Source organism: Cyprinus carpio, chromosome B22 (assembly GCF_018340385.1).
Source record: "Cyprinus carpio isolate SPL01 chromosome B22, ASM1834038v1, whole genome shotgun sequence".
In the NCBI taxonomy this organism is placed as follows: Eukaryota; Metazoa; Chordata; class Actinopteri; order Cypriniformes; family Cyprinidae; genus Cyprinus; species Cyprinus carpio.
In genome coordinates, this window is record NC_056618.1 from 30,668,771 (window position 1) to 30,779,873 (window position 111,103).

The following is a 111,103-nucleotide window of genomic DNA, read 5'->3' on the forward strand; positions in this document are numbered from 1 at the left end:
CAGGATCAGCCACAGACTCTTTATGTACCTTTAGTATGCTCTTCAAATATAAACCACTCATATACTGCCCTCTACTGGCTACAGTTGATAATCAAAAACAAACTGCACACAGATGCTGCAAGATTCTTCAGGGATCAGTTTATTAGTAACTAAAGTTCAAGTATGATTTATTACATCATCCTTAAGTGTTCGAATCAACCACGGCACGGCTCTAAATAGTTCTAATATAGAATTCAGAAACTGGACTATTTCAGTGTGGGGCTATTTTGGTTAATGTGTGTTTATCAGATTATAAATAGTGTGTCCCTTACGAAAACGAAAAGTTGCGTGAATCGCTAGAACACCGGTCTCCGTGACGTCACTGAGACCGTATAGATCCCAAGAGATCTCATTACATTATATGGGTCTCATGCAATATAGTATCAAGAAGCAACACAGTATTATTATCATCTAAATAACTGTTTTCTATTGTAATGTATTTTAATATACCTATTCCTATGATAGGAAAGCGTCATCACTCCAGTCAGTGTCACATGATCCTTCAGAAATCATTGTAAAATGCTAATATTCGCTAATCATATCTAATATTTGCGGCTCAAGAAACATATTATTATCAGTGTTGAAAAGAGTTGTGCTGTTTAATATTTTGTTGATATGATACGCTACCATTCAAAAGTTTAGATTAATACTTCGTTCAGCAAGGATGCATTAAACTGATCAAAAGTGATGGTAAAAATATTTATAATGCTAAAGATTTCTATTTCAGATAATTACTTTTTGCTGAATTTTCTATTCATCTTAGAATCCTGAAATAATAATAAAAATCTATATATGCAGCAAAAACTATGTTTAGAATTCATAATAGTAAGAACCATATACATATTTGAGCACTAATAACAACTTATTAATTATTTAATAAATGATTAAGGACCAAATCAGCATATTAGAAGGATGTAACGACTAATAATATTTCACAATATTACTGGTCTTATTGTATTTTTGATCAAATAAATGCAACCTTGGTAAGAGGAGATTTTAAGAACATTTTAAAATCTTAATTATTAGAAAATCTATATTTACATACTATAAAAAAATGCATGCATTTTACAAAATATAATCACTCCTATGATAATATCAGAATATCGTTCATACAAAAAAAAAATAATAATAATAATAATAATCTGTTAATGTCTCAATGTTGAGTTAATGATGCAGTTATTGTAAATAATATAAGGAGATGTTTTGTAGGAAAGTTTCTGCATGACAAATCAAAGGTTTTATTATATTAGTGAAACCAGCAGCCATTTGAAAAAGATTGAACTTCAGGAATTTTAATGACAGTCAAAAACACACTGCGCAAATGGAGTGCCAATGAATTGCAGGTTTCCAAAACGTAAAACAATCAACTTGCAAAATAAACAGATTTACAGCTCCGTGGTTCCAAAAACAAAAAACATGGTCCACTTATAAGTCCACCCACTTGAAGAATTTAGAGTCAAAAGCATAATTGTGTAGGTACGCCGTGTACAACTCAAGGAAGTTATCCGACCCGCAGCGGAGGAGCCACTAACACAACTCCATCCCCTCGAACAAACAGCATGGGGATGTTCCGCTTCGTCGACTGCAAAACAAACGTGACACGCATTTGAACACAACACTTGATGGCTTAAAATAAAATATAACTTAAAAAAAAAAAAACTTTGCAAACATTTTTCTTTTGAATATTAAAGGTGCTGTATGTAGGATTGACACCGAGTGGTTGAACTAGGTATTGCAGTCTAAAATCAAAGAGGAGAGGGGGCTCTCATCCTCAGACTTGATGCACACGCAGGTTGACAGATTGACGACACAAACAGGAACAATCGCACTTGATGATGAATTAAATAAAAAAACGCTGTGTTTTCCACCAACTGGCAACCCGGGGCAGTGGGCGGGTTTCACAAACCAAAACATTGCATTGCAACAAAGCTTTGTTTTTCAGATAAACAAGTATGTTAACTTTGCATGTTTCTTAAATATCTGCAAACATATTATAGTGTTTTTATGCTTTAGTACAGTAAAAATCTTACATACAGCACCTTTAAAGATTAAGATTACCCCAATCCTACAATTAGATTACTATTTATTCTTATAGATTTTTAGATTTTTATTTTTTTTTGTTTTTTTATTTTTTTGTGTTTGATTGGTTTATTTTTTTTTGTCTAAATAGGTTTTTTTAAAAAAATTATGAATAGATTCTTAGGATTTATCACTGACATTAAAATGTATGACTCAGAAGAGCGGAAACAGAAGAAAACTGTGGAATGCAGCAGCAGTCACCTTATAAATCTCCTCGTACGTCTCCTCGTCGATTTCCACAGTCGTCACGGTCTCTTCGACATCCCCGAGGATCATGTTTAAGTGCTGGTCATAGGCCTAATGAGGAAATAAAGAAATACATGTATAAAGTGTGTGTGTAAGAAGTTTGATTCTAATTAATAATGCTAAAGTATCTATATAACTTAGAATAAAAGATTGGTAGTTTGTTGTGTACATCCTGCTGACTAAAACAATTAAAAAAAAAAAACTAAAATAAACCTACACTGAAATTACATACAGTACAGGTCAAAAGTTTGGAAACATTACTATTTTTAATGTTTTTGAAAGAAGTTTCTTCTGCTCATGAAGCCTGCATTTATTTGATCAAAAATATAGAAAAAAACAGTAATATTGTGAAATATAATTACAACTTAAAATAATAGTTTTCTATTTGAATATACTTTAAAAAAAAATATTTATTCCTGTTATGCAAAGCTGAATTTTCAGCATCATTACTCCAGTCTTCAGTGTCACATGTGACATCCAGTCTATCACATGATCATTTAGAAATCATTCTAATATTCTGATTTATTATGAGTGTTGGAAACAGTTCTGCTGTATAATATATTTGATGAATAAAAGGTTAAAAAGAACTGCATTTATTCAAAATAAAAATAAAAAAATTCTAATAATATATATTCTAATAATATATTTTCTTTACTATCACTTTTTATCAATTTAACACATCCTTGCTGAATAAAAGTATTGATTTTATTAAAAAAAAAAGAAAAAAAATTACTGACCCCAAATTACTGACCCGTAGTGTATATTGTTATTACAAAATATTTATATTTTAAAAACATAGCTTCTTTTTTTTTTTTTTTTTTTTATTATTCATCAAAGTATCCTAAAAAAGTATCACATGTTCTGAAAAAATATTAAGCAGCAGAACTGTTTCCAACTTTGATAATGAATCATCATATTAGAATGATTTCTAAAGGATCATGTGATAATGATCCTAAAAATTCAGCTTTGCATCACAGAAATAAATGATAATTTAAAGTATAATACATTTAAAAACAATTATTTTAAGTTGTAATAATTATTTAACAATATTACATTTTTTTTCTGTATTTTTGATCAAATAAATGCAGGCTTGATGAGCAGAAGAGACTTCTTTCAAAAACATTAAAAATAGTAATGTTTCCAAACTTTTGACCTGTACTGTATACTGTATATAGAGAGATTAAGTTTAACTTGTTGTACTAAAATAAATACAACTAAAACTGCAGTACTATTCATTAATAATCATTTAATAATTAATTCTAGATATTTTTAAAAGGGCACAAATGCATAAAAATAAACAACAATACAACAACTGAAACGTATAGCTAATAAACACACCTCAAAAGAGACAACAAAATATAAAAACAGGGAAAAAAACGATTAATATTCTTAAAAACGACTTTTGTATATCAATTATGCTAAAATAATCGTTATGCCATGAAACCTTAAGCCATTATTATCTATTATATTAAATATTGGCACGTTATTAGCATTAGTTTCAGTTCGTTTCGCAGTGTGTTGTTCTGGACTGTAGATGTATATTGAAAACGAATGTTGTGAATTATGGCATTATTTTATATTATATTATGTAGTGTGGATGAATGGATGGATGAATGAATGGAAGGATGAATGAATGAATGAATGAATGAATGGATGGATGGATGGATGGCTGGCTGGATGCGGTGGAGGAGAGTGTGTGTTTCTCACGTGCAGTCTGCCGCGCAGCTCTCTGTCGTTCCTCATCTTCACATAGATCCTCTCATCCAGACTCAGCCGGATCAGATCCAGAGGCTCTTCTACAGTGTTGCTGGTTTGTTGCTGCAAATCACATTACAGTCATATAAACCGAAGAAAACGTGAACAACCTTCTAAGACCTGCTGGCTATACACTGCCTCCAAATACTCGTGTGTTCAACATGAAAACATCCGGTAAAATCAGCAGCTCCGCGAATATCAAACTTATAAAGATATAACGTGACACGTACGTATATATACCAAAACAGCATAGCATACCTGCTCGGCGTCGTCCGCCATCTTTCAAAGTTACCCAAAATGCTTTTCGTTTGTCTCCCACAAAACGTTGGGCGGGAAATGTAACTGTTTCCTGTTAGTTAGACCAAAGAGTCCCTCCAGAGGGCGCGTGACGGCTGAATCCGCAACTGAGAAGCATTTTTGAATGCTTCTAGTTCTTCTTTTTCTTCTAGCTTTTTATGGAGGCTGGCAAACAAACAAAAAGGTGCATTCTCGCCACCCACTGAGCTGGAGTGTGAGTCATTGATGGAACAAGAAGACTAATCTGACAAAAAAAGAAGAAATAAAAAAAATTAAAAAAATATATATAAATAAATAGATAAATTGCCTTTGTTTTTTAAGTGTTATATTTCCTATATCCTTTTCTTTTAACTCTTCCACCAGGATTATCATTTCATTTTGATAAGCTGTGCAATAAATGAATACATGCGCTACAGTTTCTTCTAATCCACATAGACTGCAATTCCCAGACTCATGTTTGTTCATTCTATACAGTTAATAATTAAGAGCTCTATTCCCAAGTCGAAGTCTGGTAATAATTGTGTTTTCTCTTCTACTGCTACGACTTCCTCTTTCACCACCAATTTTATTTTGAAACTGATATTTCTTCCTCTTTTCCTCCTCATTCCATTGTACTTGCCAATCGCTTTTTACAGCTGTTCTAATTATATACAGCCTTAACTTCTTCTTTACAAAGTGGAATATTCAGTTCTATAGAAGATAATTTCAGCGCCTCCTTTGCTAGATGATCCACATGTGCTGGAACCCACAGGAAACATATCTTGCTTCCTAATGTATTTACCCTGTACATACTTAAAATAACTGCATACAGAATTGTATTGAGGATTGTCTTGAGGATCTCCCACTAATCAGACGATAACGATAATACTGAGAAAGAATCTGAGCATATCACCACATTCACTGGTCGAGAATCCTCCATCCACCTGGTAGCTAACAATATTGCTGCCATCTCTGTTGTGTAAACCCCTGCTTGATTAGATACCCTTTTACCAATTTTAACTTGATAATGTGGGATATATACTGCTGGATATATATGCAGGAAAACGTAGGCTAATGTATTATTCAGACTAGAATGTCCCGTACCCCTGTAGCCTAATTTATGCTATTTAGCGGCCAGTTAGTTTGTTGGCTATATGTCTTTATTATTAGCACTCCTAATGCTGTTTGATCAATTTGGGGTCCTGTGACATTAGATTAGATTATACCTTTCATAGGTCACTTCGATGGTGGTTTGAAGTCTAAGTTTTTTGAGATTAGATTAGATTAGATTAGATTAGATTCAACTTTATTGTCGTGGTTTGTGATGTTAGTTTTTTGAGAGAAGTGCAAGAATATCGTGTTTTATATACATAAAAGTGCAGAGTAAGTGAAGCTATGATTTACAGAATGTACAGTGGGGTTGCTATATACAGTATTGAGCAGAGTATATACAGAATATAAATAGGAATGCAGTGTAGGATTGTATGTTGATTAGTAAGTGAAGCTATGATTTACATATATACACATTATGAACAGCAGCAATGTGAGAACAGTGGTAATAAATAAAGTTGGATGAGTGTGCAAATGTATTGTTAAAATGAATTCTATGTAAAATAACAGTAGTGCAATTATATTTTTATAGAATAATTTACTGTGCTTTGTACAGTAACAACTTAGTTTACAGTGCATAACTAGAACAGTGTGCAATCTGTGCAAAATATGAGTAGTGCAAATACATGTATGTAAAGTGCTTTGACCAGTGCAGTAATAAAGTAGGTGCCGGTTAGATTGGTGGTGTGGCGTTCAGAAGTGTCACGGCCTCAGGGAAGAAGCTCTTCCTGAGCCTACTAGTACGAGAGCGTAGGCTCCTGTAACGCCTGCCGGATGGAAGGAGGGTGAAAAGTCCATGGTTAGGGTGAGAGGCATCCTTGATGATGTTTTCTTGCCCTGCCCAGACAGCGCTTGTGATAGATGTTCTCAATGGAAGTTAACTGGGTGCTGGTGATCCGTTGAGCAGTTTTCTGATCTTTGCGGTCAGATGCGGAGCAATTGCTGTACCATACTGAGATGCAGTTTGTGAGTATGCTCTCAATGGTACAGCGGTAGAATTCCACCAGGATCCTGGGATTCAGGTGAACTTTCTTAAGGCTCCGTAAGAAGTAAAGGCGCTGCTGTGCCTTTCTGACCAGGGTGGAGGTGTTTAGGGACCAGGTGAGATCATCAGAGATGTGGATGCCAAGGAACTTGAAACTTGACACACGCTCCACTACAGCTCCGTTGATGTAGATGGGTGTGTGTGCATGACTCCTAGTCCCCCTGAAGTCCACAATGATCTCCTTTGTCTTCTGGGTGTTTAGTTCTAGATTGTTGGTGGCACACCACACAGCCAGGTGCTGCACCCCATCCCTGTAGGCTGACTCATCATCATCTTTGATCAGACCTATCACCATGGTGTCATCTGCAAATTTGATTATGGTGTTGGAGCCATAAACAGGAACGCAGTCATGGGTGAATAGGGAGTACAGGAGAGGGCTCAGTACACAGCCCTGCGGCACGCCGGTGTTCAGGGTGATGATGGAGGAGGAGAGGTTATCTAATTTAACAGACTGAGGTCTGTTAGTCAAAAAGTCAAGAATCCAGTTGCAGATGGATGTGCTGATTCCAAGCTGGCTGAGCTTGGAGATCAGCTTGGGAGGGATTACAGTATTAAATGCAGAACTGAAATCAATGAACAGCATTCTCACATGTGTGTTTTGACTGTCCAGGTGGGTGAGGGCAGAGTGAAGTGCCGTTGAGATGGCGTCCTCTGTTGACCTATTGCGGTGATAGGCAAATTGAAATGGGTCTAGTGTAGCAGGGAGACAGGATTTTAAGTGGGATGCAATCAGCCTTTCAAAGCACTTGGCAATGATGGGGGTGAGTGCAACAGGACGGAAGTTGCTAGGGGCCGAGGCAGAGGAGTGCTTCAGTACTGGTACGATGGTGGAGGTTTTGAAGATAGTGGGGACAGTTGTTTGGGCCAGGGACAGATTGAAAATGTCCGTGAAGACCTCAGCCAGCTGCTCCGCACAGGCTTTAAGCACACGACCAGGTATTCCGTCAGGTCCAGCTGCCTTCCGTGCATTCACCTTACACAGAGTGGAGTAAACATCTGAGGTGGAGAGTGTGAGAGGCAGTTCACTGGGTTGATGCACAGCTTTGAGTGAGATCTCCTTATTATTTTGATCAAAACGAGCATAAAAGTGATTGAGCTCGTCGGGGAGGGAGGCAGAGCTGGAGGGGGGGCACAGTGTTAGGTGGTTTGTAATCTGTTATTGATTGTATGCCTGCCCACATACGCCGGGGGTCTGAAGAATTGAAGTGTTCTTCATTCCTCTGTTTATGTGCGAGTTTGGCCTGGCAGATACCCTTCCTCAGGTTGGCTCTGACTGAGCTGTAAGCCTATTATAATTAATTAATAATAGGCTATTATTTTAATAATTAATAATAAGCCTATTATTAATTATAAGCCTATTATTGCATAGGCTTATATGTAAACTGGACTAACTAATAGGCCTACACATTAAGCTTCTTTCTCTCAATGCCCAAAATAATTTGAACAATTTAACATGTATTCTTCCTTTTGTGATTAAGAAAACAAATAGAAAAAATGATTGGTTCACTCCCCCTCTCTTTCAAGAGGTGAGACTTTGTGGTTCACTTCTTGTACGTGCAAGACCAGTGGAACATTTTACCAGAGCATCTGTAAAATCTTTACATAGCCTATGCATCGTGAGGTAAACTTGTCTAAAGAAGTGTTAGCCACAGGTGAGCAAAGCTGTGCAGATGTAGCATAACTAGAGACCAAATTGTGAAGAAGAAAAAAAGAAAATAAAAGGTTTGCAGCTCTCAAATTTTAATTGCACCTTATTACTAAAAATCAGTCATTTAATTTCCATAATTTACTCAAAGCATTCCCCTTTCATTTTCTGTGGAAATGTGGACGTATTTGATAGAGAATTCAACATTTTCTTTAAAAGAGTGGCAAAGAAATTGTTTAGTGAAAATGGAAACTGGTGTGAATTCTTTTATTAGTATCAGGACCTCTTTTCATGTTGAATGAATGTGGTCATGTTGCAGTATAGAAATGATGTTATGTCCCACACATGGTCAAGAAAGTATTAAAAGAGTGTTTCAAAATAGCAGCCTGAGACTTGCAGACACTATGCTAAGACCAAACACCACGCACTATGAATGCTATCTGTGATCATGAAACAAAAATACTTAACACAGTCGAAGAGTCGTGATAAGATCAGTATAACCAGTCACAGTTAAGAATTTTTTTTAACACTTCATTGCTTTTATAATCACAAGTTCTTAATATGTGTGTATTTTTCTGCTCAGATTTCTTGGTTGAAGTGACTGACTGCTTAGTTGGCTGTTATTAACCCTTCTTTCTTGCAAAGTGGTCTCTTTTGTTTCATCTTAAAAATAGGAGTAGACCAGTGGTGCTCATTGATTATTACTGAATTAGTTTTCAGGAGTGATAATATTACTGCACTGAAGTGCTGCGAAGTGCTCTTCCGCCATACATAATAATTCTAATTTTTTATTCGCTTAGAAAATCGCCACGTTTTATTTTGTGTCACTATACTTACTTGTGTTACTACTCATGTAACCGTCTTTAAATAGGGAAAACATGGAAGTGTTTGGTGGCTTCTAAATTCATCCCTGTTTGGATCCTAAGGAATGAATGGTGCTAAACTAAATGCTAGCATAGTGGTGCCACGCGCTACAACGATTAAGTGCACGTACTGAGATGGGAGAGGTATGTATCAACTTGTCTAAACTGAGGGAAGAGCATAGTGGAATATGGAAAAATGTAGTGTTTTCCTTTAAAGGGATACTCCAACCCAAAATGAAAATTTTGTCATTAATCACTTACCCCCATGTCGTTCCAAACCCGTAAAAGCTTTGTTCGTCTTTGGAACACAATTTAAAATATTTTAGATGAAAACCGGGAGGCTTGTGACTGTCCCATAGACTGTCAAGTAGAATACACTGTCAAGGTCCAGAAAAGTATGAAAGACATCATCAGAATACTCCAACTGCCATCAGTGGTTCAATCTGAATATTATGAAATGACGAGAATACTTTTTGTACGCAAAGAAAACAAAAATAACGACTTTTTTATTTAACAATTTGTCTCCTTTGTGTCTCTCCACATCACCGTAGTGCCATTTTAAATTTAAATTAAAAATTAAAAATTTAGTTTTTTTAGTTTATAAGTATACAATAGTTTTAAATTATTTTAGTGCATTCAGGCTATCAATTTTTACCTATCATGTGTTCCCGGGGAATCGAACCCCCAACCTTGCGCTTCGTAAGGCAATGCTCTACCACTTGAGCTACAGGAGCACCATTTTGTAGAACATCTGCTGAACTCAAACTGTGTACGCTCTTCTGTGTCAGCCGCGCTACAGGGATGTGCTGTTTCGCTTAAAACTCATTTGTTTTCTCTAGCTTTTGACAATGTTTTTTAGCTGTGCATGATATTTGGTGTTACTATTATTTACTTATTTCTAATTATCCTTTTATTTTACCATTATTATGTTTCATTTGTTTTTATATTATTATTTTTATTTTTATTTTATCTTTCTCTGTACAGCATTTTGGTTCCAGTCGTGGTGTTGAAAGTGCTTTATAAATAATGTTTCTCTGTACAGCACTTTGGGTCCAGTCGTGGTGTTGCAACTGGTTAATAATAATAGACTATATGAAAAATGTATTTAAATTTATATTTAATTTACTTTTTTTTTTTTTTCCATTATTGCTTAGTGGAGTAAACTGACATAGAATGATGATTTTGTCATTAATCACTTACCCCCACGCTACACGGATGCACTGTTTTCTTTCAAATCAAAGCATAAATACACGTAGAAAATGTTCTTGTGTCGCGGCTGACACAGAAGAGTGTACGCGGCTTGCGTTCAGTGTTTATTCTCCAAAATAGTGCTACAGTGATATGGAGAGACACAGAGGAGACAAATTGTTGAATAAAGTTGTTATTTTTGTTTTCTTCGTGTACAAAAGTATGTTACGGTTGAACCACTGATGGCAGATGGACTATTCTGATGATGTCTTTCATACCTTTTCTGGACCTTGACACTGTTTTTTACTTGGCAGTCTATGGGACAGTCACAAGCCTCCAGGTTTTCATCCAAAATATCTTAAATTGTGTTCCGAAGATGAACAAAGCTTTTACGGGTTTGGATTGAAATTTAATGAGAGAATTTTCATTTTGGGGTGAGTTATCCCTTTAATGGGTTCCAATGATGTTTTAGACAATGAATTGTCTTTCATTATATGGACAAAAGTAGTTGAAACAATCTTCAAAAATCGTCTTTTGTGTTCTGTAGAAGTAAGAGACAGTTTGTATTGGCAAATTGTTATATTGATGCGTTAACATATTTTTTTTTCTTTATTTATTTATTTATTTATTTATTTTTCACCTGCACTATAGGCTTTAGTCTTGAAGGTGTTCACGATCCATAACTTGAGGCTGCTGTAGATTTGTATTTTGAAAAGGTTTCAAGCTGTCTTTGGTTATCTTGCTTCCAAGAATATACTTTTTAGATACTTCTTTGAATTCAGTTTTAAGTCTTTACATTTGAAGGAGCAACAACTGCAGTTCTATTAAGTACCACACTATGATCAGAAGACCATTCAACAGAACAGATGAGGTTAAAAGTCTGACAATGTGTGTGATTCGTCTCAATGAACGTCACCACTGAATGATTCTGGATCTTTTATTCAGCACTGTGCAACCACTGAGGGATTAGATCACGTTTATCTTGAACTGAATATTCATGTCTAAATCCATTATTGTAGTAAAGGATCTGTAGATGAGAATGTGCTGGTTTCAATAATTACCAATTAACCATTACATTAAAACTAAAGTTTATCATCACATTTGACCCAAATCTGTTAGCTATAACCTGTAACAGTCTCTGCTGCTCCACATATGATGAAATACAACACACACACACACACAAACACAAAGCAATTATAATACTGCCATAAAATATCGTAAATGTATTCATTTACAAAGCACATTGAATAAAATTTTTCACTTCATACAACACTTCAGCACTATTAAGTCTTGTTTCTTTCACGCAACTTTAGAGATGAAACTTTACCCCAGAACTTTCAAGCTAAAAGGGTGATTCCCACAAGAGGAAGTTAAGGGAGGTTTGCTCCAACCACATGTCTGTTTTTGTTCAAAACCCAACCATTGACATATGTATAACCTTCAGAAATTAAAAGTATTAATGTCATATTTCATACCTGTACACACAGCAATATGACCCAAGATAACACTAATTTGATATTCAACTGTAGGCGAATCTTTAATTACGTTCTTGGTAGTAATACAAAACAAATTGTGGTTGACACACACCATTTTTCCTCAAAGTGTATTTAAATGAGTCTGGAACATATTTCTTTTACTTTGTGTAGTTTTATTCATTATTTTTTCTTTCTCTTTGGAGTCTAATGATGTAGTTACAACATATACCAGCAGGAGCTAACGGGACATGCTAGCAGTTTTTTGTTTCCTCCTGAAATATTTGTTTGGTTTGATGAGATTTTTAGAATAGAACAGAACAGAAAGTGTGAAACTCAGGTGTATCTCAAATACATTTGTCTAAATTGTTTCCTGTAATGTTTGGTTAGTTTAAACCACTTGATGCATGCAGGTGTTTATGATGTCCGGTGTCAGGTGTTGTTGCGGGCAGAGGCAAAGACTCAAATGCAGGGTTAGATAAGCTTTATTGAAGTCCAAACACAAGACAAAAACAAAAACCTACCCCACAGGGGTGAGCGCAGCCACATAAAGTACAGAGCATATTTAATATTTGACAGGTATAAAAACGAAGCTATGAGGGATAGATGTGTTCAATTGATTGTACTGTTGGATAACAACAAGCCAATTGTTTAGCTGGCAAAACATTTTTACAAAAAATTTTTAGTAGACAAAACGTTTTTTAAATTGCATGTAATCTAGGACCTTTAAAAAAGACTGCATGTCTATGCCTTGCAGCTTTGCCTTCATGGTCTATGACTAGAAATACACACGTTGAGAGAGATGTCAGTCAAGTGACCAAACTGTGAAAGAGTTCATTTGCAAAAAACCCACGCTGTATGTTAACCACAAAGAAGAGCTGTGCAGAAGTTAGACTTTTTAACACATACAAAAAAATATGAAAAACTAGTAATAAGAGAGTCAAAAAATCTCTTTAGTATGTACATTAAAAGTTTTTCCTGTGATTTCCAGCTGTATGTGAAATCTTTATGAAAATCAAAACATTAGCTGAAAGCAGAAAATCTTAATGAAATCAGCTGAAATGTGAAAACAATGCAAGGAAGGAATTTTATCTTCATAACTGCCCGCGGATGTGTTGTACTGTTCAAGATTAAGGATTATTCATTGCATGATGTTTCATGAAACTGGTTGAGAAGCTGCTTCAGCTTCAAGAAACCTCATTACCCTGTGGTTTACATGCAACTCACTGCTAGTTTGAAGCAAGAGCTGTAAAAGCAAGATCTCCATTCAAAACAGGAGCATTTCATAACAGACAAGAGCATAACATCTACCAAAGTGCTTATTTGCTCATAACAATTCACATAGCAGCAAACATATACACGCTAAAAAAAAAAAAAAAAACAATTCACATAAAAAAAAAAAAAAACAGCATAAAATACAAGAACATACAAAATACTCTTGAGAGCACAGCTCAACTTCAGTATATTAGAATTTTTGAGAAAAAAAGCTTGTTTAAAAACTGTGCCAAATAGCCCCAGTGTTCACTACGTTCATTTTATTTTAATTATATTTTTCATGTGGAACTTTACAAGTTTAAGTAATGTGACAAATCACCTCAGAATTGACTGTTACTATGAACCGTCTGCATTCATCCAAGCGCAAGGTTCCCCTGCACTGAATATTTGTATAAGAAGATTTTAAGTCCAGTAATCTTGTCAACCGATTTAGTTCAACTTTGTTTCAAATCTGATCTCAATTCATCTTTCTGTTCAATGCTCTGCAACTTGATTTTAAATATTAAATAACAACAGCAGTCAAACGTTTAGACACATTCACTTATTTTTTTACTATTTAAACCATTTTAGAATAACAGGTCATACTATGAAATCCCACAGATGGAAGTACAGAAGTGTTAAACAAACTTACATATTTTTATAACGTCTATCACCTTGCACTTTTTACTGGCTGTAGAAGAGAATAGATGCTCTGCTCCTGGCAAGGCCTGTTTTCACTGGGGTGCATGGACAAATCAACTGCAGCATACTGAAAGATTAAGATATTAGCAATGAATGTAAGGAATAATGTACAGTCAGCCAGTTATGACCAGAAAATAAAGTCTCACAGGGTGATCTGAACCGGACATGAAGCAGAGGGGTCTTGTATCGTCCTAAATGGGTTTATTTTGCAATAATCACAGAACATCTTACCAAATAAATCAATAAATGGACATTAAAAAATTGATTCAACAAAACTATGATTATCTGACAAAGAGTTTCATGAGAAACATGAAACTAGAGCCAGGGTTATTTTAGAATCGTTAATATACTATTGCAGCTTATATAAATTGTTTGAATTAGTTTTTATTTTTGTATTTTCATTTTCATTTTAGTTAATGTTTTGTAATTTTGTTGTGTTTGTCATTTATAAATATATATATATATATATATATATATATATATATATATATATATATATATATATATATATATATGTGTGTGTGTGTGTGTGTGTGTGTGTGTGTGTGTGTGTCCATATAGATTTTATTCATTTTTATTTTAGTTTTAGTTATTTTATTACATTAAGTTAAATTAAAAGATAAATATAAATATTTATATCTTTAATTACAGATTTTTTTGTAAAATTTCAGTTAATATTAATTTTATTTCAATGAACATTTTTTTTTTTTTGTTTTAGTTTTCTATAATAACCCTGACTAGTGCAATGTACAACAGTCAAATATACATTTTAGTGGTTATTACCGGCTTACAATTGTTTGATGACAGAATGTCACAACTGACCACTCAGTATTGCAGAGAACATCATAAGACAACATGCTATGTGCAAATATGTTATTTTCATTAAACAGTTAGTCTTACCTGTATATCATTTGAGTATTGTGCTGATGTGGTACTTTGAGGGATCTCTGAACTATTTTTAAATCTTCTTGCCTGAAGGTAATACTTTCCCAAACCTGAAATGACAGTAAATGAAGCATTACTGAAATGAAGCATCATAGCAACTTGTGACAGATTAATAAGCAACTAAAAAATTAAAACTAAGGAAGGATATTGTTAGGATATTTGTATAGATCTAGAGTTTGTTCAGTGTTCTATAGTAAGTTCAAAAAGACCTTCACCTAAACATAGATTTAAAAATGTACAAACCTATTAATGCGATGATCAGAAGCACATTCAGCAGGAGAGATGTAATGGTTAGGCTGCTCCATTCAGTCTCATGTGATTCTAAATTATGAATTAAACTATTCTTTATTCAATTTCAGTCTTTAACAAAACAATTTAACTGACAAATTATTAGTTATAAATGTTCTTTATTTAAATTATGTTTAACACAATATATTTATACCACAAATCCATCTTAGGGGTATAAAATATCTGAAATGAGAAAATAACTCACCGTTGATGTAGATTTTGGTGCCGTTGCTGAATTTTTGTGGTTCACTAGTTTTGACACAATAATAAACTCCTAATTCATCAGTGCTGATATTTCTGATGAACAGTCGACTGTTAGTTTTCACCGAGTATTTGAGTTTTAAGATCCTGTTTTCATATTCAGCTCCTTCATATGTGCTGTCATAAGTGCGTAATATCAACACTGGAGGATCTGGTGATTTCTGTCTGTACCAGTAAATCTCCTCTATATCAAGATCACAGCTTATAATCACATCAGCTCCTAAAGTTACTGCTGTGTTTGTTAGACTCTCTGCAGCTTGAGACCACATCAACAGATCTATGAGAAAAAGAAAAAAATATTTACTATACTAATCTTAATAAATAACCCAGCTTAATCATATCTAATGTGACAGACTCACAGATGTGAAGCTGTATGATCTTCATTGTCTGATCCAGATGAATACCTTCAGTACTGTGATCATTCAAACATCCCGTATACTGCGAGCGGAAACACTACTGAGCTTCAGATACTCGACCACACAGACCAGAGGGGAAGTCAGAGATGAACACATGCTCACACAGCACTTTTATTTATTCGTTGCTTTTTCCAGTTAAATTGACATCATATGGGGGCAGGCTGGAGCCAGATGCACATTAAAGATATATCTAAAAAATTATCAAAATACCCCTTGTACAACTATGCACTGACATTTTTTGAACAAGACAACCAAAGACTGAACAACAGTAAAAATAAGCAGAAAATTTTTGAACGAAAATAAAGGGTTATTATACATGAATCCATAGCTATACTATTTGGGTTTTTCTCAAAACACTTGGGAAGCTACAAATTCACTGATCTAGAACAATACATTTAAACTACAAGACAAACAGCCACACAAAGGATGGCATAAGAGCCTACAGTATACTGTTTTGCATACGTTTTAATAAAACACCAGCTTATTTTGGAACGGAAAAAATATTTGAGTGGTTTGATAGAAATTTGCAGTTTTGTATATACTTTAGCCAGAATCCCAATATCACTGACCACATGTTCAAATCAGGGGTTGTGAGAAAATCTGTGCATTTGCAGTTTGGGGTCCCACCAGCAGGTGCTACCAAAGAACATGTCTAAACTGTCTATAAAATCATGTACCTTACACATACTGTTACTTATAATATACATAAGGCACACATTATTAAAAAGAAAAATAATGTTGTAGTTTTTGCAATCTTTCATGCTCAACCTCTAAAACAACTTTTCTTGTCAACTATAAATCCAATAAAACTCCTGTCTCCTTCAACAACATGATTTCATTCTTTAACACACACTTTTTGCAGTATACTGTATGTTTCTCAATGAATAAAATTTCAGATGGAATGCCATTCTGAATGTGAAATAATTGTATGTTGACAATAATGCAAGTAGTGGAACGGCAACTCCACAAATCAAACAAGGTTTCTGTGACTGAAATTCATATTTGTTGGCTTTATACAGCTGCCAGTCAAATGTTCTCCAACCAGTGAGAAACCCCTCCAAATGGATGTAGCAATTACAACTTTTCATTTAATGTCAAAAATATCTATCAGTTTGTGCAGATCTGAATTGAGAACACCACAGATTTTTTTCTAAATACATCTCTTTATTTTTAATGGTTTAGCAGATTGTTACATAAAAATTCATGCTCTTTGAAGATAAAATAAACACAGATAAAATGACTTGTGTGTTCAATAATACAACTGGCAATTTGACCAAATTACTTCATGATATGCATTACTTCATGATTCTTCAAGATAAGAGTAATTTTATTACAGTTGTGTATCATAATATAGATATTTGACAGTAGCATTCAGGTACAAAATACTACAGACATTAAATCAAATGTAAACAAAACACTGCATGACCTGTGTTTTTAAATCTGTGTTTTAAAAAAGTTGAGTAGCTGTAAAGTTGTGTTTATATGACCCCAGAAATGCAAAAAGCTGTGAAAGACAACTGAATTCAGCATTGTGTCTGAAAGCTTTTTGTGTTTGCAGTCTGTGTGTGGCAATTATATATTTTTTTTTTGCTGTAATGTTTCAAAAACTGCTCTGACATTTTATCTATATCTGCGATAAATGGCTTATGTTCCTATATTGTAACTATGTCATATTGTAACTGTAAATCTAACACTGCACTTGATACAGAGACAAAACCAGCAAACCAAATGTAATAGCAAATACAATATAAAAAGTTGGAAGTAGTGGTTAAAGAGCCACGTACTGTACAATAACGGCAAAAACACTGATGAAAATTGACGTGAAGAAACTGATATGACACAGTCGTGGAGGGGATTTCAATTTAGTAAAAATATCTCATTTTGTTTAAGAGTTGTAGCCATTTTATTAAAATGCAATTAAAAATTGACCACTCAGGTTTCTATTTCAGTGCTTTTGTTTTGTTAACCTAGAAGCAATTGGCTGAAGTAGTTTATGCAATAAATACTATACTATACTCAGCATTTCTCAGGGAACATGAGTACATGACTACCGTGAACATGTGTCAACAACATCAAAAGCATTGGTAGATACTCAAAACTGATATTGGTTTTGAAAATGAAAAAGTGATCCCCATCCCTAGGTAACGTTCAGAATAATAAGAACACTTGGGTCCTTCTGTGTCAACTCAACCAGAGGTCCATGGCTCAAATTTTTAATTTTGCTAATATTTTTTTCTGAAGAAAGACAGATATGCATAGTGATGAAAGCTAAATTATTAAATGTCATGGATGAACATTTACTGACTAATCTATTAGTAGGGTCAAAATGGCAATTTTCCCCTGAGATTAAGAGCCAAATCACAGGGAGGTAAAAATTACTTCAGAAAAATGGCAGCATCATAATGTTATTTTTACACAGATAGTGGTAGTCTGTTAGTAAAATTTGTTGACTTTAGCAATCTTTGTTGTATTTTGTGCCAATGGTGACCATTAAAAAATGTGGAAACAACACTATTCAAGTGTGTTCTACCAAGTTTGCATGCGTGTATAAAAGATATCTTAATGCCCTTTTATATATTGGGTCTTAACAAACTTTACTTTTGGCATCTTCATTTTTAAGGCCCTGTATTCTTCAGTTCCAGAGATATTGGAATTTTAATATGGCTCCAAGAGTAAATTGTTAAAATGTACACATTTTCAGTGGTCAAAAACCAAATGTGGGTCACTTTGCAAAAATACGATATTCTTTTCTTTTAAAGAGGATTGTCTAAAGAACAAATAACGTTGAAACTAGAGATGTATCTCGTTTACTCCTGTCAAAACAACCGCATTGAACAAATATGCCATAAATATTATTTATCCAAAGTTCGCATGCCTATAGGATGCATTTTAGCACTCCAGGTTCTATACAATTGTTTTGACAGAGGGAAACAAGATGCATTCCTAGTTTAAACATTACATTTTCTTCAGAAATTCTGCTTTAAATATATTATCAGCTGTATACAAAGTGACCAACATTTGGTATTTAACCAAGTAATACTCAAGAATCTGAAAATGAATTAAGATCCCCATATCTTTGGGACTGAATGATGTACGGCCTTGAAAATGAAGATTTTAAAAGAAAGGTTTATTGAAAACTAGAATTTTATATCATATTGTGATGTGTTTAATACTTCTTGAGTTATAGGAATGCAGGAACTTAGGAAAATAATATTTATGGAACTCAGACAGGTACAATCAATACCCCCAAATAAGGAAAATTGTAATTTTGACCCCCTCTACAAAATAGTGGATTATTCATAAATATTCATCCATGACAAATAATAGTTTGGCATTCATCACTGTATGTCTTTCTTCAAAATATAGGCTATATGTATTAGCAAAATAAAAAATTTGAACCAGGGAATTAAAAAAAAAAGAAAGAAATATTTGGTTGATTTGACACGGAATGACCCACTAATGAATAAAATAGCTGCGGTGCTTGACCCCTAATAATACAGACAAAACATATCAACGGAACTAAACTCAACAGCACAGTCCAGAGTGATAGCATACACACAGCATGTGAGCGATCCAGTTGTCCAAACTTACAGATTGAGAATAAAACCTTTGGCATCAAGTGTCAACAGCAAACCCAGTTAGTCATTGTCACTAAATGCAACCAAATGTAACAGGCACTGGAAGCAAAACTCAGATAAGGTGCAGAGTGAGTCCCAGTACAGCAATTAGGAAGGGCATAATCTTCAGTGACTGTGTTTCCATGCTTGAGTTTCCCTGGTTTGGAGTTGGTTTTATGGGCTTTTCTGTTGGTTTTTCAGGCTTTTCTGTTGGTTTTTCAGGCTTCTCTGTAAGAAAACAGGTATAATGTAGAGAGAAACAATTCTGTAAATATATCAGTGTTGTATAGATAGAAAATCCTCTTATTACTGTGGTGTATACTTTAAAATTATATCAAACAAGCATTGCATGTACCTCTGACAAAAAGCTGTATTTTCCTTTTCTCATCTGACTTTTCTAAGAAACAAGTGTAGATTCCTGCATGAGACAACTCCAGATCTTTCAGCTCAATTGAGTAATTTCCCTCAGGATACTTTGAAGGAAAACTTTTTGTTCGATTCCTGAATATTTCATCCTGGCTTTCTGGTGAGGGCTTGCCACTTATAATACTTAACACTTTCCTGCTTACATTGTGCCGCCAATAAACATCGGTACTTTGCTGTTTATATATGCACGGCAAGGTGACGGATTCTCCAACAACACGATTAAATTCATTTGCAGAGTCCTGCAAAGACACTGGGGAAAAGAGTAACAGCTTAAATACAGGAAGCGAACAGCAACAAAACAAAAACTGAACCAGACATAAAATACATCAACAGATACATATTTCTAAGGTCTGTGAATACTAACCTTTGCCTGTCAGATGTAGAAGTAAATAAATGACCCCGTATCTGCACAAAATGAGCATAAGCAAAGTTAATACTGCTATTTGATAAACACAGGCTACTTGCAACAACTATGCTTCTCGTCTAAATCCATGAAATAAGAATATTAATAAAGACAACATTTATTTTGTAAATTTGCCCACCTTCAAAGAAATGAAGTGTCTGTCATTTTATTTTAACGGATAGAGACAGATTATCAACCAAAACAAATCCAGAAAAGACACATTATGAATGAAAGATGCATTTTTGAATGAATGATGGATTTATATAGCACTTTATTGTGTACTGCTGTACACCCTAAGCCCTTTGCAATCATGTGGGGGCATCTCTCCTCAAACACCACCAGTGTGCAGCATCCACCTAAATGGTGCGACGGCAGCCACAGGACAACGGCACCAGTGTGCTCACCACACACCAGCTACAGGTGGAGAGGAGAGAGAGTCATAGAACCAATCAAGTGCATGGGGATTATTAGTAGGCCATGATAGATGTCGGCGGCACCTACCTACGACATTGGAGGATGTTCAAACCATGTCACTCAAAAGGTTTTTCATTAAAATTGCATTAATCATTTGGGACCAATTTTTGTACATACTGACTTCACTAGGTTTAAAGATTATGTGCTGTGCAATTCTCAGGTTTCTGTACAGAATTCAAAGAGTCAGTAACAGTAAGATATCTGGAACAATTCCCAATTAATCTCTCTCGGTGTGACATGAATAAAAATATATATATATATTGATAGATCTCCCCCTTAATTACTACCCCACTAATCACTGATGTTTTCTCCCACTGATTACATAATATGCATTTAAATGTTTCCAATTAAAACATATTATACTATTTCATAAATTTCACATATTGTTTACTTTTGCCTTTTTAATTTAAAATAGTAGGCCTACAGCCAGTTATTCATTAGAATATTTCTAGTCCAGTGACTCGCTTGTACTGATGTGAAACATTTGGAAAAATTACAGACTAATGTAGGTCATGAATAAATGATTTGGTGAGATTGGAAATTGGGGGAAAATAAATAAATAAATAAATAAATGCCTTGTTACTTAAATGGGTTTGCCTTGAAATGTAACTTTGTGTACCTTTCAAAAAAATTTTTTAAACTGGTCCATCCTTGCTCTCTTCAGAATGGACAGGGGACAGTACACTAATACTCAAATAATGCACAATGCACTCCATGTAATAATACTGTAGCCTGTGGCTTGCAGTCTGCACATACATTGTATCATTTGGGTAGAGAGAGTACAGTTGGAACAAATTTTACTTTTAGATTACAACACATAAACTATTCATTAAAAGTTTTTTTCAAGTGGTATTTCTTTTATTTGCCTACTAAATTAATTCATAAATAGTTTTTTGTTGTTGTTGTTCTATTTGTACCCATGTAAGGTACAGTTGAAACACTTATTTAATGTTCTGAAGTTACCTAACTGGCTAATTTCAATGTTAAAATGCCTTAAAAGTTATCATTATACAAAATAAATTTGATTTCAGCTCTTTATTTTATCCCTGTTCTTCATTACTGATATTTTGCAATTCAATAGCAATTTTTTTTTTCAATAGCAGGACATCTGAAGGCCATTTCACACTGCACCAGCACTATATATATATATATTTTTTTTTTTTTTTTTTTTTTTTTTTTGCAGAAAAGGTGCTTATATTTGTGTTTTTTTTTTTTTGAGCGTGCGAGACTACAATTAATCTTTCTTGAATATGAACTAATATTGATAGGTTATTATTGTACTGTAAATTAATTATAAATTATTAGTTCATCTCTCGAGTCTTCAGGTCTGAGTCATTCATGATGTGAAATTGTGACAGCCACGGTAGATACAGAAATTATTTCATAATTCCCAAGCCTCCTTACAAACAAGTTAGTTTATTTTACTATTACAGTTATGCGATGAGTTTCTGGTCCTAAATTGTAGCTTTATTTCTTACAATTAATAAATTTGTGAATTTCTGTCATGATGGTTTTTTTCCATAACATTGAATGTGGTAATGAAGAGTAGGCTAATGCTTTAAACTTTATCTGTGTAATGAGGAAAATCACTTTGATAATTCCTAAATATAGCCTAATACAATATTACATGATACTGATCCGGGAAGTGGTCATGTGACAAAAGAACAAAAGACTCAGACCCGAAGACTCGGGAGGCAGGGACGTGTCTACAGCATTTTAAATGGGGGGCAAGATTGGGGCACTGCATCAAAAGAGGGTGGCCTCAAGTGACCAAAATGAGCATGATGAGGGGAAAGAAAGAACACATTGTAGAATCCATAGTTCACAATTAAGAAGTGATAGCCTGAAATTGTTATGGGAGCTACATGATCTAACCCTAAATTTAATTTTATAACCTTATGTATAGGTTGATTATATTGATTAATTTAGATGTCACCCCACAAGAAACTGTACACACACATTCAATAAAAAAAAAAAATATAGAAATTCATTTTCATCATGACTAGACATGCTGGTTTTGCCTCAAAGCTGCAACACACCACATATTTATAACACTAAAAGTTGAGAATTACAACACAGAATGAATAGGCCTAGTTAAAAATGAAAACCAAATGAAAGCTAAGTTGTTCAATTAATTACACGCACACACACACACACAAATGCAGCATCCTCATACTGTGCAGAATTATTTATATGCATTAAGCACACATCAGCTGGGGGGTGAACTAACTCCAGATGGACCAAAAACTTTAAACATAGCAAAGAGGACAACAATTGCTGTCAATGCTATTCTTTATTAGTTTTTTCCACAACAACTACATCAGCTTATCTTGTCATTAAAGTAGTGCATATTCATATGTTTAGCAGTCTGATCGGCACTCACTGGTAAATGATCGATTTCAAAACTTTTGCGAATTAGTTGTGAGCTTGATGGTTGGTGATTGGTTTCAAAAATTTTGCGGGTGGAGTGAACGGAAGGATAAAAGGAGGAGTGACGATAATGAAGGATGAGAGAGGACCAGGCCTGGACTATTTATGTTGTTTTTTCATTATGAGAGGGGCTGTCGCTTTTACTTTTGTTTTGTGTTTATTTGTTTATTAAATTATGTTTAAAATTTTGCCAGTTCCCGCCTCCTCCTTTCCGTGAATATGAACTTTGTTACATTGGTGCCGAAACCCGAGCGGAAGGTAGGACAGGCTGTCAGAGATCCCTTGCCGCTGTGGTGAATCCATGGTGCCATCAGGCACGGTGGAGCAGTCTGCCGCAATGGACGCTCGAGGCGGTGGGCTGGAGTGAGTTGCCGGGGGGTAAGGATGAACTCGCTGCCAGCCGCCTGGGTTGTGGAGGGACGGCTGCTGTCTGTGAGGGAGCAAAGGAGTCACCTCCATTTCACCTGAGGCCGGAGCCTGCTGCCGTCTGGCATGATGGGGTGGAGTGGAGAATGAGGGACTCCTGCCGGCTACCCCGAACCAGGAGGAGCCATCGCCGTCCACTGGGTGGCAGAGTAGTGTCAAGCCAGGCATCACGGAAGAGGTCGGCCAGCTGGTGGAGGGCCGAGTGGCAGTGAGTCTGGGAACCGGACCAAGATTTTATATATTTTTTTCTCTCTTCCCTGTCTCGTCTCTGATTCTCCTCAGCCTTATGTCTCCTTTTCTCTGACCTTGCTGGATCGATGGAAAATGAGGTGGACCGGAGGGCTATCTGCCATGCTCCTGGGTCGAGGAGGGGTGGCTGTCATCCGAGAGGGAGCAGAGGAGTTGGCGCCGTCTTCCAAAATGCCGGAGCCTGCTGCTGTCCACCATAATTATAAATAAATAATTATAAATATTTTTTTTTTCTTTTCCTCTCTCCCCTTTTTCATCTCTGTCTTTCCTCATCCTTTTGTCTTCTTTTCTCTCGCCTCGTCTGTCCTTACTCCCAGGTACGACACGGCCGGCATGATTGGCTCCTCCCAGAGAGGGTGGAGGGGGGAGTAGAGCGCATTCTCGGGAGTACCCCCCCACCTGCTAGGGTCGATGGGGGTATATTATGAGTGGGGCGGGGTCAAAAGCTGTGGGAACGAGAGGACCAGGCCTGGATTTTATGATGTTCTTATATTATGTTTAATGCGGCAGTCGTCCACGAGGGGCTGCCGCTTTTACTTTAATTTTCTTTTTGTTTATTAAAATTATGTTTAAATGTTCGCCTGTTCCCACCTCCTTCTTCCCGATATACAAACTTTGTTACAGTCAGCAAAGCTGAGTATCTAGTGTGGTGAATGGATGCTTCTCAAATTGAAGGCTGCATCCTACCAAGGCTGTGTTCTTCCTAGTTCAGTCCTTTAGAGGCATGTAGGCTAGAGTCCTCCTCGGCTTTAAACGCTAGACTGGTATAACAGTCTAATAAGTGTGCATAGCTTAAATTATTGGCAGTTTAGTGTGAGTAATGTGAGTCCTGCCCGAAAACATTATTTTTGCCTTATATTTCATTATAAATTCACACAAGCTCAGTACTGACTTATTACTCGTCAGTTTATTTGTGTGAATTAGAATGTGCACAAAGGATTGTGGTTGATTGCAGGTCACAAAGGATACATCCCATGCATCCAAGGATCCTTCTCACTGAGATGGCCTTTAGTGACATTTGATGACGTGGCAGCCAAGACATGCAGCCTTCGTAGGATGTGGCCTTCTGTTTGAGAAGCACCAAGTTTATATGGTTGTCAACCAATGGGATGCTAAATTTTATTCTTTCTGATAACAAAGCACTTGAATGTGACAAGCTCGTAATTACAACTCCATAAGTGGGAAATTCCCCATAGCACGTTATCAAACTAGGGATATAACGATTCACTCAAATCACAATTCGAATCGATTCACGATTTTGATTTCACGATTCGATTTTCTCATAATTTTCTTTTTTCTTTTTTTAAAAATGACATTGAAGACATTATTTAGTAAATGAAAAGGTGTCCTTTTATTGGGCTATTGCTGAACATTTCTTTGTGAAATTAAAATATAACAAAACTAAATTGAAATTTTAAAACAAATTGCAAGATGGCGCCTAGTGGTGTGTTGGCTGGTCTTCTTGCTCCAGTTGTTTTACTAGTTTTTTTTTTTTTTTTTTTTTTTTTGTTTTGTGTGCTCCCCTTAACTGAGCCAGTCTCTCTGGACTTATGATCGCCAAACACTACTTCATATCCAAACAGCTGTATCGAGTCTCCATGATGCTGGTCAATGCCACTTCTCCCCCTGGCTTGTAAGACCGCTACCGGCAAAAAAACATAGATCGGCGGTGAATACCAGTGGAAGAAAGAAACATCAAAGGAAACGTGGATGTAGAGCGGGTGTGTCAGCTAAAACAAGGAGATCCAGGATCGCTTTGGCCTCGAGGGTGGGTGATTTACGACTCCCTTGTCTTTGTATGGTTTGTCCAGAGTTGCCTAATGCAACTACGCTTCCTACGCTTCTTCTGCCAGAATTGGTCGACCACAAGAGAGGCTTGAACCTGCACAACTTTCGTTACTTGAGGAAGGATGACGATCGCGGAGTCACAAGTGTGCCGATCAGGAACGATTTGGTAAGGATGGCGCTAGTAAACGCCTGATCCCTTACAAACAAGGCATTTATCCTAAACAACTTTTATACATCAAATGATTTGGCCTTTTCATTTTTTGTGGAAACATGGATGAACGCTAAGGATTCCACTCCTATTGTGGAAGTAACTCTGGCTATGTACAGTATAGCATATAGTAGACTTATTTCTTTGCATGTGTGATATGGCTGCGAACTGAAGCTAAGCAGGGTTCAGCCTGGTCAGTACCTGGATGGGAGACCTCTTGGGAAAACTAGGTTGCTGCTGGAAGAGGTGTTAATAAGGCCACCAGGGGGTGCTCACCCTGTGGTCTGTGTGGGTCCTAATGCCCCAGTGTAGTGGTGGGGACATTATACTGACAAAAAGCACCGTCTTTCGGATGAGGCGTTAAACTGAGGTCCTGACTCTCTGTGGTCATTAAAAATCCCAGGATGTCCTTAGAAAAAGAGTAGGGGTGTAACCCCGGCATCCTGGCCAAATTCGCCCATTGGCCTCTGACCATCATGGCCTCCCAACCATCCCCATACACTGATTGGCTTCATCACTCGGTCTCCTCTCCACCAATAAGCTGGTGTTTGGTGGGTGTTCTGGTGCGATATGGCTGCCATCGCATCATCCAGGAGGATGCTGCACACTGGTGGTGGTTGAGGAGATTACCCCCTTCTATGTAAAGCGCTTTGAGTGCCAAAAGCGCTATATAAATGTAAGGAATGAATTATTATGTGTGATTTTTTTTTAGCTCACCCAGAGGCTCTGGTCAGGGTGGTGGCCTCGCCACTGTTTTTAATACATTTTTTAAATGTTGATTATTGCCATCTACGACCTATCAGAGTTTTGGATCACAAGTAATGATGTTGGACTTAAAAAAAAAAAAAAACACTGCTTTGTGTAAATGTGTATCATAAACCTAAATACCACAAAGACTTTATTAGGGAATTTTCCAATTTCCTTTCTTATATTGTCCCTTTGTCTGATTTGATACTAATTGTTGGAGATTTTAATATCCATGTTTGTTTTTAATATCCCTGGAAAACCTATAGTTAGAGTTTTTAGAAATACTGGACTCGTTTAATTTGACTCAGTCGGTGAAGTGAAGTACTCATGAACATGGCCACTCTCTTGATCTTGTTTTGACATTAGGAGTGTCTGTTTGTGATCTTGATGTCATGATTAATAGTTTTTCAGATCATTGCCCAGTACTACTTAACGTAGATCTTCCAAGTATATGACAAGCTTTTTCATTGTCTGTTACATATTCTCGTATTACTTCTCCTTCTACGACATCAGAATTTTTGAATGCCTATATTGCCGCACCTTCAGTCCCTTGTATTGAGTCTGCACCACCCTCTGCGGGTCCAGTAGAATTAATTTCAACATTCAACTCTGTCTGCTCTAACATCATGGATTTTATTGCTCCATATTAGACAAAGGAAAAAAGAGTCAATGAACAGACTAGAGCCCTAAGACAGGAATGTAGAGGAGCAGAAAGAAAGTGGAACAAAGACATACTGCATATTTCCCTACAAATGCTGAGGAATAGTCTGATAAAATATCAAAAAGCTGTAAAGTACTAAAAAGCAAGTTATTTTGCCAATATCATTGCTAAAAATTCTCCACGTGAATTATTCAGTTATTAATAGACATCTTTGCCCTAGTACGAAATTAACCCTGACTCGCTTGTAAACAAAAATTTTTGTCGAAAAAATTAATGGGATCAGAGCTAGCCAGCATTCTTACCTCTGCCATTAATTTAGGTGAAACAGATGCAACAGAACTTTGTTTTAATCAGTCTGAAACAGTGTCACATTCTGAAGTTCATGAAATTATTTTTCATTTAAAGCGTTCATTTTGCCCCAGTGACACAATTTCATTGCGCATTCTTAAGTTTGGCTTTGATATTGTTAGTCCGAATATTTTATTGATTATTAATAGTAGTCTCTATAATGGGATTGTACCACTTTGTCTTAAGCAAGCTATTATTGACCCCATTTTAAAGAAAGGTAATCTGGACGGTTATGACCTGTCAAATTACCGTGCAATATCAAAACATTCTATCCTATCTAAAATATTGGAAAAAGTTGTCTTGAGACAACTAAGTACTTTTCTAACTAAGAATAATATCTTAGATATATTCCAGTCTGGCTTCAGGTGTAGACATAGTACTGAGTCAGCACTCTTATGGGTAGTGAATGATCTCTTACTCATAAGCAATGCAGGGAATCATGCTGCTTTAATTCTATTGGATCTTTCTGCAGCTTTTGACACCATTGATCATTCAATTCTCTTGAACCCGCTAAAGCACTTTGTCGGAATCCAAGGAACAGTTTATACATGGTTTGCATCTTATTTAAAGCAAAGATCTTTTACAGTAAAGGTTGGTAATTGTTTTTCATATTCTGCACATCTTACCAGTGGGGTACCTCAAGGGTCCATATTGGGCCCTGTTTTGTTCTTATTATATATTCTTCCATTGGGAAAGATAAAAAAAAAAAAGAAAGGTATTTCTTATCACCTATACGCAGACGACACAAAGATCTATTTGCCTTTAAGACCTAATTGTAATGATTCCTGTGTAACACTTCGTAGGTGTCTGGATGATGTGAAAGATTGGTTGGCTGGTAATCTTGTTCAGTTGAATGAACGCTAAACAGAAATTATGCTTCTTGGTCACACCGTTTTTAACAAGGTTGAAAGTGACGTACTAGGCCCTTGGGCTTGTTAGCTACAGGATAGAGGAAAGAATTTGGGAGTCATTTTTGATTCCTCGTTAAAATTTGATAATCAAATAAATACTGTTATATATAGAAGTTCAGAATTTTTATTTATTTATTTGTTTATTTATTTTAATGGGCAATAGCGAAATTAAAATCATTCCTTTCAACAAGTGACTTAGAAAAAGTTGTCCATTCTTTCATCTTTTCCCGTTTAGATCATTGTAATGCTATTTATTCCAGGACCTGTCAGACTCATATTGCACATCTCCAGCTAGTACAAAATACCACTGCTAGAATGCTGATGAAAGCTAAGAAGTCTGATCATGTTACCCCACTGTTATTCTCATTAGGCTGTTCATTAGGTTAAGTTCCTTCAAGTGCCGCTTAAAGTCATACCTGTTTTCTTTGGCATTTTAACTTTTTACTGGGTTTATATATCATTCATGTTGTTGTTGTCTTGTTTTAATTATGTCCTTCTTCTTTTTACATTATCTTAACTATTTGTGATGTACAGCACTTGGTAGCTACTATGTAGCCTGAAAAGTGCTCTATAAAACAAACAAACAAACAAACAAATAAATAAGTTAATCAAATAAAATAAATCTTATAAACAAACTAAGGCTTTGTCTGTGTTTCTTTAATTTAAAATGATTAAAAATTGTAATCATGATCCAAACAAAGATGCAGCATACATGCAGAATGCGCGGTTTTTAATCTAAATTAGACTCTATAATTTCAAAATATGAAGCAAAAACAGGTAAAACAGCAAAAAATGGACCGGAGTGGGAGCGGAGCACGGAGTGGAGCAGTGTGATTTTTTGAGAGTTGTGGTTTTGTTTGGAGCGAGGAGCAGATTTCACCACTAACGCTCCATCACGAGTAGAATTCATGACATGAGTGGGTAGTTATAGTTCTCAAAGAATTTGTTTGTTCCTTATATTGAATATTTTCAGCTGAAGGCATGATTTAAACAAGTACTACAAAACTTATTCACACCCAGTCGCTCTCTCAAAAATGCATTCAAACAAATGTAATCTTACAGTGTTACTTCATCTGTATCCAATTTCAAATGAGCAGAAATTTGTAAGAAATGCAGTGATCCTTAGGTAAAATAACTTATGAAAACGTACTTACGTTATTTTCATCACAAACAAAATTTGCGCCACAAAAAGCAGCAATTATACCTTTTAATGCTGACAACCATGTTATTAGCTTGTCATGTGGTAGGAAAAAAGTTTGAACACTAGTGTTCTAATAAGCCACTTTGAAACTCTGCTGTTATTTTATTTTTTAATATACGTTATGAACAGAACTGTGATATTTCAAACATACAGAAATACTTAAGCTGCAGAGCAGTGTTTCTGCGAGGACTGGAGCAGGAGTGGGAAATGGTGAACCCGGAGCGGAGTGATTATTAAATGCTAGGAGTGCGGAGGGGAAATTGTTGACACTCCACTCACATACTCTGGCGGACGCCACCACACAAATGTGACTTTTTGTTAATGACTGTCCTCCTACAGGATTTAAACAGTTCACTACCAGTTACAAAAGACACTGGAACAGTCTGTCACAGCCAATTCTAGTTGCATTTTGAAATAATTAATTTCTTAAATAATTTTTTGACTATGTTCTGGCCCGTCATCTAGTGGCAAATTTTTTTTTGGACCCAATGCCAAAATTACTTGCCGGCCCCTGATGTAGGGATTTCTGGGTTACCACTGTAAACAAAGCAGAGCTGCGCTTATTAACTCTACTTTAATATGCATCTTTCAGAGGCAAGATGAAAAGAAAATACGACCTAAACTCTTTCAAAGACAGTCAGTTCCCCTCAGAGATACATTCATATAAACTCCTACTCCAGTTGTATCATGATTTGTTAAGCATCTCAACCGATTTGAATAGTCACATATTTGAATCGATTTTAAATCGGCTCGTTATCGTTACATCCCTATATCAAACTGCATGATCAATGTTGCTTTGAGCACTGAAATTATATTATAATTGTTAGTTTTTACCAGATAAAGTTAGAAATGTACTTAAAATAAGCCAATTGCAAGACATCAGGTGAGGGGTGGGGGGCACCTGGCATGGCCCATCAGATTTCACTAGGGCCGGTGACACCTTACACCATGTAGCTCTGGCCCTGTTGGCAAGTGAACTAATAATTCCTATTTCTGGTACAGATTACATAACCTCAGCTTATGGGGAAGTGATGTGGCAAAACAACAAATGATTTGGACCAGAAGACTGGGGAGATGAGGTGAACTAACAGACTGCATAGCCTGTGGCCCATTGCATGAAGCTAGCTGAACAAACTCAGAGTTTCAGAGTAGGTTTAGAGTTGACAAAACCAAACATATCCAACCTGGTTTAGGATCAGCGGGCTCATAAAGCTCGATACAGGCCTAAACGTTCTCTGTTAACTCAAGAGTTTGAACCAGAGTTTGTGATTAACCTGGAAGTGTGACACGTGCATCAAACAACCAATCACACGGAACGTGGAGAGCATCAGCAAAGCATCATTTGGATGCACTTCTCGCGAGAGTCTGCACAATTCACTTTTCTGTTGAAGATTAAGAGATGTTGTTTAAACCTAGATTTAAATGCATTTACAAGGCAGGAATAAACTTGTGCTGCAGCAAAAAATTTGAGAAGGCTGCAGAAGGAAAATATATGACTATGCAAAGGAATCAACTGAATTTAATTATTTGCATATAGTTTCACAAAGAGCTCAAAAGGAAAACATGTAAGTTTAGTCATTTTAAAAGTTAGATATATTAAGGCTTATCTATATGTATATTTAATTTAAATGCAAAGCTTAAAATTAATTCCCCACTTCATATAATAATTGTATGAATATATTATATGAATTATAAACAATTATAATTAATATTATATAAATATAATAAATAAGTAGCAGCAAAAGTCAGGAAATTTTGTCTCTAAAATTCTTTGACTGTATGGAATTATATTTGCTTCAAAAAAAATGAACTAACTTTATAAAACTGAACGTAACTTTTTCAGAAACTATAAAAAATATGCAATTACAAAAGAAGAAAGCACAATGAAAATGAAAAAAATGAACTCAGTCGCATAAATTTAACAGGCTCTTCAAATATGCTTCATTCTTTGTTGATGTTTTTCAAAGATTCGTTTTCGCCAATCGTGGATTCTGAATGCATTGCCAGATTTCGCTTACATTTTGCAGTTTTTCGTTTGGTGTTTTGAAACAAACCTCTCGTGGGGGCGGGCTTAACAGTGATCTACTCTGATTGGATAGTGAGCTTTTGATGGACAGGTGCTCTCTGACCTGGAAGTACAGACGTCACTCAGTAGCGCGCATATTGGAAAGCTCTCGAGGTGAAAACACAATCAGGATTTATGCAGAAAAGGCACATTACTAATAATATACGGTTAGTTCTAGATGCGTTACATTATTCAGATTTAATAGACAGTGATGGTTTTATTTTCTTTTTAGATTATTACAAAGCTTTCGACACATTGGAACATGAATTTTTATTTAGGTCTGTTCTGGCCACGCGAGACTCAAATCACATTTGCAGGATGGTCCAAATGCTTTACATAAACGGAAACAGCTCTATCAAATTAATAGGGATGCACGATAATATCGGCACAACATCGGTATCGGTCGATAAAAGCTTAAAATGACCATCATCGGCATCGGCCGATATGAATATTTCTGCCGATGAGCCAAACCGATAGGGGGGCGTGTTTCATGTGCGCGCGCGACGACCATGAACGTAGCTTGAGCGCCAAAAACTTAAACTTACAACATGTCAGCTGTGTGGAGGCATTTCGAGATCTGTCAAACAGATAACAAAGTTGCTATCTGCAATCTTTGTAAAGCACAAGTGATGCGAGGAGGCGTAAAACAACAGTCTTTCAACACTACAAATATGATTACACATCTTAAGAGCCGTCATCCTGAGCAGCACCAAGACTTTTAAAAAGTAAGACGGAAAAAATATGCCGGCAAAAACCCATCAGCAGCCTCTACTTCAGTCCTTTTGACAAAGCTAGAAAATACAGCAGCGACCACCCAAAGGTAAAAGATCTTAACGACAAAATAATTGAATTTATTGCTCTTGATAACCAGCCGTTTAGCGTGGTGGAAGATGTTGGCTTCAGGAGGCTAATGATGCACCTAGAGCCGCGGTATGCTATGCCTAGCCGGCGCTATTTTTCTGACGTGGCCTTACCTGAACTCCAGAGGTGTTGTCGCCAGTCAAATTGAAAAGCTCCTTGCCGGCGCGTGTCACATTAGCTTCACCACGGACATTTGGACATCAAGCGTGAGTCCTGTAAGCATGTTGAGCCTCACTGCCCAGTGGATAGATGAAGATTTCACCCTTAAAAAAGCTGTCCTACACTCACAGGAATGCTCCGGTTCTCACACAGCAGCTGCAATTGCGTTCGCATTTGAAAGTATGTTGGGAAATGGAAAATAGAAAGAGAACGAGTGCATGTCGTGCTACATGACAATGCCCGTAACATGGCTAAAGCTATGATGGAGTTTGGTGTGACAAGTCTACCATGCATGGCACACTCACTGCAACTGGCGGTGAATGACGGTGTCCTGTCTCAGCGCAGCGTGGCGGATGTTGTGGCCGTGGGAAGGAGAATAATTGGACATTTCAAACACTCCCAGCTGGCATACAGTCGACTGGCGGATGTACAGAAAGAGCTCGGAATGTCGGTAAAACGACTTCAACAAGATATCGCTACCAGATGGAATTCAACGTTTTATATGATTCGAAGCTTGGTCGAGCAGAAAAGGGCACTAGGTGCTTATGCCGCTGATTTCGAGCTTCCTGCAACTTTGACGGCAAATCAGTGGGGAATTATAGAAAATATGATCACACTTCTCGCCCCCTTTGAGCAGCTGACCAGAGATATAAGTTCTGCAGAGGCTTCTGCTGCTGATGTGATCCCCGCGGTTGTGGCACTGACACGACTGCTTGGCCGGCCGAGTGACACGGACAGAGGAGTGCAGACTACCAAAACTACCCTGCTGGAAGCCGTCAATCATCGCTTCAACGGTGTGCATTGTGAGGCACTTTATTCTGTTGCAACCATGCTTGATGCACGCTACAAAGACCGGTACTTTGACGAGGAAAAAAGAGGAGTGCTCGCGACCTGTTGCTCAAAGTTTTGGATGACATGAGCGGCAGTGCAGATGCCAGCACAGAGGATCCCCCAGAGAAGAGGACCCGAACAGGATCACTGCTGGATATGTATGACGAAGTTCTGGAGGAGAATGTCATGTTTGAGGAGCAAGACAAGACCGCGTCAGCGTCACAGGTAAGCGTAAAACATGCACAAATGTAGGTTATTATTTTAAAAAATATATATTTCACTTTTGAACCGAAAGCATCCTAATTAATGATGCGACTTTCGCTATTATTATTCTGCAATGTCATAACATAGATAATCGCCTATTTATTATCATAATTCCCTATGTTTACGGTAGTAATAATAAACGTGCAACTAATAAATCATTTGATTTCTGGAAAAAAACGTTAGAGCTCTGTTAATGCCTAAAGCATAAAGTAAAAAATATATATATATATCCGTAAGTAATATTTTGGTATTCTGTTACTTCATAGGTCATCTCATACCTGGCCGAACCCACAATTCCCAGGAACCACAGTCCATTGGAGTACTGGAAGTGCAACCAGGCCCGTTTTCCCTGCCCTCGCTCTTGCTGCACGCAAGTACCTGTGTGCACCTTGCACAAGCGTTGACAGTGAACGGCTTTTTAGCGTTGCCTCTGATGTGATGGATGAAAAGAGAAATCGAATGGACGGTGAAAAGGCAGAGATGCTCATTTTTCTTAAGAAAAACCTACCTCTGGTATTAAAAAAATAGCTGAACAGAAGCCTACTGGTCAGCCGAAGTTGTCACCCTAGTTAGTTGGACTGAAAAGGTTTGCACCACTCAAGTTCAAGTAAAGGATAAGATGTCCTTGTATTTTTATTTTATTTTTTGTGGCTCACAAGATAATATGTGGAGCTTGGTTTTAAGTTTGATTATACTTTAAAGTGGGTCCTCAGGACTGAAGTGGAGGTCTGGACTACAGCTGCTTGTTTTGTGCACTTGAAGTGTTTTCTGTAAGTTTCAGTACAATGTCATGTTAACCACTATGTTGGGGGAGCATTTGGTAAACCTGTTCCAGTAGGAAAAGATGTAAAAAAAATATTTGAAAATGTATTTGTATTTATTTTAATCTTAAGGACTGAAGTTTCAAAGTCTAAACTTAAAAATAAAATGTTGCACTGGCATATCATTTATTCTCCAAGTGAAATAATTGACCTGTTTTTTTCAGGTGTGAATGTCTGTCTACATTTGTAAAATAATACATTTATGGTAGAATCAGTACAGAAGAGATACATGGATTTCTCTTCAGGTAAAATTAAAGTTTTAATATATCAGGCGAAAAATTCGTATATATATCGGTATCGGTATCGGCATCGGCCAAAATTATTTTGAAAATATCGGCATATCGAATATCGGCCAAAATCCAATATACTTCACCTAGATTCTTTTTAAAACGAGGACTTCGGCAAGGATGTCCAGTTTCCCCTTACCTGTTTCTAATTGCAACACATTTCCTAAGCACACATATAAACAATAGTCAATTAAAGGGTATCACAGTTGGTAACACTAAAATAAAAATTAGTCAATTAGCGGATGATACAGCTTTATTCTTGAATGATTCATCACAAATTAAGTTGGCTTTTGGTATTCTTTTTTTTTTAGTTCTATTTTATTCTTTATTGTTTTTTTTATTGTGGTTGATATTATGTGATTTATGTTTATACTTTTGTATGTTTTTGTTCTCTGCATTAATAAAATAAAAATAAAAAAAAGCTTCTCGCGGTGATTTGTATGCAATACGTCGTGCTTTGTATTACAAAATATGTAAATAATATTTGACCTTCGATCGTATCAGTCTGTAAAGATGAGCTCTTGTCCTTCAAGGCAGCTTGAAGTAAGCTTGTGTTACTGAATGACAATAATAACCCGCAACGAACTGCTGCACACTGTACATGAATAAAACTTGTATTGATGTTATTGGTTACTTCAGTAACAGAAGCTTACTTCAAGCTGCCTTGAAGGACAAGCGGAGGAGGAAGATGATGCCGCTCCATGTCTCTCCTGAGAGCTCATCTTTATAGACTGAGACGATCGAAGGTGAAATATTATTTACATATTTAGTAATACAAGGCACAACGTATTGCATACAAATCACTGTAAGAGCTTTCCAATATGCGTGCCACTGAGTGACGTCTGTACTTCCAGGTCAGAAAGCACCTGTCCATCAAAAGCTCACTATCCAATCAGAGTAGATCACTGTTAAGCCCGCCCCCACGAGAGGTTTGTGTCAAAACACCAAACGAAAAACTGCAAAATGTAAGCGAAATCTGTGGCAATGCATTCAGAATCCACGATTAGTGAAAACAAATCTTTGATAAACATCAACAAAGAATGAAGCATATTTGAAGAGCCTGTTAAATTTGTGTGACTAAGTTCATTTTTTTCATTTTCATTGTTTTCTTCTTTCGTAATTGCATATTTTTGATAGTTTCTGAAAAAGTTACGTTCAGTTTTATAAAGTTACGTTCATTTTTTTTTTTGAAGCAAATATAATTCCATATGACTGTAAACTGCTTTAATTTGGAACGAAAGACACGGGGGAGTGGCTTCATTGAGCTTAATTTCCCTATTAAAAAGACAAAGCCTTTTAGGTAACAAAATATAAAAAAGAATGGTGGATATTTTTTTCTCAAAAGTGGTTTTAAACCTGAATTTCTTCTTCTGAACATAATCGCTAGTTTGAAGAACATGGAAAAGCAAACAGTTGTTGGTCCTCAGTGACTTCCAGAGTATTGTTTCCTACTATCAAATTCAATGTGTACCAAGTGTTACCCACATCCCTGATAGCACTTGTGCCGCTGAGGTCTGGATTGAAGAATGTGCTGAAAGACGGGGAGGAGCCAATCGAAGTCTGCCTCTGTTTTCATATGAAATTTAAAGGGGACCGGGGCGATCACAAATTTGTGTACAGTTTATGTAATCTCAAAATTTTAGGGGGGCTGAGTGGTCATTTTAGGGGGGCTATAGCTCCTCTAAAAATGGCCTAGCGACGCCCATGGTAATACGTCTATAGGATGTTTCCTGTCAAATGTCAAATAGACGATTAGAAGATGTCATTAAGATGTTTATGATTTATGTAAAACTGACATCTAGATGTCTATGAGATGTTTGTAAACAGCAGATGCTTTCAATGTGAAGCGATCTTTAACAGACATCTTATACGTACATGTGCTATCTGGGATTCTTCAAAACATATTTTGTGTTCAGTACACGAAAGAAATTAATACAGGACTGGGACAACATGTGAGTAAATAATGACAGAAATTAAATTTTAGGGTGAACGATCCCTTTAACATGCAATATTTTAATTACATTCTGCTGAAATGAACGACGTTACTTGAAAAAAAGATCGATTCATTTTGCTGAACGAGATTCAAAGATCCGAGTCATTGCGGCGAATCGTTAAAATTTCAAAAGATATGACATAATGCTAACTGATATCACGTGACTTCAGCATTTTGAAACAAAGAGCGATTTCGAAACCTTTGCGCATCATCATTGAACACGACCTGTAGAGAAACAAAACTGACATTTTATTTATTTATGTATTTATTTATTTTTTAAAAACGTAACGTTTCGACCATCATCAGAAAGCTAACCTATCTGTAAACCATATAAACAACAAACAAGGACATAGCTGAAATATCGCTTTAAGTTTGATAAATAAAAAGGAAAAACGAGCAGTGTGTCCTTTCTCAGTATTTCTTTACGAAGAGTAAATAAGAGGGTCAAAATAAAGTGCCTCCATTACAATTTCTATCACACATCATTTACACTTTCGTTTTAAGTTCTTCCCGATGCTGAGGCCAACACGAACATACCATCATATTCTACACGGAGCTCGCGGTTTCACCGCTGTTCATATGTAGCATGTGTTACTTGTAAACATACATGACCTACCTTACTATCATCGTGAACAATATCGGTTAATACTTCTTCTTGTTACTACTTCGTCTTCTCGTTTCTCCAAATGTTGGTCAAGGCCAGGAATGATACGCAAACACGATGCTGCTACTGAGCATGCGCACATCAGGGTAATTTTTTTTTTGTCACACTGCATAACAATAATTACTATTGTAGGGGAAGGTTTAGAGTTGGGGTAGGTGTAGACGTTAATAAAACACAATCTAATAAGTAGAAAATTAAATTCGTTTGGGAAAATAAACCTCATTATTTAAAGAAAAATATGTAATGCAATCCATATGACCAGGATGGTTTGAATGTTGTGGATTTTACGACTTTGAATAACACCTTTAAAATAAATTGTTTACATTATTTATTGTTTATTAAATATTTATTAATAATAGTTCCTCTATATGGAATATTTTCCCTAACAATTTACAACTTGGTGGTATCCGTTTTTTCTGATGTAGTTTATATGTCAACAAAATACCTCTTCAGTTATCTAATTTTCATAGGCAAGCCCTTTTGACGTGGTGTTTGGCTTTTAAACATGACTTCTCCCCTCACTCATTATCTAATTTTCACAGGCAAGCCCTTTTGACGTGGTGTTTGGCTTTTAAACATGACTTCTCCCTTTATTTATTTTTATATATATATTTTTTTTTTTATTTTTTATTTGGAATAAGTATATTACTCACTAGAAAAAATAATTTTGGTATATGTATATTTATTAACACATTAACACATCCCTTCACACTGGTGTTTTCCCCTCATCATTTTACTCCTTAAAAAACCCACCCTCAACCCATCTCTTTTAGAGAACTACAGACCAGTTTCCCTTCTTCCTTTCATTGCAAAAACACTTGAACGAGCTGTATTCAACCAAGTCTCTACCTTTCTCACACAGAACAACCTCCTTGACAGCAACCAATCTGGCTTCAGAAGTGGACATTCAACTGAGACTGCCTTGCTCTCAGTTGTTGAAGCCCTAAGACTGGCAAGAGCGGAATCCAAATCTTCAATACTTATCTTGCTTGATCTATCTGCTGCTTTTGACACGGTTAATCACCAGATCCTCCTGTCAACCCTACTGACAAAGGGCATCTCAGGAACCGCACTCCGGTGGTTTGAGTCTTACCTATCAGATAGGTCCTTCAAAGTATCTTGGAGAGGAGATGTGTCCAAGTCACAACATTTAACAACTGGGGTGCCTCAGGGGTCAGTTCTTGGACCACTTCTCTTCTCTGTCTACATGGCATCACTAGGTGCTGTCATTCAAAAACATGGCTTTTTCATACCATTGCTATGATGATGACACTCAGCTCTTCCTCTCATTCCATCCTGATGATCCATCGGTAGCTGCTCGCATCTCAGCTTTTCTAACAGACATTTCTTGCTGGATGAAGGACCATCACCTTCAAACTCAACCTTGCCAAGACAGAACTGCTTGTGGTTCCAGCAAACCCATCGTTTCATCACAATTTCACCATCAAGTTAGGCACATCAACCATAACTCCTTCAAAAACAGCCAGAAACCTTGGAGTTATGATTGATGATCAAATAACTTTCTCAGACCACATTGCTAAAACTGTCCGGTCCTGCAGATTTGCTCTATTCAACATTAAGAAGATCAGGCCCTTTCTTTCCGAACATGCTGCACAACTCCTTGTTCAAGCTCTTGTTCTGTCCAGGCTAGACTATTGCAACGCTCTCTTGGCAGGTCTTCCAGCCAGTTCTATCAAGCCTTTACAATTAATCCAGAACGTGGCAGCAAGATTAATTTTTAATGAGCCGAAAAGAATACACGTCACACCTCTATTTATCAATTTGCACTGGCTACCAATAGCTGATATAAAATTCATAAAATTCAAGGCATTAACGTTTGCCTACAAAACCACCACTGGCTCTGCACCCCTTTACCTAAATTCATTACTTCAGACTTATGTGCCCTCTAGAAGCTTGCGTTCTGCAAGTGAACATCGCTTGATTGTTCATCCCAAAGAAGCACAAAGTCACTTTTACGGTCTTTTAAATTAAATGTTCCCTCCTGGTGGAATGACCTGCCCAACTCAATCCGAGCAGCTGAGTCCTTAGCAATCTTCAAGAATCGGCTTAAAACACATCTCTTCCATCTTTATTTGACCCTCTAACTTTTTCACTCACTATTCTAATTCTATTTAAAAAAAAAAAAAAAAAAAATCTAACTACCTTTTTAATCTTTTTGTATTCTATCTATTTTCTTTTCATTTATTATACAATTATAAAAAAGACCTCTGACACTAGCTTGCTCTATTCTTTTTCTATTCTATCTGTTTTCTTTTTATTTATTATATTATTTAAAAGCCCTTGCTACGTATATTGTGTTTAGGCTAACTGAGACTTGTTATAGCACTTATATATCATTGCTCTTTTGTTGTTTTTGATTGCTTCCATTGTCCTCATTTGTAAGTCGCTTTGGATAAAAGCGTCTGCTAAATGACTAAATGTAAATGTAAATGTAAATAAATCTTTGTTTTTAAGACATGGTTTGAATCTGATATAGGCTATTATTAGTTGGTCAGTTATTAAATTCTGATGGTCAACTTTTGAGTATTAATGAACTGTGTCTTAAATTTAAATGTCATATTTCTATTAAAGATTGTTCTATTGTCATGAATTCTATTTCTTTAAAAATTCTGTCTCTGTTCAGAAATCACGGCTCTTGGTGTGACACAGTAGTTGGCAAGGTTTCAAAACATTTATTTATATAAATTTGATTTACTTAATGATAACTGCAGTAACCAGTTGATTAGATCTATTTTTGTTAATATCTCTTCTCCTCCATCTAAATTTGTTTGGGTTAATATGTTTCCTTCATTTGAGTGGGAACATTTTTGGGGGAGTTCTTAGTCGGTATTGTGTTACAAATAAAACCAAAGTGACCTTTAAAACTGCTCACAGAATATATCCTGTTAAAGAAACAGAGCGTTTTCTTCTGGATATAGATTACAAATGCTCTTTCTGTAATTGTATAAAAGACTATATTGTTCATTTATTTTTTTGAATGTCCCTGTTCATCTACGTTTTGGTCTGAAATGTCACAATTTCTAAGTGTTAAAATGAACTGCATCCTAGTCTTAAATTTGTTTTACTTCATTCAAATGAATATGACTTTTCTTAAAGGAAAATATCTGTTTTTGTTATCAGGAAAATTTTATATTCATCTTACAATTTTGCTAATATTCTATCAGCCTTTAAAGCTAATAAGAAACTATAAAGTCTTTAAAAAATCGTAAAGCTCAAAGAACTGTCTCTGCTAAATTAATTTAAAATATGCTTGTGATTTCCTTTTAATTTTTGTATATCATTTTATTATTTTTCGATTATTTTGTTTATTTTTAAAATTATTTTATTGTTTTTTATTTTATTAGAATTGGCTAAATTTGTACTTACAAAATGTGTAAATATGAGAAATATGTAAAGAACATGCTGTTGAATGTTGTAATTTTGAAAGGTAAAAAAGGGTAGAAAGTAGATTTCCTTGTTAGTTTCCTGCCGCAGCTGTTCTACAAACCCAAATGTTTCTTGACACCTATGCAATCATTTGAATCGAACTGCTTAGAATGACTCAGTCATTCAAATTAATTAAATTAGAAATGAAGTGCAACCCGCAATAAGTTTATTTAATTAAGTATGGAGTGTATTTAGAGACGTGTGGATACAATAATAGCGTCGTCATTACGGTAACAAAATAGCATTTAAAAAAAAAAAAAAAAAAAAAAAACATAACTTGGATCATTTTTTAACTGGTTCAAAGAAACAAACTGTTCAAAAGAACCGGATCGCAAAATGAATCACTTCCCGTCGCCGCCTTTCGTAACTAAACACTGCTGGTCGAATGGAACTCAAACTGCAGTATCCGCGTTTAGGGAGCGGCAATACTGCCAGCTAGCAAGTTTTCGGGCAAGTGTGTTCGCATAGATGTTTTCAAGAGCTGGTGTGAATAAATATATATTTAAACTCAAAGAGACAGGATAGTCTGCGTATGACCTGATATTTTATTCGGACCCAGAATAAGGCGAGATACACATCACGGAGCGCTAAACACTCATGCAGTATGTGTTTCATTCATACTCGAAGCCGGGGGGCGCTCTCGCGCAGAAAGACGAACCAGGAAATGGACAAAAGCGTCCAGCTATCGCTCTATGAAAACAGTTGTTTTCACAGAAAAACAGAAACGTTTGGAAACATGAATACATTAACCATACGATAGCGAGAATATGGTTTATTTGTGTTTTTCAAGTCACCACCAGGTAATAAAAAAGTATATGAACAATGCAGTGCTAATTGATATAGCATTTATAAAAGTATAGAAACTATTCTGCCTTATTATGTGATTATTACTGATTATTGTCCATCAGTTATCTAATTTTTTAAGCCAATTAAAAGCAAGAAATTAGAGGAAAAAAATAAAGTTGTCTAGACACTACCAGTCAAAAGTTTTTGAACAGTAAAATTGTTAATGTTTTTTTAAATAAGTCTCTTCTGTTCACCAAGCCTGAATTTATTTGATCCAAAGTACAGCAAAACAGTACAATTTTGAAATATTTTTTGTATTTAATTTTTTTTTCTATTTGAATATATTTTAAAATGTATGTTATTGTGATTTCAAAGCTAAATTTTTAGCATAATTACTCCAGTCAGATGATCCTTCAGAAATCATGTTGATATTCTGACTTGCTGCTCAAAAAACATTTATTATTATGATGATGTTGAAAACATCTGAGTAGAATTTTTTCACGTTTCTTTGATGAATAGAAGGTTCGGAAAAACAGCATTTATCTGAAATAGAAATCTTTTGTAACATTATAAATGTCTTTATCATTTTGTTTGATTATTTTAAAACATACTTGCTAAATAAAAGTATTAATTTCTATAATTTGTTTTCCGAAAAATAAAAATATAATGACTCTAAGCTGTTGAAAGGGTATAGTGTATTGTTACAAAAGCTTTTTATTTCACATAAATGCTGATCTTTGGATCTTTCTATTCATCAAAGAATCATGAAAAAAAAAAAATAACTCAACTGTTTTAAATATTATTATTATTAATAATTAAATTAAAAAAATCTTGAGCAGAATATCAGCATATTAGAATGATTTCTGAAGGATGTGACACTGAAGACTGGAGTAATGATGCTGAAAATTCAGCTCTGATCACATAAATCAATTTACATTTTAAAATATATTCAAATAGAAAGCAGTTATTTTAAATAGTAAAAATATTTCACAATATTACTGCTTTTGCTGTACTTTGGATCAAATAAATGCAGGCTTGGTGAGCAGAAGAGACTTTCTTATATAAAATATTAAAAATCTTACTGTTCAAAAAACTGTTGACTGGTAAATAGATTACAGAAATGTTTTACTGTAATTTTTATATATATATATATATATGTTGACTTATATATATATATATATATATATATATATAACATTAATGTCCCCCTCACTTCTGAAATGATGGCTACATCCCAGCAATCTTAGACACAACTCCAATATAATTAAAATGCTGTGATATTTTGAATATAGTGTGCTACATGAATCAGATTATGCTCAGTCATGTCATTTTTGGAGGTTAACTGCCTGGTGCAGCAGGGATTAAGAAGGAGGGCAGAGATAGAAAATAGATTATCCAATATCCAGTTGCACAGGATAAACAAAAGACAGCATAACAGCTTGCATTGAAATAAAGATAATATCCAACAGAACAAACTCAGGAGTATAAATGAAATGGATGATATGAAACTAGACACAGGTGAGGAACATAATCAGTAACTAAAGGAATCAATGAGCACATACTTTGTGCTCAACGAGTTAAACAGACACTTGAGGTCAGGAACAATAGAACAAAATAAAATTCAATTAAATTAGTCTGCCAGACATGAGAAGTGACACTGCCTCTGGTTCACTTTCTTGCACTGTATCAAACAAAGCACCCCCCATTTCCTGTCCAATTCAACCTCAAGGGAAGGTTGATATCATGTGATGTGAACAGGTGACCAACGTCTCATCACAGTGCACATAACCCTCTAGTGGTGAAAGAATTATTACATTTTTATATTTATTATATTTTTGGCTCAGGATTTTTTTTTTTTTTATGTAAATATTAGCAACTGCACCAAACTGCATATTTTTTTAAGTGGTTTATTTATTCTCAAATATAAACTCCACGTTCTCATATGAGCCATAAAAGCCTGATGTATAAAATAAGACACTTAACACAAAACACATATGCAAAGTAAAATTCCTTATATATTGACACTGTACTTGAGTGCTGACACATATATTTTTTCACTCCACCCAGGGGTTGAAGAGTTTCATGACTAGAACAAGTTTGAACTTGTAAAATTTAGTTAACTGGAATGCAGTGCCCATTTATTCCTGGAGTTTGTATAGTTTTGTTAAAACTGGGAAGAGTTTCAATAGATACAGATTCTGTAATTAAAATGAACCTATGAAACAAAACTTAAACACAGACTGGAAAATATACAGTTTTGCAACTACATAAAACAGAAGAAGTGCAGTTTACCACATGGTGCACTTATTTTATTAAATATTATATGTATAGTATTGGCAATTAATTTGTTATTGTAGCTCAAAACTGTATATGTTTCTAGCAAAGCGAATGCCATGGGTTTGATTCTCAGTGAACCCATAAATGTATACCTTTAAGCTGTATTTTATTATTTGTAAACAAATGAATGTTTTTTTTTTTTTTTTCCATTTAAACAAAATGTTTTTCCCATTTCTTTGGCCATATCCCAGTATAATGCAATTGATTTACATAGATGATTTTAAAATACACAATAGCATGAATGCTCATTTAATCCAGGAGATTGCACAGTAAAAAAAAAAAAAAAAACTCCAAACCATGCACATCAAACATTCTTCCATAATTATCCAACTATACAAAAGAAAATCACCTACCAGACTGCCACAGTAATCTGTTCAGCCCTAATTGCCAAATCATATAAAAATTTAGAACAAAACAAGATTGAATCATTCCACAACTTCTCAGAAGAACAAAAAACTCAAACCTCCCATTCACAAAACAAGCACTTCCTTATATTCTTACTGTACGTATAGTCCCTCCCTCCCGAACAATAAAGGACGTCCCATTTACATTCCATCCCAGTCACCTTCGTGTCCTTTTTGGTGCAATTATAATGTTTGGTTTATAGAAAGAATAACTAGCAAAATATAAAATTTAAAAATAAAGGCAAATATAGATGTCAGAATTGAACTAAACGATTGTACCGTATAAGTAAATAATTGTTTATTGATTGCTCTATAAAATTAGGTAACAGTGCAGTTTGACCATTAATCAGAGAAAAACATCATGCCAGTTACAAAAATTGCAAAGCATCAAATGCTAGTATAGTCCACTATCATAGCCAGGAATTACGATGTGGGTGGGCCAAGAGAATATTGGGTGGGCCTAGCCTAAAATGCATCTGTTATCAAAATAGGCCAACACAAACAACAGTTACATCTGCTTGAATACACATCACATTTTAACCAGAGAATAAGCCTGTATGTCATCATAAGCAGTGTTAAGAATATAATGATAAGAACAGCTTGAGCACAGTGGCCACACCACATGCACGCATCTGACAGACGGATAGCATCAAATCAACAGGACAGTAGCTAGTAGTACAGTAAACAACAGTGACTAGGCAACTACATAGTAGGAAAATGTAGATTCATGTACCTGTGCACTGGCTGCTGGTGATGGAGAAATAGGTGAATTAACATTAGCACTAGCAGAGCTGTTCAGCTAATTGAACGTGGAATATGCGGGGACATTTCATTCATACTTGGAGCCGGAGGGCACTCTCTTGCGCAGAAAGTACAAAATGGACTCATAATGTGATGTGCCAGGAAAACCCTAACATGAACAAAGGCATGTATAACGGCATACAGTGATCTCTGCTGTAGCTAAGTGGCAAGGAGCTGTTTGCAAACTCATTTTCATCATTATATGGCAAACAAGAATTAAGAAACAACACAATTTATTTTTTATAGGCCAATTATTGGGATTATTGCAATAGAAGCAACTGACTGGGTGGGCCTGACTGACAGGTGGGGGGACCCATGGCTACACAAACTCCACAGCCTATTTACTGGCTTTCCAGTTAGTTAAAAAAATTCTTCATTTGGAGATGTGAACTAACAACTGGAACTGAACTGTTCCCCTTCTAGGGAACTCAAGGCTGCGTCCCTCTAGTGGACATTTTGGGGAATGCTGCCAGCATGACCAGTGTCCGAAGCATGTGTGAAACAATGCCAATCAATTGGTTCACATGGGCCGTGACGTCATAGGCGGGGTGCCTGGAAGTATAAGAGGGGCACCTGCTGAATACGTCACTAGTTTTTGTTGTCTTCAGGAGCCGTCTGTTGTAGCAGTGTGTACAATGTCAGTTAACCCAGATCAGCATTTCAAGAAGTGCGTGCCTCCATGTCCCAGGTTTCTGGCATCCAAGGACATGCACGACTTATGCGTTATTGTGCCTGGGTGAGGAGCACATGGCAGTAGAGGTCTTCACAGTGCACCCGAGACCCGTCGACCCGGGACCCGTACGGGTTCGGGTCTATATTTTAAATGATCAGCCGGGTCCGGGTCGGGTCCGAATCTATTACTTCGGGCCCGGGTCTGTTTAACATTGTGTGTAATACCCGTGCAATCTGAGTCATCGGACTCGGAGAACACCCGGCCGTGATCAGACACTGCTTGTGTTTTTTGTAACTTGCAACTTGTAAAATTAGGAAAAGAAAAGTGTGAGCAAAAAAAAAACAAAAAAAAAGCGATCTCTCTCTTTTTCTTGAGTTGTTGGAAGTGCGCGCAAAGTGAGCGTTAATGCAAGTGCACGCACGGTAATAATGGACATGTTCATGAGCAATGTGTGAAAAAAGCAAAAAAAAAACAATGAGTGTAAAGAGGTAACACCTACGGGCACCTCTTCTGTCTGGGCATCCTTCATGCATATTGTAGACATCAGAAAAAAGTGTATTTATATTATTATAAAAATGGGAGAAAATGTAAAGCGTAATGTAAAATAAGAAAAGGCGCCACTGAAGATTACTAATACGTGTGAAGCACTGTTGAAGTTTGATTCAGCAAAAACTGGCACATCGCATCTTTAAAGCATACCAGGTCGTGTGGTAAAAATGTTTTGACCCAATCTTCAGTGGCGCCTTTTTTATTTTACATTACGCTTTACATTTTCTCCCATTTTTATAATAATATAAATGAACCGTTTAATCTTAAAGTTTTAGTGGTCAGATTCAGACTCGACGCAGAGCAGTTAGGTGGGTGATCATAGCAAATAAATAACGTCAGCGGCCATGACACTGAACGAGCAGTCGTTATTAGCCTATAGTTCAAAAGGGCAAACAGTCGAAGTTATTATGCGAGTTAACTCGAGTCAGAATGTACATGTGCACAGCTGCATTTGTCATCCATCACCGTGACATCAAGAGGACTTTTGAAGCTGAAATAATGAGTGGATTATTAAGCTTGGACTTGGAATAACGAGAGGAATAACATGGATAACTTTCTTGTCGGAGGATTGTAATGCATCACAGGCAGTCAGGTACAAGGAAGAGAGACTACGGCTCCTTAAATTAGGTAAGACAAAAAGTTGTATTTTTTGCCACAGGTTTATTGACTTGTAATAGCAATTTAAGGTGTAATATGTGACAATCGGGTCCGTGTCTTGCCGGCGGCTTCGGGTCCAGCTTTCAAATAGTAGACAGGTCCAGGTCGGGTCCGGGATGACATTTCTCGGATCTACACAGGTCCGGGTCCAGCTTTTGAAATAATAGATGGGTCGGTTCGGTGTAGTACATTACGGGTCTCTTTCGGGTTCGGGCACGAATTTTTGGACCCGTGAAGACCTCTACATCGCGTCTTATTTTTTGTTGTTTGTATGTGTGCATTATGAGAGATTCACGATGCAGAAGGTCCCATCACGCTTGTCGCACTTCTTGAGTGAAAAGAGGCAAATGTCTGTGCCTCACAAGCTCAGCTGGTGGGGGTCGCAGGTGGAGCTCGCAGAAGAAGTTTGAAAAAGGCATGTCTCTTACCAAATCTCCCGCCATGGGCTCAAGCGTGCTTTGGGACCCAGACATTCTTTCTTTAGGGTCCTTTGAATTTGACAGGATGCTGTGAAGATGCCCCCTGTTGAAGAGATGTTTGTGAGCTATCTCTCATGGGGTGAATCATCTTCTTTAAAGACTCCTGCCCTGCCATCGGTAGCGCTTCAAGCCACCTTGCACTTGAATGGCAGGGTGCATGTGGCAGCGGGTCAGGTTGGTGGAGCTTTGCACACCATGGAGATAGTTACAGGTTTATTAGGCTGACCTGCTTAAGGATTTGGATGAGGGCAGAGGTTTATCCCCTGAGGCAGTTGAAGAGCTTTGCCGCACCACAGATCTGGCTCTCCGTGCTACTAAGCAGACCACTGCTGCCATTGGATGTTCAATGACGCAGATGGTGGCTATGGAGAAGCACCTGTGGGTTAATCTTGCTTTGGGACCCAGACATTCTTTCTTTAGGGTCCTTTGAATTAGACAGCATGCTGCGAAGATGTCCCCTGTTGAAGAGACGTTTGCAAGCTATCGCTCATGGGGTGAATCATCTTCTTTAAATACTCCTGCCCTGCCATCGGTAGCGCTATCTAGGCTAGCTGTGTTCTGTTATTCTGGTCTATGAGCCTTCATAAGAGCCTGAGGACATAGCTATCTAGGGTAGCTGTGTTAGCTCATCTGCTTCGCTCTGGCCTAATTTGAGATTCAGTAGCATTTCTTGGGCTCTTCTAGAAGCTTTTAAGTTTAGCCCCTTTTGTGGTCTTGTGTATTCAGGCTAGTATTGCTCACACAGCATTGCTATCTGAGAATAGCTGTGTGTGTTAGCCTGGTCAGGATTTGCCCCCCATATGGATTCAGTTGCCTCATTTCGACTAGGTTATGTGAGCTGCCTGAGATGTAAGTGGCTTGGCCCCTTTCTGAGCAAAGGTTTGGTGTATGTCTGTCACTTCCATGCCCACACCAGGCAGACAGGCATGTGCCTCAGTACAGTGTGATTGAATTTTGTTCCCCAAAGTGTCCACTAGAGGGATGCAGTGTTGAGTTCCCTAGAAGGGGAACGTCTCGGGTTACCCATGTTACAAGACACTGTATCCCCTTGCCATGCCTTATGCCTGCCTGTTTACATCTCCTAAACTAAACTGAGGACATATTCAGCAGGTGCCCCTTTCTATACTTCCAAGGCAGGGGCATAGTTTGCAGGGTCGAATAACCAAAACTAGCAAGTACACTTTCATAAGAGCAAGTAGCCTAAAAGTCAACAGCCATGTGTAAAATGGGTTCTAATAATGAGTGATAGAAAATCCTGGCCTTCAGATATTCCAAGAGATGGCATAGATAAAATCATTAAGAGCCTGATGAACTGTTGGAGTAAGAAATAAACAATATCAGTATAAGGAAATGCTAAGTTAAGCCTCTTTCACACAGTAATTCCGGGAAATATACGGATAATGTGTCCCAGGATCGTTTAATTGTGGTTAATACACACTGCCAGTTATTTTCCAGAATCTGTGTGTGCGTTCACACCTTCACACACATCCCGTAAAGACATGTGACATTACGATGTGACCTAATGTGAAGCATTCTGTTTCACTTAAGATAGCGAATGATTACAACTTCAGCATGGATAGTTAGCAACTACATGATCTCTGCTTCATTACAGTTTGCACATATTTTTTTGTCACGAACGTTGATCTGCCTTCAAAACACCAAATAAAAGAGTTGCACAATAATGTGCGTCATCACTACGACACACCATTTACGGCATTGGTTCTGGCTTTTGTTCACACAGAGCTCATTCTGGGACTGAACCCGGCAATGTTACTAGATCCCCAACCCAGGATCGATCCCGGAATCAATCCCGGGACATGTTTGGGTTCACACAGAAGGCAATTTTCTGGGACCAATGTGCAGTGTGAAAGAGGCTTTAGATTGACTTTCTCACAGTATGTTGAATTACAACATTCTGTCAAACTATAGTGCATAAATAATAAATACATCATATATCCTATGTAAACAAGTATTTTTAACTAGGCTATTAGGCTATTGCAATTATGTTATCAACCAACTTTGCTTGTGTGAATGATTTTACAAACATAAACATATAGCCTAACCAAACAAACCAATAAATAAAGCTTATGAGGGAACATGACCCGGGACTCCACTAAAAGAGTTCACGCTTCAACCCCCCAATGTTGTTCAAACCAAAACTACAACTGTGCTTTGGCACCTGCCTATGACATCACAGGCCACGTGGACCAATTCGATTGGCGTTGTTTCACACGTGCTTCAGACACCGGACATGTTGGCAGCATTCCCCAAAGTGTCAACTAGAGGGCAGTGTTGACTTCCCTCTCAGGGATCCATAGTTACATGGTTTACCAGAGACGTTTCCTAGAGCTAGGAGGTTCATACCCAGGCAGGGCCGGCGCTAGCCATTTGGGTGCCCTAAGCACAAATGCTTGGCGGTGCCCCCCCCCTTTTCCCAGCCCTAATAATTTGACAACTCTGTGAATATGAAAATATACAAACACTGAGATTGTGTTTTTTTTTTTTTCTAATTGCAGTTTCACCAACAGATGTCGCCCTTGGCCGAACCTCTTGAAAATGACCGCATGCCATAGTACAACAACGAAAAATCTTTATCTAAGCGGTCTAATTTGGCAAAATCACATCACGTTCAGTTGCAGGGTTTTTCTAAAGTTCAGACTGAGGCAGATAGACATTGTATTGAAGCGAAGAAATTACAATAGGGAACGTTCTGCACTAATAGCTATATGCACACGTGACACATCTGTAACGTACGGGGAAAATTTGCTTTATTGTCATTCAAATATGACGATGAGGACCCCAACGATTGGCATTCCTTTCCTTCTCAAACAAACTGCATCTTTTTTAGCTCAAGTTTCACAATTTCCCCGGACCCCGTTAAAATAAAAGACTCAACATGCAGGGCTAAAAGCCCCGGATCTTTTGCACTACTAGCGACGCGGACGCGCCGACGCCCCTGGACATGCATACTACACGCAAGGGCTACAAAACAAACATTTTTATTTAAAACATTGTCTTACCTGCAAGCGACGCGCGAGCATCATCCCGCTGTCTCTTCTTTTTTCTTTTTTCCGCCCCCGACTCTTGGTGCCTTTTCGAGGCCATGTCTGAGGTCGGTGTCTGCCAAATTTGACATTGATTGAGGCATAATCGAACAGACCACTGGGGAGGTGGGGAAGGGGGGGCACCAGAGGGAGACTGGCACAGAGATTCACCTTTTTCTCGACTAATTTGGTCTAGGCCTATATTACTTTTGTATTGCTTTTGTATATTAACATGCGTTTAGAAATATTTTATTTGTTATTTATACTAGTAGGCTATTGTGATGATTTTTTTCCACGACCCAGATTTTTTGGTGCCCCCCCAAGCACTTCGTGCCCTACGCGCAGTGCGTGATGTGCGTGTGCGGAGCGCCGGCCCTGTACCCAGGGCTTGAATTGAGAGGGGATGTGGGGGGATGGCATCCCCCGTTGGAAAAAAATGACAAAAAAGCATCCCCTCTGTGAACCCCCCCCCAGCCATCCCATTTAGATTAAAAATTTTGTGTATTATGTTTGAGTAATGTTTACAAATTTATCATGCAAATGATATGTTTATGTTATTTAATTATGTTTATTATGTTGATTGTTGTGTAAGAATTTATTATTGTAATGAGATGTTAACATTCTGAAGCAAGTTTCTGTCATTCTTTGCGCCAAATTGTTCAAGCGCAACTTTTGAAGTTTTTTAAAAAGAAGACAACAGAAGGTGATTTTTCCTTGATTAGAATTTAAAGACATTCCCCTGACATTATGTTATTGTGCTGTATGTGTGACTGTGAGAGACTGAGAGATGATAGGAGAGCTGACATTATCAAGTATGTCACCAACAAAAAACAAACAAAAAAGCATTCACTGCACATTGAAGCCCATTCGAGTGCAGTTAGAATGCCCTTATAATTCAAGCAATGAAAGAAAAAAATACCCATGAGTTTTTATGTCTTTTATATTCATTGCACAAGCAATGTACTTTTCTAAATATCAGCACACGTGTGAGAGCATAAATAGACTAATAATTTTAACAGTGTAGACAGGGGCGTAAATTTCGTCTAACAATAAACATACAATTCATAAAAGCAATGTTTGAAGGGGACACAAATAATACAGCTAAAATTGTACTTGTAAGGACGTGTGTATACACAGAGGAAAGTTCTACTACTACCAGTGTAGCTGGGAGATCGTGCAAAATTAGACAACTTCAAGCTGTCGTTTTTCATGTCTGTGGGTTGAACCGACCCCAATAACGTGTTTCAAGTAGCAATTGGGCGGGTTTTGTTGGCAACCTGGCAACCCTGTCCGTCAAGCAGGTAACATCATAATTGTCATAAATTCAGCCACCACTAGGGGCCACTGGTGAGCTTCCATATTGCAAATTAACACCTATGCTGCCCCCACCTTTAACTCTGACCCAGTCTGGTCCAGGAGGAGCACTCAAAAACACACTCAAGAGCAAGAATTACAAAATTCCAGAAATGTTTTCTTATGTTGGAATGAAAGACAATAAGTACTAGATGAAATGCTTCTTATTCTTACCCAAAGATACAAAATGGAAGAAAGAGTTAAAACCGAACACAATCTTGCTACTCAAGCTGTGTATAATTTTTTTTTTTTAAATTTATATTTGCTCCTTTTCCTTTTTGCATTTACTTTTACTTTCAATACTCAAGTACATTTAATATTAAAAATACACTTTTCATACTTAAGTACAATAAATATCACTATGAATCACCAGATACAATTAAAGTAAGATTATGATTGCTTTTTCTGCCTATACTTGGTGGGATGGCCTGCATTAAAATCTCACATACTTCCCTAAATGTTTTAAATGTCATGTGATAACTTGGTTTCGGTTATTGCAGTTTAACATGTTCCTTTAATTAAAAACAACTATTTTGAGATTGATAGGCCTATCCAATTTTTGCACCCTCCCACTGTTAAAATGGAACTAAGTATTTTTTTACTCTGAGTAAATTCTAAATGATCTACTTTTTACTTTTACTTGAGTAGATTTTTAGACTGGTACTTTTACTTGTACTTAAGTGAAATTTCATTAATGTAATGGTACTTTTACTTAAGTTGAATATTTTAGTACTCTTTCCACCTCTGCAAAGGAATATAATTTTTATTTGTGAGTTTTATTTTTTAGTGGTATTTCCCTTGAGATGTAACATCTCGTTTTCGAGGGGACCTCAAATGGACCTCTTATTAACAACAATAGCAGCCGTATGCCATTGTTTGTATTAAAGAGAAAATAATCACTTCATCCTATGTTTAAGTGAATAAAATGGCCTTTAAAGCATTTGTTATTTTTTTGTTATGTTATGTAGAACATTGTTACTAACAATACACAGCGTGATTTTTAACACAATGACAGTCTGAAAGTCTATGACATTATTGATGGTAAAGTTTCTGTGGAAGAGCAGGATTCAGTTTATAAGAACCGAACTGAAAGCTTTCCTCAGGCGTATAAGACTGGAAACTTCTCCCTCAAACTCAGCAACCTTCAGTACAATGATACTGGAAACTATACCTCATCACAAATGAATTACTCATTTACAGCATGGAGCTACTCATCAAAGGTTAGTGGAAAAGTAAATTAATGTTTGATTAATGTTGTCTTTTATTTAACTATTATAATATGTTTTTATTTGTTTTTACTCAACCTAGTAAAATTTACTTTCTGTCCTCTAGATGAAAAAGACCAAGAAACACAATCAAGAAAAGAGAAGATCGTAACTTTTGTGGTGCTTTCTGTTTTCATTCTGCTCTGTTTTGTTTTTAAGTATATTGACTGGAGAAGCAGTTTGTCTTCTTATTACAGTTTCTGTATTAGCTTATAGTGGGTTTCTCTGTGGTGCAATGAGTTTCCAAACTCAACCATCAGTTATATATATCAAAACAACTTTCATTTATTTCATTATTTACGGTTGCTAGTTACAAAACAAACAAACAAAAAATTATGTGCATAATACAGGATTGGAAAATCAAACCTATTACAGAGCATAAAACAAATGAACAACAAGAAGAAATAATAAAAGCATTAGCAACACTTGTACCATTAAATAAAAGCATCAGCAACACTTGTACCATTAAATAAAAGCATTAGCAACACTTATCATTAAATAAAAGCATCAGCAACACTTATACCATTAAATAAAAGCATCAGCAACACTTATACCATTAAATAAAAGCATTAGCAGCACTTATCATTAAATAGACACTATAGGTTACAAAACTAACAATGTCGCAAACAATCCCAAAGTGCTCCAGGAAAGAACACAAAGTGACCACAATCACACTAAAATTCCACAATAAAATACACTAAATAACGAAATAAACACCATTCTCAAAAGCAAAACAATAGGCCTATATATGAGAAAGTAAACTGCCATATGCACTTTGTAACATAAATTACACTAAATGAGTCCAAAGAGCACAACTAAACAGAATGAAAAATAAAATGCCCAAAATGAAATACAGCTTACACATTACAAAAGAAATTCCTCTCTACAGAAATGTCCACAATACACACTATAACTTATAGACCTACTTCTCACCAGTGTCTAATATACAAGAGCAAAGTTAAAGGCAACATGATTACACTGCAACACTCAAAGAAGAGAAAAGGGGACGTCTAAAATATTGTCTTAATAGGATTTAAATTACTAATCATTTCAAAATATAGTTAACTATAAATGCAATGATTTTTTCAAAAACAACTAAAGAGAATTACATACCGAGCTGTCAGTAGAATCTGTTCCTACATGTCAGATCACGCGCACAAACCACCTGTAGGGAAGATGATATTCCCACAGGTTTCACTTCCTCATGTTTCTGCTGTAGGCCTATAGTCCCTCCCTAACAACGATAAAGGACTGTTTACATTCCATATCAGTCGAGTGACTTTAGACGTGACAGAGAAAAGATATATTAGGTTTAACCTAATAAACACACCAAATTCAAAAAGAAAGGAATATTATGCTTAAAGGAATTCTAATATTCTAAACATTTCTTATTGAAATAGTTAACAAGTAAACATTGTGGTTTTTGTCTTAATACTTTATATTATCATTATTATTATTATTTTATAAATATGGAATATATAGCTTGGATAGACACACATGGGGACACACCTAACTGTATGAATATCTTTGCATGAAATTATCAAACCAAGCAGAATTTAAAGTAAAAGAACAGTGATCAGTGTCGCCTTTAATTGTCAATGTGGGTCAATGCTGTCCTCTGGTGGTCGCCATCATGCATTATGGTAAAAGACCCTCCCAACCCTAATTAGATATTTACTGGCATTGACACTTTTAATTACTGGATATAGCTTATTACTGTCATAAACAGTTTCTTTGATTTGATTATGATTGTCCATCTCAAACATTTTGACAGACGAGCAATGTTAGACTGCTGAATCAGACCATCCATATTAAAGGAGTCATATGATGCCATTTCAATTTTTCCTTTCTCCTTGGGAGTATTACAAGCTCTTGGTGCATAAAGAAGATCTGTAAAGTTGCAAAGACTAAAGTCTCAAATCCAAAGAAATATTCTGTATAAAAGTTAAGAGTCAACCATGCCTTCCTAAAATGGCTAGTTCTACCATGCCCCCACATCTCTACGTCACTTTGTGGGAAGATTTGCATAACGCTGCCCAAATGTTCACACAAAGAAAGAAAGAGTAACCTTTGAGTCTCTCTGTTGCCGCCGCTGCCATGTTGTGGAGTCGCTGTGTGATTCGTTGAAGTGAAACTTTGTTTGGCCTTCCAAAAGAGGATATGACTAGAAATCAGTGGTTAAGTTGTATTTCAACACTGTTCCAGAACAGTCCAACCCAAATATTCAGATGTGTGCTGTGCATTTTATGGAGGATGAGGACTGTTTCCTGAACCAGTAGCCTGTGGCAAAACGGCTGTTTCTATAAAGTTGGGCAGTTCAAACTTTGCAAGGACAGTGTGGGATTCTGACTCACAGTCTGTAGGTATGTTTTTTATATTTAAATAATTTGCCAATGATGATTCAAATGCGAGTTTTGAGCAGTGTAGAGTAGCGCTTGTTTGTCGTTTCTCAGATCACAAATGCAGACATGGTTTGAGGCCAGTTCACCAAATCTATCTAAATCATTTGAAACGACTTAAGTTATTCCATTTATAAACGTGCCTTACACTCCCTCTGACGCGAAATAAACCAATACCCTGAGTTATTCAGTTACTACTAACAGTACATTGACTGAACTGCTAAAAGAGAACCGATGATGGGATGTGCACGAGCAGAGCAGCTGGAATGAGTCTCCTGCTGCTAGGAGATGGCATAGTATGTTAAGGGGCGTAAACATTTCCGTCACACGCTTGAGGCATTCACCAATCATAACGCACTGAATAGCTAGCCAATCAGAGCACACCTCGCTTTTCAGACCGATGAGCTTTGTAAAAATCAATGCGTTTCAGAAGGTGGGGCATAGAGGAGAAACTATAATGTTCATTATATGGAAAATAATGTGTTTTTTTTTAACCTTAAACCGCATAAACACATTGCATTACACCAAATACACAAAATAATGTTCTTTTTAGCAGCATCATATGACCCCTTTAATGAACTTTTTTTGTCACTCTAATAACCAGTGTTGAGGGCATAGGCGGAGGGTGAACCAACTCCAGGGTAACGCTAAAATTTGCCTAATGTTAGTGTAATTTTAATCCTATTCACACGCACATCATAACCCTGTGTTTTAGGCAAGCACATATGGTAGGCCTACCCACTGAATAAAAATAAAACAAGGTAATTGTGACATTTTATCTCACAATTTTTACTCTATTGCAATTGTGAGTTTATATCTCAGATAATTCTGACTATTTCTCTCCAGTTATTTTTTTTTTTTTCAGTGATAGTGGCGGAAAAAGGCTTCCATTAATACCAGATATGGGCGTCATGTCTCAAAATAGTTTTAATACAACTGAATTTGTATATAACATGATCATAATTTAATAAAAACATTGTAAGTTACTAATTATAACGCTTTCATTTCCACGGTTATTCAAACAGCAAAGAACATTTATGATGACTCATTTGAACGCCCCTGATTGGTCATTGCATTCATAAGCTCAACAGAATCATGTGTGATTGGATATAATGTGCAACACTGTGAAAATGCATAATTTGATGCATCATTAGCAGATCTAAATTTAATGCCGCAATTGACACTTCACTTTTCATTTCATTTTCACGTTATTCGTAACATACCTAATAGATTTAGTTTAATTGTACAGGGGCATATTTGTCCAATTTGGTGGCATTTTTGCCCCAAGTACTCCTTAAATTCCAGACCCTTGGGTAGGGGAAGGCTAAGCCTTGCCCCGCCTTACACACGCTCTGCCTTTGGTTGAGGTTTAACGCATTACAAGTAATGCGAGTTTCCTTTCAGTTGGTCACTCTCAATAGGTGCGTTCGACTTGAAGCATGGCTACAGGCGGCGATCATCAAGAGTAGCCGCTTGCAGTTGGGGGCGGAGTTGAAAACAGACAAGTCAAGCCGGACACTTTCTGCTCCCGATAGTGACACTCACGTGGTGTTTGCATACTTTATCACAGATGAAGTAAATTAAATGCACTATTTGTCAAATACACAGACGTTTTAGAAACGTTTTCATGAGCAACAGAAACAGTTTTTACATACTGCTTAATACAGCGCAATTTTTTCAAGAATAAAGTTCAACATAATCATATACTATTTAAATACTAATAAAGTGGGTGTATATATGCTTTTATCAGTGTTGTATGATAAACGTTACTCAATACAACAGTGCGACTACAGTAAAAAAGCTTTTACCATTGTAAAAATACAGATTTGTGGCCATTATTGGAACTGAAAAGGTTAGAATAAACCCTAAACACACGTGATCGTTGTCATGCGGTGAATCTGGCCAATCGTGGAGCAGCTGTGTCGTCATCAGCGCTCGTGCAGTCGCTCTGGAGAAATTGCAGCGGCTGAGTCAGCCGGCTGCTCTCGAAACGCTCTTGCGGTACTTTGATGACACACGTGACAGTCATGTGGCATCGACGCCGTCTCGAATCGGACAAAATTTCTAACCGGCATGCACTGCTTCATGTCAGATTCCGATCGGTTTGCGCAGCACTTCATGAAGTCGAACGCACCTAATGTCACGTCAAGTGACCACCGAATTGGGATCTCGCTTAGAGAGACCAATCCACTTTGAGTGTAAACTAAATGAGCCAATGCACATTGGAATGCGATTATTGCATCCAGCTGCCGCTGATCACAGCGTGAGTATAAATAGGCAGCAGGTGCAGCGCATATTCAGCTTTTCGCTTTGGAGCCAAGCGATCACATCATTTTGGTCCTGACTACTCTACTGAGAGAAGAAGACTGAACGAGTTCAGTGCGCTCTTTGAGAGCTCTTCGTGTTGGTCGGTAAGGCGCTTCAGCGGTGGTGGTTTCCCGTGTCATTTGGGTTGCACACATTAGGCTGCACTACCCCCTGTTTATGTTGCAGGCAGCTGCACATTGGGTTTGGTTTATTGCGTTAAGATAGCTTTTTCCCTAAAAGAGCATTCACGCATTTTTTTTAAAGACGACATTGTGTGGAAAACCCGATGTTATGTCTTTGTAAAGACGATGTGGGTCTTCCTATAGACAACCCATCACCTGGGCGTTTCTGGATACGTTCGTTACCTGGTGCTGGGTGATGGTCACAATCGCTGCCTCACGTACCTGGGCATTTAGCATGTTGAGGTGGTGTTTGTGGATGAGTCGTGTTCACATTCCAGGAAGATGGTCTCTGATGATGGTCTCTCTCGATGGTGGTGCAGGTAGGGGGTATATGGGGGTCCTCCCGGTACAGCGGTCGGTTGTGATGCAGTTGTGTCCTAATACCGCCGCCACCTGGCAGGGTGAACCGTGCCTCCCCTCCCAGGTCTGTAGTTACTCGTCTGGCATGTCCGGCGATGATATATGGCCTGTGGAGAAGCTGCCTCTGCCTTACATGCTGTGGTGTTACTGCAGGTTGTTTAGGCTAAAGCACTGAGGGACCTGCATGAGGGTGGTCACGATCCAGAAGTTCTAAAAGAGCTCCGAACCGCAACTGATCTCACACTCCGAGTGACAAAGGTCACTGCAAATTCTCTTGGTCTTGTGATGTCCACACTTGTGGTCCAGGAGCATCACCTCTGGTTGTGTCTGGTCGACATGGGGGATGCCGACAAAGTTTGGTTCCTCAAGGTCCTTGTGTCCCAGACTGAGGTTGAATCGTGTGATTCACATTCCTGGTCTGCACAACTAGGCAGCCGACGAGCTGTCACGAGCTGCACTTCTGGGAGAATGGAGACTCCATCCCCAGATGGTCCAGCTGATTTGGAGTCATTTCTGAGCCGCTCAGGTAGACCTGTTTGCCTCTCCAGAAACCTCTCACTGCCAGTTGTTCTACTTCCTGACCGAGGGAATGCTCTGCACGGACGCACTTGCACATAGCTGGCCGCGGGGCCTTCACAAGTATGCATTTCCCCCAGTGAGCCTTCTTGCACAGACACTGTGCAAGATCAGGGAGGACGAGGAGCAGGTTGTGGCACCTGTGTCCAGATCTCTGGAAACTTCATGTCTGGTCCCTGGACGGGATGTTCTAGGTGACCTACCCCTAGGGGTAGCTGACACCATCATTTGGGCGAGAGCACCATTTACGAGACACACTTATGCCTTGAAGTGGAACCTGTTCGTCGAGTGGTGAAAAACCCCAGAAATGTCCGATCAAAATCATGCTGTCCTTTTTGCAGCACGGGTTTGATCGAAGGCTGCCTCCCTCCACCCTTAAAGTCTATGTGGCTGTGATTGCTGCCAACCACAACCCCGTGGAAGCGAAGTCGGTGGGGAAGCATGACCTGATCATCAGGTTCCTTAGGGGGGCGAGAAGGCTAAATCCTACACGGCCCCCCTCTATGCCTTCTTGGGACCTGTCTTTAATGCTCAGAGCACTACCGCAGGGCCAATTTGAGCCTTTGCAGACAGTCGAGCTGAAGTTTCTGTCATTGAAAACTTGGCTCCTTCTTGTATTGGTCTCCATCAAGAGGGTAGGGGACCTGCACGCATTTTCGGTTGACGATTCATAACTAGAGATTGGGCCCGCTGAATCCCAGGTAATCCTGAGGCCCCGGCCTGGCTACATGCCCAAGGTTCCCACTACTTTCTTCCTTCCCATTACAGTGAGCCTGCAAGCGCTGCCCCCGAAGGAGGCAGACCCAGCCCTAGCATTGTTTTGTCCTGTCAAGGCATTGAGATGCTATGTAGACAGGACGCAAATTTTCAGGACCTCAGACCAGCTCTTTGTCTGTCAAGGAGGACGGCATTCCCCTTCTGCCGGCTCTAAGCAGAGGATGGCCAACTGGATTGTGGATGCCATCACCCTTGCTTATCAGGCACAGGGTGTGCTCTGCCAGTTCAGGTTGCGAGCTGACTCTACTAGAAGTGTTGCATCCTCCTGGGAGTTGGCTCGTGGCAACTCGGTGACAGATATTTTTAGAGCTGGGGGCTGGGTGACCCCCAACACGTTCGCTAGATTCTATAGCCTTTGTGTGGAGCTGGTATCCTCCTGTGTTCTCACCTAAAACGGGTAGAAGCACTGAGAGGCCACAAGTTCTTGTTTTTGATTAATATGCATATTGTTTTAAATTGAAATTACTTGTTATGTCTTATATTTATTTATGTATGTGTTTTTTCTGTATATGGATGCATGTATGTTTTCTTTTTTGTAATTTGTATAAAAGCTCCTTAACTATTTTAATTTAGCTAAGACCTAGTCTTGGCTTGAAGGCTAAGCCAGATCTGTGAAAGCGGGCCAGATAGGCTATAATTTAGGGATGTCCCGATCAGGTTTCTGGTGCCCCCGATCTGAGTCATTGAATATCAAGTATCTGCCGTTACCGAGTCTTGATCCAATACTCATATATTTCTAGAGTTTGCTGCACAATTCAAGTACACTGAAAAAAATATATACTTTTTTTTTTTTTTAAGGTAAGTGGTTGCAAGCATTTATTTCATCATTCAGTTTTCCAGGAATTCCCCAGTTAACTTGTTTTTGACCATCACAAATATTTATTTTAATTTTTCCTTTCTTTCCTTTCTTCCTTTTTTAATAAAAAGTGGAGAGGTGCCGCTGGACAAAGAAGAAACCTGGAATATAGGGCTGGACAATATATCGAACGATATGATCATGCGCATCTCGTCAGTAAAGCCGGTTCCATGATTAGCGGTAAATCCCCATCACCTGCTTCAAATGGAGCTGCAGTTAATACACAGAGCCGTAGTTCACTGAGAAGCTACGCTATATCGAGTTCATTATTGAAGATGAATCGCCTTCGATAATGAACTCGATATAGCGTAGCTTCTCAGTGAACTACGGCTCTGTGTATTAACTGCAGCTCCATTTGAAAGCAGGTGATGGGGATTTACCGCTAATCATGGAACCGGCTTTACTGACGAGATGCGCATGGTCATATCGTTCGATATATTGTCCAGCCCTACTGGAATATCAGCAGAACATGAATTTTAGACATTTTTTTTTTTCTCCAAAAATAGAATGGATGTTAACTTTTGAACACTTGACATGAAAATGAATGAATGTTTTTACAGATTTTTCATGATTTCATATGTGCATCACTATTTCAAATTAAAGGTCAGAACTCACTCTCTGACTCTGATGAGTTCTATTCTTGGAAATTAATAAATTACAGTTAATCTGTAAAATATTTTTAAAAAATCAGTTATCAAATATGAAAACTACAGTCTTTAAGCTTTCAAACAATATACAGTTTGTCAAGATTATTTTTTGGGTTCAGACTAAGATATTATGGTTTAAAACGTAATGACAAGTGGGCCCACACTGTAAAAAAAAAAAAAAAAAAAATTGACCTTACTCAAAAAAATAAGGCAACCTATTACACTCAACTTGTTAAATCAACTTAAAAACTTTAGTTCATCTAATGAATAAAAGTCAGTCTACTGAGTGTTAAAAGATCTGTCAGAGCAACCGATTTTAGCATTTAGCAATTTTTTGAAGATTTTTTTTAGCATTTACCAATGCATTTTTTTTTTAACAATCCTCTTTCTTTTCAACATGTTTATTTTCAAAGCCTTCTACATAAAGGGTAGTATTTGACTCTTAAAACTAAAGGCAAACATTTATGCTGATAGACAAATGTATTAAAGTTGTAATGAGATGCACATATACAGTACCTGTCATGAGCCGCTTTTCCACTGTCGGGCCAGTGCGAGCCAGGGCTTAAAACGGGCCGGGCGGGGCTAATAGCACGAGGCCAGAATAGCGCAGCGTTTCCACAGATCAGGCCTGAAGCTCCGCTGCTCGTCACTAAAACCCGCCCTTTACACGCCTCTCAGGAACAACGTCATGCAACCCCATAGTTTCACCAACAAAGAGAAGTTATTAGAAAACTAAGAAATAAGTCACTGGAACTAGCGCGCTCATAAAATGAACACGATAACAGCGGCCTTATGTTTGCATGCTTTGTTAAATATTCAAATTCAAAAGCATCAATGTTTTACTATAGAATAGTGATACATTGATCATAATGAATCAATTTAGCAGGACTCAAAATTAATCACACAGAAATAAATGTATTTCTATTTTATTTATTTATTTTAAACGCTTATGAAAATAGCCTGCTTATTCAGTCGAGACTGTTTCTGTTTATTTAGCCACAGCTATACGTCACATTTAGAATGAAGGATAACTCTATTTTTATAAAAGCTCCCGAACAAAAAACATACCTGGAGCTAAACTCTCGAGACGAGACTTATGACAGATAATATAAGTTACTAAATAAATACACAATTGTGATGAGAATAAGAAGCTGATGTCTGATTTCTTCAAGTGGTTGCATTTACCATGTTTATTATGGTAATGTTAATGTCTAGCGTGCACAGCCTTTTGCATCGCTTATAGGCTAAATATTTCTGCCTTGTTTAGTGATTATAATTCACATCGGATCAAATTATTTCAAACACATGCTTCTGACTGAAAGTGAGTTTTGAGTTCAACTTATTAAAAAAAGTTTTTAATGTTGGTGTTATAGCTGTTAGCTTTCTGAAATGATCCACAGTGCAGACGCTATCTATTTTTATAAAAGCTCCCGAACAAAAATCATTATATATTTTGATGACATGCTACGCGGAGCTAAACTCTCGAGACGAGATTTATGACAGATAAAATATGTTACTAAATAAATACACAATTGTGATAGAGAATAAGAAGCTGATGTCTGATTTCTTCAAACGGTCACATTTACCATGTTTATTATGGTAACGTACGTTAATGTTTAGCGTGCATATCTTTTACATCGCTTATAAACAGGGTGCGATTTGTGGAAAAAACAGAGGGGGGGCGCTTTTGAAAATTTTTATAAAATGTTTTTAATACGACGGAAATTGTATTTAGTGTGATCTCAGTTTAATAAAAACATTGTAAGCCTACGTTAGGCCTATTAATTGTAACGATGTAATGTCCACGGTTATTCAAACAACAAATTACATAGAGAAAGCGAGCAAAGAACACAACGGCCGGAGCTTTTTGAAACTCCGAATCAGTTAAACCATTGCGTCGCAAAATGATTCACTGTTTCGAAGCGCTCCAATCGGATCGCGTATCGCGAATCATTTGATTCAGATCTGGACGTCAGAGCGGGTTTGCATGATGAGCTTTAAGCCCGACAGTGGAAACGCGGCTATGGTTTCGGTTTCCCTTCTCCTTTTTTTCCCTTCTGCTGGTCATCTCATTACACTCACACACCTCTTCAGCTGTTTCTCATTATCTCTTCTCTACCGCGCTAATTGATTAGCTCTTGTTTTGTTTTTCATCTGTTCTCTTTTTTTTTTTATAGTTTTTGATTTTTCTTGTTCATTTTTCCTCGCTCCTTGCCAGATTATTTCGTTTGCTATTGATGCATGAAGCTGCACTAACCCTCTATTCCTGTCGTGTCGTGCACATTTAACCTTCAGTCTCAGGTCGGATCTAACTGTGCTCTGTACTTACCTGTCGCTCTCTGCACTCTGTTCAGTCCTGCTGACGCTGACGAGTCTCCTGCACAGTCTCCTCTCCAGCCATCTGACCTTGTTTCTTTAGAGAGAAAGGAGGACAGCGAACGCCTTTCCCTGTGCGCTGACCCGTTTTACGAGGAAGGACTTTCTGTTACTGATTTACATCGAAAAGAGACTTTCTGTTCACCGTTTGTGTGCCTGCTCCTCGGCTGCCTTTTGTTATTTATCTGAAGACTTGTTTTTCTGTTACACTGCTATTCCCTATTAAAAGTCTTCATTTGCATTTCGCTTTTGGGTCTTACCTCTCCTCACTACAGTACCTATACAGTAGAAATAGTGTAGGGGGTTTTTTTTTTTGTTTTTTTTTTTTTTTTTTTTTTTTTTTTTTTTTTTTTCCCAAGATTACTCGATTTGAAAATTTGGGAGAACATTTGGATATGTTGTGAACAAATACTTGAGTTGGAATTTTAGGAATTTTATTTTGGAGACCTCAAATTATATTTTTTAAAAAACATCAAATAGATCAAGTAACCACAGAATCAACTTTGTGCTGCTGCCCGCGATCGCGTCAAGGATCAGCCACATCTGCACAAGCATCTTGAAAAGTGAATGTTTTGGAAAGTGCTACGCCAAGTTTTTGTGTTATCTAGTGGTTTTGAGGAAAATAATATCAAAGGTGCTGTTTACCCCCAAGGCTCCTTTAGCCCCGTTGTACCCTACTCTTTCCACCACTGCCCACTTCAGCCCTACCAAATAAATGTCTTGACATACTTTGTTTAAATGATTTTATTATGTGAGCAGAAAGAGACAGAGAGTCGAGAGACATTAAAGTAGCACAGCTGGAAAAACAGTCAGTTATACTTAATGACATTCATTATATAAATGTATCTGACCATAGAATGTAAAGACAAGTTACCTCAAATAAACATATTTTAAGCATTGCAAAAACTGAGCTACATGGAACCCACAGATAAGCATTCTTGTTTCCGGTAGCTATAGAAGTGTGGTGCTGGACTGTAACCTTTAACATGGTGTGGAAAGTCCACTGCAACATACTGAAAAAGTAAAGGGAAACCAGAAATACTATTTAATGTGCATGAAACTGTGCTGCAGTTGTCTTTAAACAGTCAGATATATGCAAATTCCAAATTTTCTACACTGAAAATGTGTGTGCCTCATCTTTCTTAATTAGTACACTTTATTAATTTATTTTATCCTGTTATATTACTCATGGTATTGTTTTACCTGGACTTGAGTTGAGTCTTGAGGTTGGTCAAGATTCATCTGAAGCTCTTGAAATTGTTTTGCACTGTCTCTAGTTCTCTTGCATCCATGAACAATAAACCGTAATAGTCCTTAAAAATGACAAAAATGAATTTAGATTTAACATGAATACTCCAGTTTTTCAGTTGGAACACACATGCAATTCTATCAAATAACTCACCTGTGATCACAATGATCAGAAGACCATTTAACAGAGCAGAGATGATGATTATATGCAAGTGTGACTGATTCTGCTCAATGCACTCCTCCACTGTACGATTCTGGATCACTGTAGTTGGTTCTATTATATATAATACATTCAGAGCTTTGATATTTGTTTTTTGTTAGTGTTTAAAAGCATGCATTGTATGAAATGATCACTGAATGGTCGCTCACCAATGATCTTCAGTCTCGTGCCACTGCTGTATTTTTGAGGAGGGTCTATTTTCATACAGTAATAAACTCCTAAATCATCAATAGTAACATTATTTATGAACAGATTGTGCTTACTTTGTACTGAATATTTCTGTATAAATGCATTATTTAAGTAAAAAGGAGCTGTATTTGAGAAAGTGCGTAATATCAGAACTGGAGAATCTAATTTTAGTAATGACCAAATAACCTCATTTACACCAAGATCACAGTTAATAGTTACATTTTGACCCAAATCTGTTAGCTGGTCTGTTAAAGTCTTTGCAGCTCGACACCATATGAGCAGATCTGTAAAATAAAATGCACACACATATGCGCATGCAAAACGTTTTGGAATATATTTGTCATGAAACAAAACATCTATTGATTAATTTACAAAGTACATTAAAATTAGTACAATAAACTCACAGAGCTGAAGCTGCATGATCTTCAGGTTGTTAAAACACTTCATGATTCAGTCTTTCTTTCACACGACTTTAGAGAAGAATCTTTACCTCAGTGCTTTCAAGATAACAGGGTGATTTTAACCACAATCAGGAGGAAGCTAAAGGCAGGTTTGCTCTTACCACACGTAGTGCTTCTTTATGTGTTTGAAACATATTCATTTTTAAACTATGAATCTTTTATTTGACTGTAACAGGCAGCAGTATGACCCAAGACAGTGAGTAAAATCCAGTTTGTTGTCTTTCCAATGTTACACAAACAAACACTAATGTTTTCCTCAACTGTAGATCATTAAAAATTAAACGTGTATTCTCAAGCAAGCAAGTCTATATTTACATTAGCCTGGGTTTTATTTTACTTTGCATAGTTTTGTTTATGACTAACAGGTCACGTTATACCAGTTTTGTGTTGACAATTTTGAGAAAATTTTTAGAATAGAACAGAATAGAACAGAATTGTAAACCCAAGTTTACATGTGTTTGGTGACATTAAAATGTAAAAGGTTCAAGTTTAAATCACTGGATGCATGGAACTAGTGTACAAAGTAGATTTTTTTTTGGGGTTAAAAAGGGTCTAGCAATGTCCACAAACGAAACAGATTAAAAACAATTAACATGCACGTCACAAAATCTCTTTGGTACATTTGTTATGGTTTATTTAATAAATTAGCAGAAAATTTCACAGTTTTATGAAATGTTTGCATGAATTGGGAAACAATGGTGCAAGCAATGAAATGTATGTTTAGAAATGCCAGCTGATGCATGATATATGATCAAGTATAATTTGTCTCATGAAGTTTCATGAAAGCTGTTGTGTAGGGTAAAAGGCTACTTCAGCCCAAGACACCTCATTTGCCCTTTAATTTACAACTATTAGTGCTACTGTAAACTTGTCAGTAATAAAAATGATTATATTACTATATATAAACAATATCTCCACTCAAAAGAGTACTAGAAAAAAAAAAAAAATGACATGATTACATTAATATCTACCACACTGCATAGTTAGGTGCAAAGCAACTAACTTACAAAATGTAACTTAAGAAAAATCTAGTCTATGAAAAAAGACTCAAATTTCCTATTAAAATATTTATTAATATTTCAATCGGCTTGGGAGTTGGCTACAGTTACCTCAATTTTTTAAATCTAGAGATAAAACAAATTTGAGTAATTGTAGGCCGATTAGTATCCTTCTGATTATATCTAAGGTAGCAAAAAAAAAGGGTAGCTAAGCTTCTGATTAATCATCTAAATAATGGTTTTACTTTTTTTACATCCAATGCAATTTGGTTTTCGTAGTAATTATTCAACAACATCAGCAAATTGTCTGTTTGTTGAGAAAGTTGAATGCTTGTTAGATAAGAGTGCATGTGTTGTGCTGTCTTTTTAGATCTAAGGAAGGCATTTGACACTGTTGACCATCAGGTTCTTTTATCTGAACCAAAGGTGTCAAACTCAGTTCCTGGAGGGCCACAGCCCTGCACAGTTTAGATATAGCCCTAATTAAACACATCTGATCCAGCTAATCTAATCATTTAGGCTTATTTGAAAACTACATGGTATGTGTGTTGGAGCAGGGTTGGAACTAAACTCTGCAGGGCTGCGGTAATCATTTAGGTTTGTTTGTGGAACTGATCTAAACTAACAAATTAATTTTTTTGGAAGAGGCCACACTTTAGATAAAATCTTATCTTTCAGATATGAAACAATGTGTGTATTGTGTATTGAGAGTACAAAGTCTTCATATCTTGCCTGCCCCAAGGGTATACCACAAGGCTCCATCTTGGGACCAATTTTATTTTCACTATATATTAATGATTTACCTGGAGTATGTAAAGATGTAAATGTTCAGTTGTGTGCAGATGATGTAGTAATTTGTACCCACGCTAATAACTTTGAAAAAACTTTGACTACTTTGACTTCTGCTATGACCAATGTTCTGGAATGGCTTACCAAATCAGGTTTATAACATAAAATAAATAAATAAAAATGATGTTTGCAAAACAACCAGTAGAGATGACACATTCTAAGGTATTCCTGAGAGGAGAGGAGCTTGAAATTGTTAAAGAGTTTACATACCTTGGCTTGGGGTGACTTTGGATTCTTAACTTTTAAAAGTTACATGAAAAAGTTGTCTAATATTGTAAAGTTGTCTAATATTGTAAAGTTTAATTTAAAGAGTTTTAAGTACATTTGGTAATTTTTGACGGTGCTGCTATGTTTTATTTACTCTCAATGATCTTTTCACATATTGAGTATTGTTTTAGTAGTTGGTCATTCATAAGTGGCACAACTCTAAAGACAATAAAATCATTATATAAAAAGTTGATAAAAGTGTAAAAAAAGTTTTTTTTTTAAAAGTGTTAGATAAAAAAACCTGTCAATTCATCACTGTAACATTTAAAAAAAAAACACAAATATATTTATATATTATTTTAAACACAAATCTATTATATATTATTTTAAATTTAAAAAAAAAATATTTATAAGGTCAGGTGTAGGCTTGCCCCCCCTCCGTTGAATGAATTTATAAAATCGAGGACAGATTATTGTCACGAAACGCACACAGACAGGTAGATCCAAATGCAGTATGTTTTATTAGGGCAATCCAAAATCATAAACAGTCCAGGCAGGGGTCAAAACCAAACATAAACAGTCCAAAACATGAAACACGAACATCCACCAGGGAACCAGGAAAACGCAGGGTGACATTCAACAAGGACTCCGTAACAATGACAAAAACAACCAGGGTATTTAAAGACAGGTGCAAACAAGGTAAGTGGTGACAGCTGAACACAATGAACAGTGATGAACAGATAAGGCTAGTGGGAAATGTAGTTCTGAAGGAGGTGACGACAAGGGGAAGTGAGACCTCTAGTGGCCACCCAGGGAGACACAGAACAGACCCGTGACACTACCCCCCCTCTAAGGAGCAGCTTCCAGATGCTCCTCAGAACAAAATAAACACAAAACAAAGAGACCAGGAGGGAGGTGGACTGGTGGAGGCAGAACAGGGGGAGGGATGGCGGGCCAGGCCCGTGTAGGGGAACTGGGACCGGCAGCGATGGCTCCCCTGGTAGCCCAGGTGGCTCGGTCCGATCAGGGGGCCATGGTGGACCCGAAAGTTCAGGGGACCACGAGGGACCAGGCAGTTCAGGTGGCCACGGTGGACCCGAAAGTTCAGGGGACCACGAGGGACCAGGCAGTTCAGGTGGCCACGGTGGACCCGAAAGTTCAGGGGACCACGAGGGGCCAGGCAGCTCAGGTGGCCACGGTGGATCAGTCCATTCTCGTTGTGCAGACGGCCAGGGAGGAATTCGCCATTTGAGTGGCCCGAACGGAACCTGCCAATCGGGGAGCCAGTAAGGAGCAGGCTGTGGCGATGGCCAGGTCACGGCATTGGGAATGGCATCGGGAACGGCCTCAGACAAGGGCACCGCCTCGGGAACGGCCTTGGACACGGTTATCGCCTCCGGAACCATCTCGGGCCCCGCATCGGCCTCCGGAACAGCATCGGGCACCGCCTCGGGAATGGCCTCAGGAACGGCCTCAGGAACTTCATTGGACAAGGACACCGCCTCGGGAACGACCTCGGCATCGGGCACCGCCTCGGGAACGGTCTCAGGAACGGCCTCAGGAACGGCATTGGACAAGGACACCGCCTCGGGAACGGCCTCGGGCACGACCTCGGGCTCCGCCTCGGGAACGGCCTCGGGCTCGACCTCAGACAAGGACACCGCCTCGGGAACGGCCTCGGGCTCGGCATCGGGCACCGCCTTGGGAACGGCCTCGGCATCGGGCACCCCCTCGGGAACGGCCTCGGGAACGGCCTTGGACAAGGACACCGCCTCGGGAACGACCTCTGCATCGGGCACCGCCTCGGGAACGACCTCGGCCTGCGCATCGGGCACCGCCTCGGGAACGACCTCGGCCTGCGCATCGGGCACCGCCTCGGTCTCTGGAACCAACTCGGGCACCGCATCGGCCTCCGGAACAGCATCGGGCACCGCTTCGGCATCGGGCACAGCCTCAGCATCGGGCACCGCTTCGGCATCGGGCACAGCCTCAGCATCGGGCACCGCTTCGGCATTGGGCACAGCCTCGGCATCGGGCACCGCCTCGGGCACTGCCTCGACCTCCGGAACGGCATCGGGCACTGCCTCGACCTCCGGAACGGCATCGGTCACTGCCTCGACCTGCGGAACGGCATCGGTCACTGCCCCGACCTGCGGAACGGCATCGGTCACTGCCCCGACCTCCGGAACGGCATCGGTCACCGCCTCGGCATCGGGCACAGCCTCGGCATCGGAAACAACATCGGGTACCGCCCTCGGCATCGGGAACAACATCGGGGACCGCCTCGACCTCCGGAACAGCCTCGGTCTCGGGCATTACATCGGGAACCGTCTCTGGCAACCGTCTCTGGCACCGCATCGGGCACCGCCTTGGCATCGGGCACTGTCTCGGCATCGGGCACCGCCTCGGCCATTGCATCGGGAACTGCCTCGACCACCGCCTCGGGCACCGCCTCGGTCATTGCATCGGGGCCCGCCTCGGGAACCGCATCGGGCACCGCTTCGGCATCGGGCACCGCCTCGGCATCGGGCACCGCCTCGGCATCGGGCACCGCCTCGGCATCGGACATTGCATCGGGAACCGCCTCGGCCCCCGCACCGCCCGCCCCAGGCACCGCCTCGGGCACCGCCTCGGCATCGGACATTGCATCGGGAACCACCTCGGCCACCGCATCGTGGCACCGCCTCAGCATCGGGCACCGCCTCGGCATCGGGCATTGCATCGGGAACCGCCTCGCCCACCGCATCAGGCACCGCCTCGGCCTCCGCCTCGGCATCGGACATTGCATCGGGAACCACCTCGGCCACCGCATCGGGCACCGCCTCGGCATCGGGCACCGCCCTGGCATCGGGCACCGCCTCGGCTCTCGTGCATTGCATCGGGAACCTTGGGCCACTCGTCCACCTGGACGACAGCGGCCTGCTCGGGAACGTCCTCCTGGACGGCAGCGGCCTGCTCGGGAACGTCCTCCTGGACTGCAGCGGCCTGCTCGGGAACGTCCTCCTGGACGGCAGCGGCCTGCTCGCTAAACGGGGAACGTCCTCCTGGACGGCAGCGGCCTGCTCGGGAACGTCCTCCTGGACGGCAGCGGCCTGCTCGGGAACGTCCTCCTGGACGGCAGCGGCCTGCTCGGGAACGTCCTCCGGGCTTTGAGGAACGGCTGACGCCTGTCTCCTCCTCCTGCGGCCTCTATGATGACGTGCCGGTGGCTCCTTGACGGAAGACTCAGGCGTTGAGTCAACCATCTTGTCTGCCAACACAGGTGTAGATTCGACCCTCCTGTGCAGTGGTGCTGGGCTGGTGGTCATCTCGTGCTGTGGTGCTGGGCTGGCGGCCATCTTGTGCTGTGGCGCTGGGCTGGCGGCCATCTTGTGCTGTGGCGCTGGGCTGGCGGCCATCTTGGCCATTGGCGCTGGCTCAGCGGCCGTGATGTGAACACTCCCGGGAAACTCTGGGATCTGGCACATCCTGGAAAAGTAACCTAATACTGTCTCCGCGGCCATCTTGGGCTGTGGCGCTGGATCAGCCGATGTATCCCACCGAGCACGATGGTGCAGGTAATTAGTAAAAACCCAAAAGTCCAGGATCTCCAGCCACATCATCTCCCATTGAGGCAAAGGATCATCTAGGCAATTGTTGAATAAGTCTTTCAGTGCTGCGTCATTATAACCTAGCCCGACTGCCATGGTCCCAAAAACACTTGCGCCAGGCCACCCACCTCACTCCCCCTTTGACGAAGGGTGGTTAAGTTCCGGAATCTCCCCCTCCGTTCCTCCATGGTGGCTGGGGAACAGATTCGAAATCCCACACCGCTGGATCTAGGCATGACGGAGTCCTTCTGTCACGAAACGCACACAAACAGGTAGATCCAAATGCAGTATGTTTTATTAGGGCAATCCAAAATCATAAACAGTCCAGGCAGGGGTCAAAACAAAACATAAACAGTCCAAAACATGAAACACGAACATCCACCAGGGAACCAGGAAAACGCAGGGTGACATTCAACAAGGACTCCGTAACAATGACAGAAACAACCAGGGTATTTTATAGACAGGTGCAAACAAGGTAAGTGGTGACAGCTGAACACAATGAACAGTGATGAACAGATAAGGCTAGTGGGAAATGTAGTTCTGAAGGAGGTGACAACAAGGGGAAGTGAGACCTCTAGTGGCCACCCAGGAAGACACAGAACAGACCCGTGACAATTATAGTATTGGCACTAGGTCTATTATTAGAGCGGACTGCGAGGTCAAATATAGATGAACATCTTCTGGACAGAAAGTATTGTCTGTAATAAGGAGTAAATATTGCAATAGCTTACCGCAGTCAATAAGACAATGTTCTACTTATATCTTTGAAGATCATCTTAAAATGCGGCAATCAGTTGTGTAAACATTTTACTTAGAAATTTTAAATATGTGTTGAGGTATAAGTCTTTTATGTAGTGTTGTATGTGTATTTGACTTTGTGTTTTTGTTTGTACCTGCCTAGGGACTGCGGATGTAAATTAGCAATGCTGCTATAATCCGGCTTGCTAACATTTTGTATTACTACAAATGTTCATTAACATGCATTGTCCCTATCAAATAAATAAACAATAAACTATTACATTTATTTATATATTTATTTATAATGTATACTACATCATACATTGGGTGTAGACAATCAGAATCTGCTCTGGGCAAGATCTGGTGTTTCCGGGAAAATCCATTTCAGCACACTGAAAGAGGAAAATATTAAATATCAATGGCCATATGTATGTATGTAAGTATGTAAGAATGTATGTATGTAAGAAGTATGTAAGAATACAGTCAGTCAGTCATTAATAATAAATCCTCACAGGAGATGAAAAGGTTTATTTTGCAATAATAACAGGCTGACATTAGTTTAGTTGTCAATAAACATATTATATAAGCATTTATATTTATTTGAATATATAAGTATTATATAAGTATTTAAGTCATAGTAAGTATTTGAGTCATATTTTCATCTCAGTCAAGCATTTCAGAGAATCGTGTAACAGCACCTTAAACAATTCCCGTTCATTCAAATAATGAATTTGTTCATGTCATTTGAAGCTGAAAGGAAATGGGTATTAAAGGAGAATAAGGTATAACATTCATTGAAGACTTATCTCACCTGTAGATTATTGGAGTTTTTAGCTGCAGTGTAATTTTTAGATCTTCCAGCTACATCAATGTAGCTCTTCACCAAGCCTGAAACAATGAATGAACAAAGAGCCCTTACAATATTATTACATCAGATTTAGTTTGTACAGTAGTTAGATCAATGAGACCTTTGCATGAACATCCCTGTAGAGCTGTACAAGAACAGTATACTACAGTATATAGCAAATATCAACTGTTTGATTGTTTATAGTTGCAAAATGTAAATGATATTACCACACAGCTCTAATCTGATAAATGCGACATTATGGCATGAAGATTTTCTGTAAAGCTGCTTTGAAAATACATGCATTGCTAAAAGTGCTTACAAATAAATATGACTTGGATACTATAAACATGGGTCAGGGCTGTTAAAATATATAAAAATGTTTGCTAATGTGTCATTCTGAGAAAAAAAAAGACCATTATATTCAAAGTTGGAACCATGCATTTACTGTATAATTTTATCAAATAACTCACCTATGATCATAATAATCAGAAGACCATTTATGAAAGCAGATACGAGGACAGTAATCGGCCATTGTGTTGATTCTTGCTTTTTTCAGTCAGTTCTATAAAATATGTAATAAATTCAGAGCCTTGCAATCAGGATTTTTTTTTATTTACAATTCATATAATGGTAAAAAAAAATTACGCAGTATATAATAAATTACTGTATAACATCAACATGATCAGTGAATGCTCACCAGTGATGTGTAGTCTGGTGCCGTCTCTGTATTTTGGAGGAGTGTCTGTGGTCAAACAATAATAAAATCCTAATTCATCAATAGTGACATTATTTATGAACAAATGAGGTTTAAATTGCACTGAATATTTGTGTCTGAATCTATTGTTGTAGTAACGAGCTGGAGAGAAAGTGTGTAATATTAAAAGTGGAGGATTTTGTAGTTTCAATAATAACCAATTAACCTCCTTAACATCAAAATCAGTTTATAGTCACATTTTGAACCAAATCTAGTCTCTGCAGCTCGACACCATATGAGCAGATCTGTGAAATAAACACCACACATACATACATGCATACAAAACAAACTATAATAATTATAATCGTGTCATAAAACAATAAATTAATTTATTATATTATGAAGCACATTAAAATATTCATAAAATACAATAAACTCACTCAGAAGAATCTTCGGGATGTGAAAATACTTTTGCATGATGCTGTCTTGTTTCTTTCAAGACATCAGAGATGAAAAAAATAACTTTCAAAATAACAGGCTGATTTTAACCACAAGCAAGAGGAAGTTAAGGCAGTTTTACTTTGACCACATATATAGTGTTTTCTTTCATTTGTCAGAAGTTAACTATTGATTACTGTTTTTATTAAAGAATCTCTAATTACATGTAACAGGCAAAAATATTTCCCAAGTACAATTATTTTGCTGCTTTTGTGTAACATAAACACTAATGTGATGTTTTCTTCAACTGTAGACTGTCATTATAAGTAATGTCCAATAACTCAACATTTAGGCGAGGTTTGGTTTGTTCCCTTGAGTCTCAATGGTTTCATTCTCTCGTCAACCACAATGTGTTTGTATAAAACACATTGTTGTTGACACAACCAATATTTAGTAATTGAGTATGTATTGCAAATAATTTAGGATGTGTTTTATAGTGTAGTTTAGTTCTTAGATTTTTACTCTTTGCAGCCAGACGGTGTATTTATGACGTTACACCAGTTTCTTTTTTTATTGTGATGTTTTTTTTGTTTGGTTTTTTTTTTTTTGAACTCATTAGACTAGAACAGAATAAGAGGTGTGAAACACAGTTGTAAAATAGGTTAAAGGTTTATAGCATTGTGTGTTGTATGTTCATGTTCACTAGGTAAAAGTTTAAACCGCCTGCTACGTGCAAGTGTATGTGACAGTGCTGTTTATCAAGTGACCAAACCCAATGGAAAACTTCATTTGCACGAAACCATGCTGTGTAAACCACAAACAACAGCTGTGCAGAAGATGTGACACATCTTGGGTATTCTATATTCTGGATGTGGCGTGACACGACTAATTCCCAACAGTAAACTGATGCCTCGTTCCATTTATGATGTACTGACACAAAGTTCAAATGATTTGCAATGGTCGCTTTGTCACATCCAGTGTGGACAGCCTCAAGCTGTTGGTTTATCCCGGTTATTTATTTATTTATTTTGGTTAGTAGAAGTTATGAATGGCTGGTAACATAAAAATTTTGTATATATACAGTATACATTTAGTATTTAAAAATGGATATATTGATATATTTAATATATATATATAATATATACGTATATATATATATATATATATATATATATATATATTATATATATATATATATATATATATTGTGGCGGGGGGAAGGAGGACACGACTCGAGGATGAGGGTAAGTTCCCCGAAGGGTGGATTTTATTGATAGGAAGGGTGGTGATAGGCGTTGCTGTGAGACGGTTTGGTGCTCAGTGCTCGGCGTCTTGGCTGTCTGTGCACTGGTGCAGTGTGGGGCCGTGCTCTCCCGTGGTTGCCCCCCCCCCCAAGCGTCATCCTAGTCCTCTGGTGAAGCGGGGAGATCGGGGGAGGGCGGGGAGTGGAGCCTGACAGACCTGCGAAAGCTGACCACAGGTGGGAGAGTACGTCGGCGTTGGCCGTCCCCGCTCGGTGTTGCACGGTGAAGTTGAAGTCCTGGAGCGCCAGGAACCACCGCGTCACCCTGGCATTGGTCTCCTTAGCCCGGGCCATCCACTGCAGGGGGGCGTGGTCGGTCAGGAGGGTGAAGTGGCGGCCGAGGAGGTAGTACCTGAGCTCCAGGACTGCCCACTTGACAGCCAACGCTTCCCTCTCTACCATGGCGTACCGCTGTTCTGCAGGGGTCCGCTTTCGGCTGATGAACATCACCGGGTGTTCCTCACCGTCGTGGCCCTGTGAGAGGCCCCAACCCGTAGTCTGACGCATCAGTCTGCAGCAGGAAGGGGCGGTTGAAGTCGGGGGCATGGAGGACCGGTTCCGTGGTGAGGGCCGCCTTGATCCGGTGGAACGCTGCTGGTCCACGAGACCTTCTCCGGCTGCCCCTTCCTGGTCAGGTCTGTCAGGGGAGAAGCTAAGGAGGAGAAGTTAGGGATAAAGCAGCGGTAATACCCCGCCAACCCCAAAAAGGCCCGCACCTGTGTTTTGGAGGTGGGCCGCGGCGCGGAGAGGATAGCTGAATGTAGTGCTGTTTTATTAGAATAATAATTAAATTAAAATAATGCATGAAGAGTTCAGATGCAAATATTCCATTTCAGGAAGTGATTTTAGAAAATTACATCAAATTCAGTTTGCATTTCAGTGTAGTTCTATGTTATGTAACGTGTAACGTTATTGCTTTCATGTACATTTTCTGTATACATTGCATGAACGTGTATGGTGCATGGTGTTCTTTACTAAATGGAGGTTTTACTATATCAAGCAAGCAAATAGAATTTTACAATCAATAAATTCCATCAAGTCACCATTAATTTCCCTGTAGTTGGGTCAGTGCTGTCCTCTGGTGGTCAACAACAGTAATGCATTATGGCAAAGGCTTGTTAACATTTTTAAGGTGTCATATTGTACGTTTTTAATCAATTTATTCCAGTCTGACCCTTGTCTCATTTAGATTTGTTTTAATTACTGTTAATAACTCCTTAAAAACCTCAGATTTTGATTATGACCATAATTTCTGATCTCATCTCTCAAGTACTCCACTGACACTGTTGTCTCTTTCATAAACAAGTAATAACTTATGAAAAACATCTATAGCTGAAATCTTTTTAAAATGTTTTACAACTGGTTTACGTTTTTTTTTTTTTTTAATTTTATTATTTTTATTTATTTATTTATTTTTTTTTTTTACGATTGCTTTCACACTAAAATGAAAAACAACACACAGTTAGTGAAACCTGACACTCAAAGAGCAAAACCTCAGGCCAAATATGCACAAGCACATTCTCAGCCTCACACTTTTTGCAAAACACTACACACATTGTTTTGCAAGACACTAAACAAAATCTAACATGATGTCACTTCTTTGCAGTGTTTAAGTGGTTCAAACAGAATCCAACTGTAACTTGTGTTTCATTTAGCAAAAGATGTTCTGATTCTTGTGTGTGTGGATGTGTGAATTGTGTGTAGTGTTTTGACAAAATTAGCCTTGTTTTTAAAATTGTCCCTAAGCAATAGTAAATAAAACTGTAAGACCATTCCTGTCAGGAAGATGCTAAAAAGTATTCTGACTCGGGTGAAAACCAGAAGGGTGTAAGCAACATTTCACCAATTTTACCGGAGGGCCAAAACAAAAACTGACCATAGTTTGAATAGACCATTAACCTGATTTTGTGTAATGATTTCAATCTTTTATAATAAAAATGTGTACACACATGGATGACAGTATACTAACTGAACATCATTTTAACAATTATTTTTGATATTATTATTTAAAAATAAAAAAATTTAACATTTGTTTACTATAAAAACATGGGCACATCTGCTGACAATATGAACAAAACATTACATTAATGAGCTTAAAAGAAACATCAATTCATTATGATAAAATATCACATTAAAAAAAAATGTTAATTGAATGTGAATCATTTTACAGAAATAGTAATCTTAGCCACTTAACAGTTTGGTCAAATGGTTGACTGAAAAGCCTTTACCGATGCCTTCCCTAGTGAAAAATTGGTAGAAGTCCACATAAGACTGTGGGATACTGTCATTTGTGCAGAGTAAGTAAGTCTTTATTTTTTCACAGCAGTGATCCTTGATGGACATCTGTATAACATTTCACTCACTGCATTTCTTGCATCCTTTCCCCAGTCATCTCCTTTGTCACAGACACAGACAGCCACAGCCATATCACCCTGCAGCCCAAGACTGGTCACCCACTGAAGCTAAGCAGAGTTGAACCTGGTCAGTATCTGGATAAGAGATCTCCTGGGAAAACTAGGTTGCTGTTGGAAGAGGTGTTAGTGAGGCCAGCAGGTGGTGCTCACCCTGTGGTCTGTGTGGGTCCTAACGCCCCAGTGTAGTGATGGGGACACTATACTGTCAAAAAGCACCGTCTTTCGGATGAGACATTAAACCGAGGTCCTGACTCTCTGTGATCATTAAAAATCAAAAAACCCTTGTGTCCTGGTCAAATTCCCTACACTGGCCCTTGTCAATCATGGCTTACTAATAATCCCCAGCCTTTTTTTGCACAGGCCTATCTAAAGGGTTAATGGTCCCACCTAGTGATCAATTGTAAAAAATAACAAATGTTACCTCTTCCCAACAGGGAAAACCACCAACAATCAAGAATCTCACACGCACACAAACACTATAATTTGCTGTTATACTCCATATAACTCCATATACAAGCCAGAAACTAAGCCTTTTTTTTGCACAGGCCTGTCTAAAGGGTTAATGATCCCACCTAGTGATCAACTGTAAAAATAACAAATTTTACCTCTTACCAAAAGGGAAAACCACAAACAATCAAGAATGCATGATTATAAGGTATCATGGCTTTGCATTCAAAAAATGTCGTTATAATGGAAGTCAAAGGGGGCAAAAACAGCCACGAACAACAAATGAGGGAGAAAAAATTAAAATCTAATGCTGCACAAAAACTAACAATGCATCAAAGCCAAAGTTGTTACTAATCTTTGACATGCCCAAGACTGTGATAAAAGGTAAAAAAATATCCAGTCCACAATCACTTTTTATATTGAAAATGTCATTTTGTGTGTTTTTTTTTCCCAAATCAGTGACATAATTTATGAACTTGGTAATTAAAGAGTTAAAATCTTGGATTTTTTTTAAACATTTGGTAGTTTTGATTAGGACTGAGGTTGATTAATAGATTTATGCAAAAAAAAATAGAAAAAAAATATTTATCTGATACATTTTTACAGCAGTGGATTTAGTGGATGTTTTCAGCTACAAACATAACGAAAGGGTAGTGAATTTGCCCACAGTGTATTGTTAAGTTTTTGAAAATTTTCAAAGCATTTTCCCAAAATATGTGTCAAAATAAGATTTGTCACCAAAATTCATTCCATTAGCTGAAACACAGAGAAAGTAGTGGCCAAAATAAGACTCAACTTTACTCCCTAGTGGACGAAAACGTCCCCAACAACACATAAGGGTTAATAGTGGACGAAAACGTCCCCAACAACAAATATGGCTCTGTGTTTTCTAATAATTATCTTTAGCTACTTCTAAATTCCAGATGCCCATTCAGTGTCCCTTGGGACCTTACCTCACGCAGGTCAGCCTGGTCTCCTTCAACCTCCAATTCTATTTCCAAATGGTCTATCCATTCTCCCCCTTTTCTTTTTCCAAATGGTCTATCCATTCTCCCCCTCCATCCATCCATCAATTCCCCAGCCATTCTTCCCCTCCCTCCTCCCCTCCCTCCCTCCCTCCCTCCCATCCTGCCATCTTGCAACACACCCCATGCACAAACATCCTTTCATCCTAACGTCCATTCTTCCACCCTTCCTTCAGCCGTTTACAGCAACATGGCTCTCGTGTTTCTAATAATTCTCAATAGATACTTAGAAAGTTTTAGAATTTAAGAGGTTATTTTCAATAACTTCTCATTCTCCCCTCTCTATACCTCCCTATCTCACTCTCTCTCTACCTTCCTTTCTCCCTCCATCCTTCCCTTTCCTCACTCTACCCCCTCCCTCCACCAATACCCTCTTATCCTCAATACTCCCCCACTCAAAAACATCCTTTTATCCTAACATCCATTTTTCCACCCTGCCTTCAGCCGTTTACAGCAATACGGCCCTAGTGTCTCTAATAATTCTCAATAGCTACTTAGAAAGTTTTAGAATTTTTAAGAGGTTTTATTGTATTTGTTATACTCATATTTTAAATTGTTTGCCATGAAACTAGTGTAAGATGCTGACCTGACATTAAATAAAAATATGCTACTATTCAATAGCTTCTTATTCTCCCCCTCTCTATACCTCCCTATCTCACTCTCTCACTCTCTCCCTCCCTCACTCTACCTCCTCCCTCCACCAATACCTTCTCATTCTCAATAACCCCCCCCCCCCCACACTCAAAAACATCCTAACGTCCATTCTTCCACCCTGCCTTCAGCCGTTTTACAGCAATACGGCTCTCATGTTTCATAATAATTATCAATAGCTCCTTCTACAGTACAGAAGCCTCGTCCATTGCCACTACCTGATGCAGTGCAGTTTGGACTCCTTCAACCTCCAATTCTATTTCCAACAGGTCTATATTTTTTCATCTCCTACCATCAACACCCTTTCATCCTGCCATCTACAGGCCATATACTTAGCCAGCTACGCCACCTACTCAGACAGCCTCAGTAGCTCATTGCCCTCCTCCAATCTCAGCAGCTCTATGCTCAAAAAATTTAGCTGCAGGTTGTCCACAGCAGTTCAACCAGGAGACATACTGGGGCACTATCGACTCGTAACTCTCCTGCCAGAAATTTGCAGCTCAAACATCCCTTCACTCTAACTTTGCGGAACCCCTCCCATCTTTCTTAAGCACGCTCAATTATTGCCCCACTTCAACCTCAACCATCCCTCTCAAGCAAAAATACAGTTTCAACCACTTATCAGCTGCAGCTCTGCCCTCTTCAGTTATTTCCAAGTGCCATCAAACTCATTTACCTAGCAGGCGATGGAGCTCGGCTCGCTTATCATCCAGATTTCTAGCAATCCTTCGGAGTCTTCTGAAAAGGTCACTATTACTTCGCTGAATGTCTCACCTTCGGCTGCAGAAGCAGACCTAGGAATTGCGACTTTCTCTCCGAAGCATTTCACCAACAACCACATATTCCTTTACGTCCTTCACCTTATGGTCGACTTCCTAACATTACAGCTCCATTACACCACCACGATAAATATTTTCACACTAATCAAGGTTTTCACCAAACTCAGCATTTCATTTTCAGAGCAGAAAACCTCAGGACCTCATACCACCATCAAGTTTTAGGGATCATCCTTGACCCATTTCAATTTCATTCATTTCAGGCCTCTCAGCCAAATCCACTGCTTCTTTCCAACTTTATTAACAGATAGATGTACAAGTGTCAGCTACTTGCACTTCTAGGCCACCTCAACCATGCCATCCAGATAATTCTTCTAGGGAAATCGTTCTTGTCCAACCTTCTGTCTAAAGCAGCAGCCATCTCATCTCTTCACAACAGTCATATTAGATGATGCATGCAAAAGGAAATGCGCCTCTGATAACAATTAATCCCATCCCAGAACAGCATATTCTATCTCTCTAACAACTATATCTCTCACCTCGATGACTTCCAACTATACTGATGCAGCACCCCCAATAGGCTTCGATGACTATTATGGTGAGCGATTGTTTTCCTCCAAAACAACCTCCGGAGTTCAGTTCCCTCAGTCCGCAGTCAAGCGCTTTCTTCACCAGATTATGAAATATAACCCATTTTCACAGCAACATTCTTTAGGGGCACAAATTGTCTAGAAAATCAATACCCATCTACTCGGACAATGCAGTGATAGTTAAAATTATAAACAAGGGAAATCGTGTTCTGCTGTTATGCAATCATGTGCAGGCTCACCTAATATCCGCCTGATCGCAATTCCTCCTCCGATCAGCTCATATACCGGACACCTCATTCTCATAGCCATGTCATCGTCTCGTTTTTCTTTCGGAAATCCAGAGCATTAGCCCAGAATCAATAATTTCCTAATACATAATTTCCTATCTACATCTTCTGCCCATACTCCTTTTAAGTTCTTTCAAATCTATTTCTGAATATGTCTGCTCTCGACATGCAGGCCAAGCACTTCCTAAAGAGACGCTCTTCCTTAAAAAAATGGGAAACCGGCCACAAGATTCATAATGTCAGCAACCAGATGTGGAATCTCCGATGAGACTTTGAGAAAGGCTTGGAGGTTGGTAATTTCGGCAATAAGAACGCCTACATCCGCAACAATATCAAGTTCTCCGTCAAGCCCAAGCTTACCTCAGTCCCTCCCAACTTAGGGGGTCCTATTCATCTGGCCTAAATATACAAACAAGATGATGCCCCCATCCTGAGTCTCTCCAGGCCATCAATTCAAGACACCCAGATCAACCTGGCCACCATCCTATCCCCTTTACCTTTTCATCCTCTTCCAACTCATCCCTAACATTCTGAACAATAAACTATTCATTTACATATTTGGTTGTGGTGTGGTCTTTGCTCGTGAAATGTATCTTGTACCCATGCACTTTGGTTTATGCCATTCTCATGGCAAATTGTAAAGCTCTTGGAATGTTCTTAATATATTCATGAGACAGGAAATGTATTTCTGTGTAATAACATTCATGCATGCATTGTTGCTCAGTTTTTAAACCCTTGAGGCTTATAATTACTGATTAAGTGTGGGAAAAGTGGCATGATATTGATTTCAATAAACAAATCGAGTAACTTACATTTCAGACAATTCAGACAATTCATTGAAAGGGCCGTAGCCTATAACATCAACATACATGATATGGAGTTAAGCAATGGAATGATATTTGTTAATAAGCCCTTTTAGCATAATTTTGGTGCACCGATATATGAAAAAGACAATCTCTGTGTCGTTCTGTGAATGTGAGGACATGTTCTGTGAGAAACAAAAGGTCAAAAGGTCTCTGTCTCTGGTCTCTGTCTTGGGTGGGGAAAACCCCAGTAAGTCTTAACTCATGATTTCCCTCATGGATTTACTTGTGATGGTCATGACATGTTGTCTCTTCGATTATTAATCTTGGCTTGCTTGCCCCAAATCTCCTTCCTGAGCTGGAATTATCAATATGTGATCCTTTGTGTTAATGCTGCAAGCTGTTTAAATCTGCTAGTTAGTTAGCCTTGCTTCAACCTTATGGCACCAGGATCGGGTTTATGGTCCATATTATCTTGGGCCTCTTTATGGAATTTGGCTTTTTCGCTACACATATGTTCGCACATATAGATTCGCTCTGATATCCTGCATATATGTAAACTGGACTAATTGTTATATAAGCTAAATCAGAATATACAGTATACACATAATTTTTTTTATTTTTTTTTCTCAATTAAACACTCTTCCTTTTGAGATGCACAACAAATGAAATACATAATAAAAATAGAATTCTCAGTTTACACACCCTATTTTCAAGAAGGTGAGAATTTGTGGTTCTTTTCTTGTGAAAACATTTTACAAGAGCATCTTTAAACCTCTTTACATGTGAACCTCATATGAGGTAAACAACTCTAAAGAGGTGTTAAAGCCACAGGTTGAGCAAAACAAGGTTGTTTACTCCATGTTTACTTCAAAAAGATAATTGTAACACATTTTGCCTAATTATAAAGAATGTGTTTTGGTCAGTCATTTTAATGAACGGGTAACTCAATATCTACAATTTTGTCATTTAATTCGAAAAGAAAAAATGGCTTTCTTTCTTTTGTCTGTGGAACACAATATAGTATTTTGCATATCTGCTGTTAGATAAAAGTGATGTGTAACTTATACAGTCAAGCTCTAAGGGCATAAAATCACCAGTAAAATACCATGAAATGTTCTACCTCCAGTATAAACAAATTATGAGCTATATTTCTACTCTTCTGAAGTCCTACATTATCTTTATCTTTTACCCTCCTAGTAGCTCTCAAGTCTAGCACTTGAGACCCAGTGGTGTTTGAGATCATTCATTTGAGTTTGGAGCAAAATGACGATGACAAAATGTTGACATTTCATTTCAGAATTAAACAATGAGCACACAATATACAGTATGTAACAGCTTTAATGAACAAATGCAACAGTATGTGTACATTGCACACACACACACACACACACACACACACACACACACACACACACACACACACACAGTACAGACCAAAAAGTTTGGAAACATTACTATTTTTAATGTTTTTGAAAGAAGTTTCTTCTGCTCATCAAGCCTGCATTTATTTGATCAAAAATATAGAAAAAAAAAATGTAATATTGTGAAATATTATTACAATTTAAAATAATTGTTTTTAAATTTATTATACTTTAAATTATCATTTATTTCTGTGATGCAAAGCTGAATTTTTAGGATCATTATCACATGATCCTTTAGAAATCATTCTAATATGATGATTCATTATCAAAGTTGGAAACAGTTCTGCTGCTTAATATTTTTTCAGAACATGTGATACTTTTTTAGGATACTGATGCAAAATTTAATCCAATTCAGACGGTCAAGGTGTAATAATAGGTAAATTTATTAAAAAGAATATAGAGAACAGAAAACCACAAATCATAACTTGGAAATAAAGTTCTTGATAATAATAACAACCTTCAAATATAGAAAATGTAAATCCAATGTTAGTACATTTTTAATAGCAATCCATTTATGATGGATTGAACCCAACCAGTATTAATCAAAACATTTATAAAATTGTAAGTAAAACATAAACAGTTATTTGTTTTAAATCAAAAATACCAAAGTATTAAGTATCAAAATATCAAAATATCAAAGTATCTGAATTTCAAGGTATCTGAATTTCAAGGTATCTGAATTTGAATAAAACCCTGTAAGAGTTCTAAGTCTGAGTCTAAAGAGTTGTCGAGTGAAGCCAAAGAAGAGGAAGTGAGCTGAAATGATAGAGAGACCAGAGTCTCAGAAAGTCAAAAACCCTATTCTATTTTGCAGTCTATCTTATATACTGTTGTTCCAGACATAAGTCGTCATCTGGCTATCACTAATAACACCTGACCTTTAAAAATAGTCTAGTCAATGTCTCGATTTTGGACTTCTTCCTCTTTTAGATTCAAAGTATCATACTGATAATTCTAAGAAATATTGATACAAAAGAACAATACATGCAGTTCAGTTCAACTTCATATGCAAAACAGACTCAGCTGACTACGCAGTTGGAAATACTGTGAAATTACATATGAAATATACCATAAAGTTTACCAAAAACATTTCTGAATATAAAAATGAAACCTGTTAATATATATATGAGACAGATCCTTACCATGAAATATTAATTTTTAACTTTTGAAATGAAACATCATTATGAATAGAACACATTCTGAGTACGTGACTTCTCAGAATCTCTCAACAACACTTGGGTTTAATTTAAATACGTGGACTTCTTCTCAGAATCTCTATCCCCATGTGGATTTCTTAGAATCTCCACACACCAGATACTTTGATGAATAAAAAGTAAAAAGAAAAAAAAAGAAGCTATGTTTTTAAAATATAAATATTTTGTAATAACAATATACACTACTGGTCAGTAATTTGGGGTCTGTAATTTTTTTTTCTTTCCTTTTTTTTAAATAAAATCAATACTTTTATTCTGCAAGGATGTGTTAAATTGATAAAAAGTGATAGTAAAGAAAATATATTATTAGAATATATATGATTAGATTTTTTTTTCTTTTGAATAAATGCAGTTCTTTTTAACCTTTTATTCATCAAATATATTAGACAGCAGAACTGTTTCCAACACTCATAATAAATCAGAATATTAGAATGATTTTTAAATGATCATGTGATAGACTGGATGTTACATGTGACACTGAAGGCTGGAGTAATGATGCTGAAATTTTTTTTTAAAGTATATTCAAATAGAAAACTATTTGAAACAATATTAAATTTTTTTCTGCATTTTTATCAAATAAATGCAGGCTTGATGAGCAGAAGAAACTTCTTTCAAAAACATAAAAATAGTAATGTTTCCAAACTTTTGGTCTGTACTGTAATATATATATATATATATATATATATATATATATATATATATATATATATATATATATATATATGCTTTGTGTGACACACACACACACACACACACACACACACACACACACGTTTCATATATTTTGAAATATATATTACAAAAGGGATAAATGTACCATCACACTGGCTTTGAGGATGTTCTGTTATTTGACTTACAGCCTAAAGCTACTGTACAACATCTGCATGCAAACTCAACATTATTGTTTAGCACAAATCAAATCAAAACGTATTAACATTACAGTATTAAGCAGTATATCTGACAATGTAATTAATCATTCTGCAAGCTCAAAAAACAGAAATCAAAATGCTGAGAGTTAAAATGACAAATCAGAACGTTTAACTACATCATATCTAAGATTAATAAGTGATAAGTATACTGACACAGCCCCTTGCACAACCCTTGGAGTCAAAAAACTCTAGTGAGCCAAATATATATAGTTATGCAATACTTACATTTAATAATTTACATTTAATCATTTAGCAGACGCTTTTATCCAAAGCGACTTACAAATGAGAATAATAGAAGCAATCAGACCAACGAGAGAACAACAACAGTATACAAGTGCCATGACAAGTCTCAGTTAGTCTAGCACAGAACTCATAGCAAGGTTTTTTTTTTTCCTTCCCAAGAATAGGATGGACAAGAAAAGAAAAGGTAAGTGCTAGTATTAGTTGGTCAAGTGCTGGCGAAAAAGATGAGTCTTCCTAATGTTGTATAGGGCAAATCTCCAGGACCGGGTCATTGTAGCAATATGGTCCTGTCCTGGAAGAAGTTATGGTTGATGAACCCAGCTGTATAGAGTAGTTGTGATTTAACGATGGGTTAGCTGGAACCACCAGCAGTTCTGTTTTAGTAAGGTTGAGCTGAAGGTGATGGTCATTCATCCAGCTTGAAATGTCACTCAGACAGGCTGCAATGCGAGCAGCTACCATCAGATCATCTGGTTGGAATGAGAAGTAGAGTTGAGTGTCATCAGCATAGCAGTGATAGGAAAAGCCATGCTTTTGAATGACAGATCCAATGACGTCAAGTAGATGGAGAAGAGAAGTGGTCTAAGCACTGAGCCTTGAGGAACCCCAGTAGCAAGAAGTTGTGACTTAGAAACTTCACCCCTCCAAGACACCCTGAAGGATCTATCTGAGAGGTAGGACTTGAACCACAGGAATGCGGTTCCAGAGATGCCCATCTTTCTGAGGGTGGACAGTAGAAACTGGTGATTAACTGTGTCAAAGGCAGCCGACAGATCCAGCAAGTTGAGTACTGAGGATTTGGAAGTTGCTCTTGCCAGTCGCAGGGCTTCAGTAACCGAGAGCAGGGCAGTCTCAGTTGAGTGGCCGCTTTTGAAGCCAGATTGGTTGCTGTCCAGGAGGTTGTTCTGTACAAGAAACATAGAGAGTTGGTTGAACAAGACTCGCTCAAGTGTCTTTGCAATGAATGGAAGAAGGGATACCGGTCTGTAGTTTTCTAGAAGTGCTGGATTTAAAGATGGTTTCTTAAGCAGTGGGCTTACCCGAGCCTTCTTAAATGCTGAGTGAACTGTACCAGAGTGAAGAGAGGTGTTGATAAAGTGAGTAAGTGAAGGTATTACTGAAGAAGAAATCGCTTGAAGGAGGTGAGTGGGAATAGGATCAAGTGGTAGGATGACTGGACAGGATAAGTTTGGAAACATCCATCTCTGAGAGTGGAGAGGAGGAGGAGAGAGAGTGTATATTCGTCGTTATGAAGTTATCCATCTGCGGTGTGGAAAATTGGTCACTGATGGTTCTCGTCTTATTTGTGAAGAAAACTGCAAAGTCGTCGGCTGTAGAGTCGATGAAGGAGGAGGTGTAGGTGGACTAAGAAGAGAAGAGAAAGTTTTGAAAAGTGTGCGAGAGTCAGAACAGTTGTTAATTTTGTTGTGGTAGTATGATGTTTTAGCGGTGAAGACATCTGCAGAGGAGGAAGAGAGGAGAGACTGATACACACTGAGGTCGGTAGAGTTTCTTGATTTATGCCATTTCCTCTCTGCAGCCCTGAGTTTAGAGCGATGTTCCCGGAGAACATCGGACAGCCAGGAGGCAGATGGGGTGGTGCGTGCTGGTCTGGATGACAGTGGGCAAAAGTTGTCCAAGCAAGAGGTCAGAGTTGAGCAAAGAGTGTCAGTAGCACAGTTCGTGTCCAGAGCTGAAAACTGAGCGAGTGAAGGAAGTGAGGATGAAACCAAAGAGGACAGGCGAGATGGAGAGAGTGAGCGTAGGTTCCGTCGAAAGGTGACCTGCGGAGGAGCATGTGCCACTTCAGGAGTAAGTGCGAGGTTAGCAGTTATGAGGAAGTGGTCTGAGTTGTGCATTGTAGCAACTTAAGTGTTGTCCATGGAGCAACAGTGCATGTAGATGAGGTCCAGTTGGTTGCCTGATTTGTGAGTCGCTGTAGTAGACGCTTGCCTGAGATCAAATGAGGCGAGCAGTGTGTTGAAGTCAGCAGCCTGGGGTCTATCTAGGTGGATGTTAAAGTCCCCAAGCAGTACCAGAGGAGTACCATCCTCAGGAAAGCTTGATAGTAACACATCCAACTCCTCCAAGAAGTTTCCCAGTTGACCTGGGGGATGATAAACGACCACAAAGTGGATGTTAACAGGGTGGGTTATAGTAATTCCATGCGATTCAAATGAACCGTTACCTGTAAGAGATGGTTGGAGATCAAATTTCCATTCTTTTGAGATAAGGAAACCAGTACCTCCACCCCTCCCAGTCGTACGAGGGGTGTGGGAACAAGTGAAATTAGTGGAGAGGGCTGCGGGAGTGGCAGTGTCTTTAGGTTTAATCCATTACTCAGTTAGGGCCATGAGGTTGAGACCGGAATGAGTAGCAATAGAAGAAATGAAATCTGGTTTATTAACAGCAGACTGGCATTTCCAGAGACCAACCGGAATAGAGAGTAAAGTAGTAGAGGTCAGAGGGACAGGCCATAGATTTTTGGGATAGGCCTGCCGATGTACAGTGCGAGCTCTCCGAGTGTTCGTAGTAATAGTAGATCTGAAAGCGCATAGTGAGTACAAGTGACCTAAATAAGTAGTTGAAAACAAGCTTACAAAAAGAAAAGAAAAAGGGGAGAAAATCAATACTCAAGTACCCTGCTGGTGGAGTCGCGCAGGTAGAGTCGATGGTCTTTACATTCGTCGGTCTCCACACAAGAAGGCTTCACACGAGGGCTGAACTACCCACTTTTATATTTGCCTGATTACCTGTTATTGAAGTCAGCTGGTCACGCCTTCCTATTTAGCAGACCGAAACTGGGGAGTCCCACGATCGCCACTTCAGCACGTATTTACCATGAATAAAAACACACTAAATGAAACAATGTTTCCTAGCAACGAAGATCCGCGCTGTAGTCTAATGAGAAAACAAGGCAAAACACTTACAAACTGCTGTCCTTTTCTGTTGCTCGACTGTTTCTTCTAACAAGGACTTTCAAAACAGCTAATCAAGTACTTTCACTGGCTTTTGTCACGCCTTCCTATTTAGCAGACCGAAACTGGGGAGGCCCGCAATATGCAAACGCGAGAACAAACGCCACTTCAGCACGTAGTTACCACAGTTAAAAACACACTAATTGAAACAATGTTTCCTAGCAACGAAGATCCGCGCTGTAGTCTAATGAGAAAACAAGGCAAAACACTTACAACTTAATATGTTTTCAAATACAATGAGAAATGCAACTAAAAGGGTCAGATGTCATTATGTGTTGTTGATTCCGGCAGCTCTAAAATTGCATATGTGCCATTTATTTGGCGCGGCTAAAACCTTTTACATGGTGTGGAAAAGTTTGCCGTAGTGTACTGAAAAAAAACAACCAATAGTAGCATTTAATCAATACAGTTTTCTGTATTAAAGAATTTTCTACAAAAAGATCTTCTTAAACACAGATTTGAAATGACATGAGTACATGAGAGAATTTTAATATCCTTTTGATGGGTGCATATTATTATCCTAACTCATTTTGATTGTATTAATATTAATTGTTTTACAGGTACCTGCACTTGGCTTGAGATTTGTTGTTGTTCAAGACCTATGATTTGAGACTTTTGCAGGTTTGTATCTTGAGATTGTTTCAAGTTGTCTCTGGTTCTCTTGCTTCCAAGGACAAACACCTTTACTAGTCCTATGGGACAGTGAATTCAGATTCAACATCAAGCCTTCCCATTTTTAAAGACAGAAAAACACATTTCAAATAACTCACCTATGATCACAATGATCAAAAGACCACTCAACAGACCAGATATCAGGCTAATAATCTGCAAATGTGTCTGATTCTTCTCAGTGTACTTCGCCACTGTATGATTCTGGATCTCTAGATCTGGAGTTGGTTCTGTGCAATCAATGAAAGGGTTTATATTAATATTTAATATTTTGTGTCTAACAATAATAAGTATTTAACTTGATGATGATCAGTGAATATTCATTCACCAGTGATGTGTAGTCTGGTGCCGTCGCTGTATTTTGGAGGAGAGTCTGTGGTCACACAATAATAAAGTCCTAAATCATCAAGAGTGACATTATTTATGAACAGACGATGTTACTATGCTCTGAATATTTCTGTTTAAATTTGCCATTGTAGCAAGAATTAGCTGAAGTTGTGGAAGAGAGTAATATCAAAACTGTAGGATCTGGTAGTTTCAGTAATAACCAGATAACTGTCACGGGGTGACGAAGGCTGGAACTATAGGCCTGGAAGTTGTTGTGATGGGGAGCAATTCCGGTGTAACACAAGGCCGGTTCCGGGGATACCCGGAAGCAGGAAAAATACGCTGGAATAGAAGATAATGAGGGTAATCGCTGGCAGCTGTGCGGGGGAAAATATTTACGCAGGCGACTGGACCAGGAGGGAAATAAAAGAAGTTGATGTTGGAGAGGAAGCAGGAAGGATCTGTGGGGAGGCAGCAGTGACACAGCGAGGAAGGAATCGGAGGCAGAGAGACTGGATTCATTTGAGATAAGTGCCTGGTTATTCTCGTTCATAGTTATTCTTTGAAGAAGCACTGCGTTGACATACTGTTGAAGTTCATGACTCTCTGTCTATTTGCTGAAGATGGATGTTTGGAAATGACACAGCAGCGAGAGCCCTGTTTTGTATCAGCGCACGGAGAGAACATCATTTGAGGTTGTTGTGTGGGCCCGCACTCTGCCTTAAAAATTTGAGGTTTGTGCATGCTGTGCTGAGTTTCAATTATCACATGTGAACTGAGTGTGTTGTAGTGTATTCACGAGTGTGGGACGCTGCAGAGTGTACGGGCGACTAGCCTATAATCCCTTGACAAAGCTGTGTTGTTCATTTGGGCGAGCCTCGCCCTGGGTGATGAAGAAAGGAGAATAAGTGAATCCAGTGAAGGGCCTGTTAAAGCTGTGAAATACATGCACCTCACTTTCTCTCTGTCTGAGTCCAGCGAAGAGCCTGTTAAAGCCGTGAAGTATACGTACCATCCACTCTCTGTCTGAGTCCAGCGAAGAGCCTGTTAAAGCTGTGAAGTATAATTACCTCCCTTCTCTCTGTCTGAGCACATTGAAGAGTCTGTTAAAGCTGTGAAATATATGCACCTCACTTTCTCTCTGCCTGAGTCCAGTGAAGAGCTTGCTGAAACTGTGAAGTATACGTACCCTCCATTCTCTGTCTTAATTCAGTGAAGAGCCTGTTAAAGCTGTGACATATATGCACCTCCTTGCTCTCTGTCTGAGTTTAGTGAAAAGCCTGCAGTTACTGAAGTGAGTTATCTGCTATTGTCGATCTGCTGCCATTGTCGGACCCTGTGATGTATGGAACGGAGTATCCACTGACTCAACCATTCATATTAAATCTGTGCTGAAGTCCTGCAGAACTACAGAGTCTGTGCGAAGCCCTGCAGAGTCACTGAATTGGTGCTGAAACCCCACTGAGCCACTGAACGGAGACAGCTGCTGATGATATCCAGCCTGTGGACTCGAAGAACAGAGTTACCACCAAGCCTTCGCCACCTGGCGCCGTAGCCACTTGTGCTGTATTCACCTTACTGTGTTGGTAGTGGAGGAGGGGAACTAGAGCCACACACAGTCACTCAACCTCGAGGGAGGAAGCTCGTACCATTTTTAGAGACATTTATTTTAAATGAATCAATAAACGTGTTAACTTTGAATTCTTGTGGTCCGCCTTTTCTCTGGTACGGGGTAGCTCCTCAAGAAGGGTGGTAGTGGGGGTGTCGGCTGACAGGGAGTGCCTCCACACCCCCAGTCTGGGTGTGACAAGTGGCGTAGTCGGGAGGGTTCCAACCTTGAGTTGAGCACCCGTATTCCAGGAGATGGTGGATGAAGAGGCACCTGCGGCTAGACCCCCAAGTTATGCCGGTCTTTTTGGGAGCACCTTGGGCGCAAAGGTTTGGTTGGGAGGGATCGGATTTGAGTTTAGTCGAGTGGAAAACCCAGACTGAATACTTGGCCAGCTTACAAGGGCTGAGTGAGCAGCAGAAGTTGCAATTTGTGCTGGGGTCCCTTGAGGGGGAGGCCAAGAGGGAGGTTCAAGCTGCGCCTAGAGCTGCACGAGCTAATGCAAAAGCTGTCTTCGACTACCTGACTGAATTGTATGGTGATGCCACCCTGGTGGCTGCTCTCCGGGCCCAGTTTTTCAACTTCCGGCAAGGTCCTCGGCAGAGCCTCCATGCATATTCCTTACGACTCCGAGAACCGTATACTCTCCTGAAAGAACGACATGATCATGGTCTAGGGGATGAAGGTACCCTGTTGCGGAATCAATTGCTCCTGGGGCTCCGTGATGGACCAATCCATCAGAGCCTACGTTTACAACTCCGCCAGGACCCCACATTGTCCTTTGAGGCTCTCAGATGAGAGGCCTTGGCCCAGGAGACTGACCAAACGGAGACCACCGACCCGTCCGCTTGCATGGCCGCTAGTGGAACCTGTACCCCCACGGCTTTAGTATCAGTCGACTGGAAGCAGGAACTGGGTGTAGGTGTAGTGAATGATGTAAGAGAACAGATGGCTGAGCTCTCTAAGACCCTTTTGGACGAACTCCGCCGGGGCCGGTCTAGTGTAATGCCACCGCCCCGTGAGCGGTCCTATTCAGACGGGAGCCGGGAGATGGGACGTCGCCCTGGGCGACCAAATCATGCCAAGTTCCAGTGGGACGATCAGGGGCGGCCAATTTGTAACAGCTGTGGGGAGTCGGGACACATGAGTCGCCAGTGTGGCCCTCAGCATCGTTCGCAAGGGGATTTTTAGGTTAACTGGCCACCGTGGGACAGGTGGTCGGGACCCATTTATTTGACCCCCCTTTCTCGCTGGCCCCCAGGGACCAACTGTTGTCCCACAGTCTAAATTCAAGTTAACGACGAGAGTCCAATGCTTGGTCGACACTGGCTCCCAAGTTACTCTGTTCTTGGAAAGCCTGTCTAAGGAGCACTTTGATGGATATCGAGGCCAGGAAGCCAAAGCACCTTGGCTTATTCTCCGGGGGGGCAAATGAACTCTATATTCCTTACATCGGATATGTGGGAGTGGACTTCCATATCCAAGGGGTTAGTGTAAAACAAAAGGGCATTATCATCTGAGACCAGTGTTTGGGAGCCCATCAAGCCTTTTTGGGGATGAATGTTATCTCAGAGTGTTGGGAAGAGTTGTTCCGGAGTCGGCTGATCCTGGGGCCCCCTTCGTTGGTGAGTTTTGTTCCGGAGTCGGAAGTATAATTGCCTCCCTTCTCTCTGTCTGAGCACAGTGAAGAGCCTGTTAAAGCTGTGACATATATGCACCTCCTTGCTCTCTGTCTGAGTTTAGTGAAAAGCCTGCAGAGTTACTGAAGTGAGTTATCTGCTGTTGTCGATCTGCTACCATTGTAGGACCCTGTGACGTATGGAACTGAGTATCCACTGACTCGACCATTCATATTGAATCTGTGCTGAAGTCCTGCAGATCTACAGAGTCTGTGCGAAGCCCTGCAGAGTCACTGAATTGGTGCTGAAACCCAACTGAGCCACTGAACGGAGACAGCCGGTGATGATATCCAGCCTGTGGACTCGAAGAACGGAGTTACCACCAAGCCTTCACCATCTGGCGCCATAGCCACTCGGGCTTTATTCACCTTACTGTGTTGGTAGTGGAGGAAGGGAACTAGAGCCACACACAGTCACTCAACCTCGAGGGAGGAAGCTCATAACGTTTTTAGAGACATTTATTTTAAATAAATCAATAAACGTGATAACTTTGAATTCTTGTGGTCCGCCTTTTCTCTGGTAAGGGGTAACTCCTCAAGAAGGGTGGTAGTGGGGGTGTGGACTGACAGGGAGTGCCTCCACACCCCCAGTCTGGGCGTGACATAACCTCTTTTACATCAAGATCACAGTTTATAGTCACGTTTTGACCCAAATCTGTTAAATTATGTGTTAAAGTCTCTGCAGCTCGACACCATATGAGCAGATCTTTGGAATAAACACCACACAAATATTTAATATGACTGCACCATTAGACATTAGAAATCAATGTAGATTAGAAAGCTCATACAAAAACATTCATGAAGTGTAACAAACTCACAAAGATGTAGCTGCATGATCTCCATGATGTTCAAACTCTTCAACATGATGCTGTGTAGATTTCTTCTGTCTGTGCTGAGGAAACTTTACCTCAGAAGTTTTAAGTGGGGAATTTTAGCCACATCAAGAGGAAGTTGAAGTCACGTTTGCACTGACCACATTTTGTACTTTGCAATTCAATTAGCTTTTAGTGTCCTATGAACTATTATTTTATAGTTGTATGCCAGTTATACTTTAATTGTTCTCAACTGGTTTTACTTCAAAACCCAGAATTTACATCGAACATCTAGTGGAAACCCGATAGAGAACCAAAATATAGCTTATCATATAAAAATGGACAAAAATCAAACTCTAAAATTGCTAATACTGTGAACCACAAAGATACATAAATATGCTAAATTATCAACATGACAGAAGCTGAATAGGAAAGCTGAACCTTTTAATTAGAAATTTTCTGCACATTGTGTGTGTTTGTGTGTGTGTGTGTTGTTTCTGTCTCTTTTGGATGTTGGTGGTTTTTAACACTCTTGACACCACTCATTGTGGTCAGCAGTTTATTTTCATTGCAAGTGAATTGTCCTTTTTTTTTTTTTTTTTTTTTTTTTTTGAACTTTTGTATTATTGTATCAGATGTTCACACCTTATTGTCTTTAGCAGGGGGTCTGCCAATTATTGTTCAATCTAAATATATTTGTGAAAATTAAAAACATAACAATAATAATATTTAGTTCACTTAAACAAGCTAAATATGTAATTGTCTTCTCACATTTTATGTTTAAAAAGTATATTTTAATAGCTTAATGTTAATAGACTTGTCATATCACTTACCATACTTATCACTGCTCTTTTGTTGATTTTGATTGCTTCCATTGTCCTCATTTGTGAGTCACTTTGGATACGGAATAGAAACCATTTTCAATTTTACTCGTAAAAATTGCTCCTAAATTGTACAAACAATTAAAAAGAAACTGCAAGTAACACACTTAAATAAATGAGAAATTCTAAAGTAGAATGCCACTTAAGGTTCTTGGTCTCAAAAGTGTCGGTTTTTGAGGTTTAGAACTAAGCAGACTCTTCAGTGTTGTGATGCTACTGTGAGAAATCAATAATGGCCTCCAGAGGGTGAAGATTAGATAAAGAAAATTTAGCATTTGTCCTCTTTTAGTTATTGTTGTTGTCAGAAGCAATTTACACTATTTGCACCTCAGTGTATTGTAGTACATTTTTTAACAGAATGCAGTTATATTCACTGTATATTATTATATTTATTAAGATCATAAATGGAAACTACCTTATTGGGAATATATTTGTGCCTGTGCCTAAAGCCCCTATTTCCCTAGTAACAAGGATAGCTATAAACAAGATATGACTGTACTGATATAGGCTATTTTTGCTTTAATAGTGACACCCCAATTAAAAAGCAATCTTATAGTTATTTTGAAGAAATGCTGTAAGTCATGTTGATTCAGAAGACTGAATTCTGATGTGGCGAGGTCAATACAGAGAATGATTTGTCAAAAGAAATTAGTGGACTGATTTATTATACAGTCTCATTCCCCCTAAGACACACGTATTTGAACCAGTTTACATGCTCTCACACCACACCTTGTATTTCTCATGAAGGCATACAGAGGAAGTTCTCTGCTGAGTTCTGTCTCCACCTACCAACCAATCATAAATGATCATTTGTTGTCGGTAACCCCTTCATTATTTTTAGCATTTTTATTCTACGAATCCTGGATGAAATCACTTGCCTTTGATCAGAGATAGTGAGAGCTGATGTTGAGGAATATAGCCAAATTCATGCTAAATTATTATTGATGCAGTCAAACACTCTCCAAATCCAACCAGAAACTTTAGTTTAGCTTTGCCTACCCGAAACTAAGTACAATAGGTCTGCTCCTGCGTTTTTGGCGTGTTATTTTTTTAAATATATAAAACAATTTATTTTATTTGGATGAATTCGTCTGTCTTTTATTACATCTACCAATTGTTATAATTTCTGTTTGTCCTGGTCAATTATGAACAATAGGTAAAATTGAACTGCTAGCAAAACTTGAGAGAATTCTAAATAATTAGTAAAACTACACATACGATATTCTTTTTGTAGTTTCCTGTCAAAATAACGGAGTTCCTTTGGATTTTTTGAGTTAGATAAGTCCATACATACCTTTTTCATTTCTGTGCGTTCTGTAAGTGTTATTTGACACACCCATCGCTAGCCTAGCTTAGCACAAAGACTGGATGTAAATGGATAATGGTAGCATAGTAATCCCAATAAGTGACAAAATAACGCAAACATTTTCCTATTTACATGTTGTGATCTGTATAGTCACAGCGTGTACAAATAACAAGGCTATATGAGACAGAGACCATTTTTAATCATATAAATACTGGGAACTCTATTCTCACTAGGCGTAGGAGCACAGCTAACGTTACTTGGGCGGAGTGGCTACTTGGGCGGAGTGATTAGCGCAGCACACGAGACGCCCTGTTGATGGTTCCGTAAACAAAACAAACGTGACTAACTAGCTAGAGTTGACGTGTGCATATTTTGTGTATTGACACACTGTATGCAATGGCTATACTACAATTTCATTGAACTATGAATGATCATTATAACAAAATCACTTACTTGGTGGACAGCTGACCATTAGGTTCACTCGGCATGGGGCGTTTCTTCCAGTTGATCTTGTCACAATGGGGAAAAAAACGACAACTGCCGGGTGTATAAGGGCAGAGAAATCTTCCGTGGTAGTGACGCAAATATTTTGATTGTCATCAAGCCTTGACATTGATGGCAATACCCGGTCCCATTCAGTACAACAAAGGCACTCGGTTTCTGTCTGCATAGGTTGGCATGTTCCACATTTACACCACCAGTGTTCGTTCTGATTCTCCCTTCAACATCAATCTGTCCGGCATCTTGTCTTACAGATTCCAAAGTTTGTAACTCCTCGTCTGTGTATTCTGGCTCAAAACTATATGGTTCTGGATCTTGGTTTGATACACAGTAAAATTCTTCTGAGTCTGACAATTCCTCAAAGTCAGCCATGATCACGAGTCACGTCTAGCTAGTTAGTCACGTTTTTGTTTACGGAACCATCAACAGGGCGTCTCGTGTGCTGCACTAATCACTCCGCCCAAGTAGCCACTCCGCCCAAGTAACGTTAGCTGTGGTCCTACGCCTAGTGAGAATATAGTTCCCAGTATTTATACGATTAAAAATGGTCTCTGTCTCATATAGCCTTGTTATTTGTACACGCTGTGACTATACAGATCACAACATGTAAATAGGAAAATGTTTGCGTTATTTTGGCACTTATTGGGATTACTATGCTAGCATTATCCATTTACATCCAGTCTTTGTGCTAAGCTAGGTTAGCGGTGGGTGCGTCAAATAACACTTACAGAACGCACAGAAATGAAAAAGGTATGTATGGACTTATCTAACTCTGGGGGATACTGTGAATAAGCTAAAGTCCCAAAAAGTCGGAGTGTTCCTTTAACAATTTTAGTGCAGTGAGTTTAAAGTACTAAAAATAAATAATAAAGGCATGATAAAAGTCTCCAAATACTTATTTTTTATTATTTTTTTATATAACCTAAATATAACAAATAGACAAAATCCACATCATTAGATGTCTTTACACAAAACACTTGCCAAAGGTCAACAGTTTGTTTATTTAGTTAGTCCGTTAGTTGGCCGGTTCTTGGTTTTCTAACTCAGTACTGCTCTCTTGTGGTCAGGAGGCATTTCCTTTGCGCTGTGGCTAAATTATTTTGTTACGACTGCAACTTAATACAACTTAACAGAAATAGACAAGTGGGAAAAGCACAGAACAAGGCCGGCTTAAAACATGAAAATCACATTATTTCCAGTCACATATCCCTGACTCTAGAACTGTGATCAAAAATACAGTCTCTGATGCGTTATTGTTAGGTATTTTGTTTTGCGTATTTGCATGTCCCAAACAGTGTATACATTGCTGTATAAAAGCCATATCAGCAAATATGCATAAATATAATATGTATAAGCTTTATACTTAAACATTACGTGAGACATATTGTGTTTACATACTTGGTTTATATTTTCTCGTAACGTATCAGTGTTTGTGTTGAGTCTTGAGGTTTGAAATCCAGACTTTGAAGATTCTGCAGGTTTGTATATTGAAATTGTTTCACGTTGTCTCTGTTTCCTCCATCAGCATGAAGCTTTAATAGTCCTTAAATGTGAATTCAGATTTAATATTAAAATAGTTAACATATTATTTGTTCACTGTTGTTTCATGTTTTATTTGTTTTATTACATTTGTAGTCACTATAAAGAGATAACTGTAAGAGCTGTTAAATATTCTTCAAAAATATAAAAAAAATACCATACACAGATATTATAGTCAGAATTTAAGCCCATAATATTCCCATATGGAGCCAGTTCAATGAAAGGACTCACCTATGATCACAACGATCAGAAAAGCATTTATGAAAGCAGAGATGAATATAATCTGCCACTGTGTCTGATTCTTCTCAGTGTACTTCACCACTGTATGATTCTGTATCTCTAGATCTGGAGTTGGTTCTGTGCATTCATTGAAGGGGTTTAATATTAATATTTAATCTTTTGTGATTAACAATGATTTAGTGTTTAATTTCAGTGAATGGTCACTCACCAGTGATGTGTAGTCTGGTGCAGTCGCTGTATTTTGGAGGAAAGTCTGTGGTCACACAGTAATAAAGACCTAAATCATCAAGAGTGACATTATTTATGAACAGACGATGTTTACTCTGCACGGAATATTTCTGTTTAAAGGTTTTATTGAAGTAAAAATTAGCTGAAGTTGTGGAAGAGAGTAATATCATAACTGGAGGATCTAGTAGTTTCAGTAATAACCAGATAACCTCCTTTACATCAAGATCACAGTTTATAGTCACATTTTGACCCAAATCTGTTAAATGATCTGTTAAAGTCTCTGCAGCTCGACACCATATGAGCAGATCTGTGAAATAAAACACATACACAATATGGATTATTATGGTCTCATAAAACATTATAAAGAACAGTTCATAAAGAAAAATAAAACATTCATAAAGAACAATAAACTCACGGAGCTGAAGCTGCATGATCTTCAGGATGTTCAAACACTTCATGATTCAGTCCTGTTTCTTTCACACAACTTTAGAGAAGAACCTTTACCTCACAGCTTTCAATGTTAATAAATGGAACCTTATTGTAAATTGTTTCCACAGAGTTTGGTGTCATTTTCACCTGGTCAAACTCCTAACCACATGATGCATGCAAGTGTATGTGATCATGCTGTTCATCTAGTCATCAAACCACTGGAAAATATCTTCTGCATGAAACCATAAATGTGTTAACCACACACCGGCAAAAAAAAATTGCAGAAGTTAGATGTTATTAAATATGTGTGTGAAAATATTAAAAGCAATACGCATGCCAAAAAAAAATCTTTTAGCGTAATATGAGAGTACAAAAACAGAGGCTCTAAGCAAATAGAAACAATACAATAACAAAAAGCAAAAACAAGGGAACACAGAGAGCAGAGAACAGAGTTCAAGTTCAAGTCTGCTTTATTGTCAATTTCCACATGTACAGTACATACATACAGAGAATCGAAATTGCGTTACTCTCAGTCTCCGGTGCATACAGATAACATTAACATTAAAGCCTAAAAAAATAACTAGATCAAATATAAAATGTAGATACAATTATACAATAAGAGATTTATAAAAAAAAAAAAAAAAAAAAAAAAAGACATATAAAAGACATATAATAAAAATACAAGTTTAAAAATAAAGTGAAATAAAGCAGCGCAAGGTAAATGACAGATATAGTGCAAATCAATGAAGTGAACAACAGTGCAGTTAAAAGATTTTTAGTGCAAAAAAATCACTTATTAAAAATATCTTAAGTCTGATTAAAGTGACAAGTGACAAGTGACCAAGAGCAGTTATTTAACTGACTGATGAGGTAGTTCCATGCCGAATGAGGTAGTGAGCGGTGAGTGAGCAGACCAATGCTGCACAAGTGACTCGTGCATGTCATCATATAATTAGTGTGTGTGTGTGGGGGGGGGGGGGGGGGGGGGGGGGGTTCATAGTTCAGTGGTGCCTGGGGAAGAAGAGGGGAGGGGGGGCAGGTTCGGGAGGGAGTTCAGCTTCCTGACAGCCTGGTGGATGAAGCTGTCCTTCAGCCTGCTGGTCCTGGCCTGGAGACTCCGCAGTCTCCTCCCTGATGGTAGCAGGCTGAAGAAGCTGTGTGATGGGTGAGTGGGATCACCTGTGATGCAGAGGGCTTTGCGGGTGAGACGTGTTCCATAAATGTCCTGGAGGGAGGGTAGAGAGACACCAATGATCTTCTCAGCTGCTCTCACTATGCGTTGTAGAGTCTTTCGGCAGGACGCGTTGCAGGCGCCATACCACACAGTGATGCAGCTCGTCAGGATGCTCTCGATGGTGCCTCTGTAGAATGTGTACATGATGGGGGGTGGGGCTCTGGCTCTCCTCAGTTTGCGGAGGAAGTAGAGACGCTGCTGTGATTTCTTGGCCAGTGCTGCAGTGTTGTCGGTCCAGGAGAGGTCCTCTGTGATGTGCACACCCAGGAACTTGGTGCTGCTCACTCTCTCCACAGTCGCACCGTTGATGGTCAGAGGAACGTGCTGAGTGTGTGCTCTCCTGAAGTCTACAACAATCTCCTTCGTCTTCTCCACGTTCAGAGAGAGATTGTTGTCACTGCACCACCCGGCCAGTCGGCTCACCTCGCTCCTGTAGTTTGTCTCATCTCTGTTGCTAATGAGACCCACCACAGTCGTGTCATCCGCAAACTTAATGAAGAGGTTGGAGCTGTGTGACGGTGTGCAGTCATGGGTCAGCAGAGTGAAGAGGAGGGGGCTCAGCACACATCCTTGGGGGGCCCCAGTGTTCAGTGTGATGGTGCTGGATGTGTTGCTGCCGACCCGTACTGCCTGAGGTCTTCCAGTCAGAAAGTCCAACAGCCAGTTGCACAGCGAAGTGTTGAGCCCCAGCTCGACCAGTTTGTGAATGAGCTGTTGAGGGATGATTGTGTTGAATGCTGAACTGAAGTCTATGAACAGCATTCTGACATAAGAGTCCTTTTTTTCCAGATGGGTGAGTGCTGAGTGGACGGCAGTGGAGATGGCATCATCGGTCGACCGGTTGGACCGATATGCAAACTGGAATGGGTCCAGGGAGGGGGGGAGGGCAGACTTGATGTGGTGCATGACTAGCCGTTCAAAGCACTTCATGAGGATGGGGGTAAGTGCAACAGGACGGTAGTCATTGAAGCAGGATGGAGATGGCTTCTTCGGGACTGGGATGATAGTGGTAGTTTTAAAAGCATGTGGGAATAACAGCCTGACTCAGTGAGATGTTAAAAATGTCTGTGAAGACATCAGTGAGTTCTGCTGCACAGTCTTTCAGTACACGCCCAGGGATGTTGTCAGGACCCGGAGCTTTGCGGGCATTGATCATGATGAAGGATCTCCTCACACTGTCAGGGGTCAGAGTCATCACCTGGTCGCCGGGAGGAGGTGGAGTCTTCTGTGCAGTGGTGCTGTTTTGTTGCTCAAATCGAGCGAAGAAGGTGTTCAGCTCGTTCAGCAGAGAGATGTTGTTGTCACAGGTCCGTGGTGGGGGCTTGTAGTCCGTAATGGTCTGTATCCCCTGCCACAGGCTCCTAGTGTCTCTACTGTTACTGAATTGGTGAGCTATCCTCCTGGAGTGCTGTCTCTTAGCCTCTCTGATGCCGCGGGACAGGTTGGCCCTGGCTGTTCTCAGGCCCACCTCATCTCCAGCTCTGAAGGCAGCATTCCGTGTCTTCAGGAGTCTGTAGACCTCCCCCGTCATCCATGGCTTCTGGTTGGCCCGGACAGTGATAGTTTTTGTGATCGTTACATCATCAATACACTTATTGATGTAGGCAGTAACAGTCTCTGAGTACTCCTGGAGGTCAGTGGTGTTATTGCATGTGGCAGCCTGTTTAAACATGTCCCAGTCAGTTGTGTTGAAGCAGTCCTGAAGAATCTCTGATGATCCTTCTGGCCACACTTTAATCTGTTTGTAAACTGGTTTGGCGACTTTAATGAGTGGTCTGTATGCAGGCATTAGCATAACCAGTGATGTGATCTGAGGCTCCGAGGTGGGGGAGGGGGAGGGCTTTGTAAGCTCCTCTCTGTGTGTGTGTAAACAAAGTCCAAAATGTTATTACCTCGTGTTGGAAAGTTGATGTGCTGGTGTATTTTTGGAAACACACTCTTAAGGTCAGCATGGTTGAAATCCCCAGCTATGATGAGAAAAGCATCCGGGTGTGCTGTCTGCTGCTCACTGATGTGTTGGTACAGTTCATTAAGTGCGTCGTTCCTGTTGCTGGTGATGTTGAATGGGGGAATGTAGACTGAAATGAGCAGTATAGCAGTATATTCCCTCGGCAGATAGAAACGGCCGGCACTTAATAATCATAAACTCCACCAGGGTTGAGCAGTGTTTGCTGATCACAACAGTATCGCGGCACCACGCGTCATTGATGTAAACACAAAGCCCGCCGCCGCGGGTTTTTCCTCCCGCGACGAGAGCTCTGTTCGCTCGATAGCACGTCAGCTGGTCGAGCTGAATAGCGCCATCTGGAACGCTGTTGCTGAGCCATGTTTCCGTGAAACACAAAAACACAACAGTCTCTTACAGTCCTCTGAGTTGAGCGTAGTAAACGAATGTAGTCCAGTTTATTGTCCAACGAGAGTACGTTAGCCAGTACGATGGTGGGGGACAGATGGCTTGTGTGGGTTAGCCGTTAGCCTAGCCCGGATACCTCCGCGCTTCCCCCTCTTCTGCTTCCTCTCACGCCGCTTGTGGCGCCTCCGCTGCGGGCGAGATGCAGTAGTGGGGGTCGATGATGGTGAAGGCCTCCGTAGCAGATCGAGATCCCGCAGCTGTTCCGCTTGCGCGGAGTTTTTAACTGTTAAAAAATGCGGTTCTGCCGACATCGAGCAGAAACTCGCGACTGTATTTGCGCTTACAGACAGGTAGACGTGACGACAACGTGCAAAAAACACTGCGACTCACAAGACAAAAAACACGAAAACACCGTTCTGTCGGGACAGAGAGAAGCCGCTGCGTGTGGCCGCGCCGCCATCTAAATACACATGAGCAACTGCATCAGGAATTGTGGGACGACAGGGAAAACTACAAAGGACTACAAACATGGCACTAGAAAGAGGAAGTAAACAAAACTCCAAACACGATGAAACAGGGAACACATGACAAAAGCTGCTTGATCTCCATCATCTGATCCAGATGAATATCTGCTATACTGTGATCATTCAAACATCTCTTAATGTGAACAGAAACACTGTGAAACCTCAAACAAACTCACAGAGAAGAGAGCAAGTCAGAGCTGAACTTCTCTGATAACATAATTGTTACAGTTGTTAAATCAACATCGCAGGTTGAAATTCCCATTCATAGCAAACATACAAGAGTGCAGCAACACATCTAAAATCTGAGGAGAATGAGGTTCCTCTTATGGTTCTTTCATTTGATAAAAGTGCTAAAAACAGGTGCTATAGCACTTAACACTAGAACTACCGGAATTCTATAACTACTAGAATGGTCATAGCGGTCATTCTGACTGTTCATACTAGACTGAACTGAATGGCATAGGCGGAGCGTGTGTAAGGCTTAGCCTTCCCCTGGCCAAGGGGACTTGGGGCAAAAATGCCACTAAATTGGACAGAAATGCCCCTGCACAAACAAATATAAGATTTGCTCATGTTGCACCGTATTTCAGTTTAGGCGTTTTTACAGTGTTGCACATTTTAACCAATCACACACAATTATGTTGAGTCTAGGAATGCAGTGGCCAATCAGAAGCGTTCAGATGAGTCATCGCTGAAGCTCATCAGTTTTGTTGAGAGCGCGCGCGTTCGCTGACCGAATTCCAGACTCTTGCGAATTCTCTCGTCATAAACAACAAAGCGCAGATGTATGTAGGGCCTACAATGTAAGTAAAAGATTAATTTCACAGTGTATACAGCTTCAGTGATTAGAACGACCGTTTTTTTTTTTTTTTTTGGACGTGCTTAAACTCGCGATAGATCGTTAGTGATGTCACTTTCTATAGGCTATATAATTTATTCGCTGTTTGAATAACAGTGGAAAGGAAATATTATACATTTCTGACGTTTTTATTCAATTGTAATCACGTTAAATATAAATTCAGTCCCATTTAACATTTTTTTTTAGCCTACATGACACCCGTCTGGTTTTTGTCTAAAAAGACGTGTTTATGATGTTTAATACATTTGGCTGCTTTTAGCCTTACCCTGTAGTTGGTTCACCCTCTGCCTATGCTGAATGGCATTTTTGTCATATCATATTTACATTCGAAGCTTCTTTTGAGGTTTTACAATGAAGCTTTGAATGTCTGTCGTCATATTTTATGACGTCATTACCCAAAATATACGGTATTTTTTGTAATATTTAATTGTTTAAGAGCTATATAGAATGCTCCCGAATGTGCGTGCCTCGCTTTGTGTCCAGCAAGCGGGAGAGCAAAAGTTTTTCACCGCAGTGAAAATGTTGTATTTGGAAGTCTAAATTCCAACAAATATGAACTAAAGCAGAATATTTCTGTAGATAAAACATTTTTGAACATGAATTTCGGCAATAATAGCATATTGTCTAAGCGATAGACACTAAGTGCAAATAGCAATGTTTACACTAAGTGAAAATAGCAGTATTTTTAGCAATATGCTAAAATATGCAATATGCTTTACACAAGTGCAAAATAGCGATAGATGCAAATAGCGATATATTCTATTTACACTATATAAAAATAAGAGTATTTTCTTTGCAATAATAGTAGTCAGACGCTTTTTATACTACATAGTGCAAGTAGTGCCAGATATCTGCACTGCACTATTATTGTAGTACATTACAAAACAGCATGCAATAATAACATATTGAGTGTAAATTATAATTTTTATAATTTTTATTAACCCTTGCCTCGTCCGTCCCTCCCGAACCTATAACAAGAGTGTCCCTCGCTGGTAAAAATGACCCGAAGGCTAAAAATGACACTTATTTATTTATTTATTTTATTTATTATTATTATTTTATTTATTTATTTTTTGGTCCAGAAATCTTATTTTGATCATTTTTTTATATATTTTTCTAAATATTTATGTAGGTTTTTAAGAAAAATAAGCAGTTTTTGTACATAATTTCACCAAAAAAAAAAAAAAAAAAAAAAAAAAAAAAAATGACACAATTTCAGTCCTGTTTCATCAAAAACCAACAGATGGCCTTGGAATTGGGTCAATGTTTCCTTAAAAAAAAATGCATTGCTTTAACAAAATATATGCATATACAAAATGTATTTCCAAAACTCAAGACCATGTTTGCTAACAGTGTTACAGCTCAGTCTGTGAGTGGAGGCTGTTGTGACAGCAGTCTTTGTACTTGACATTAACTTTTAGTTAGCATTATAGGCAACTTACAACATATAAATATGTAGCAGATGTGTTAAAAAAGTTGCAGATGTTATTTGCAGACAGATCACTGGATTGTAATCATTCCTGAAGTTTTCCACAATGCCCCCAAAAATATTTGTAGACAACTAACAAGGTTTTTTTTTTATTTTTTTTTTTGCCCACTATAACACCAAAGTTAAAGGCCATACTCCAAAGAGAGAAAGGGAAGGTGAAAAGCAGATTTTTTTAAATATAGCATAATTTACATTTCTAATCATTTAATATTTTACCATACCTGCATAACAAACTATTCAAAAACAAATAAAGATAGCCTGCCATTTGAAACTGTTCTTATTTGCCAGATCACGTGCACCGTCTGTATAAGAGGTGAGATCAAACTGTAATTTATTCCCATAAGAATCACTTCTTTATCATGTCTCTCATGTATAGTTAGACCCTCTCTTAATACGAGTTTACATTCCATATCAGTCGAGTGTTTTAGAAGTGAAAGATATTTAAGTGTGAATCATGTCCAGTCTTATCGTCTGGTTTATATTTCACACTAGAATGATTTGTGCATTGTGCCATTATTTAACAACCTATATCTCACTGGAATAATATCAGTAAAAAGTATTTCCATACACTGCGGATGTGGCGGAAGACAAAACTTGAAATTCACTATAGCATCTATAAAGACAGCCTTCATACTTTTAATGTGAAACTAGCCACAGCTAGACAGAATTTCTTCTCAAACCTTATAAACAGTAACTTAAACAACACTCGTACTCTTTTTGCCACTGTTGAGAGACTGACAACCCCCCCAAGTGACCGCATTACAGTTCCATATCACTTCGCATAGTACAACTGTAATAATGGAAATTACAGGACTAACAACAACAACAAAAACAACAACAATATGACAGACGGTTTTCCGATAATAATCTGCAAATGTGTCTGATTCTTCTCAGTGTACTTCACCACTGTATGATTCTGGATCTCTAGATCTGGAGCTGGTTCTGTGCAATCATTGAAATGGATTAATATTAATCTTGTGTGGCTGACAAAGATTAAGTGTTTAACCTCCTGATCAGTGAATGGTCACTCACCAGTGATGTGTGGTCTGGTGCCGTCACTGTATTTTGGAGGAAAGTCTGTGGTCACACAGTAATAAAGACCTAAATCATCAAGAGAGACATTATTTATGAACAGACGATGTTTACTCTGGACTGAATATTTCTGTTTAAAAATTTTATTGAAGTAAAAAGTAGATGAAGTTTTGGAAGAGAGTAATATCAGAACTGGAGGATCTGGTAGTTTCAGTAATAACCAGTTAACCTCTGTTACATCAAGATCACAGTTTATAGACACATTTTGACCCAAATCTGTTAAAGTCTCTGCAGCTCGACACCATAAGAGCAGATCTATGGACTAAAACACACACATACACACATATAAAAGTATTTGAAATGTAATTTTGTCATGAAACAATAAGTCAGTTTATTAATTTACAAATCACATTATAATATTCATGAAGTACAATAAACTCACAGAGAAGAAGCTGCATGATCTTCAGGATGTTCAAACACTTCATGATTCAAGTCTTGTTCGTTTCACACGACTTTAGAGATGAAACTTTACCTCAGAGCTTTAAAAATAACAGGTTGATTTTAACCACAATCAAGAGGAAGTTTTGCTCTGACCACATGTGTTTTGTTTTCATTTATTTGTTAAAAAATAAACCATTAAGCTCTTGTCTTCTTCTTTTTTATTTTCTTTTTTTAAGTATTATCTCCAAATTCATACTTGTAATGGTCACACTTTATTTTAAGGTGTAATTCTCACTGTTAACAAACTGACTTTTGCCTCAAACTCATAATTTGCTGCTGATTAATAGTTAGTAAGGTAGTTGTTAAGTTTAGGTATGAGGTAGAATTAAATGATCTAAAATATGGTCTTGCAGAATAAGGCATTAATATGTGCTTTATAAGTACTAATAAACAGCCAATATTCTAGTAATATGTTTGCTTGTTAATAGTGAGAATTGGTCCTTAAAATAAAGTGTAACGCCTGTGACATTTAAATTTGTGAGTTGTGTTTAGTGTGGTTTTGTTCATAGTTTTCTGTTCTTTGTGGTCACATGTTGCTACTACTCTTATTCTGTTTCTACTGAAATGTTTGTTCAGTTTTATGGAATTGAAGAAGATGAATAGAATAGGAAGTGTGAAACTCAAAAGTAAAATAATAGTGCATTTGTCAGTGTTTCGTGTTCACTTGGTTAAAATTTAAACCACCTGCTGCATGCGAGTGAATAAGATTGTGTCGTCTATCAAGTGCCCAAACCAGTGGAACATTTCATTTGCACAAAACCATATCTGCAAACCACAAACAAGAGCTGTGCAGAAGATAGACGTTTCAATATGTACAACAATATTTAAAAGTGATAGTGTGAAAGCAAAAAAATATATAAAATTTCTTTAGTACATTTATTGAGGTTTGTGTCCTTTATTTCCAGCTTTATGAAAAATAATAAATCACAAAACTGCAGAAGTAGCAGAAAATTCCAAGATTGCATAAATTGGGAAGAATAACCCATTTTAAAAATAATAACAATTCATTTTAGTTTGGTGGCAAAATTTCTACATATTTACATCATACATTGTCTGTATAAGACAGTCTTGCTCTGCTCCTGGATCTGCTTGATGTTACCAGCACACATAGAAAAATCTATTTCAGCACACTGAAAGATGAAGATATTAAATATCAATGGCCTTATACTGTATTGAAAGAAAATATATAAGATAACATTTACTGAAGATGTATCGTACCTGTTGGTTATTAGAGTTTTTAGCTTCAGTGTAATTTGCTGATGTTCTAGTTGCATCAATGTAGCTCTTCACCATACCTAATAAAATATTCGAACATCACTCAATACACACATTATAACAGTCGAAACAAAGTGCACATGTGATATTGTTACATAAGTGCAGATCTATTGTTTGTTTTCTTGTAGTTAGTTCAATGAGGCCTGAACGAACAAGTACAAACCTATTAATGCAATGATCAGAAGCATATTCATCAGGACAGATGTGATGATGGTCAGGTTTCTCCATTGAGTCTCATGTTGTGAACAATCATGTGATTCTGTCTGATTCTTGTGGACCAAGTCTGTAAAAGGTTTGTAGTTCAATCTTTATTCAATTTCAGTCTTTCACAGTGTAATGAAACTGCAAAAATATCAGCTCATAAAAGTATAAAGTATATTCAATACTGAAATCCATAATATGGAATGTAAATACATCTGAAATGAGAAAATAACTCACCGTTGATGTAGATTTTGGTCCCGTTGCTGAATTTTTGTGGTTCACTAGTTTTGACACAATAATAAACTCCTAATTCATCAGTGCTGATATTTCTGATGAACAGTCGACTGTTAGTTTTCACTGAGTATTTGAGTTTGAAGATGCTGTTTTCATATTCAGCTCCTTCAAAAGTGCTTTTATAAGTGCGTAGGATCAGCACTGGAGGATCTGGTGATTTCTGTCTGTACCAGTAAATCTCCTTTATATCAAGATCACAGCTTATATTCACATCAGCTCCTAAAGTTACTGCTGTGTTTGTTAAACACTCTGTGGCCTGATACCACATCAACAGATCTATGAGAGAAATAAAACACATTTATTAAGATTGAAAATCATAAGAATACCCATTTACTACTTCAATCAAATCTGATGAGATAAACTCACAGATGTGAAGCTGTATGATCTTCATCGTCTGATCCAGATGAATATCTTCTGTACTGTGATCATCTCATACTGTGAAAGGAAACATCACTTGAAACTTCGACCACACAGACAAGACAGGAAGTCAGAGCTGGGCTTCTCTGATAGCACTTCAGCCATCTTTAGACCTACAGCCTGAATGCACTGAATATTTATAAAAATGCTTACAATACAAAAATGAAAGATGTACATATATACATTTTATATATAACTTTCAAATAAACAACAAATATGTGTGTTATTCTAAGAATTGTGAATTTCAATACATTTTATAAAAAATATAATATGCAATATATAATTTTGTTTTATATCAGACATATTCCATAATGATAAAGAAAAAAAAAAAAAAAAGATTAGTGGTAACTTTGCACATTTTTTTTAACATGCTTTCTCTTTCCTTAATCAAAACGATCTAGACAGAAGAGCAGGGATTAATATATTATTATTTCCTAATTCTGAAACTTGCTGTATATATAATTTCTTTTGTTTTGTAGAACTAGATTAATAAGGAAATACAGTGTGTATGTGATTGTTATTTGTAATATCATATCAAAGACTTTATTTTATAAAATGTTGCCATTTTGTAATACATGCATCAGATGGCTACACACTCATATTTAGAAATATTTTTACTAGAGCATGGAGCTTCATAGAACAACAGATAAACACAAGGTCAGACTTACACACAGGTCCATATATAACCACATCTCTGACAATGGAAACAGTTTGATTAAAAAGAACTAAACAATTTCATTTTTTCAAATAAATTATATGTTGAAACAGTACTTCTGATTAATTATCCATAAGTGCTGAACAAAGTATTGTGCTTAATTTAAACAGTGGAGAAATCAAAGAATGCTCTGAGCTCTACAATGACAAAGAATGAACTCTCCTGAGCGCCTTCTCAGCAGCAGGCATGCTTCATCTTCTTCTTCTTGCTTTATGGCGGATTGCAGACTTATAAGTGCATTACCGCCACCTATCTCTCAAATGGATCATTAACACTCTATCACGTGACTGCTACTGAGGACGCGCTCAGTAAAGTTCTAACAGTTCAGACATTGCATGAAACAGAAGTAAAAAACTATATAAATACAGTTCAGTTTCTTGCACAGACCTATCGTTTTGTGTCTTTATACATCAGTGTATCTTCACTAACAGCGGGGTTTAATTTGGTTTTCTGATTCCCGTGATTCCCGTGATTCCCATCCACTTACATTATAAGACTGATAGACTGCAATGGTTTGAGTTAAAAATCTTTGTTTGTGATCTACTGAAGAAACAAAGTCACCTACATCTTGGATGCCCTGGGGGTAAGCAGATAAACATCAATTTTTCATTTTTGGGTGAACTATCCCTTTAACAACAGAAGGATAGATGCCGCTGTGATCGGAGCTGTGTTTTTGTTGTGTCTTGCGGGTTTCACAATAATGGACATGGAATGTCAACATATAAGTAAAGCGA

General features: G+C 38.4%; 2 protein-coding genes and 1 long non-coding RNA gene across 7 annotated transcripts; all 3 read right to left on the minus strand.

Moving 5' to 3' along the window:
• Positions 1 to 1,315: 1,315 nt before the first annotated feature.
• On the minus strand, positions 1,316 to 4,537 carry lsm3 (LSM3 homolog, U6 small nuclear RNA and mRNA degradation associated). The gene is made up of 4 exons (XM_042749590.1): positions 4,378 to 4,537; positions 4,072 to 4,182; positions 2,320 to 2,415; positions 1,316 to 1,621 (listed from the first exon to the last, which is right to left on the minus strand). Exons 1-4 carry the CDS (start codon positions 4,396 to 4,398, stop codon positions 1,541 to 1,543), a joined length of 309 nt encoding a protein of 102 aa, XP_042605524.1. The 5' UTR covers positions 4,399 to 4,537; the 3' UTR covers positions 1,316 to 1,540.
• Positions 4,538 to 13,220: 8,683 nt separating this feature from the next.
• LOC109068097 (V-set domain containing T-cell activation inhibitor 1-like) lies at positions 13,221 to 63,724 on the minus strand. 5 transcript variants are annotated; one of them, XR_006157819.1, is made up of 8 exons: positions 63,647 to 63,724; positions 19,992 to 20,032; positions 19,557 to 19,877; positions 15,528 to 19,429; positions 15,113 to 15,445; positions 14,863 to 14,940; positions 14,575 to 14,669; positions 13,221 to 13,741 (listed from the first exon to the last, which is right to left on the minus strand). XR_006157819.1 is itself a non-coding variant. In XM_042748821.1 (4 exons), exons 1-4 carry the CDS (start codon positions 58,329 to 58,331, stop codon positions 19,275 to 19,277), a joined length of 525 nt encoding a protein of 174 aa, XP_042604755.1. In that variant the 5' UTR covers positions 58,332 to 60,200; the 3' UTR covers positions 17,157 to 19,274. The 5 variants fall into 5 exon arrangements, 2 of the variants coding, with proteins under 2 accessions (XP_042604755.1, XP_018940502.1); XR_006157817.1 differs by lacking the exon at positions 63,647 to 63,724 and adding an exon at positions 54,327 to 54,439; XR_006157818.1 differs by lacking the exon at positions 63,647 to 63,724 and adding an exon at positions 44,342 to 44,456.
• An 8,751-nt stretch (positions 63,725 to 72,475) lies between these two features.
• On the minus strand, positions 72,476 to 74,727 carry LOC109103707. The gene is made up of 5 exons (XR_002020072.2): positions 74,175 to 74,727; positions 73,738 to 73,782; positions 73,511 to 73,602; positions 73,005 to 73,081; positions 72,476 to 72,585 (listed from the first exon to the last, which is right to left on the minus strand). It is a non-coding gene; the product is annotated as an uncharacterized LOC109103707 (long non-coding RNA).
• Positions 74,728 to 111,103: the final 36,376 nt, after the last annotated feature.

What these genes read in the sequence shown, in the direction of transcription:
- lsm3 (XM_042749590.1), bottom strand. Translation starts at nt 4,398, where the DNA reads ATGGCGGACGACGCCGAGCAG. An exon ending in TGGCGGACGACGCCGAGCAG is followed by an intron (nt 4,183 to 4,377) that starts GTATGCTATGCT and finishes TGTGATTTGCAG; the next exon opens with CAACAAACCAGCAACACTGT. An exon ending in CGTACGAGGAGATTTATAAG is followed by an intron (nt 1,622 to 2,319) that starts GTGACTGCTGCT and finishes TTTGTTTTGCAG; the next exon opens with TCGACGAAGCGGAACATCCC.
- LOC109068097 (XM_019084957.2), bottom strand. An exon ending in TCTACATCTGACAGGCAAAG is followed by an intron (nt 19,878 to 19,991) that starts GTTAGTATTCAC and finishes TCTTTTCCCCAG; the next exon opens with TGTCTTTGCAGGACTCTGCA. An exon ending in AATACAGCTTTTTGTCAGAG is followed by an intron (nt 19,430 to 19,556) that starts GTACATGCAATG and finishes GTTTTCTTACAG; the next exon opens with AGAAGCCTGAAAAACCAACA.